At 40.1% G+C, this 144179-nt stretch overlaps 1 protein-coding gene and 1 long non-coding RNA gene across 2 annotated transcripts; one reads left to right on the forward strand and one right to left on the reverse strand.

The window, feature by feature from the left end:
* Positions 1 to 1403: 1403 nt before the first annotated feature.
* On the reverse strand, positions 1404 to 43661 carry C1GALT1 (core 1 synthase, glycoprotein-N-acetylgalactosamine 3-beta-galactosyltransferase 1). The gene is made up of 4 exons (XM_060108603.1): positions 43459 to 43661; positions 16192 to 16428; positions 12338 to 13005; positions 1404 to 6370 (listed from the first exon to the last, which is right to left on the reverse strand). Exons 1-4 carry the CDS (start codon positions 43463 to 43465, stop codon positions 6152 to 6154), a joined length of 1131 nt encoding a protein of 376 aa, XP_059964586.1. The 5' UTR covers positions 43466 to 43661; the 3' UTR covers positions 1404 to 6151.
* Positions 43662 to 43906: 245 nt separating this feature from the next.
* On the forward strand, positions 43907 to 68700 carry LOC132496264 (uncharacterized). Its single transcript, XR_009533386.1, has 3 exons — positions 43907 to 44218; positions 44824 to 44897; positions 68326 to 68700. It is a non-coding gene; the product is annotated as an uncharacterized LOC132496264 (long non-coding RNA).
* Positions 68701 to 144179: the final 75479 nt, after the last annotated feature.

Raw genomic sequence — 144179 nt, forward strand, 5'->3', positions numbered from 1 at the left:
GTATCCTTTCCAGGATTATACCTTCGGAAAACTTAAAATAGGTAATAAACCTGTATATATTTAGGTAAATACATCTCTTCTCTGACATTAACTAGCAGTACAACTAAACACTACTGACTGGAAAACATGGGACTTTCTGGATATGTTAAATTGCACAACTCTGATACTAAAGCAACATGAAGTAGCATTTCTTTCCTTAGCTTTTCTAAAGCTGCTTAATCCAAATGGCACTGCATGTATATATATATATATATATATATATATATATATATATATGTTGGTACATACATATATGTGCTTGGGCACTAGTAAGTAGCATATTGGGTAGCAGTTACTGAAAACTGAGGCAGATAGGCTAGCCTCAGGGGCCTTATGAACAGCTGTAATAATTTGCTTAGGAAGAGGTAGGTCAATTTTTATTCATATCCTAAAAGTCCCAGGCCGATCTAATACCAATAGACCTGAGCTTTGTATGAAATATGCTTAAAACCACAAAGTTTTTGGCCTATAGATCACATTTCAATGAGCCTTCACATATGCCCAAAGCATGATTACACAAAGGTGGGGAACATTATTATTACTATTTTTTTACATAGTAGGAGCAAAGAACTTCATAGACATAAATGCCTTTTGAAGCATATAAAATGTCTGTCATTCAGGTCAGCTCAAATATTACCTCAGAGGTCTTCCCTGACACCCCACCCAGAAAATTGCTCTACCATATCATTCTTTTATTTTCCTACCACCATTCTCTGAAATATCTTGCTCCTTCATCTATTAATTTGTTTATTGTCTAGCTGTAGAATTAAGGCTCTAGGAGAACAGAAATCCTGTATATTTTCTTCACCACTGTATTTCTAGTAGATGCTGGGCACAATTATTTAAATAAATAATTAGTTGAATAAATTAATTTCTCAGTGTACATGACAGATCAAAATATACCAAGAAATAGAAGAGCAATCTTTTCCTCTTTCTATAACATACATATACCTATACACATATATACACAGACACACACTTACCTGGCCTACAGCGTAGGTGTTTCTGTTTTTTAAGGCACATTATTCAAAATCAGAGGTGGAGTGTTTTGTTGCTTTAAAGAAAAATAATAGATGTTGCAGTAAAAATTATTTAAGCCTATTTAAATTGAATAACTTTGATGGGAAAATAGTTTAATATCTTTGGTAAATAACCCCAAAACTACCCATTAAAGGCAATGTTTCTCCCACAACTTTTACATCAATTAAAAATAATCAGATAAAACAGCTTTAAACATGGTAATTTATTTTATGCAGTTGTTTAAATCCATTGTTTAAAAATGTTCAAAAGGCACTTTAAAAAACATATTTAAAAATACATTTTTCTGACTTATTGGTGATCACTTAAAATAAGCAAGTCACCAGACATTTTTAAATCATTCATGATACTATTACCTTACATAATTTTTAAATTCCAAAACACAAATGTTCACTGGGTAATATAACACACTGCTTAGCAGTAAGATTAGTTTCCCTCTAATAATATACTTTATATGGATTATTAATTTGCAGGGCCCTGCAAAGTTATTTAAACTTAACACATATAAACTAAAAACTAGAGAGGTAAAGGAATTGAAATAGAGCATTATTCAACTCTGAAATGGTTTCTCTAAAGAGAATTTATAAAATTTCTTATTCTAATTTGAATTAAATCTCTATTTCAACTCCAATATATAAACATAAGCCATCTTTTAAAAATCAACAGAGGTTACATTTAGCACAAAATAAACCACAGGTTGTCCCCTAGATTTCTTAAGTATGCTTCTGTCAGGTCTACTATAAATAAATAGAGAGATGAGGCAAATGAGGTTTTTTTGTTTGTGAAAAGGGGAATTTACTTCATTTAATTGTATATCTAGCATTAGTTTAACATCGTAGACTTTTAAGTAGGTCAAGTATCCTGAGAGCCAGCAGGCATTATTCTTAGACAAATTTTTACTTCCAACCTCATAGGGAAAACTAACGTTAATAGGTATAAAATAATGTAAGTGATACATACAAACTCTAATCACTAATAAAAGCCTAATTAATCTTGTGAAGGTAGAATTAAGAGTAGTTAGAAAATGGAAGTTATCAAGGAAATAAAGGGCAATAAATACAAAGAAGCAAAAATTGTCAGAGAATATTCTAAAGAAATGAAAATTTAAATGAATAAAAGGGTAGACCTGATCTAATCAATCAAATGAAGGATTTTTTAAGCCTCAATCTGGTAATAATACAGTATAACGGGCTCAAGGAAGTGAAAAATTAATACTCAAACAATTATGAAAATAACCAGTTAGTAAATTTAATGCTCAAATCCAATTACCATACTTAAAAAAAAAATTGGTCAGTGATTTATTTTTGAATCTTCTTACAGTAACAAAAACTCCTCTGAAGTTTATTTGAAAACAAATAATTGAACTCTGGGATAAAAATCTGCTTTGTATCAACTATGAACTTCCCACTTGAAAATACAAGTATATATTGGAGAATGTAAGATAGCAAAAGCCTGTTTTGAGACCATACTAAAATCATTTACCCAGATGACAAAAATCTTAATTTAAAAGACAGTAAGTCATTATCATCATGAAATCTGGTTTTATATGCTCTATCAAATACTTGGAGAGTTTTTTGCTTTATTAGGTCCTATAGGACAGTCAACTGATTCTTGAAAAGTGATGAAATTTTGATAGTATGAATTGGCAGAAAAACATTCTGCACATTATAAAATAGTACTTTGCTACCTCTATTTAAAATTATTTTACTAACAATTGTGGACATTTTTTATGACATTCATTTAAGTACGCTTTTAATGAATTAATATATACTGACTAGTATTTACTGAAACTTTTCTGCCCCAATATGAAATTACTAAACTTTATATTTTACTGTGGGCCCTGATATTAGTAACTCTGAAGCAGCTAAAGAATTTTGCCAAAATGAATGATCCACTGACCCTTTAAATTATCTTTAGTCTTTTACATTTAATATAGTGTGATGCTGAACTACACTCATTTAAAACATGCTTTATCTAAATTTTTGAAAGATAACCTTACTTATGGGGCAAGTAATCCTCAGCGTGTTCCAAGGATGATTTGCATCAGAATCACCAGGTTTTAGGGGAATGCTGAATAAGACTCACCTGGAGGGCTTGTTTAAACATAATTGCTAGCCTCTACCCCCTAGAGTTCCTGATTCAGTAGGCCTGGGGTGAGACCCAGGAGAGGATGCACTACCAACAAGTTTCCAGGTGAGGCTGATACTGCTGGTTGGGACCACACACTGGTAGAGAACCCAAGGTTCTCTACCCAAGGGTATCTGGTAAGAACCAGATAAGTTCTTATCTGGTAAGAACCCAAGGGTATCTGGTAAGAATGCATACTCCTGGGTCCCATGATAGAATCAACATTTCTGGAATTGGGGTCTTGAAATCTCCGTTTTAACAAGCCCTCAGGCAAGAGTATAATAACCACAATTTAAAAACCACTATGACAATTTGGCTGGTTAATTTGACTACTGCTGGCCAATGTATCAGATGTCACATGCCATCAAGTAAAAATGGAAATAATGCTAATGATTAACCTCAAGGCTAACATGGGGCAAAGAACACACAGGCTTCGAGTATAAATCCTAGCTCTGTTACTTAGTAGCTTTCTGACAGTGGAAAATGACTTTAGTTTTCTGAGCCTCAGTTTTCTCATCTATAATACGGGAATAACCCCCAATTTGTGAGGATGAACACAGAGTATCTAAGCACGTTACCTGCCATACAGTAGGCATCAAATAAAAACTAGCTATTACTTATTGTAAGAAATATATGAGATATTTCCTTTATTACCTGATTTGATTAAAGCAGATTTCTCATTCATTTAAAACAAATATTTACACTCCAAGGTAAAGAATAATAAGAAAACTTTATACTTAGCACTCCATACTCTGGGCCAAACAGTGTTTTTAAAAGCCATACACATTTTCACTCATTTAATCCTCATAAAAATCCTATGAGGTAGGTAGTATTATTGTCCCTAGTTTACAGATGAGGGAATTGAGGCACAGAGAGATTAAGTAAATTGCTCAAGGTTACAAAACTAGTGATGGAGCAAGAATTTAAACCCAGGCAGTCTGACTTCAGACCCCAGGATTCATCACAATGTTGATTTCCTATGAATCAATTTTAAGGTTTTCGGATGTTCATGGTAAACCATTTATACTTCTAGTACAGAAAAGTAGCATGTACGGACTGCAAATAAATTCCTATCCATACCAAAGTAAAGAGTTGTTCAAAGAATAGAATGAACACCTTGAAATTTTGGCAGATGATATCATCATGAAAATAACAAAAAACAATTCAATTGGTGAAAACTGGTGTAAGTTTTCACTATGTTGACAGAGTAATCCATAATTAGCCACTAAGATGAACATCCTCTCAAATATACAACTGAAAGAGGTCATAGTTTTGACATGTTTTGGCACAATAAATATAAACTATTTAGCTAAGCAGCAGAATCAATGGCATGACAGCCACATAAAATTAGCATAATGATAAAATATAAGAGAAATGTAAATTATTTGTAACGTTTAAGATAATCTTATGGAAAGTCTGTAAAGTATTCTGTTATGATACACTCAGATGATATTGCTAAAGACAACAAAAATTTTAAATTTCCTTTCCTTCCAGAAATTCTTTAAATAGAGGGTCACTAAAATTAGAATGAAACATTTATGAATTTGTTTTTGATGTCATCAAGACTGAGCTCTCAGGGAAGGGATATGGGAACAGATGTATATGTATAACTGATTCACTTTGTTATAAAGCAGAAACGAATACACCATTGTGCAGCAATTATACTCCAATAAAGTTGGAAAAAAAAAAAAAAAAGACTGAGCTCTCTTACAACTGTCCATTGGCAAAACAATCATCCCCAAATAAGTCAGCATCAAAATTCAGGCTGTTATTTGTAAACTAAGTATTTGGTCTTTTAATATCTGACATATTTCAATTTGTTTAAGCACTCTGCATTTTTTAATGTTTTTAATTAACTCTGGTCAAAATCTCACAAATTATTTTGCCAGTGTAACTAACAGCCACCTCAGAGCCTGAAAATGAATCTCAAAACTCTGCTTTAAACAAGTTATGAAAGGCACAAACAAGTTCTCATCTCTCAACAGGATGAGAATGAAAGGAACTATAATTATGTAGTTGGACAGTTTTAAATAATCAGTTAAAAATGTTACTTAGTGATTCCTGAGAGTGGCACTAATATAAGAAAAGCATCCCCAAACAGCATTACATTTACTATTTATTAGTTACCCATAATTAACAATGGGTAAATTTGGGAATAAAATATCTAAAAATGCATGTTTACAGAATGCTATTAACACTTTCAGTAAATAAATATTAATAGTTGAGAATGGCATTCAAGAATGGTTAAACATGTTTAGGAAAGAGACAACGGGGACTCAGTAAAAGATTAGCTATTAATTAGAACCAAGTATATAATACAGTCAAGGCCCATGATAATTTCAAAATGTGGTTTTATTAATGCACTTTAGGTCAAGTGCCATTCTTATTCTACCTTATTCTGGAAGAAATACTGCCAATTATAAATAGTCACAGCAAAATTTTCATTAGACAAAAGTTGCATGTGTGTGTGTGTGTGGGGGGGGGTTGGTTCATTTATATCATACTGCAAATATAAACTCATGTTTTGAGTTTACAAACAACACCGAGCAACAATATTTCCTTCTAAATTTTCTTTAAGGCAGATCTGTGTAGCATCATGTGTGGGTTACTAACAATGGTGCAGTGTAGTTTTAGCAAATTTAACTGTTTTAGTTTCTCAGTGAAAATAATACATGTGGTCAGGAACAGGCAACAAAATCTCTTCTAGTTCCTCTGCCTGGCCACCATTTTAAAAACACAAGTTTTTCATATATGTATATATTACTGTATCAAAACACATTTCAACAGACTTCACAGCTCACTTAAAGCTTCAGTTTACAGTCATTCATATGAAAAATTTCTAATATGGAACGTTCACTTAGAAAGAATTCCTCACTGGGATTCCAGTGTTCTATATCAGAAATGGAGAAGTTCTTCTTCAGTGCAATGCTAGACATTTTACCTCTGTTCATTTATGTTTTTCTTTCAAGGGCTCCTGATTTACTTTTGTATCTTCATTTTTGTATGTTTGACTTATTTCCTTTAGCATCTTCTCAGGTAAGGCAGGTTGATATCTGTATAAATAACCATATGGACGAAGATGATAAACGAGGTATTCTAACTCATACATAGTTGTAGGATCAACATAGTGAAAAGAAACTGCAAGATCAGAACAGCAACCAGGACCCTAAAAAAGTAGTGGAAACAGGCATTATTAATAAATAGCACATTGTTAACATACAATATTCAAATACTGATAAAGGAAACACTAATTTTAACAGAATCCAAGCATTAAGGCTGGCAAAGTAAAGCAGAGGCACATAATTTATTAGACCTGTGAAAGAAACCAAGAGTTTTCAGAGTTCCCAATGATTTAAAATCAAACATGAAGTTGCTGAAGTATATCTAACTGAAACAATATTCTCTCATGCCCTATGGATTAGCAAAAAAAGAAAACGCTTGAGACCTCTTCAAATAAAAGGGTCAACTATACAAACGATAAAGCTCTATTTCTCCAAGTTTTGCTTTCTCTTCATAACTTTCTCACTATGAAGTTTTGCTTGGCTCAGCCTCAGAAAGACACCTTTGGAACATTCAATGACTACAAAGCCTTGCCCAGTATGTGTCTGCAACCTAATACTTCATCGACACATCAACCCAAACAGTATAGTATTTAAGAGAGGAAGTGCTGAGTCACACCTAGGTTTTAGTCTAAATTTTGCCTACTAGTATATAATCTTGGGCAAGTTACTTAATCTCTATAAGCTTCAATTTCCGCATGTTCAAAAGATGCTTACTTAAAGGAGACAACGTGTGTCACACGCTTGGTACTACGCTTTACCTATAGTAAATGCTCAATAAATGTTAGCTACTACTGACAGAATAATCAAGTTCAGGTGGCCCTCAGTAAGTAGGTCAAAGTTAAACTTTTGTTCAGTTATATAATTCTCATAGATTTCTAATAGAGTTGGCATGAGAGCAGATTTAAATAAAACAAGACAAAAACAAAATAACAAAAATGCAACAAACATACAAAGAGGAATGAAAAAGCAAGAAAATAAAGAAAACAGAAATTTTAAAAACTGGTCCCAGACTTAAATAGTCACAAGGTCATCTGGGGGTCAGAATTGGTATCTGGAGACTGGTTCACTCAGATGACTCCAAGAAAACTTAAGTCTCTAATGTCTTTGCAGGGACCCAGGGAGAAAAACAGTCTGGCAAGTTCCCAGAGAAGATTCATATTGACCTATTAAATTGAACATTTAATAATTCATGTTTGGAAGTATGTAGCTTACAGTGCAGTAAAAATCATTAAGAAATTGTCCACTGTATTTTCTCTGACCTTTCCTTTGAAACAAACACTGGATATGTGGGTTTCTTGGACCACTATGTAGATGCTGGAAAATTATCTGATGCCTACTTTTTACATCTTTAGGGAATTTAAGAATAGGAACAAATATGAAAAGTAAACAGGTAAGTCAACTTGTGATTATCAAACCAGCTCTGTCCAGTAGATATATGTGAGCCACACAATGCAATAGCCATACTTAAAAAGTAAAAATAGGTGAAATTAATTTGAATATATTTTAACTGAATAAATCTATATTATTTTCTTAATATTCAACAGGTGATCAATATTTTTAAAATTATTGATGAAATCATTCTTTTTATTTGTGCTAAGTCCTTGAAATCAAGTATGACTTTTATACCTGAGTACATCTAAATTTTGATAGCCATACTTCAAACACTCAATAGTCATATGTGGTTAGTGGCTACTATAGTGGCCAGTGCATAGTAAACTAAAGACTAGAATAAGAGCGGTTAATATTAAATTACTGATCCTCTCTGGAAGCAATTTTATATAACTCTGAAATATTGCAATAATATTTTTGATAAGATTTACTGCATTAATTATGTTATACTCTATTGCGCTGGTTTTTTACTGGATGGCCAGGATACTGTTATTATTAAGCTTTATAAGCAATAAAAGGCTATTAAAAACAGCTAAAATTATTAGAAACGAAATACCTAGTTCTTTGCATATGATTATGGATACCCCAAAAACTCGAGAGTAGAGTGAAAAATCATCAGAAATAAAAAATCCAAGAACAGAGCCAGATTGTAAAGATGTTTTTTAAAAAAAAAAAAAAACTAGCTTTCATGTATATACTAGTTAAAAAGTTTTAAGAAAAGAGCCCAAGTAGAAGAGTAACAAAAATACTAAAAACCTAGGGAGATACTTAAGAAATAAAGATTTACCTGAAGAAAAGTATAGAACTTTACTAAGGGACCTAAAAGGAACTTAAAAAATCCTGGACAAAGATGTCCACTGTTCCTAAATTAATAAGTTTATACACAAGAATAAAGACATGAGAGTTGCCAAAACAATTTAAAAGAGAGGGAGAAATAAAGAAGAGGAAGACACACTCTTAATAACTTAAAATTTTTGTAAAGCTACAAGGTTCAAAACAATATGGTACTGAGCCAAAACCAAATAGAACAGAACTGAAATCTCAGATACCAATCCTACCATAAGCAATGCTATAGTGAATGATAATAAAGGAGGTATTTTTAAATCAGTAATGAAAGCAAGACTCAGTTAATAAATGGTACTGGAATAATTAGTTAACAATTTGGAAAAATCAAGAGTTCTCTACATCAACCATATATCAGTAAGTTTCAAATGGATTAGAGTTAATGCAAATAAAACTGAAGAATTAATATAATAAACCATATTTGATCATTTCTGACCTATGAAAAGGCAATTTCACAAGTAGAGGGTTTTAAAATATTTTAAAATCCACTTATTTTAAATCCACTGTATTAAGACTGATTGCAAATTTTCTGGTGAAAAATCTACTGCTAGGGAATACTGTATGTAGTCCTAGAGAATAGACTTTATTCCTAGGGTACAGACTTTATTCCTAGGAATAGACTTACTTCTAGGGAAGTGAGAAGGTGGTATGAGAAGGGAACTGCACACAAAGTTCTGAACAACCAGCTTAAGAACATAACTCTTTGATCAACTAGAATATCTCACATCCTAACCTCTAGAAAAAAACTTTCTACACTGTATTTTTAGTGATTACTAGAGAGAGGAAGTGTATGTATGAGACTCAGGATGGCTTTGAAAACAGTAACTCCCTTAGAAGACGATTTAAATGATGAGTAATAATAGAAGTCTGATTTCACTTTGGGTTTATATAGAACCTCCTGAGAGAGAAGAGACAATATCAGAAGGTTGGGTCAATTTTGGAACTTCCAAGCCCATTTTACAGTCTTCAATACAACTCACAAATTATTATAGAAGGAACATAAAATTTTCCATCCATTTAAAAAGCTAGTACAATTTAAATAAAATATGTACTATGGAAATATTTATTTTGTTAATATAAAGTATATCGTTGGGTATACCCTATTTGTAGGTGGGAACTGTGGGCAGTACCCTTAAAGAGAAAGTAGGATATTTTACTGGTTACAAAATAATGACAATTATGATGTCCCTTTGCTGTTACTGTTATGTGTACTCAATATCAGATACTCTCAGTAAAATCTTACATGCATTAGGTGTATTTGTTATTATGCATTTGTAATGTTTTTGAGTTTGGGTATATTTTTGTATGGGAAGGGGTACAGAATTAAGAAGGGAAGAGGTCAAGTAATCTTGGAATGGTTTAAGAAGAGTTTACACTAAAGAAGCATCCAAAGTAGTACCTCACTAAAACCAAAACAAAAATAGACTATCAAAAGCACACTTGGGAATACATATGTTTTATAGTTTAGGAAATTCTTACATCTCTAATAGCGATAAGATGCTAGCATACGGTTTCAAACAACCTCATTACATAAAACTGTGTTTTAAAATGTTTATTCAAGTGGAATTTATCCCAACAAAAGAATATTTATTCTAACATATCCCCTACCCTCCTTTTGGGGGCACATATCCCATTAATCAGAGAGGGGTGCTCATGATGGAAATAACACAAGCTTTTAGAACCAGAGTGGATTTGCAACACTGCCTAGGCTACTTAGCAGGATAGACCAGTTACTTGATTTTCCTGAGCCCCAGTTTTGTCCCCTCTTAAATGCAGGATTGCCGTAAGGATTAGCTATAATTTCTGTGTAAGTAACAAGAACACACTGGTGGTTGAGAGCTGAAACGGCAGTGATTTGCTTCAAGTTTTCCTTTTTAAAGCTGATAGCTTAAAGCTTGGGTCAGATATTCTCGGTCAAGGTTTTGAAAACACAGTTCTGTTGACATTTTGGGCTAATCTTTGTTGTGAGGGCTGTCCTGTGCATTGTGGAATGTTTAGCACCTAGTGGGTTTACAGTCTCGTGGGTTTCTATCCATTAGGTGCCAGTAGCAACTGCTAAGTTAACAAGCAAAAAGGTCTCCAGATTTTGCCAAATGTCCTCTGGGAAGCAAAAAAGCCCCCGGTTGAGAACCACTGTTCTAGATGATGATCTAAAAACATTGGCTTGTGAAGAAGAGAAAGGTAGCACAAAGTGTGTTATTTGTACCTTAGGGCCAGCGACAAGAAGGCGAAGAGCACTAGCGACTTGCCTTGAGACATATTAACAAGAGAACTGAGTCTAAAAGCTAGGTTTCATGACTCCCGGTCTCCAGTCATTCACTGCTGCAATGCTCATATAGTGAAAAACCGGGAACAGCCTACTAAATATACATCGGCTGAAGAATAGGTAAGTTACAGTATATTCATATATTAGATTATGACACAGCAGTCTAAATGAATGAAGCAGATACATACATTAATGTTGACAAATTTCAATGTGTAAAAAAGGCATACGGGGCCTCCCTGGTGGCGCGGTGGTTGAGAGTCCACCTGCCGATGCAGGGGATGCGGGTTCGTGCCCCGGTCTGGGAGGATCCCATGTGCCGCGGAGCGGCTGGGCCCGTGAGCCATGGCCGCTGAGCCTGCGCGTCCGGAGCCTGTGCTCCGCAACGGGAGAGGCCACAACAGTGAGAGGCCCGCATACCGCAAAAAGAAAAAAAAAAAAAAAAAAGGCATATGTTCAAGTATACATGAGGTATAATTCCACTTATTTAAAGACCTGCAAAACAATATCCTATACATTATTTATGGATTCATAAACATGTAGGAAAAATATAAAAACACGCATGATTATTTTAAGTACTAAACTCATGATAGTGGTTAACTCTGAGGAAGGAGGTAAGAGAACTAGACTGGGGAGGGTACATAGGCCTCACCTAATTCTATATCTTTTTCTTTAAAAAAAAAAATCTGAAGCAAATGTGACAAAAGATTAATATTTGGTAAAGTTGGTTGTTGGGTACAAAATAGTATATCCTTCTCAAATATTTAGCTATACATCTGAAATATTTAGTAAAATAATGTATTTTAGATAAAATTCTCAAGAATGTAAGCTAAGGTGTCAAGTGAGATCTAGGACTTATTAGGTGCTCACTGTGTGATAGACATAGTCCTACACCGTAACTACCACTGAATGAGACAGGTACATCAGATCCATCTTACAAATGAGGAAACTTAGGCTCAGGAGTTAGGCAAATTCTGTCCATCCAAGGTCATTCAGCTATTAGGTGGGAGAGCAGGATTTGAACGCAGGTTTTTCTGAACCTCAAAGTCTTTTCATGTGTTGTTCCTAAAGACGTGAAGGCTCTTTACCCAGATCTTTCCGTAGCCTGCTTTCTAACCTCACTCAGGTTTCTGATCAAAAGTTACCCTTTAGAGAAGTCTTCCTTAATTGCCTAAACTACAGTACCCCATTCCACTCTGGGTCACTCTCCATCCTCTTACCTGGTTTTACTGTTCTTCAGGGCACTTGCCACTATCTAAAATCATATTATAACTTGACTTGTCTGCCTGTTTATTGTATGTCTCCTCATCCAGAATGTAAGGTTCATAAGAACTGGAACTTGGCCATATTTACTGCTATATTCTTAGTGCCTGGCATACAGTAGTACGAATATTTGTTGAATTATCACTGCCAACACCTTTGTTCTCATCTACTCTGTTATACTGCCATTCGATATAAAAAGACTAAGGTAGATTCTTAGTTATTGATACTAAAGAAACATACGCATTATGGTTTTTTTTAAAGTAAACAAAAGTCAGTCTAAGTATTTATACAGTAATAAAATTTCTAAACTTACCTCTACAGGAGGATAATAGTTATAATTCCAGTACCAAAAGGTTCTAGGCAGATAACCCTTAATTAAATGGTGTTCTGGTACAAAGGGATGAAAAGTTTCTTTTCCAGTGGTATCTCTGGAATCTCCTGCTTCTACATTTATAATTTCCATGCATCTCCCCAGTGCTAAATCTTCGATGGAGGAACTATGCGTACATTTGTCTGTTTTAAATGCATCAACAAATCTCTTCAAGGCTTCTTTGCTCAGTACATATCCTGCTCCTCCACTCATGTAGCCCTGTTTTACATAGGGCTTAAATCTTCTCCCAAAGTAAATGGGTTCTTCAGGGTTGTATTTTGAGAGAAGCCATCTCAAGTTATCTAATATAACATATGTATCATCATCTGCTTTCATAAACCAATCAGCATCTTCTAAATAATGATCATGAACATACTGAAAAGCTTTAATTGTTTTCCAGTATAGTTGGTCTCTGCCTTCTCTGGTTTTTAATCCCACAGCAGGGAAGTCTTTATTTTCTTCTGAACTCATAAATAACACTTTATTACAACGCTGGGCCCATGTAGCTTTGACGTGTTTAGCCTTTTTCTCTAGATTTTGAGGCCCTGTCATTACCCAGCAAAGAATTTTAACCTTCTGATAGAGGTTTTCGGCGATGTCAGTGTTCTCATCTATTAAACAGAAAATGTTTAAAGTTAATTTACATAGTTGTAAAATCCAAATAAATTATACCAAAGAAGACATTTTCTTAAACAATTTCAAAGATCCCCACCCCCACCCCATATACCTCTTTATCATTAGTGATTTAGCTGAAGAGAAACAGAACATTGACAGGAATTTCTCACTGCTGTGAATACGCTTCTGAAGGGCAGGAAAGACAAACTAATGAAACAGCAGTTCATTTTGGAGTCCACAAAAGTCTAGTGTTAAGAATTTCGACAAGTACCCTGAGGTGGTTTTAAAAATGCTTTCATGACTACCCCTGTTCGAAGAAGCAGAGTTAGTGCAAAGCAGAGATTACTTCTTACAGTAACATACCTCATTCCAAAATGCAAATTAGCAGTGAGAAACAGAACAGGTAGAGGTAGTATTTCCAAGATTGTCTAGAGCAGTGTTTTTCAAAGCACTAGTTTGCAAAGAAATAGGGAGCTTATGCCAGAATATAAAGCAACATGTTACCTCTTTCATAGAGGAAGTTTTAATACAGCCTATCAAAACGTCCACTTAACTCAGCAGTGAGCTTAACTGAGTTACTAAACTGAGCCTGGTGCAACATCCTTATTAGGATGCAGACAGGTAACAAACAATTCACAGGCTGTCAAGCCAAGGCTACCTTTTGAGTAACACTGCTCTAGAGGAAGAATCCAACCATGATATTCCAGATCAGTGTTTGGTGAAGGATCAATTTTTATTTCCAATAGTTAGAGACCTATACTTCTGTAAATATGCTAAAAATGCATTACTAATAAAATAAAATTTAAAAAATAAATATAAAATACAAGCCCAAAGTTTTTATTTCTAGATTTATTCAAAATTATTGTCAAATAACCATAAAGGTTTCTAACTATTTAATCCTGATTTTAATACTTATTTAGTTGTGGATCAGCATGAGTCTGCAAAACCTCACTTTGTGTAGCACTGCTCTAGGCAGAATCCTGAGGAAACATTCTTAAAGTTAAGGTCAACCAGTGAGTTACAAAAGCTCAGCCCTGCGAGAAACTAACAACTGGAGGCATAAATTTCTAGTTAACTGATGGAGAGGGAGTAGAAGGAAAGATTGGGCAGGGCATGAAAGTATTCTCATGTCCCTCTGAATATCAAGAATTCACAATCCAAAAACAGAGAAAATTACCCTCTTTTCAGTCAGAGAGCATTCACATTTCATATACTTGAGGAGCCCAATCTCTTAGCTGTACACATATACCAAATCCTGGATGGTGGGGAAAGTGGTGGAAGCAGCAATCCCCAATATGTTTCACTTAGAGCAAGACATCCTTCTCCCTACTGCTGGATCCTGGTAGATAGTCTTTCTCATTCTTTCAATTATTAATTCATTCATTACTCTGTAGTAGGCATGTGCTGGTACAGGAGATAAAAAGATGAATAAGACACATGTCCTGCTGCAGAAGAATTCATTCTAGCATGGGAGCCTGGCATGCAAACCAATACTTGCCATATACTAGAAATGCTATAATAGAGGTATGTATGAAGCTTTCAATGTGCTGAGGGTAAAATAAAGCAATGCCTTATAAACACTATAGAACAGTGGAATGGGAAGTTGGCTAGAATAGAGAAGAAGGGGATATAAGGCAATATCAGGAAAAATAAGAGATGATGCAAAAATTAGGTCTTTAAATGAAGAAGAAAGGACAAAAGGCATGGTGAAGTTTGCTTGAGAGCAGGTACATGGATATACGGCCTGAACTAGGGCAAGCATGCTACAGATTGAGAGAAGTAACCTAAAAAACGGTAAAGAAGCAGACTGTTAGAATTTATGAGAAACAGGATTGATTGGTAAGCAAAGGAAAGCACCTACCACGACTTCATAGTTTCTGGCTTAGGCAGAAAGTAATGAGCTATATAAAAATAGGAGGAAGAGCGAATTTTAGGATTATAAAGGAAAAGGAGTGTGATTTACACATGTTAAGTCTGAGAGAAACAGACCTCTAGCACACCCCACATTCTGTGGACCATCAAGTAGGACAAGTAGATCCTAATATATGTGCCTGCAGTGAGGCTGATCTAGTACAGCCTACCAGGAGTAGAGAAGCCTGGCTCCAACTGATCAGCTGAAGACCTAGAGCAATGATACAGATCAAGTGCACAATGATTAAACTGCTCTGTGATAAGAACATGGCTGCTCAGAGCTGAATCACTGTCATATAAACATTCACACACACGACACACTTTGTAATAGTATGCATGTATTTGCTAGTTCATGAAACTCAACAAGGATGTGATACCTCGCCCTCAACCTCAGCTTGAGAGATAGGAAAGAAGCAATTTACTGCCAAAAAGATAAGAGAAAAAACCCTTAATGGGGGACCCTTGCATTCCAAAATTCCAATGGTTTTTCAAGCTGCTGTATTCTTTTCTGTCAAATAAATCACAATTTGCAGAGATCTTTGAATTCTGAATGTCTTCTCGTAGTGTCTGGAACTAGGCTAAGGTAAAGCCAGCAAGGAACAGATGGAAACTAAAATTATGGGGATTGATGACATCACACAGGCAAAGAAAGAGCCAAAGGACAGAAACTTGGAGAAAACCAACATTTAAGGGGCACATAGAGGACATAATTCAGAACATCTGGATAGAGGTAGAAGACCAGGAGAAAATGAAGTCATTATATATAAAACATTCCTAGTTTTCTACTTCCCTAATTTTTTATGCCTCTCAAAACAAGAAAAGATTAGTTACGTTAGCTACTGATAAAATATAAATTGAGATTTATATATACCTCTTGAGCTTTTCTAGGAAAACAAGACTAAGCAAAAACCAAGATTAAAACAAGATGATAGCAAACACAGATATGAACCATGATAACAAAATTAAAAATTTTAGAAACAAATCTAACTTGAAAGTCTTGCCTTTCCCCAAATTATGGTTTCTGAACTATTTCTATTTAAAAATAAATTCAAAGTTAATATCTTACACCCTAAATAAATCTGGGTTTTAGCAATTTCCTTCTCCTGAGGCAAACCAAGAACTGTCATTTAATATCTAGAATTAAGCTCATTTTCATAAAAAGATATAGTGATATAATAAAATTCATATAAATAACTTTTTCCAATTCTCTCAACACTTAAACAGATTGAAAAATATGGTTTCTCTTTACTCCTTAATAAAGTAAGCCATACCTTTATGTTGGCTAGCATCTGCATCAAAGTTCATCTGTCCTTCTAGATGATTCTGTTCATTATCATATGAATGCCTAGCATGAGGATCATTATGAAGAATATTAGGCTGAAGGTCCCTCTGTTCTCCCAACAAAATACTAAGTAGCTGAGAACATAAAACAAATCCGATTGCTGATCCACAAAGGAAGGTTAAAAAATTCAGCCAAGATTTAGAGGCCATTTCCCGAAAATGTATTTCTGTAAGAAAAAAATTAGCAGGATGTTATAAATTATAAAGCAATATAAATACCAAGAGTAAGGACTGATAACTTTTAGCTATACTGGGAAGTTAATTCCTTTCATACAGGAGAACATATCTAAGAGTATTTAACTTCTGTCCCTCTATTTGCTGCAAAAGCACACAGTATGGACAATTCAATACAATAAATGAGTAGCAACTAGGAGGATCACTGCTGGGCTGGGGCACGGGCAAATATGTCAGTATTTAAACACGGAATTTCCTGTTCTTCTAGCCAGGATCCTGCATGGACCCAAGCCTGCTTGCCACGTTCTTTTTCTTTCTTTGCTATCAAAATACTTATATTTACCCTTTTTCTCTTTTGGTAGTAATCATTACCTACTCTCATCAGGGGTCAGCAAACATTTTCTGTAAAGAATTAGAAATAAAATACATCAGGCTTTGTGGACCACAAATAGTGTCTTGTATATTCTTTTTCTTGCTTTTTATTAAAACAATCTTTTAAAGATGTAGGAAGAATTCTTAGCTTGTAGAAGGCTAGAGACAGCACTGTTTCGGGATCCGCAAGGCCAAACCTATCTGCCACCTGTTTTTGTAAGTGAAGTTTTACTTGAATACACCCAGTGTTGACTATGGCTGCTTTTGCACTACAACAGCAGAGTTGAGTACCTGCAACAGTGGCAGTATGTCCCACAAAGCCTCATCTAGCCCTTTAAAAGAAAAGTTTGCCAACCCCTCGCTCTAATACCCAGGCTTCATTGCAGTGTTGAATGCAGCTGCCACCTGATCACCATCTTTCATTGTTATCCCACTGGACTGCAAGACCCCGAACAGTATCTATATGTCACTAGGATTAAGTAGGATGCCTGGGTCAGTGGCTGCTCAACAAATTCCTGTTGAACTGCCCGACAATGAAACAGGCTCTTCTTAAGGGTTTGCTAATAACTACTACATGGTGAACTTATAAATTCCTATGAAATTCTTATGAGAATAGTCCTAATTCTACAGTTTTCAACTCCCCAAGATAATTTTTAAACGTTTGCTAAGCATCTACCACATGCCAGATGCAGTCCATACTTTATTTCGCTTGAAAAAAATTTTAATTTTTATTTCATTTTTCATTCTCACTATGACCACTTTGCAGATAGAAAACAGAAATTTTAAAAAGTTAACAGATAATTTGCACAGGTTGACAAAAATCAATAAAAGTCACAATTTGAACCCAAGTCTGCCTGCTTAAAAAGTCAGTGCTCTTTCCACTGCATTTCTCAAACTCTTTACCCAATCACCACTAACAGCACAGGACAATGGACATGTATAGTGAAGGTAGGGGTTTGGGAGATATGACCGTCAAAATAAAAACTGCTTTGAAATATTTTGTAAAAACAAATAAACAAACCAATGATCACCACTGGAACAACAAAACAGCTTCATGTGGTTATATTTCCAGAATGGCTAGGTTCTTTAAAACCAACCATCCAGCTGAATACAACCAGAAAAACTGAACAAAATGTAAAAATATATATGTTTGGAGACACTGGTAAGATATCAAGGCAGTGAGAATTGAGGGGAGGGGGGACAAGCTCTGGAAAAAGAAAGAAGTCAGGAAAGGTGGGCTGGACATTTGGCACAGCTTCATTCCTCAAGACAGCTACTGATTCTGACAGAGAAAACAGGAGCTGACACAAAGAAGCTAAGAAAAAAAACAGAGTCCATCATCTGTCTCGGAGAAGAGGTCTTGGAAAACAGCCAGGCTTTTATCTGGATCCTGAAAGGCTACAATCTAGGAATAAGGAAGGAGAAGAAATTAGACCAAACTTCACAAGGACTGAAGCCCAAGTTGGAATCATCTTAACCACTGACTGATTAGGGTGATCTACCCCTAGCCTAACTGCAAAAATAAAGTTTCCTGGATAAATATAAAATTATGGAGAACCTCAAATTATTATTATAATTTTTTGGTAGTGATAATGTCCAACACAATACAAAATAATCAGGTATCAAAATTAAAAGTCTGACTGAAAACAGAGAAAAGAGTAGAAAATAGAAACTGACCCGCAGGAGACTTAAATAAGACATTTTCCTACTAATAACTTTAGTTAGTCAATAAGTTCAACGACAAGATTAAGATATAAGGTATAGAATAGACATAGATGAAGAGGAAAATTAATAAACTGAAAGCCAGGTCAGAAGAAATTACACAGACTGAAGTACAAAAAGACATAAGGATGGTAAATAAAAAATTGAGCGAAAGAAACATAAGGAATAGAGTGAAAAGGTCTAACATATGTGTTAATTGGAATCTTTGAAGAAAAAGAGACATATGATTGAGGAGAACCAGTATCTGAAGAAATAATGACTGAACATTTTCCAAAACTGACAAAAGACTACCAACTATCAGATTCAGGAGACTCTATGAAACACAAAAATATTTAAAAAGTAAAAAAAAAAAGAAAGAAAAGAAAATGATACCAAGAAACACCACAGTGAAACTGCCAAAAACCAAAGACAAAGAAAGCATTCTATATCCAGCAAAAATTGCCTTCAAAAATAAATCTGAAAAAGATTTTTCAAAAAACAAAATCTGAATGACTTCATAATAAGCAGGTCTACTCTAAAAGAAATACTAAAAAGAGGGACTTCCCTGATGGCGCAGTGGTTAAGAATCTGCCTGCCAATGCAGGGGACACGGGTTTGAGCCCTGGTCTGGGAAGATTCCCACATGCCACAGAGCAACTTAAGCCCGTGTGCCACAACTACTGAGCCTGTGCTCTAGAGACCACAAGCCACAACTACTGATGAGCCTGTGTGCCAAAACTACTGAAACCTGCGCGCCTAGAGCCCATGCTCCACAACAAGAGAAGCCACTGCAATGAGAAGCCCGCGCACGCACTGCAACGAAGAGTAGCCCCTGCTCGCCTCAACTAGAGAAAGCCCGTGCACAGCAACGAAGACCCAATGCAGTCATAAATAAATAAATAAACAAATAAATAAATTTAAAAAAATACTAAAACAAGTTCTTCAGGCAGAAGGAAAAGAATTCCATGAAAATTCAGAGATGTAAAAAGGAAGGGTGAGCTATAAAAAGCTTATGTATATAAATAAATACAAATGAACACAGGCTACATAAAACATTAAAAAGTTCCCACAAGGTATTATTACTATTATCATTAAAATAAATGACAAAATTTGCACAAAAAGTGTGAGAAGGATACAAAGAGTTTAAGTGTTCTAAATCATTCTGTTGTGTAAAAATACTAATATCAGACTTTAAGACACTAGGAGGGCTTCCCTGGTGGCACAGTGGTTAAGAATCCTCCTGCCAATGCAGGGGACACAGGTTCGAGCCCTGGTCCGGGAATATCCCACATGCCGTGGAGCAACTAAGCCCATGCGCCACACCTACTGAGCCTGCGCTCTAGAGCCCGTGAGCTACAACTACTGAGCCTGCGCACCTAGAGCCCATGCTCCACAACAAGAGAAGCCACTGCAATGAGAAACCTGCGCATCGCAACGAAGAGTAGCTCCCGCTCGCCGCAACTAGAGAAATCCCGCGTGCAGCAGCAAAGACCCAATGCAGCCAAAAATAAAATAAATTAAATAATAAGAAAAGACACTAGGAATGTATACTATAATCTCTGATGTAATCATTAAAAAAGGTAAAAATATATAAGTAAAACTCTAATAGAAAAAATTGAATGATAAAATAATACAAGTATTTTCAAGGCAGAAAAAAGGGAGAAATGGATAAAAAAATACGTGGGACAAACAGGAAACAAAGTTATATGATTAACTAAACACAAATTTATCCGCAATGGCATTAACTATAAAAAGACTAAAAATTCGATTTAAAAGATACAGATTACAAGCCAGACTAGAGAAAAAATAAACCCAAGTATATGCTGCTTACAAGAGACATACATCAAATATATTCAGAAAGTTAAGAGCAAAAGGATGGAAAGAGATATGTCATCCAAACACTTATAAAAAGAAAGTATGTTAAAATCAGACAAAACAAATGAGTCGTTGTTACCTGGTTTGTTATCCTCATGATATTCATTAAACTCTGCATTTATGATTTACACACTTTTCTGTATTAACATTTACTTTAGTAAAAGCTTTATATAAAAATACTTTCATATGACCTTTTATTTTATCTCATTTAATACACATTCAATATATGTATATTTGACATAAAAATATTTATTCCAAAATCTGTAAGTAAATTTGGCATGCCATGGAACTATATACCATGCTTATCCTGTATCTTGTATCTCAGGCCCTCTCTCTTGAATAGCAATTCCAGTTTGAGAAGAATGACCCTAAGGGGAAGTGGAGAGCAAAGCTGCTCAACACCAGAGATGCAAATTACCAATATGAAACCAGCAGGCACTTGTTTACTTCTTTTGCTCTATCTTTACTATAACTTCAAGTTTAGAAAGGTAGGCCTTCATGGGTAAAGAGTATATATGTCCCGTTCAACTCCCCCATTCAATTTCCCAGAGGAAAAACAGAAACAAGTTTACCAAGTCTTTCTGCTGTTTTCCCTGAGGGGCAGCGTCCTCAAAATCTCCCTCCCACTGTCTTCTTTTCCCCATTCAAACTGCCCTTTAACAAAATCCTTATAATTCAAAAGGTGTAATCTACAATCCCAGAAAAATATCCTTCCTGCTTTAAGTGCTTCTTTTGAAACTCTAAAATTCTCCATATTATTTGAAGCCCAGTTCATTGACCTTGCTCTAGCCAAAACCTTGGTCTGAGATTACATTCAAAAAGCCAAAGAGAACTATTTAACTATCTTTTTGCTATTATGTGAGCTCTCCCTTTAACTGGAGTGTACATTATTAAGACTTGATACAACTGAGGTCAGTGATTTCAAAGAATCATGAATTGAAAACATGAAGCTGAGAGAAGTAAGTGAAAGGCATCACAACTCCAAATTTCTTATGGTAATCAAAGAAAGACTGGCAGAGTAAGATTGAAGCCGTAAACCCAAAGGAAAGCTACTAAGGTAACATTAGCAGGCACTTAAGAAACTGAGAAGTCAACTAGGAGCCACAGTGCAAGCAATTCCCCACGTCTTGTAATTCTCCCACTGACACTCTGCCTTCTAACACACTAGTTTTGATTTTTAATTCTTTTTGTACTGGCTATGACTTTCCTTACCTTAACACCAGATATAATCATATTACAGTCTCAGAAGGGCACAAATCCTTCTGAAATTTCCATGGCTGCAGAGTCTACCACTCCTGGTACTGGAAAGCAACAGTCACAGTGGCATTCAGTACCACTCAGACAGAAAGCACTGTGACTGAGAACAGGAAGTAAGGACTGTAGGGCCTGAGAAAATTCTTATTTCCATCACCACAGTGAATATCTGAAGTGAAGGAAGTGCTGATCAAGCTCCAGTAACCATGAATACTAACCTGCTACCCAGCCATTTTCCAAGAAGATACTGAACTTCAGAACAAGCCTACTTCTGCAGCATGGAGGTTTTATTATTCGTAGATGGATAGGATTTTCTTAGCTGAGGTAGCACTTTTTTAGAAAGACACCTGTTCTGGGGTGAGTGGAGGGAAAACTGACTTCTTGATTTTACAAAATTTGTTACCTTAAAAATATTTTGTGATGCTGTTCGATGCCTGTCATACTCTCACCCCTTCCGGTCCAGAGAATTCTCAGTCAGAATGTGCTGGCTTATCCCTGTTGCTTTTACCCCATCTCCTTCCAATTTCAAGGGCTCCTGCCTTATGACTAAATTTCTGTATACCTCCATTTTTCTTTCTTATTCCTGGCATATAAGAGCTACCTCATATGAGTGGAATGCACCCTAAGCCCCATTCAGATTTTTGGCAAAAATCATCACCCCCACCCCTTCAGATTCTTAACACAAGAGTCTAAAGTAGACCAGACTGGAAGAAGACATTGCTTAACAACACCGCATATTACAAAGGCTTCAATATATATTAATTAGAATTGAATGCAGGGAAGTTATCAATGCCACCTGTTTTCCAAACCTGATGCATAATCAGAATCATTTGAAGAGATTTTAAAACTACAGATTTCAGATGCAAAAGTGCTGGGACAACTAAAATTTATATTTTTATTTTTTAAGGATCAACTTTGTGCTATTCATTGGTTAAAAAAAAAAATCAAGCAAATACAGAACTATGTGAAGAAGAAAGAAACCACCCCAAATCCCATCACTCAGAAACAACTATCATTAACATCTGGTGAATATCATTACAAATATGAATAACATCTTTATGAATAACAGAGGTAGAAGGGGGATAATTATACCTAACATTTGGGCCCTGTACTAATAAGAGCATGGATTACCTGTAAACCATAAACTAGGGACTATTAATCCCACTTTACAGATTAACTCAGACACAGAGGGTTTAGTAAGCTTCCCAAGGTCACACCAGCAATCTGAATCAAGAATTCAGATTCTTAACCATTGTGCTATCGTTTTACAGAATTGGGATTATATTAGTCATGCTACTTTAAAGATTTAACATAGTAAATTAGATTTATTTGAATTTATAGAAAAAAGGAAAATTAAGTGAATCTAAATTAACTTTGAACATCAGCTAATAAACATTTAGAATGTGAACACCCTCCTCTAAACAATCCCTCTAAAGATAAGGATTATGAAAAAATAAAGCAATCAGAGGCTTTATTTTTTATTACATATTTCAAATTTAGACAGTACCTATTGATTTCTTGCTTTGAGAAAGTGTAAATCAGCATATATATACATACTCCCACAACAATCAATTTTTGTGAACTACTTTTATTCTGTAAAATTTACATAGCTTATATTCTGTAAATTACACTGTAATTCCCATGACTGCTTGATCTTGAATATATTTTAAATTGGACTCTATGCTCACTAATAGTTCTTTTATCACAGCTGCTCTAAATGTGAGTTCTTTATTAATGTCGTGTTTTTGTTGGCTGGATTTCAGCAAGTAATTTTTGTAATGGTGCTCATTGGTGCTATATTCTAAATTCTTGCAGGCTGGAGAATGTTTACTACTGCCTTTGTACCTGAAGCACAACTTGACCTAGTACAATCTCTCTTCTTCTTAAAACTGTAAAAATAACTCATGGTCTTCCCACACTGGTGCCAGAAACTTTGAGGGTAGACTGATCTTTTATCCTTGTATATAGATAAATGCTCCTCTTCTTTTATGGTTGGTTTTCAGTCACTCATTGGTCACTAACATCCTCTCACCAAGACTTTAATGCCCTTTATTACACAAGCAAATCCTTCCTCCAGTTTTTTAGGCTTTCAGAAAGTCACTGGAATTCACAATAAAGTCCTAGGCTTTCAGTGTTTTTTGTTTGTTTTTTATATTTTAGTACTTTATACCATATCCTGCCAGGGTTGTCAGTCTAGAATTTGTAAACTGTTCTGGATTATCATATTCATTTGTTATATTCACATATTCAAAATATATTTCTCTCTTCAAATCACATTAAAATGATGTTCAAAAACTTTTCCCCAAAGACTTTCCTTATAAAACTGGGATGAATGTTATATAGTGATACAACTTATAAATGCTTACAAATACACTGCATGTGAGGCATTATGTTTGAAACTTTTATATGTTTTCTCTGATCCTCACAATTGGATATAAAGTAGGAGGAATCAGTCAACCTGAATTCAAGACATCATACAGCTACTGAAATCAAGATTCTATAGTACTGGTGGAGGGAGAGACTCATGGATCAATGGAGTAGACTAGAGAACCAGAAACCACTTAAATAGCTCCACTGATTTCTGACAAAGGTACAAAAGCAACTGAGTGGAGGAAAGATAAACTTTTCAATAAATGGTGCTGGACATCCCTAGGCAACAAAATAAACCCTGACCCAAGTCTCACATCTTATATAAAAATTAAATCAAAATGGATCACCGACTTAAATGTAAAACATGCAACTATAAAATTTTTAGGAAAAAGGAAGGAGAAAAATCTTCAAGATTGAGAGGCAGGCAAAGAGTTCTTAGACTTGACTCCAAAAGCACAATTCATAAAAGGGTAAAATTGATAAACTGGACTTCATAAAAATTAAAAACTTTTGCTCTGTGAAAAACCCTACTGAGAGAATGAAAAGACAAGCTACAAACTGGAAGAAAATATCTGTAAACCACATACCTAACAAAGAACTAGTATTTAGAATATATTAAAAACTCCCAAAACTAAACAGAAAAAAATCCAATTAGAAAATAGGCAAAAGACATGAACAGATATTTCACTGAAGAGATGTACAGATGACAAGCAAATGAGAAAATGTTCAACTTCATTTACCATTAGGAAAAATGCAAATTAAAACCACAATGAGATATCTCTACTTACCCATAAGGATGGCTAAAATAAAAAACAGTGATAACACCAAATGCTGGTGATGTGGAAAAACTAGATCACTATATATTGCTGATGGGAATGTAAAAGGATGTCCAGCCACCACAGATCAAAGGTAACTACGCAGAGAAAAATATGTTCTGACCCATGAAACAAACCCAACTTCTTATCAAGGTAAACTATTCACCCTGACAAAATGGGAAAACAGCCAAACAAATTTGAATGATATGCCTCCAACCTGGTGAAGCCCCCCTACTGCCTAGAGTCTTAAAATAAAAAATCATTAAAAAGTCAAAGTTCCGGGCTTCCCTGGTGGCGCAGTGGTTGAGAGTCTGCCTGCCGATGCAAGGGACACGGGTTCGTGCTCCGGTCCGGGAAGATCCCACATGCCGCGGAGCGGCTGGGCCCGTGAGCCATGGCCGCTGAGCCTGCGTGTCCGAAGCCTGTGCTCCGCAACGGGAGAGGCCACAACAGTGAGAGGCCTGCATACCGCAAAAAAAAAAAAAAAATTCAAAGTTCCTACTTGCAGCTGTCCAAGGTCCCAGCTCCCCAATTTACCTCTCTCAGGTGTCTAACTGACTAGACAGAAACTGTCAGCCAGCAGCAGCATAGATCTCTAGCTCAAAATTTAAAGGGAAGATCCAAATGGTGCATAAAACAATCATCTATCTATCTAGGTAATAAAAGAGATTTTCAACTACACGATTTTTAAGCAAGGTTACCTAGAATTGATTCTATTAAAAAATGAACAAGCAGAAATACATGGAACCTACATAAAAACCTTGTAGTGGGAAACAAAATTAAACATAGGATGCAAAAGACAAGGGAAAAGCACAGACCTGAATACTTACTCCATAGGAAAGAAAATCTTAAACTATATAGGACTATTTTGTAGTCTTTTAGAAACTGAAGGGATTAGAGCAATTATGCAGGAAATGATAGCTATGAAAGACAGGCAATGGAGAGCCAACAGAGAAATAACTTATTTCTCAAAAGAGAAGAGAATAAATGAAATAGAAAAAAAAAGTCAAAGATATAAAAGAAAATGCACTGAAATGGAAGCCATGCATCAAAATATTTAAAGGTCTCACATATAATCAAGAAAAACCTTGGTTAAGAGATCCTGAACTTGGGGTGGGGGGAGGTTGTTGTTGTTGGTGGGATGAATTGGGAGATTGGGATTGACATATATACACTAATATGTATAAAATAGATAACTAATAAGGACATGCTGTATAAAAAATAAATAAAATTAAATTGAAAAAATTAAATTGAAAAAAAAAAAAGATCCTGAACTTCAGTTAAAAAAAAATCTCTATAAGTATCCAGGGAAAAATAAGCAAGTCAAAGGGAAAAATTAGGCAGAACTACAAGGAAAAAATTATTAGGCAGCTTTCTCCTCTGTGTTATTATATGTCAAAAGAAATGCTGCAAAAACCCAAGTTTTTGAGGGGGACAACATTCCCATAGACTTAAAGATTCAGCAAGTTGTCATTCAAGAATCCATATGACAGGAAGACATTCTCAAATATGCAAAGGACTCAGTACCCACATACCCTTGATACATTACCTACTTAAAGGTAATGAGAGTTACCAGCTGAGTAAAATCCAAATTAAAACAAAAACAAAAACCCAAATTCACAAATGAAGAAATCACACAATGAAAGGGTTAGCATTAATAAAAGGCTGTAATCCTTTCCAATATAACACTGTGGAGTGGTAACGATGAAACAAAGCAGAAATATTATTATCCTAGAAAGAAAAGCTACATGAGATAAAGTGATAATAGTAATTTAACTGTAAGACACATAGGCAGAAAGGGCATATCATGTGAATAAAAATGGAGTAGGGAGGGGTAGGAGAGAATGTGCTAACAAGTATGTACTCTAATTTCATTAGAGGGGTAACTCAGAGGTTTTTCTTTAAGATTAATTTAAGCTTTAATTTAATTTAATTTAATTCATTGCAGCACTATTTACAATAGCCAGGTCATGGAAGCAACCTAAATGCCCATTGAGAGACGAATGGATAAAGAAGTTGTGGTACATATATACAATGGACTATTACTCAGCCATAAAAAGGAACGAAATTGAGTCATTTGTTGAGACGTGGATGGATCTAGACTGTCATACAGAGTGAAGTAAGTCAGAAAGAGAAAAACAAATATCGTATATTAATGCATGTATGTGGAACCTAGAAAAATGGTACAGATGAACTGGTTTGCAGGGCAGAAGTTGAGACACAGATGTAGAGAACAAACATATGGACACCAAGGGGGAAAGCCGCGGGGGGGTGGGGATGGTGGTGTGCTGAATTGGGGACTGGGATTGACAGGTATACACTAATGTGTATAAAACTGATGACTAATAAGAACCTGCTGTATAAAAAAATAAATTAAATAAAATTTTAAAATTAAAAAAAACTTCAAATACACACAAAAGTATAACAATAAACCCCCATATATCCATCACATGACTAAATTATAACTTTAAAATTTGCTACGTTACTTTATTATTTCTTCAATTGATGATAGTATTTTAATGCAAATCCCAGACATCAAGTCATCTCACCTCCATGTACGTCTATACACCTCTCTGAAAATATGGACATTTTTTTACAAGCCAAAATGCCCTTATCAAATGCCTAACAAAATTATCAATGCCTAACAAAATTAACAATAATTCTTTGGACTTATCCAACTCAAGTCTGTAATCAAATTTTCCCAACTGTCTTCTATAATCAAATTGCCTCAATTAGCTCACAAATGTCTTTTCACATTTGGTTTGTGCAAATCAGGATTCAAACTATATCCAAACTCACAAATGAAATGAAAAAAAAGAGCAATTTATATAAGAAATAACTATTAAACATGAAAACCTAAATGAAAACCACATTTCTCTAAAAAAACAAATAATCAAAGCTGACTCAAGATATAAAACCTAAATGAACCAAAAAACCAGAGAAGAAATAAAGAATGCTGTCAAACAGCCAGACTTCAAAGAGGTCCAGGTTTTTCCTGGATAAAATACTTCAGTCTTTCAAAAAACATAATTATTATACTACATAAATCATTCTGGAAAATTAAGTAGCAGAACTTAACCAATTCTTCTTTTATGTAAAAGGTTGGGTACTGATATCTGACAAAGAGAGACCAAAAATAAAATAGAAAACCTCAGTCCAATCTTACCCCCAAATAATACATTATTACAGGAAATGCAGCCCAAACATTAGTAGTTATCTTAAGTTGGGTCCCCAGGAAGCAAACTCTCAGATGACGCATTTGTGCGAATGTGATTTATTAGAAAGTATTTCTGGGAAAAACTTGTAGGGAAGTAGAACAGGGAAGGGTAGGAAGCCAAGAAAGGGTAAGATACCAAGCAAAGTCCATGGAGGGTAATTTTAGCTTAATCCCTCAAGGTAGTTCTAGAGGCAGTGTAGGCCACACCTCAGAGCTGTACCCACACAGTCAATCACTGGTTAAGGGCTATCCATAAGAAACAAATTCCCCAGACAATTCCAGAGCCTGTACATTGGCAAAACAGGATCTGGCAGTGTGAGGGCAGCCCTACAACAAAGCCTGTGAAGAGGAAGGAGATAAAGGTCTATGGACAGAGTATTAGCATCACCTGTTACAGTGATTGTTGCATAGGTAAAGTTAAAAACCAATTGGTTTGTTTTGCATTATGAAATCCCCAAAAGGTTAAGCAATGAATCATTCCAATTCAACCATCATACAGTGAGGACTACTGGTAATAAGCCCTAAAAACATGTACAGAGATTTCAATTATTTTTTTAATATCTACTCTAAAATATAAATAGCCAGTTAAGAATCACCAGATATTTTAAAGAAAGCCTCTAATATGAAAGAAAAAGATCAACATAGTCAAATTTAACGTAACTTTAAAGAGACCATGTAATGAGATGAAAACTTAAAGAAAAATCCTCAAAACTATCACTAATATCCTGAAAGATAAAAGTCATGCCATGGTATTCTTTTTTTTTTTTTTTGCGGTATGTGGGCCTCTCACTGTTGTGGCCTCTCCCGTTGTGGAGCACAGGCTCCGGACGCACAGGCTCAGCGGCCATGGCTCACAGGCCTAGCCGCTCCGTGGCATGTGGGATCTTCCCGGACCGGGGCATGAACCCGTGTCCCCTGCATTGGCAGGCGGACTCTCAACCACTGCGCCACCAGGGAAGCCCACCATCATATTCTTGAAATAAGAACAAGACACTACCTTAAAAAATTTTTTTCTGAGAAAAAGTACCCCAAGAACTTAATTTATAAGAAAATCAAAAAACTCAATAGAACAGCTGTAGGATAAAGTTAAGGAAATCACCCCAAAAGTGAGCAAAACAAAAAGGGAAGGTGATGGAAAAAAAGAGAGACAATTGATAACTAAAAATCAGTTTAGAGGTGTAGATAAGAGAGGGGAGGAAATCAACAACCAAATATTTCAAGGAAGTTTCCAAACTGGAAAGATGCAATAATGCCCAGTACAGTGAATAAAAACAGACCCATAAAGATACATTATAATAAAATTTCACAATACTTGTCAAAGAAACCATTCTGTAAACTTTCAGAGAAAGCGGCAAAGGGTCACATGTAAGAGATCAGGAATTCACTGGTTTTGAATTTTCAAACAGCAATACTGAAAGTTGAAAACAATGGAGAAACTCCCTCAAAATTCTGAGGAAAAAAAGATTTCCAAGCTAGAATTTTATACCCAGTCAAACTATCCATAAATAAGTATGAGGGATAAGTAAAGATATTTTAAAGACAGGACAGGCTTGGTCAGATCAATATTCAGTGTATCACACTGTTTCTATTTTAAAGCAACAGTAGGGAACTGATGCAGAAATGCTGAGCAAGCTGTTAAGAGATGCAAGTATGGAACCTGGGAAAACACTCACAGTTGGTCATTTGTATATTTGAATTACAACATTAAAAATAACAGCCAAATCTAAAATATGATGTAGCAAATAAAAATAGGTAACACTGAATGATGATTCAATGCAAAGGATACTCTTCTAAGTAATTTAAATTCATTCATTTAAACTTTCCATAGCATGATGCAGGCTAAAAGAGTTACATAAATTCCTGATACTTTTGATAGTTTGCCATGTGGCCTGATATCATTAAAAACTCAAGATAACTTAAAAATTTCTTTAGTGTATTCCCTTTTTGTCTTCAAAGGGTAGTTTAGTGGCTCAACTCAATATAATTGAAGGAAATCATTTTAATAACATATAAAAAAGCATTTATGAATAATGCCTGCACATAAGCCCTCAATTATCTGCTAAATGAGTCAGTCAAAAATTAGAATCAATAAAATATAAAATTATATAAACATATATTCACTAAATAGAATATTTTAAAATCACTAAGCATTTTCTGAAAATTACACAATAAATGGAAATATGCTTAGCACACAAGTGAAAATAAAGAGGATGCAAAGTTTTATTTATAATGTTATTACAATTCTGTGCTTAAAAAAAAAAGCTATCCTAAAAAAAAAGACTAGAAAAAATATATCAAAATGTTAACAATTTCTCATTTCTAATCTTAATTCTAATTTCTAATTTCAGTGGTGGAATTAGGGGCAACTAAGACTATTTTTCTTTCCATATTTTTCCAAATTGAGTTCAATGAGTATACATTACTTGGAACAGTTCTCAAAAATTTTAGTCTCAAGATCCCTTTAAACTCTTCATTAGTGAGGATCTCAAATAGCTTTTGTTTATGTGACTTATATCTATTGATTAGAATTTTATTAAAAATTAAAACAAAAATATAAATATCTATTTATTCATAAATAGTGACAAATCCACTACCTGTTTTACATAAATAACTTATTTTATGGAAAAGAATTACATTTTCTAAAAAAATTATTAAGAAGAGTGGCATTGTTTAAAATATTTGCAATCTCAGTATCTGGTTTAATAGAAGATACCTGGATCTGGCATTCCATATCTCCTTCTGCATTCAATTTGTCACAATATCATATATTATGTAGCTTCTTAAAAAACCTGACTGTACACTTGTAAGAGAATGAGTGAAAAAAAAGCAAATAACATTTTGATACTAGTATAAATAGATTGACTTTATCAACCTCCTAAAACAATATAAGGGATCTCATTTTTCCTGCACACTTTGAGAATTGTTGCATTATTTTGACTAAAATTTTTTTTCTCTCCAAAAATACTGAACGGTGGCTGGTAGCTTGCTGGATCATGAAATAAATAGGATAGAGGCTTGAGAGTTCTGATTTCTGAGTGAATAGAACTCAAAAAGGAACACGCTGTACTCAACTTCCCTTCTCGGCTCAAAGAGTAATGTTTTTTTGTTGTTTTTTTAAAATAAATTTATTTATTTTATTTTTGGATGCGTTGGGTCTTTGTTGCTGTGCCGGGGCTTTCTCTAGTTGCAGGACTACTCATTGTTGTGGTGCACGGGCTTCTCATTGCAGTGGCTTCTCTTGTTGTGGAGCACAGGCTCTAGGCACACAGGCTTCAGTCGTTGTGGTACGTGGGCTCTAGAGAGAAGGCTCAGTAGTTGTGGCACACGGGCTTAGTTGCTCCACAGCATGTGGGATCTTCCCGGACCAGGGCTCAAACCCGTGTCCCCTGCATTGGCAGGCAGATTCTTAACCACTGCGCCACCAGGGAAGCCCCAAGAGTAATGTTTAAAGCAGGGAAGAGAGCCTTGTCTTTAGTTCAATGCTCTTCCCATTGGGTTTAGATTCAGTTCTCTTTGAGTTACTGCTAGGTATATGTAGGCTTGGAAATCCCAACCTGAGTGTTAGCCACTAGGTAGAGCACATGTGAAAGGAAATCTGTATGGCACTCTTTTCCATTCTCCCTTTCTTCATTTTGATATAAAGCATTATAACACAGCACTAACTTTGGGTATTATAGAAATCACCGAGGATGCAAAAAATATTTGTGAAACTCACAGAACAGTAAAAGGCATTCTCACTTTTTGATCTTCCGAACCTGGAATTGGTGGGAATATTAAAAAAAAAAAAAAAAACAGAATTACAGTTTGAGATTTACGAAACTTAATTTTAACTTGACTGTGAGGTTTTACGAAATCTTTGGAAGGTGATACTGATTGAGCACCTTTCAATGTGTCAAATACTGTCCTAGAAACTAAGGATATGGTCATTGGTATATTTTCTCCTGTTTACAGAATATAAACTCCCAGAAGACAAAAAACAGTTTCCTACCTCTCAGAGTTGTTGGCCATGATGCTTTTCACAAGACATTGGTACAGTAAGTATCAGCTGGCTTGAAATAAGAGGGCAAAGCATCTCCTTATTCATGCCCCAAGTCCCCAAACCTGATTATATTTCCACATCTATTTTACACTCTGTAAACACTTTTCTCCATTCCTTGATCATTCTCCCTTGGGCTCAACTCTCTTACCTCTGTTTCCCAACTTAATAAAGGCTTCACATAGCAGTCTTGTTTAAAGGAAATACTTTCCAATGCCACAGGATCAAGTCCATACTGCTTACTTGGTAAACAAGATCTAGCTCTAGTTTACCTTCCTGCACTCTTGATACTCCCTATCCATAAAGCTTATACTGAGCCATTCTCCAAATCTGCCATGGCCCTTCATATGGATGACTTTGGCCATTCTATTCTTTCTGCTTGGAGTGCCCTCCTCAGTTATGTCTACTGGATAATTGCATTATTATCTTTCATGGTTACCTTAGTTTCAGTACTTTTCATAATCAGTCTTCCCCATCACCCATGATCAAATTAACTGCTTTCCCATCAAATATTTTCTTGTTCCTTCATTCACATCTCCTACTATGTACTTATCACACTTCATCATAGTAGGTATGTGCATATCTATTTCCCCCTAGACTATAAGTTCCTCAAGAACAACAGCTATAACTCTTTTATCTCTAGCTCTCCAGCAACTAACACATTGCCTGGCTTATAAAATGCATTCAAATGTTTTGTTTGTTTTAAGTGTGTATATGTGGGGGGCACAGATGAAATTATTTTTTCCAAATAGGTATCTTTATCTATACGGCCTAATTTACTGAATAAAAAATCATATGGTCCCATCATTTGACACATTTACACACTTATATAACCCAAAGTCATAAACTAGATATATAACATGAACTATATGTACTATTTCCTTTGATGTGTATTAAACTCATACAAATTATAACAGAAGTACATATTAATTCAGAAAAAGAAAGACTAAAAATATTTTCTATTTGTAATTTATTAAAACTACAGAAATAGAAAATATTAACACACAGCCTTCACCTAATGACCCTGAAGTATTTTACGAGCATTACAGTTACACAACCTCAGTACTAGAAAGGACCTTGGAATTTTATGAATCCTGAAAAAGTATGTAAGGATTAGAAACAAATAAACCTTCCAAAAATTATGTAACACCTCAAAAGCAAGTTGTATTAAGTCTCAGACTATAACTCTATTTTTAAAACTATTCCCACAATTTCAGATTCAGAAGATCAAAAGTGAGAATACCTTTTTGTTACTTTTCAATGAGACATTAATATGTCTTGCATCCTCAGTAGAAATTAGAGAAGACACAAACAGAATGACATCCCATGTTCATGGACTGGAAGATTTAATATTGTTAAGATGTCAATACTACTTAAAGTGATCTACGAATTCAATACAATTTGTATCAAAATCCAATGACTTTTTTTTAATAGAAATATCCATCATAAAATTCAAATGGGATTTCAAGTTACCTCAAGGAGCCAAAACAATTTTAGAAAAGAAGAGTAAAACTGGAGGACTCACACTTCCCAATTTCAAAACTTACTATAAAAGCTACAGTGATCAAAACAGGGTGACACTGGCACAAAGGCTGACATATAGCCCAATGGAATAGAACAGAGTGCCCAGAAATAAACCCTCCCATGCGTGGTCAAAAGATTTTTAACAAGGTGGCCAAGCCCATTCAATGGACAAAGGACAGTCTTTTTAACAAGAGGTAATGAGAAAACCGGATATCCACATGCTGAAGAGTGAAGCTGGACCTTACCTAACACCATATACAAAAATTAACTCAAAATGGATCAAAGACCTAAGTTAAAACCTAAACGTATAAAACTCTTAGAAGTAAACATAAAACAAAAGCTTCCCAACATGGAGTTGGCAATGATTTCTTGGATATGACACCAAAAGCACATGCAACAAAAGAAAAGACAGTCAAACTTGGCTTTATAAAACTTTAAAAACCTGTACATTAAAAGACATTATCAACAGAGTAAAAAGGCAACCCACAGAATGGGAGAACATATTTGCAAACCATGCATCTAGTAGGGGATTAATATCCAGAATATATACAGAACTCCTAAAACTTAACAATAACAACACAAACCCAACCCAAAAATGGGCAAAGGACTTGAATAGACACTTCTCCAAAGAGGATATACACATGGTCAATAGGCATGAACATGTTGAGTATGAAAAAAATGCTCAACATCACTTAGCATTAGGAAAATGCTAACCAAAACCACAATGAGATACCACCTCACATCCATTAAGGATAGCTACTATCAAAAAACCCCAGAAAACAAGTGTTGGTGAGGATGTGGAGAAATGGAAACACTTGTGCACTTCTAGTGGGAATGTAAAATAGTACAGCAATGGTGGAAAACAGCATGGCAGTTCCACAAAAAAATTAAAAATAGAATTACCACATGATCCAGCAATTCCACTTCTGGGTAGATGCCCAAAAGAATTGAAAGCAGGGTCTCAAAGAGATATCTGTACACTGATTTGTATAGGAGCATTGTTCACAACAGCTAAAATGTGGAAGCAAGCCAAGTATTCATCAATGATTGATGAATATGCAAAATGTGTTATATACAAGATGGAATATTATTCAGCCTTTAAAAGTAAGGAAAACTTAACATATGCGACAACATGGAGGAACCTTGAGCACATTATGCTAAGTGAAATAAGCCAGTCACATAAACACAAATACTATATACAGTAAGTCCCCTACATATGAACGAGTTCCATTCCGAGAGCTCGTTCATAAGTCCAATTTGTTTGTAAGTTCAACAAAGTTAGCCTAGGTACCCAACTAACACAATTGGTTATATAGTACTGTACTGTAATAGGTTTATAATACTTTTCACACAAATAATACATACAAAACAAATACACACACAAAATAAACATTTTTAATCTTATAGTATAGTACCTTGAAAAGTACAGTAGTACAGTACAACAGCTGGCATACAGGGGCTGGCATTGAGTGAACAGGCAAGAAGAGTTACTGACTGGAGGAGAGAGAGGAGGTGGGAGATAGTAGAGCTGAAGGATCGTCAGCAATAGGAGATGGAGGGCAAGCTGCAATTTCACTCACGCCTGACGCTGATGGCCCGGGTTCTGGCTCCTTGCTGGATTCAATTCTGTCTACCCTCTTGAAAAAACGATCCAGTGATGTCTGGGTAGTGGTTTTTTTCTTGTCATATATGACACAGTAGCACTGGATTGCATTCTGAACAGCTGCTGCAACCTTCATGTACCGTTCTACGTTCGGGTCCTGTGCCTCAAAAACTAACAGTGCCTCCTCAAATAAAGAAAATCCCTTGCCATTTCCTGCATCGTGAATCCCTTCGGTTCTTCAGTCACTTCTTCTTCCCCTTGTCTCTCTTCATCCTTTCTCTGGGCCTCCAATTCCATCAGGTCTTCATTAGTAAGCTACTTGTGTTGCACAGCAAGTTCCATCATTATTGCTTGGTGAGTCTTAGCAGTACCAGCTACATCACCACTGCTTTTACTCTTGCTTCCGGACATCCTGGGCTTGAAATAAAGATACTGTACTATTGTACTCTATACAGTACTGTGAAGTACACAAAAGTACAACCACTTGTAGAGGATGCATGCACGTAACAATGTACGCCAGACACGTGAACATACATTATGTGATTGGACGTGCAAACACGTTTGCATCTTTGAAAGTTCGAAACTTGATGATGGTTCGTATGTAGGGGACTTACTGTAATTTCACTTATATGAGATACTTAGCTAAAATCATAAAGACATAAAGTAGAACGGTGATTTCCTGGGGCTGGGGGAGAGGGGAATGGGGAGTTACTATTTAATGGGTGTAGTTTCAGTTTTACAAGATGAGAATAATTCGGGAGGAAGATGGTGCTCATGACTGCACAATATAAACGTACTTAATACCACTGAACTGTACACTTAAAAATCGTTAAGATGGTATATTTTGTGTATTTTACAATATAAAAATTGGAAAAAAAACAATGATAAAGATGTAGATTTGCTCCAAATTAATCTATATCTATCTATGTATCTATATAAAATGTCATCCCAACTAAAATATAAGATACTTAAAAGTTAAGTAACTTGGTAAAATGTAATTGAAAAGTTTGAAAAAATAAACATGAGAGTATACCTGGGAAATTCCTGAAAGGGGTGTAGGGGTGGACTAAGCCTAGGCAGACCTACAAGATATACGATTTTTAAAAATTAAATAATGTGGTAAAAATTATTGTAAATGTTGTTTGGAAAAATAAACCTGTGAGTAAAACAGGTATAGTGGTATAGTAATTAAAACAATTTGATATTCAGGCTGAACAGGCATATCAGTGTACCTGTGAATCGGAAAAAAATTTTTTAAACTTTTATTAATTCATACTAAAGATATATTGCTGAGAAACTTTTTTTTTCTCTACAACCAGACTGTTAGAATTATTTGAAAGTGTATCAGTGAGATTGGAACACCCCACTCTGACATGTATGATGAATCGCTAATCAGAAACAGCTTCAATTTCCAACCCAGAGCTTCAGATAAGTGTTTCCCAGACACAACATTCCACATTTATCTTAACTTTGTAGTCTTCAAGGAAACAGGACTCTTAAGTCTACTTCTCAGCCCAGGCCTGATGTTAATTAACCCGATTCACAGTCTTGCTGTACTTTTAAAACTATCAAATATTGTTTCATTTAAATTCTGTCTAAACTCCACCCTTCTCCAGAATCCTATAATAACCCTATCCCCTCTGGCAGTTCCTCTGGTGTGTGATCTCCCTCACAGCAGCAAGTTAATTAACTTAACTTTGTTAGCCTAAAGATGTATATCCCTGGTGGTCTTCATCAGATTGAAATAGTCTGTTAAAAAAAAAAAGTACATATGGAAATTTAATACATAATACACATAGCATTTCAAATCAAGAAAAAGATGGCTTATTCAAGAAATGATATTGAAATAATCTTCTGGGAAAAAGATAAAAAGCAACCATCTGGATCCCTACCTTTCTCTTTCAAATTCCAAATGTTTCTAAGATTTCAATATTTTTTAAAAATGAAATAAAAAAAAACTAGAAGAAAACATCTTTTTACATCTTTACATCATGAACTGAGATCTTTTCAAAACTCAAAAGGTGTAACTACAGTAAAACTGTATAAGATTATGCGTTGAATAAATTTCTGGCAGCATAATTGCTGGTTCAAAGGTATGTTTCTGTATAAAATGTTAAAAAAAATCTGTACAGCAAAAAATACCAAAAAGTATCATAAAGAAAAAGAGAAAAGGCCAACCTAATATAAAAACAGTTAAAGAAAATAAAGGATTTGAAGGAAAAGAAAAAAAAAAGGTCAAGAATGTTCACATTTCACTCATATTACAGAAATGTAAACCTCAAATGCAGAGATACCATTATTTATTTATTTATTTATTTATTTATTATTATTATTTTTTGTGGTACGCGGGCCTCTCACTGATGTGGCCTCTCCCGTTGTGGAGCACAGGCTCCGGACACACAGGCTCAGCGGCCATGGCTCACGGGCCCAGCCGCCCCGCGGCATGTGGGATCTTCCCGGACTGGGGCACGGACCTGTGTCCCCTGCATCGGCAGGCGGACTCTCAACCACTGCACCACCAGGGAAGCCCTAATTTTATTTTTAATTATTATTATTATTTTTATTTTTGGCTGCGTTGGGTCTTCGTTGCTGTGTGCGGACTTTCTCTGGTTGCGGCGAGTGGGGGCTACTCTTCCTTGCGGTGCGCAGGCTTCGCATTGCAGTGGCTTCTGTTGTGGATCACGGGCTCTAGGTGCGTGGGCTTCAGTAGTTGTGGCACGTGGGCTCACTAGTTGTGGCTCGCGGGCTCCAGAGCGCAGGCTCAGTAGTTGTGGCTCGCGTGCTCCAGAGCGCAGGCTCAGCAGCTGTGGCACACGGGCTTAGCTGCTCTGCGGCATGTGGGATCCTCCCAGACCCGGGCTCAAACCCTTGTCCTCTGCATTGGCAGGCAGATTCTTAACCACTGCGCCACCAGGGAAGCCCAGAGATACCATTTTTAATCTAACACAGTGGCAAAAAATATTAAGTTCAGTAACAGCCAGTATTGACTTAGATATGAGAGAAAACTGGCGCTCATCCGTTGTTTCTCAGAATATACATATTTACTGTCTTTTGGAAGGGCAGTTTGGCAACATCTTTAAAATTTTTCAAGTATGCCTTGACCCATCATTTCATGATCAGAAATTTCTCTTATGGACATAAACACAGAACTGTGCAAAGATGTTCATGGCAGCCATTGCCACAGATGTTTGTTAATGAGGAACAAGTTAAAAAAAATATATGGTACATCCATACCATAGATATGCTATAGATGTTAAAAACAATGATCTATATGAATAAGGAAAATCTTTGCACGTTTGGCAGGTTATGACTTTTTAATAAGGTGTAGTGGCTACTTTTTAAATGAGAAATGTAAGGAAAAAACAAACCCTAACTGAAACCGTAGATTAAATATGTATACATACACATACACACACACACACACACACACACACACACACACACAAAGAGTATGTTTTCATGCCCATCTCTACCCCAGGTTCTCACCAAAGGTAACTACAGTTGACCCTTGAACAACATGGGTTTGAACTGCCCAGGTTCACTTACATGCAGATATTTTTCAATAAATATACTGGAAAACTTTTTTGAGATTTGTGACAATTTGAAAAAAACTCACAGATGAACCATGTAGGTTAGAAATATTGAAAAAATTAATAAAAAGGTATGTCATGAATATATAAAATACATATGATACTAGCCTATCCTTACATAGGCATAAGGTGAGTGATATTTAACATAGAATTGATAATGTGTTAGTTTTCCTGTTTTATAACTTTGTTTTCAAAGGATTACATTACCTTACAGGTACAGTATGCTCCCGCTCTGTCTATCCCTCCCTTATAATTTATGCTTCAGCAATTCTGAACTATTTACAGTTCAAAAATTTCTCAGTGCAGTGGGTTCCTCTACTCTTACTGTCTTTTCTGTCTATACAACATCCCCTTCCCTCCACCGTCCATACCCCAACCTCTGTAAATCCCATTAAGCCAGTGTTTCTTAACCATGGCATAACTGACATCACGAGCTGGATAATTCTCTGTTTGGAGGCTGTCCTGTTCACTGTGAGATGTTTAGCAGCATCCCTGGCCTCTACTCACTAGGTGCCAGTAGCACTCCCCCTAGCTGTGACCCAAAATGTCTTCAGACACTGCCAAATGAATGCATAAAATATACGTAGATTATATACTAGTGTATCCTTACATTCGCAACTGGGTGACTGAAGTAACTAGAGAAGGAAGAAAAAAGCTTACTTTTCACTACAATCCTGTGTGTTTTAAATTTCGTACCTCTTCTAACCTTTCCACTGCTACCACCCTAATCCAAGCCACCTTTCCCCCTTCCTCTTACTCTCCCACTTTTTCTCTCCCAACTACTGCAACAGCCTCCTAATCAACTTTTCCCTTTCTTCATCCTTGGCTTCTTCAATCCATTTTTACCAGCCTTTTTAAAAGTTAAATCAGATCATGTCACTCATTTGCTCAAAACCCTCCAGTGTCTTCCCAATGTCACTCAGAGACAAAACCAAAACCTTAAGATGAACTTCACACAGTATGCAATCCTACCCTCCACACTCCTCTCTTGCTGATCTCTCCTTCTAGTATTTGGTTTTTGTAGGTCAAAAAGGAACAAATAGCAATTTCAAAAACTGAACCTATTACTATCTGTTCCCTTGCTGTGTTCTAACTTTGGACTCCTTGCTGTTCTTCAAACACATGAGGGTCCTTACACTTGCTGTTCTCTGTTGGGAACACAACTCACCCAGATACTCACATGGCTCACTCCCCAACTCCTTCAGGTCTTAACTTCTCAGGGGGTCTTCCCTGGCCACCCTATTCCTACTCACAGCACCTATTAACATCTAATATATTACATATTTTACTTACTAATCTTGTCTATTGTCTCTTTTCTCCATCTTGATCAGTGGTTCTCAAACCTGAGTCTACATCAGAATCACCTGAAAGGCTTGTTAAAAGAGTTTCCGAATCAAGAAGTCTGGGGAATAGAGCCTGAAAATTTGCATTCCTGACAAGTTCCCAGATGATGCTGAGGTTCCAGGGACCACATTTTGAGAACCAATGTTTTAGAATGTAAGCTCCATGAAAACAGAGATTTTTGTTCACCTCTTCACTGCTTTACCTCTATGACCTGGCACATGGTAGGCAGTGAGATAGGTAAATGAATTTACTCTGTTCCCAAGGCACCCTCTGATTTGGTCTGCTATATGGTGCTAAAATTTTACTGAATACTATAAAAGATAAATTACATGACTGTAATGAGTTAAACTGTGTCCCCCCAAAAGATTGGTGTTGAAGTCCTAATCCCAGGAGCTATGGTTGTGATCGTATTTGGAAATAAGGCCTTTGGAGAGGTAATCAAATTAAGATTAGGTCAGCAGGGTGGCCCCTAATTCAATATGACTGAAGTGCTTACAAAAAGGGGAGAACACCATACTAAGACAGAGACAGGGAGAATGCCATGTGACAACAGAGGCAGAGACTGGTGTGATGTAACTTCAAGCCAAGGAACGCCAGTGACACATGAAGCTAAGAGGCATGGAACAGATTCTTCCCTAGAAGGTAGAGCATGGCCCTGTCAACATCTTGATTTCAGACTTCCAACCTCCAAAACTGTGAAATGATAAATTTCCGTTGTTTTAAATCACTCAGTTTGCTGTACTTTGTTATAGCAGCCCTAGGAAACTAACACAATGACCAAAAATGCAAATGACTACACCAAGCTGTATAATTTCAAGTCTCCCTATTATCCAACTTGCACCAATGTTTTAATATATAGCTTTCATTGTGAACTAATCAGACTTCCTGTTTCAGAATCTCCCCAATTTAATACCGCCTCTCTCTGCCCTCCATGTGTCCCTTCAATGTGCAAGGCAGCTCACACTACAGGTTCTAGATAATGTACTCAGATTTTCTTTTTGGTTTCTCCTACCTTCCTATGGGCTACCCTATTTCACATACAACAGCTTCTTTATATTTTTTTCTTCAAGGGACACTTCTTATTTTCACACATTATAGATTTTGGCATGTATCTTCCCATAGGACATCTGAATTAGTTATAAACTGAAAATTTAAATACACATTCGATACACATTTAGAGTTCAAGATAAAATGCTAACTTCTCTTTTATGGAACAATTCTCCATTTTCTCCCCCTTATTCTAAAAGAATGACCTTAATCCCACTTAGGTTTGGGTAAAAGAATTTTTCCATATTCTTTCCACCTTGCTGTGGTTTGTACACTAGCCTCTTTACTCAAATCTCAACAAATCTTCTAAAAGTAACATGGTTGTACTGGGAAGCTTAAAATTTTAAGTGAATCTGAATGAAATTTCAGCATCAAGTTGTCCATTTTCCGTTTACTGTTTGTTTACAGGTGCACTGTCACAAGAATTCCAATCAATGATTTCTTCACACAGAAAATCTACTTTAAATTACCATGGTTTATAAAGTAAGCTGTAAAATGCAATTTTTATCTTAGTGAGCACAAGTCAATATACAAATAGTATATAGCATATACCTAAATGACACACTTTTCTATTTCTATGACTAGGTGATCATTAATTGATATGTACTCCTAAATGACTGTGATAAAATTCTAATAATTTCTGGATACTGAATTTACTCAGAAATACAGACTAGTATAATCTATACCCCCAAAAAACCATATTTAAGAAAAATACCTATCTTTAAATGGGTAGTAACCACAAAATATTTTTAAAATGCTGAATCCTAACTAAAAAGATCAGAAAAACAGAAACTCCAAGCAAATTTAAGAGAGACATCTAATTGTTCTCCACTAGTACTAAAATACCACACTCTTTTCCTGTGAAGAATTTTAAGTGAGTCATACTTTCCTTACTAAATCACTGTTTTACTTAACATATGGTAAAAAGAGTTAACTGTTTGGTAACTTGAAACTTTACACTCAATTAAACTGTACATTAGTATACACTACGGCTGGCAGAAAATAAAATAAGTATGATTACTAAACACAATACTTAGAACACACAGCATCAAGTGACATTTATCTGACAAAAGTGTGGAAAGTTGCAAAAAGTTAGTTTTACCTCCTAAAACCTCCGATTCCCACCGTCTAAACTAACACCAGAATTAAACAACTTGAAATTATGCACGACACCTTTTCCTGGCACCCAGGCAGAGCTATCACTGCCCAGTTTTTGGTAAATGAACATATTTCTGTTCGTTACACATTGGCCTAATTACTTACTCTATTGCATTCAAGTCCTAACTTTATAATTAACTTTTAAAATCATAAGGAAACCAATTCATGGTTAGGATAATAGTTTTCAACCTGAAACGCTTTAAAAGGATATACCACAATAACTATAAGGAATTGAGAGAACTAGATTATAAATCTAGTCAACTTTTCCAAAGCTTGTGATGTTTTGTCATTTGACAATAATAATAAAGGGAGAAGGTAAGAGCTGGGCAAGAATAAATCCCCACCCCTAAATTTCGTTCATTCTTTTGCGTATACAATACATCCAAATTCAGAGCTGTAAAGCCAATTTGTCAGCACCTACGAATCCCATCACACTTGGTGGGGGAGGGAGGAGGGAAGGAAAAAACTCCTTTTCTCGTCCTCCACGCAGCTAGTGCCCAAACACACCTGCCTCACTAGAGGCTGGGAAATTTAAAAGAACAAATCGGCCACAGACAAACCTGCTGGTCCAAGAGAGCCCTGAGGAAGTCCCCCGGCACTTGCGGAAGGCGCCCGCTCGCTGGGCGCTGGGGCGGCGCGGCAGCCCGGCTGCTCTCCTGGAAGATGTCCACACCTGAGCGCCCGCAGGTCCGCAGGGAGAGGGCCCAGCGGGGCAGGACCGCTAAGTGCTCAAGCCGCGGGGTCCGGAGCGCAGCCCGTGTCTCACCGTCGCCACCCGACGGCAGGCGGCGCGCGAGGAGGCGAGGGTCACGAGAGGGTAAAAGGGAAGGACCCACGACCCAGAGAAGGGTACATGTCAACAAAATAGCGGCCCGGTGGGCAGGCGGCCCCAATGGCAGTTCGCAGAGACGCCGGGAGCAGGAAGTGCCCCGCGCCTCCCTCAGGAACCCGCAAGTCCCCAGCCCCGGCGACGGCTCCGAGACACCTGTTTGGCGGCGCCGGGGGAGGGGTTCCACCCTCCACGCTCCCCCACTCACACACTCACGCTCTGAGAGGGGGAGGGCGAGGGGAACCGAGACATTGGACCCACAGTCTGAGGGCGCCTCCGCCGGCGTACCTGACATCAGCCTCAGCTCCCTCTCGCCCCTCCGCGGGGGCAGAGAGGGGGACGACACGAGACCGGCGACCCTCGTTCTTCTCGGCAGCCGCAGAAGTGGCTCGTGGCTGCTAGCCGGGGCCGCCCGCTGCCGCCCAGATTATTCCCCGGCAGCGGTGGCGGCTGCAGCGGCGGCAGCAGCCGAGGCGGGCCCAGCGCGCGCTCCCGCCCGTTCGCTCCGCCCCTCCCCGCAGCGCGTCCAGGCCGCGGCCCGCGGACAGCGCAGCCGCCACCCAGGGCTCTCCTAGCGCTGACGTCGCCGCCGCCGCACCAGCCCCAGGGAAGGGAGGAGCGAGAGGGGGCAGGGTGGGGCGGGGCTACGATGACGTGAGGGCGCGGGGATTGGCAGCCGAGCGCACGCCCCGCCCTTGTGCGAAGGGGTCTGGGAAGTCGCGTTTTCTCTGGGCGATAGTCGCAACTCTCTTGTGGCTCCTCGCTGGCGGCCTCCGGCTTCCTGATCCTGCTCTAGGGTTTTGCGTTAGCTTGCGGACCTTGAGAGGAGTTAAAAGCAGTGAGGACCGAGACTGCGGATACCTGAGGGATCTTTGTCTGAGGGACAGGCTCTTACCCTGCAGGAGTCTTATGGCCTCTAACCTGCTCTTAAACAGTTCTTTTTACCCCTGTTATGCCCCCCTCCCGACTCTCTTTACTCAGTATCTCTCTGGCCTTAATGAAAGGAAATACGGCAAGATAGATACGCGAACTGTTGTTGCATAACCAGGTATGTGAACCCGCAGGGGCTGAAAACCCAATTAGTGATACCACAAAGCCTCCTGAAGGCACACGTGGTCTTTTGGTTCTGTCATTACTTCACTGCTGTCAGGCAATGGCCGGAAGAGCTTCCTCGAATCCTTGCAAAACCTCACCCCCCCCCCTTTAGTTGGCAAAGGGACTTTGTATCAGAGAACTGTTTTCGGATTAGAGCGAGGAGTCCTGGAGCGATTGAGGCAACCCCACAGCAGTCAGGAGGTGGGGTAAGGTCTTGACTTTATTGGTGTTAACCGTCATTTACAAGGCCTAGCCTGAGGGTGAGAAAGCTACCCTGCTTCCTTTAAATGCCCTCCTCAGCAGTTCTTTAGTGCCTTGGCCTCTGGGCTGGAATCTTGGTTCCCTCCACCTATTAGCTGTGTAACCTTGGCAAGTTACTTAACATGTCCGGGAGAAATAATAACGTTAGTAAGGTATTGTTGTTGTCCACCCCCCTTTAATTTGTTTACATTCAGCTTTAGTGTAGTTTAGCAGTATATGCGATTAATAAATCCGAAAGAATCTTCCAAAAGAGTTTTAAAACATCTAGATTCTTATCCAAACCTCTCATTTTTTCAGATGAGAAAGCTGAGATCAGAAAGATAAACTGAGAAACCCGTTCTGGAAGAGAAGTGCAAGTATCTGATGTCCAGGTTAGTGCTCTTTCCTGGGCCCATGCCTCCAGACTTCTCTCTTGGATCCTTACCTCCATCATTTTGTTTCTTTCCCAGCCTCACCCCCTTTTCTTCCACAGCCACTGTGAAACAGGGAAAAGAGACCCTTCAGAGGTCAAAGTGTTCCAACTAGAAAGCAAAATAAAACACCTCAGGATTCTTATTTTAATTTTATTAATATTTATAATGAACAAGGAATAATATTTTTCCAGTGAGCAAAGATAAGAAATCCTTCCAAGGATAAGCTCAGATACAGCATGTCTAAGATAATTTTCTTAGTGGCAAGAAGGTATGTTGATACAAACAACACCAGATCAAATCAGCCCCTCCTACCCTTCTGGGTATTTTTGAAAATAGCTATTATTTTCATGAAAACAATACATACTTATTCAAATACAAAAAAAAATTTTCCAAATCCCATAATTCAGAGGTAACCATTTTTAAAAGTTCATGTTATACTCATCCAGACATCTCTAAGAATAAAAAATACATAAAGATATATAAATACAATGTATGATAAACTGGATTTCATTATGTACACAGTTCTTTTCTCACTGAACAATATATGATGAATAACATCATTTCTAAAAGTTGCATAATGTCCATTAAGTGGATGTACTACCATTTATCTAACCAGTATTCTATTGATTCATTTCTGTTTTTTTCCCAAATGTTTACTATTTTAAACAATTCTGTGATGAGCTGCTTAATGCATGTACCTTTGCACAACTGTGCAGCTGTCACCTTGAATAAATTCCTGGAAATGACATTCATGTCAGCCAATTTTTCTTCATTATCAACTAGAAAAAAGAAAGTGTGATTACTTTGAATATAATTTATATGTGAGACTCAAAATGACCAGACTCTCCCATCTGAAACACAGATAAACCTTGGACAGTATGTTTGTCTGTCCGGTGTGGTGTTTCAGTAATGTATGTCAAAGCTCCTTGGAGCAGAATAATGTGTGTCAAGGCTCCTTGGAGCAGGGTGATAGACACTGATAGTTGATTAAACCCTTTCTTTCTTACTAGCAGAACTCTGATTTTTTTCAGGGTGACAGTGTGTCCAGTTAAAAATATTTACTTCCTCAGTCTTTAATAAGCAATGGTTTAGCCATGTGACCTGTCAGCAAAATGAAAGTAGATGTTGCTAGGAGAGGCTCAAAGTTTTATGGAAGAAATTTCCTGTTAGCCGTTGGACCTATACCTGTCCTTTATCTTACCTGGAACAGTGACATGATGCTAGAGGTGGAGCAGCCCTATTTCAACCGCGAGAACAAGATAATAGCATAGGAAGCCAGAGTGGCCTGGGTTCATGATTGCTTTGGAGGGTAAGCTTACCCAGCTCTGGACTGCCCACTTCTGGATTTGTTGTTATGTGAGGGAAAATAAATTCCTCCTCTTTAAGGTCTTGTTGTTTGGGTTTTCCGTTATAAGCACTGAATGAAAGTCCTAATTGATAGAAAAAGATAGGAAAAGTCATTATTTATTTAGCACTACATGTAGAATTTTTTAATAGACAGGGGAAGATGAAAATGGGGGCACAAAATGGAAACAAGCAATGACAAAAAAACACTCTCTAATAAACTTAGTTTTCCTTTAAATACCCAAATATTACAATTAGATTAACAAATCTTTTTGTAATAATTAGATTAAATTCTATAAATTAAATTATATTTACTGGTATAGTAGTTTTCAAATATGTTCACAGGTTCTTTCATACTTCTTTCAAAAGTGAAGCTTAATTCCCCTCACCTAGAGTTTGGACTGTACCTAGTGACTTGTTCTCATGAAGAGAATATAGAAATGCTGTAGTGTGACTTCTTAGAGGAGACTACAAAACATATGCCAGCTTTCTTCTTGCTCTCTCTCTGGGATTGCTCGCTGGGGAAAGGTAGTTATGTCATAAGGACACTCAGCAACTTATAGAGTGGCCCATGTTATGAATAATTAAGGCTCCAGCCAGTTAGGAACTGAGGACTCCTGGAAACAGCCATGTGAGTGAATTTGGAAGCAGATCCTCCAGCCCTAGTCAAGCCTTCAGATGACTGCATCCCTTGTCAGTATCTTTATTGTACCCAAAGAGAGTTTGTGAGCCAGAGCCACTCAACTAAGCCACTCCCAAATTCCAGGCCCTCAGAAACTGTACAATAATAAATGTTTGTTGTTTCAAGCCACTAAGTTTTGGGATAATTTGTTGTGCAGCAAAGATAATGACGATAGCTGGGTATAACAGAGCCTACCTAGCACAATGCCTGACACGTTTGTAGGTATTATTTGTTGCTTGAATGAGTAAACAGTTGAATCAATATATCTTTTTCACTTAAAGGGTAACATACAATGCTGGTATTATTTTTGTTCCCTGACACCTGTGTTATGTAAGGTTTTTCTGACATGATCATAGGGAGATCAATTGTGAATCTTACTGAGATCTGAACATTGACAATCCTGGAAGAAACATATAGTGAATAAAGCAATGGAACCCTTGAGACATGAATACTGCTCCCAGTTTTATCAGTGATTAGCTGAGAAGCAAGTCACCTAAGCCTTCTAAATCTCAGTTTCACTATCCATAAATTGGGGGAAATAATCCTCACTGGCCTCAAAAGGTAGTCAGTGTGATTATATGTGACAGTGTCATTCTTTTAATTACATTAGGTTTGTAATGTCTATCCTACTTTTTTTTTTAATTAGTTAATTTATTTTTGGCTGCGTTGGGTCTTCATTGCTGCTTGTGGGATTTCTCTAGTTGCGATGAGCGGGGGCTACTCTTCCTTGCAGTGCATGGGCTTCTCATTGTAATGGCTTCTCTTGTTGCGGAACATGGGCTCTAGGTGTGTGGGCTTCAGTAGTTGTGGCGTGTGGGCTTCAGTATTTGTGGCATGTGGGCTCAGTAGTTGTGGCTTGCGGGCTCTAGAGCGCAGGCTCAGTAGTTGTGGTGCATGGGCTTAATTGCTCCACGGCATGTGGGATCTTCCCGGACCAGGGCTCGAACCTGTGTCCCCTGCATTGGCAGGTGGATTCTTAACCACTGTGCCACCGGGGAAGCCCTGTCCTTTTTTATTTTTAAGCAATTGAGTATTAAATATTTTAGGTGTGTATAACATTGATTTTTCTTTCAAGAAGTGAAAACTAATAACTGATTTTACTGTGTACCTTTGTAAAATATTAGCATCATTCATAGTAAGCAGTTAGGATTTAAGAGTATGGCAGGATGGTAAGTTATTATATGTCAGATCTCATTTTATTAGCCTGTTGAAATATGATTGCACTTTAAAAAGAATACATAATTATGACTGGCTCCTTTCTCTTTTCAGGACTTAATTTGTAATTATGGTTGGGTGTGTGCCCCTCTTTATGGATGGTTGGGTTTGTGCCCCTCTTTATGGTAACAGTGGTAGTTAAACATACTTAGTAACAAACATACATTTAACCAATAATTTGGTCTGAGTGTAAGCATTTATTCTAGAGCAAAATTACACCCAGAGCAAGAAAATAAATGGTAGAATACACGTCTTTCTCTTTCAGAGAGGAAGACTTGGGCACAAAAGGGAAGGCTTTATATAATGGAACATCAGAGGTAAAGAATATGCAATTAGAGACAATGCATAATTTGGTGGTGTGACTAACTCCAGAGATAAATATATGAGGATGAGTAAGACAGAGCTTCAGTGTAAGATTCAAGTCTTGATAATGTAGTGGATGAATTATCGAAACTTCCTAGTTTTGTTGTATTTTCTTTCTTGTTCTCTGCTGTTCAGGTGTGACTCTAAATCAGTTGAAACTACTGACTCCTCTAGAGATCAGATTATTTGTGATTTTAGTTGACCCTGTCTACCTCCCATCGTTATTCACTTGAATAGGAAGAAGAAACGTAGAAAAAAAGAGAGAGAGCTTTTTTTTCTGGAGATAGTGTGCTTTTCAACGGAGCTTCTCATCTCATATTGAAACTTCCTGCCAGGTTACAGTATTTTCATTCTGTGGAACCTAAGAGAGCATTTTCCAAACAGTTTTTATTCCTTGCAGCTACATCTTCACAAAATCAACCAAGATTTTGAGACAGGTGGAAAGGCTAGTGTTACTTTCTGGATTGACTGACACATGAAGGGGATAAAGGTGGAGAACGGAGCAGAGGGGGAGATAAAGTAAAAAGGAAAGTCTGGGAAATACTTTTAATCTCAAGGGAAGAAGACTCAGCATGACTCACAACATGTTAGTTTGAAAGCAGAGACTGCCTTGTGAGCACTGAGGAACCAGAGAATACTCAACTTAGAAGGTTGGGCTCCCTGGGGTTACCCTGCGTTTCTCTAGTTTCCTGGAATAAGACTCAGAATATTCCTTAATTATATTCCCTGGTGGCTCAACAAAAGCAGAAAACATTTGTTGTAAGTGGAGTAGGTGATGCTTTAAAATCCGTAAGCAGTAAATTATTTATAAATGTGTTTGTTACCTCTGTGATTGTAAAGAACTGACTTACAAATTTTAGCTGCATAACGTGACACAATTTTTTTCTTCTTTCTTTTAAGTTGTATTTAAATGTTTTTAAATCTAAGAATGGATTGGGGTAGATATTTTGTTGGGTTTCTGTCCATCATCTATTGAGAAGCACTCTATTCCTCTTCCTTTTTCCTCCAGTTCCCATCTAGAGATTTGGTCCTCACAGCCATGTTTATATGATAGGACCCTTCTCCCTTCTTGATTGGATAGAGTTTGATCCTTGAAGGAATCTGAATCAATCACATTCTCTCCTCTGAGAATTTAGAATTGGAAGAGAGGTCTTAGTTTCTCTCTATTGAACACTGAAACTGTAAACCAAACAGGGGCTTGTAACCCAAACGTGTGAACCCAAGATAAGGGGAACTCATTGTACAGGGAGAGAGAAAAATGAAACAGACTATCTGAGAAGAGAAACGACCCTGAGCTTTGGTGATCTCACAGAAACAGAGAAAGGGGAGAGTGTCATTTTTTAGCTTCTCACAGACTTTTCATGACACCCGTCCTGCAAATGGCCCGACTACTCTTGAGTTCCATGAATCCCTCCACTGTATTCTTATATTAAGTTACACTTGTTATTGTTAAGTTAGTTTGAGTGGGTAATTTTTCCATTCTTTAGAGTGCATTTCATCACTTCAGTTAAGAGCGATCTAAATAGTTTTTTTCATTTATAAGAAGTAAAAAGCATTTTGAAAGCTTTGGTCTGAGGAATAACATAAAACTTATGAAAAACTCAAAAGCTTCAGTCTTTTGAATAAAAAGCAAAATGGCAGAGTAGGAAGCTTCCCACTCTTGTTCTCCCGCAGAAACAGTCAGAATCAATTTTTGAGAACTCTGGAAAACAGTTGAAAGTTTACAGCAACCAAATGAGCACTGAATCAAGGCACTTCAAAATAGTAGGAAGGGCTGCTTTTGCCTTTTGAGGTGGTCCGCACTCTGTAGAGTTTGTTTCTCCCAGGGCCTCTTGCCTTCTGAGATGACCCACACTCTGTCTGTGGCATGTGTATCTCCCTAAAGAAATCTGGTTTCCTGCTTAGTTCTCAGTGCAGAGCCTTCTTGCCTGCCTGCTTATATCCTTCACAAGTGTCCTATATTAATAAATCTACTTCTTGCTTATCCCTTTGCCTCTCGCTGAATTCCTTCTGTGCTGAGACTTAAAGAACCCAAGTTGCATTGAGTCCTGAGACCAGGTGTGTGGTTCCAGCTGGGAGATTGTGGGTTCAAGTCCAATCTGGAGTGCAGCTGGGTTCGAGTCCCATCTGAGGTGTGATTGGGCTCAGAGTCCCAATCTGAGATGTGTGGTTTCACCTTTGGAAGGCCACATAAGAAATTGGAAAGAGTGGCTGCCTCCAGAGAGGTGACCAGTTCCCCAACCAGAGATTGAACCTGTGCCCTTGGCAGTGACAGCACAGAGTCCTAACCACTGGACCTCCAGGGAATTCCGTAAAATTTTATAATTTAGTTTATTCATAAGTAATAGAAAAAACTTTGATATCTGTAATGTACATTATGTGGCAAAGTTTATCAGCCCAGCTATTTACCAATCAAATTGATTTTCTTCTATCTTTATTTTATGAAGTGTTCTGCCCATTAAATTCAAAATAGCTGTGAAAAAAAAGTAGGAAGATCCTGTAGTGATTTACTTGTCCTTCTACTACCTCTACCCCTGCATGGGGACAGTCTTATAAAATGTCAGTTGTCTTAAAGTGGCAACAGTCTTAAAGCAGCAGTGGTCATAAAGCTGTTGCAGTCATAAAAAGGCAGCTATCTTAGAACGGCAACAGCCCGTGTTTCCACTGTGGGACTGTTTCCGTTCTGAAGGGAACAAAGCTGACCCTGTTCACACATTGTTGTAAAATCTGTTCTAATCTGTTGGGGGGTGCTGTGCAATGAATTGTGTCCCCCAAAACTCATATGTTGAAGCACTAATCCTCAATGTGACTGTGAGGCCTGTGAGGAGGTGATAAAGGTTAAATGAGGCAATAAGAGTGAGACTCTCATTCAATAGATTTAGTGCCCTGTAAGAAGAAGAGACACCAGAACCCGTTCTCTCTCTTTCTCTCCATCATGTGAGGACACAGTGAGAAGGCAAACTAAATTGGCAGGTACCTTGATTTTTGAATTTCTAGCCTCCAGAACTGTGAGAGGGAAATTTCTGTTATCTAAGCTCTCCAGGCTGTGGTATTTTGTTACAGCCGCCCAAGCAGACTAATATGGGGACAACCTAAAGGACGGATGCTAGGTGTTCCACTCTGTCTCCCCTAATTCAGAACTCAGGAGAAAGAGCTTGAAAATACTTCAAGCCAAATTAACAAGCCTCAGACACTTGGGGCAGAGATTATGGTTGAAACATACAGTAGACTGTCTAAGGCAAAAACTGGGGAGAGTTTCTTTGGGAAATTAGGACATTTAAAAGCAACTATGTATACGTGGGGATTTAGAAAGCTGTGTACATGCCCAGGGTAAGATACATGCTCAGAAAACACCTGAGAAGACCCTAAGCTTTTCCTTAGGCTGATCCCTTGGCACAATGCAAGCCTGGCAAGTTGAAGATCAGGGCCAATTTGCCAAGACTTGTAGGTTCCTAGCTTTCAGAGAAATTTCTATCTAAACACCAGCTGAACACAAGCTAAGGAACAGAGACTAATGACCACATTGACAAAGAATGCAGTCTTTGCAGTAGTAGTTTGGAAACAACATTGAACAAACTGACTGCTACAGACTTCAACAACCAAAAAGTAGGAAGCCCTGTGAGAGGGAGAGAATCTGACTTCCAGGTACCATACTACAATAGAAACTAAATAGTTTTCATCAAAAAAATCACAAGGCATACAAAGAAACAAGAAAGTATAGCTCTTTCCAAGGAATGAAATAAAGAGGTAGAAATCATCTCTGAGGAAGTCCAGACATTGGAATTACTAGACAGAGATTTTAAAACAACTGTGTTAAATATGCTCAAAGAACTAATGGAAAACATGGACAAAGAACTAAATGAAATGAGGAAAAGGATGTATGAACAAAATTAGAATATCAATAAAAAGAATTATAAAAAGGAACTAAAGGGCTTCTCCGGTGGTGCCGTGGTTGAGAGTCCGCCTGCCGATGCAAGGGACGTGGGTTCGTGCCCCGGTCTGGGAAGATCCCACGTGCCGCGGAGAGGCTGGGCCCGTGAGCCATGGCCGCTGGGCCTGCGCGTCCGGAGCCTGTGCTCCGCAACGGGAGAGGCCACAGCAGTGAGAAGCCCACATACTGCAAAAAAAAAAGGAACTAAGGAGAAATTCTGGAGCTGAAGACTACAATAGCCACAACTTGGACAAACTTGGCTTTACAACAAACCAGCTTTTTATGCAGAAGACTCCCATTGGGTGATGACATTCCTTAACTCAGATCATAACATTTGTCATGGTTTAGTGTGGTTTAGTGGAAAGATCTTGGACTTTGAAGTAAGATTGATGTGTTTGAATTATAGCTATAAATAAAAATAACAATGACTAACATTACTAACTAAAGTAGAGAAAGCTCTAAGAAGGAAGAACTCAGAGTTTAGGACTTGTCACATAATGTCTGCTACTTACTTGCTATTATATTAGGCACTGTACTAAAGAGTTAACTAACTGATTTATTTTAATCTTCATACCAGCTCTCTGAAGTAGGTGTTATCAACCTTATTAACTGACAAAGAAACTAATCTTAGAGATTAAGCACTTGTAAGTAGTATAACAAGGATTCCAACCCAGTTTTTAAAAACTGCTTTATTGAGGAATAAGTGACATGAAATAACTATATATGCATAAGGTGTGTATATAATATGGTATTTTGACAGATGTATACACCGACGAAACCATCACCACAATCGAGATAGTGAACATATCTATTGCCCCCAAAAGTTTTCTCCTGCCACTCCCCACCCCACCCCATCTCCAAGCAACCACTATTCTACTTTCTGTCACTATGGATTAGTTTGCATTTTCTAGAGTTACATAAATGGAGTCGTACAATGTGTGCTCTTTTTTATCTGGCTTTTTTCACTCAGCATAATTACTTTGAAATGAAGCCATATTGCATATATCAGTAGTTCATTTCTTTTTATTGCTGAGTAGTATTCCACTATAAGAATATACCACAATTTGTGTATCCATTCACTTGCTGATGGACCTTTAACCCAATCTGACCTTAAACCGATGCAGCACTCTCTTCGGCTCCCTCACTTACCATGTGGTCTTGGGAAACCTAATTATTCTCTCTGAGGCTCAGTTTTTCTCATTGTAAAATGGCAGTAATGTGTTTTTTTGCCACAGGATTGTTATGAGTAAATCAGATAACATGTGAAAGCACTTAGTACTGTGCCTGGCACACAGTAGGTACTTATAAATATCATTCATCTTTCCCCAGGAAAGAAAAATCTCCAGGAAGGGAATAAGGAAAAAAATATAGCAGTACATGCTTTTCTGGCTCTTTCTTCCTGTATTTTCACCTCATTCTTGAAGATTTCTCACTTTAATTTCCCCTGCTTGCATTTCATCTACACCCCATGAATATGATGTTCCCCTTTTCTCTCTGACCCAAATATGGACACAGACTCTTTCTTTTCCCCAAAACATGACTGAAATAGAGTGATATTTTCACAAAAATTAAGGGATAAATTAAAGGGGTCTAATTAAATAAAACTAAGCAGTGTAAAAATAGTCAAGTCTCCTAGATGCCTGCTCCCATTCCAAATAATCCCAGCAAAATAAGTCAGAAAGCTTTTTGTTTTCAATTTTTATTTTGACATAATTTCAGACTTTACAGAAAAGTTGCAAAAATAGTACAAAGAAACTTCATACAACTTTTTCCTTGATTATTGTTTCAAAATTTTAACAACTCGAAATATTTTCTTATACTTCTGCCTCCAAAATTTAGGCTGAGTGGCTTGACAGAAAATACTCAATTAACTCAATATGGTAATAAATATAACAACAATACCAATTCTAAAAATTGCTTACTGAACCTGATAAGTGCCAATCTACTCAGTGTTGAACTTGGACTATCACCTACTCCTAATCCTATTACTATTATTACATTCATCTAATAGATGAAGATATTGACACATAGTTTTAGAGTCTTGCCCAAGGTCACACAGATAGAAATCTTGTCCTGTTGAATGCAAATGAAACCAACAAGATTCCTGAAGCATGTTTTTAATGCGAATCTTTTAAATGAAGTATCTACAAGCTACAGCCTTTTGGCTAAATCCAGCCCCTAAAAGAGCTTTATTTAGTCCCAGATCTGCTTGTGCAAGGATCACCATCCTCTTATACAGATGAGTGGGCACAACCGGGTCTTCACTCCTTCCTAACCTGGCTTCTGTCTTTCAGTTATCTGGCCATCTTCTCTCACTGACTACTGTGATTTCTTGTCCTGCTCACAAAAACACCAGCCTGACTCTAAGTTCCAACTTCCCAAACACCATTTGGTCCTTCTAGTGAGGGTCTCAGGTCTATAGGAAATACTTAAGCGCCCAATAAAGTTGACGGGCAAGGTTAATCTTCACCAAGTGGGGGCATTTCTGGGGCATTTTATGATGACTCACTCCAGACATATTAAATGATAAAAACAATACTGTGCGTGTGATCAAAGGCAGCAAACCTGAGGTGGACGTAGTGATGCATTGCTCTGATCTCCCTTCAGGACTAAAAGAATTATTCCCCTAGCTATTGGGAGTGCTGCCAACAGACAACCCTCAGCTGCCAACCCTCTCAGGGAATTGCCTCGGGTGCAGCTACCTGCCTTAACTCAAGACCACACCTTCTTTCAGGGCACCCACATCCAGTGACTAATTAGCACAGGGGTGTAAAAACCAGCCTCCCAACCTCAACCTGTAATATACTTTAGGTACTTCCACCGTCAGAGTTCCCCATGGGGTTGACTAAGGCCTTTGTTAAGACTACATCATAGTTCAGTGTCTCCTTCTGTCCAGTCTTGCTTCTTTCTCTTCCTTTTCACAGGCATTAATCTCAAAAAGTACTCCCTAATAAGCTGTATGTATTCTGATCTCTGTTTCAGAATTTTTTCTCTGGGGAACCCAGCATATGACAAAACCTAAAGCAAGGACATGTCCAAAAATGTGTAGTAGCTACAGGGATTATATCAGAGAAACCAGTCCCTGAGAACAATGTTAGCAGATGACAAAGGGAAAGCAGAATTCTTTCCTTCTGTTTGGGCAGAACTGTCTCTATATACAAACACAGCACTAGTCAGAAGAAGCAATTAGTATTGAAAGAAAAATAATGAGCCATAATATATAAGCAATTTAAATAGAGTTTAAGCAACTGTAAGAGCATTATCAGTCAAGATCGCATTCCTTATTCCCATGTACATTAGACTTTGGTCAAGGATATAAATGATAAGGGGAAAAGACAGGGGTAGGGGTTAAGGATGGAAACTGGAGGCTGGTAAGTAGGAAGATAACACTTTATAGTTGAAACCTGAAAGATCTAGATGTAAATTGAAGATGGTATACAAAAACAGAATAGAAAGAAACTTCTAGAGTTCAGAAGAACCAGAACTCTAGTTCTGTGAGGAGACCAGAATTTGTACTCTGTATAAAATGTGGAGAGGTTCTAGGGGCAAGAAGCATGCCCATGTGGGGCAGGAAAGAGTTGAAGGATAGAATAAAGATGAGGAAAGTTAACTAGTTTTGCTTCTCATGTGCAAATGGCCATTTATTGTGTTGTTGGTTTTTATCTTTGAAGTACAGACACATCCCCCAATTTATTAACATGAGTGAGTACAAAGCTCCCTAGAGTGTGAGAAAGGAAATGAGAAAAGAGACTGTGCTCCAGCTTACCAAGCTCCCAGCTGACTGAAAGGCCTGTTCCCTTTTCTGCCATTATATGTTAAGTATGTTTCTATGAACTGTTGTGATACTGTTTTAACATTGTTTCTTTAGAAAAATGCATCCATACTTCAAGTTGGATCACCTTAAAATGAGTTTTTGAAATACACCTCACACAGAGATAGGGGACTTCTGGTTTGCTAACATTAACGGTCTAGATGCAGATAAATAAAATTCAGATGGTAAAACAGTGACTTGCCAAAGGCATCATGATCAAATTAAGCTAAGATTAAAAGTTCATGCACCTTCATTCAGTCTGTAAAACTTCTTTTTCTCTAAGGAGCATTTGTCTTGAAGAGATTATTGGGGAGGGGGGCCAGAGGAGAAGGAACAAACTACCATAATCCAATGAACAGACCACTTTCTTTTCTTTCTCTCTCCCTCTTCTCCTTTGCATTTCTATTTCTCTTCCAATCTATTTCTTTCCTCCTCCCTCTCTTCCTCTTCCTCTGTTTGGTTGGGGGGCAGATGGGGATTTTGTTTTTCTCTTCTCCTTTTTCTTTGTTTTCTGGTCTTTCACTGCTCTCAGTATTTGGCCTGGCTCTTTTGATTTTCTAGTCCTTATTTTTATACCTGCCACTCCTAGTAGAGAAAGGAATGTCACTATTACTATCTTTTTTTTTTTTTTTTTTTTTGCAGTACGCGTGCCTCTCGCTGTTGTGGCCTCTACCGTTGCGGAGCACAGGCTCCGGACGTGCAGGCTCAGCGGCCATGGCTCACGGGCCTAGCCGCTCCGCGGCATGTGGGATCTTCCCGAACCAGGGCACGAACCCGTGTCCCCTGCATCAGCAGGCGGACTCTCAACCACTGCGCCACCAGGGAAGCCCTACTATCATTTTTTAAAAAAACGTTTACGTTCTTAACTCTTTCTGGCTCTGTGCTAAGCATTATAAAAAAGGAAATTGTGTAGACAGTGTGTGACTTCCAAAAATATAATCTATTGTGAATTCCAGCTGTGATTTTATAATACCCTCATGATTCTTGACTTTTGTTGGTTTGTTTCTCAGTCCCATTAAAAATCTGGTGATAGCAATGAATTGCCTCCTTCCAAAAATGTGTAAGTCACAAATATACCCAATTTGCATGCAATTTCAGAAGGTGCAAAAACTCCCTGAACCCCTTAGGAGTTTATGACCTCATATCAAGAACCCTACTGTTGTCTCAACACATTTACAAATATCACACAATTTGAGATAGGAGTGGTATCTTAAAACATAATCCATTTTAATCCACTTCATTAAGAAAATCAATAGGCTATATATAACAGCCATTTTTTGTGGTTGCAGAGGTAAAAGGGGAAGAAATGTTTTCAAATTACAAGTATATTATAACATTATCCAAAAGGAAAAAACACTTATTGAGTACTGCCTACTGTATACATACCAATTTCCTACATGATACAGCTGTTGTAAAAATTATATGTCTACATATATTACATGTCTACAAATACACTACTATGTACATATGTATTATATATGTATACAACATATGTGCTTGTATAATATATATAGCATATATGTTAAATTTTCACAACAGCTGTATTATGTAGGCCTCATCAGATAGGGAAATTGAGCTCAGTGAGGTCAAATAGCTAATTCAGGTCACCTGCTAGTGAACAATAGCTGAGTATTCTAACCCACATCTAACTCCAGCGCCCCCTTGGAGGATGATTTCTTATTTATCTTTTCTACTTAACACAAAACTTAGCACATAGGAGGTACTCATGGAAGGTTGAATGTTGATTGAATTAAACTGGACAGGGTCAAGTACAGAGCCCTGTAGTAGATTCCTGGAGACTAGAGACTGCTCTCCCCACTGCCACCCCCCATTTAATTTCATTTCTTTAGAGAAAAGGAATGGGGCATTCTAATAAGTTCTGAAGAGTAGAGGGGAGTCTACAAAATCGCAGAGAAATGTAGTAATTTTCCTCTGTTCATCAGAGAAATATGTTTCCAGCAGTGTGAGGGTAACAGGCTTGAATGTGCCAGTTTTCATTTGGAAGGAGTGTACTGCAAAGTTAATGCAATATTAAGTTGAGGAAACCATTTTCAATTTAGTGAGTCCTTTGAATATTAAAGGAAGCATCCTAACTGAGGCTCCTGAAATATAAAGAACAATTTGAAACATGCCTAGGAGGAAAACACAGCAATTTTAGCATAAGGAAGTTCTCAAATGAAGTCTAATTTTAAAGGAAAAAGAATCTCATTGATTGAAGAAATTGTTTAGAACATATATGTACATATTCTGAGGCTAGCTAATGAAGGAAGCCATAATTTGAAGAGAGTTGGTGAGAAAATGAAAGTAATATCAGAATGTGGGCACCTCTTAGACAGAGGCTGATTATACTTTAAAAGAATGTTTTGGAAAGCTAATAAACACTCAACTAAGTTGAACAGAAAATACATCAAAAGTAACTATAATCTTAGAAGCCAGTCAAGACAACAGAGTAATGGAGAATCAGTGACTGTTTCCTTGATTTAAAAATAAGCCCCTCTGTGGGACTTCCCTGGTGACGCATTGGTTAAGAATCTGCCTGCCAGTGCAGAGGACATGGGAAGATCTTTCTGGTCCGGGAAGATCCCACATGCTGTGGAGCAACTAAGCCTGTGTGCCACAATTACTGAGCCTGTACTCTAGAGCCTGTGAGCCACAACTACTGAGCCCACGTGCCACAACTACTGAAGCCGGTGAGCCCTAGAGCCCACACGCCACAACTACTGAGCCCACTTGCTGCAACAACTGAAGCCCACGCGCCTAGATCCCATGCTCTGCAACAAGAGAAGCCACCACAATGAGAAGCCCATGCACTGCAACGAAGAGTAGCCCCCGCTCGCCACAACTAGAGAAAGCCTGCGTGCAGCAACAAAGACCCAACAGAGCCAAAAATAAAAAAATAAATAAAATAAAAATAAAAATAAGTAAGCCCATCTTGACTTCAGGTCAGGGCAAGATCATGATGTATAGTTTCTGAATTTTTCCAATCTTTTCCTAAAAATATAGTAAATAACTAGAATAGCAAAAGAAAAATTCTACTCACAACATCCTCCAGAAGACCAACCAACACACCCCCATGAACCTCAGAACACCAGTGGGTGTTGCTTCACCCAAACCACAGATGATGTAGGACCCATACAGGACATGCCTAGGTTTAGCAGCTATGCAGAACTAGTGGAGTAGAAAGAAAAAGTTTTAATGGTTCTATGAACATTGCAGTTCAACAACTGCCAACAAATCCTCAAAAAGAGAAAGTCCCTCCTTGAATGGGATTTTCAGCAAGTGAATATTGTGAGAATAACAGTGAAAAGGAGAAGGTTCCAGACTCTGGTTATGGGTGAGTGGAATAAAAGGTACACAGCTACACACTAAGGGACTATGGAGAGATCAGAAGATACTGCAGTGACTTAAGTGCTCAAAGAACTGAGAAAGATCTAATAAAAACTCCTTTCCTAAGGAAAATGCTACTGTGAAAAGAATTCAGATTGATCAGGACAGGAACTCTGAGGGCAAAGAGAGAAAAGGATCAAACTCTTTGGGGAGAGGTAGGACTCCAGAGAAGGCAGAGCTCAGAAAATGGGTATAACTACACAGAGTGGTTATTTAAATATATATTTGTGTATCTGTCTGTCTATCATCTATCTTTGTGATAACAATAGAGGAGAGAGCTCCTAAGCAGTAAAGATAAGAAAGGTACCATGGTGCCTCTCAATCCCCTACAAGGGAACCACTTTCTAAAAGCACAGTACACTCAAATTGTTTATATGTGAACAACAGAAAAGAATATTGTCAAAAATCAAACATACTATTATTTTTTTAAAAATGGACTAAATAATGCATTCCAGAAAATATACAATCAAAAAGCAGATAAAAACTAAATAATATAACAGAATTATCTAAAAGAACTTAGGAAAACAATAAAAACTATAAAAGAACAGGACCTCCCTGGTGGCACAGTGGTTAAGAATCCACCTGCCAATGCAGGGGACATGGGTTTGAGCCCTGGTCTAGGAAGATCCCACATGCCGTGGAGCATCTAAGCCCATGCGCCAAAACTACTGAGCCTAAGCTCTAGAGCCTGCGAGCCACAGCTACTGAGCCCACACACCACAACTACTGAAGCCCACGTGCCTAGAGCATGTGCTCCACAGCAAGAGAAGCCAGCACAATGAGAAGCCCACACACCACAACGAAGAGTAGCCCCCGCTCGCCGCAGCTAGAAAAAGCCTGTGCGTGCAGCCACGAAGACCCAACATGGCCAAAAATGAATAAATAAATAAATAAAATTAAAAGACAGACAACATTTAAAAAAACTATAAAGAATGGCATTGGGCCTCCCTGGTGGCGCAAGTGGTTGAGAGTCCGCCTGCCGATGCAGGGGATACGGGTTCGTGCCCCGGTCTGGGAGGATCCCATATGCCGCGGAGCGGCTGGGCCCGTGAGCCATGGCCGCTGAGCCTGAGCGTCCGGAGCCTGCGCGTCCGGAGCCTGTGCTCCGCAACGGGGGAGGCCACAACAGTGAGAGGCCCGCATACCGCAAAAAAAAAAAAAAAAAAAAAAAAAAAAAAAGAATGGCATGTATTAGAATTAGGAAACTCAGAATTTAGAAGGCTAAACATCAGTTGGAGATGGATATGATTCAAAACTGAGCTTAAGTCATTGTAAGGGCTGGTGTGTTTCCAGTTTACCCTTCCTTACTCATAAAATGTGTCCCTTTTTGGTCCCAATTGAGATTTATACATCCCCTCTTCCCTGCATGGCTAAGAACTCCAATTTTCCTCCAGTCCTTTGAAACTATCAAAAGTTTTGCTCAAATTCTCATCTTTTCAGCTACTGTTCTCATATAGGCAAATATCTCAAGGCTGAAAGCAATGCCACGTACCAGGCTCTGGGATTCCCTTATTTTCTGGATAAAATCCCCATAAATCCTCACTTCCTGAGTGAGGATTCTTCAAATACCTTCACGTTATTCTGAAACAACCTAGTCCACCATTGTCAGAAACAGAATTTGGGAAATAAAGTTGACAAAGGAGGAGAAAGAAAAAAGGAAAAAAAAAAGGATTCGAAAGAAAAAATACAGAAGACAGGAAAAGAAGATTCAACATAAGTACAATTTATGTTGGAGGGGGAAAATAAAAGCAATAGAACAAAACAAATACAAAAATCCATAATGCAAGGTTTTCTTAAAATTAAAAAAAATCGAACATCTGTATTGAAAGAGCACACCATCCATGGTCCATTGGAAAATGAACCCAGAATTGTCAACACCAATACATTACTCTGGTAAGACTGGACAACAAAGAAAAAACTCTGGATGTTCAGGCACAAAGATCAAGTCACTTATAAAGGAAAAATAAAATCATATATTCATCAGATTGATCCACAGCATAGGACAGTAGGGAAACATATTTAAGATAACCAAGGAAAGAAAATATCAAACAGTGATTTTTATACATACCCAAACTTGCTTTTAAGTATAAAAGTTACAGAAAAACAAAGCAGTTGTGAACATGCACGAACTCATGGAATGTTGCTCCTTGAGAAATCTACCTAGAAAACCATCTTCAGACAACCAACAGATCATAAGAGATGCTTCAGCTAAGTGTCAGGCACATAATAACTTGCCAATAAATGTTAATTTAACAAATGGATAGATATATGGATACATGGGTTAAAGAATAAACTTACGTATTTCAGGATATACCTGAGGGAAAAGGAAAGGGTCATCCATATTACTAGTTACCAGAGAGCTAGGAATACGAAGTCAAAGAATCTTAGTTCTGAGGAAATTTTTTTAGATCAAGATGAATAAACCGTGTCAAAGATTTGCCCAAGACGCACAAATGGACCATGGATGAGCCAGGAAATAGATCCAGAGTTTTCTGATGCTTGGTGAAGTTCTCTTTAAAAACTCATGCACGAGGACTTCCCTGGTGGTCCAGTGGCTAAGACTTTGCACTCCCAATGTAGGGGGCCTGGGTTCTATCCCTGGTCAGGGATCTAGATCCCACATGCCACACTAAGAGTTCACATGCTGCAACTAAAAAATCCCACATGCTACAACTAAAAGATCCCTTGCGCTGCAACTAAGACCGGGTGCAGCCAAATAAATAAATAAAATAAAAACTCATTCACTGGGCTTCCCTGGTGGTGCGGTGGTTGGGAGTCCGCCTGCCGATGCAGGGGACACTGATTCATGCCCCGGTCCGGGAGGATCCCGCATGCCGCAGAGCGGCTGGGCCCGCGTATCCAGAGCCTGTGCTCCGCAATGGGAGGGGCCACAACGGTGAGGGGCCCACATACCGCAAAAAAATAAAAACAAAAAAAACCTCATTCACTGACAAAGTGTAACCTTTAAATAGCATTATTCATTTTTTCCCCCAAAATAAACTAGTCCTGTTTTCTGTATCCCATAGTAAAATGTTTACTGAAAACTGGGCCACAACATTTTTTTCATCAACTTCAAAAATTTACAACAACAATTTATTTATTATAGAAAAATTAGGGGGCTTCCCTGGTGGTGCAGTGGTTGAGAGTCCGTCTGCCGATGCAGGGTACATGGGTTCGTGCCCCGGTCCGGGAAGATCCCACATGCCGTGGAGCCGCTAGGCCCATGAGCCGTGGCCGCAGAGCCTGTGCGTCCGGAGCCTGTGCTCCACAACTGGAGAGGCCACAACAGTGAGAGGCCCGCGTACCGCAAAAAAAAAAAAAGAAAAAAGAAAAAAAAGAAAAATTAGGGGAAAATTCACTTACAATCTCATCATCTTTACCTTTTATTTTCTTGAGCATTGCACGATTTCACGTCATTTAACATCATAGTGTAACTTTTGCCTGTCCCTAATTTATTCTCCCTTTATATTTGGTTGATATAAATCTTAAACTTGCCAAGCTGATTAGTTACAGCTCCTTGATACCTCTTGAAACCTGAAGGCAGTGTCATCAGATGGGGTTTTCATTGGGTGGGGAAAAAGAGGAAATGAGAGTGGGAGAGGACTGCTGTGTGCTGAGGAGAAAGTAGCCATGAGTAAGTAAACTGGAGGTAAATATGTTTGGCCTTATAGATCAGACCTCTCTCTTCCCCAGAGCCACATCCAGTTTTGGCATCTCCATATGGTATTGCCATGGTCCAACAGAGCTAGGGGGCCGCATTCATAGCAATGCCTAAGAGACATGGTGACCGGAGGCACTACGTAGCAGAGGGCAGCCCCAGGTGTTGCATATATGATGCAAAAGCAAGTAAGATCACATCTAGGAGAGCTTCTGCTGACAGAGCAGATTTTCAGATTTTGTTATGTCAGATATGTCCCCAATCCTAAATAAACCCCTTGGGGAGGAAATAAAAACTTTCTTGATTTTGTGATAGAGAGATAGGGGCCAAAGATATTTAGTTTGAATATTAATGTGTATTGTGTATCTAGTTATTGAACTAGTACAAATGGATTAGTCTCAGTTCATAGAATTAACTTAAAATTTTACTAATAGCAATAAATTTCTGATAGTAGACTGGGTTCTATTGGGTTCAATTCCCAGCTCTGTCACTAGCCACCAAGTCATTTAAGAAAGTTATTTCACCTCTCTAAGCCTCAGTTTTCTCATAAAATGTGAAAAGATAATAGTACCTAACTCATAGGGTTGTTGTGAGAACATCATGAAATAATGCATAAACATCACTTTAGTACAGACATTGGCATCTATTAATCCTTTTGTAAATGTTAGCTCTATTACTGTTAGTATCACTTCTAGGGGTCTAAAAAAGTGGTGAGTACCATCATAGAATATCTGACTAGTTTTTAATATAGCCACACCAAAAAGAGTGTTTTTACATTAGAGAGGAAGGCACACCCATACACACCCCCACACACTCACTGAGTATGGTGTAAATTACTTGTGATAATAATCATGATCTTTTCTCCAAACCAGGGGTTAGCAAACTCCAGCCCACCATCTGTTTTTGTGTGGCCCACAGCTTAGGAATGGTTCTTGCATTTTTAAATAGTTGGGGTGAAAAAAAAATAGAGTTAATAAATCTTGGCAGGATCAGCCCAGGATATCATTTATCAAGAAATAGAATAAAATTTTTGTTAAAGGCAGAAATTTCCCTATGGAGGATAGGGTCTTTCTATAGGAAATCTATTGGCAGTGACTAAGAATCTATAATGTAGTGGTTAAGAGCTCTGGGACCAAATTGCTCCACAAGCTTCAGTTTTCTTCTCTGTAAAATGGGAATATTAAGAACACTGTAGACATAGAATACAAACTTATGGTTACCAAAGGGGAAAGGCAGGGAGGGATAAATTAGGAATTTGGAATTAACAGATACACACTACTACATACAAAATAGATTTTTAAAAAAACCCACCTTGGAGGGATATAACAATCAAATTATGTAATGTATGCAAATTGCTTAACATACATTTTGACAGTTATGCCTTCAACAAATGTTAGCTGCTGTGGCTGCTACTGTTATTGGTATTATTATTACTACTACTACTATTATCTCACGCGAGAGATGTAAAGACCCCAGTTCTCCCTGACCTTTGGCTTCCTGTGGTTATTTGTACAATGGGTTTCAGCACTGTCTAATCCTTCAGGTGATGGTGGCTTTTCCTTCTATCCCGTCTCACTCCTCTGGGTGTTAAAGACCCTCTCTATCCAGGGGTTTTTGAAAGGAAGAGTGTCCAACAAAAGACCAGTACCTCCTGGTACACTGGCGTCTCTTTGGTAAATTTTTGCACTGTCTTCTTGGCTCTTCATTCTGTCTTGGTATCTGATATAAAATTATCATCATTATTATTGTTGTTGTTGTTATTTGATATCTTTGGTTCTTGACTCCACAGCCCAAAGTTCAGTCGTCTTCTACTCCACACCAGGCTCCCAGAACCCTTGCCTGAGTCTCATATGCCAGGGCCTTTTTAATTGGGATCATAAAAGAGCTGGGTCATGGAGTGTAATAAATAAGGGTTTTGGAATTGGGCAGATCGGGGTTCAAATTCGTGTACCACTGCTTGCTAGTTTTATAACTTGGGTCCATTACAAGACCTGTGAGACAATTTCAGTACATGTAAAATGGATAAGTTAATGTTCATCTCAGTGTGTTTTGAGGAGGATGAAAGAGGATAATGGATATGCCTGGTATAAAAAAAACCCTCAAATGTTAGTTTCCATCTATATTGTGTATATTTATTATTATTATTATTATTATTTTTTTGCGGTACACGGGCCTCTCACTGTTGTGGCCTTTCCCGTTGCGGAGCACAGGCTCCGGACGCGCAGGCTCAGCGGCCATGGCTCACGGGCTTAGCCGCTCCGCGGCATGTGGCATCCTCCCGGACCAGGGCACGAACCCGCGTCCCCTGCATCAGCAGGCAGACCCTCAACCACTGCGCCACCAGGGAAGCCCTATATTGTGTATATTTAAATTTGTGAGTTTATTATTTTTTTTATTATTATTATTTTTTTTGTGGTACGCGGGCCTCTCACTGTTGTGACCTCTCCCGTTGCGGAGCACAGGCTCCAGACGCGCAGGCTCAGCGGCCATGGCTCACGGGCCTAGCCACTCCGCAGCATGTGGGATCTTCCTGGACTGGGGCACGAACCCGTGTCCCCTGCATCGGCAGGCAGACTCTCAACCACTGAGCCACCAGGGAAGCCCTAAATTTGTGAGTTTAGATTTACATCTTTCCTTCCAGAGATATGCATAACAATGGTATCAAGTTTGTTTTACTGCCGTATTTGAATAGCAGAGATGATAGTTTTCTAGCTGATGTATATTGCTATTATGTAGGTAAGCCCCTGTTATCCCATTTTTTATTCCTCCTTAGGCAACTACTTTTCTTGGAACGATTTGTTTCTATGCACTTGACCTTGAGTCACTTTCTGATTTATTACTTAACATAACCATAAGCTTGTTTGATTACCTTTAATTAAGTTGTATCCATTCCTGACCATGGAAATTCCCTTGTTTCTTGGTCAGTGAAGTCCCACCTTTGCAGCTTTTAACAATTCAGTCAGCTTATTTTGCCCTTTGTAATAAATGTGGTACTTCTGTCTCCAAACTTCTCTTGGAAGAACCATCAATTAAAAATATGTTTCAGTGCAATTAGCATTTTAATAATAGTATCTATCTTTAAATATAGAAATGATTGATTCTTCCATTAGTAAGAAGCTCATTTATGTTGTAGCCTTCAACTGACATGAAAATTTAAAAAATCAATGTATTAGATTGTGACTACAAGCCTCCATCTAGGTATATACCCTCCTATGGCATTGCTATATAATTTATAATTGATTAAGCACTGTCTTCCTGATCATTCCTTAGGCCCTTGGTCAAAAATCAAATCTTCTCTCATTATTGTTTGTGTAAAAAATCTGATTCAATTATATCACTGATTTCCAGCACCATTTAAATTTCCAAAAGTGTTCAGATAACAGGATTAGCAAGGTGGTGGCCCACTGAAGAAGGGAGGGGCAGGTGACTAGGTGAGGAAAGGTAGAATCGTAGGTATTCACACACACACACACACACACACACACACACACACACACACACACACACACACACACACACACACACTCAGTGTTGAGAGTGGATAAAAGAAAGTCTTTGTCCTTCAAAGTTTCTAAATTCTGGGCCCTTTTATCCTCCAGGGAAGATAAACTGGCTTTTCTAAGTTCTGGGCCCTTACTCAAAGGCAGTGTAATTCTGTTTTCAGAGAAATAGGAGATCTTTTGTGCCCAAGGGCCTAAAGGAGAGGGGGTAGGGTGTCCTGGGGATTAGTTGAGACCCAGGAAGTGCATAATGAAAACACCTTCTGTGAGTGAGTATTGTTTCACAACCCATGTGGTGGCCAGATGAGGAGACCTGCCCATCCCTGTGTTCCTGGGGTCACTTCTAGGGGTAGAGGGATGTCTTCACCAGGCAGGAACCACATGAGGAGGGCCCCAGAAGTTTTATGCTTCCTTTGTAGGTTCTTCTATTGCACTGGTCCCTGTGACCCATCACACTCTAGAATGCTCACCAGCAAGCACCCTGGAGACTTGTGCTCACCAGGGACCACTGACAGCCCTGGTAGTCCTTCAACAAAGATTTATTGAGTACTTACTGTTTGCCAGGTTCTTGGTCTGGGGATAGACCTTTGAAAGGGGGGGATAAAACCTAAAAAGATTCATAATCGCTCTCCTTCTTTCTTATGCTGAATTTTCTTTCTTTATAGAACTCAAAACACTTTTTATATATCTTCTGTTTATTGTCTGTTTTGCTCCATTAGAATGCAAGGCTAAAGAGAACAGGAACTTTATCTTTTTTTTTTAATATTTATTTATTTGGTTGCACTGGGTCTTAGTCTTAGTTGTGGCAGGTGGGATCCTTAGTTGAGGCTCATGGGCTTCTTAGTTGTGGCTCGTTGTCTCCTTAGTTGTGGCTCGCCAGCTTCTTAGTTGTGGCATGTGAACTCTTAGTTGTGGCATGCACGTGGGATCTAGTTCCCTGACCAGGGATCGAACCTGGGCCCCTTGCATTGGAAGCACAGAGTCTTATCTACCACGCCACCAGGGAAGTCCCAGGAGCTTTATCTTGTTTATTGCTGTCTCCCCAATGTCTAGAACAGTGCCTGGCACATATTATGTATTTCACAAATATTTGCTGAAGGAATGATTGAATGAATCAATCCCATTGTTTTAGCCAACAAAAGTCAAGTAGCCTTGTATATTATTTTATCTTCTCTTTCTAAAGTACTCTCATACTTTTATACCTAAAATATTGTGTTTTCTGCTGCTTTTCCAAAAACTGCTTGTACTGCTGGGTCATTTCTAATCTGCAGAGCTGCAGTGAACATGTGAAGTAAGAAAGGAACACTGTGTACTTTGTAGAGTTTCTAGTCTAGTAGAGCCTTGTAGAGCCAGTTCTTTTATGAGAGTCCTTTTAGGAAAGATCTATGTAGTTTTATAATCTACTTAAATTTGTATCTATAATTGAAGCACAAAAAAAAAGTCTAATTTCTACATGAAAAGCAAACCCTTTTTTGGTTGTGTTTCTGTGTGATAGAAACAAGGAAGCAGTAGCCTCAGAAGCTTCCCAGCTACCTCTGCCCCACCACCACTGCTGTCATTCAGATGCTTCTTCCCCCTGCCCTTGCCTGAGGGAGGGGAGGAAGGAAGGGCGAAGGAAGGACAACGCAGAATTCCAGGAGGATCCTGTCAGCTGTCATCTTTGCCAATGAAATTTAAGATGCGTCATTTTCTGTTTCTACAGAAGGTTTTGCTGATTTTCTAGTAAAGCCTTCATTGATGTGCCAAAAAAAAAATTACGTAGACAACCCCAGTGACCACGTCTGTGACTTTTCTTTCATCAGATATCAATCACAGGCTTATTCAACTTAGCTAGCATGAACTTTTAATAAAATCTGTGTTAACAGGTTTCAAACATTTCATCACTTGGTGTTTATATATGGATTTTCTTTATAGTGTTCTTAAATCTTAATTTAAAAATGGGTGTTAACCTTTTTAGCATGCTGCAATTTTCTTTCTTTTCCTTTCTTATAGACCTATCATTTTCTGTGTTTTGCTCATTGAATAGCCCTCTTGACTCTTGAGATATATGATGCTTTTCTATTTTACCCAACCTTTTTTCTTCTTGTAGTAGCCCCTTAAAAACTTTTTTGATATAATCTACCTCTTCCAGAAGGTCAATACAGCATTCCTGATGAAAGAATGACATTTATAATGCTCAGTAACATTTTTAATGCTCAAATTTCTCTTGACTTACTAATGAAGAGCTTTAATTGCTTTTCCTTTTTCAACTTCTTAGGTTTTTTGTATCAATAAAAAAAAAACTTTGGGGGGGGATGGAATTTTATCATTATAAAGTGTACATGTACCTGCATCCTCCCCTAATTTTTTTCTTTTAAGTATTGCCTTACGGTTTCATTTCCCTCTTCCTTATCTATGTGATTAATGGTGAATACTCACTGATCCTTCATTATATACGAAAACTAAGGACTGTACTTGCCCTGTCTCTTTCCAGCCTCACCACAGTCCTATGAGATAGGTAATATTCTTAGATTTATTTTTCAGATAAGAAAACTGAGACTTGGAGAGCATCCCATCCAAAGTAGTAGAGTAGTTCTGGGAGGAGTTGAACTTTAAATCACTATGTATCTGACTCAAGACTCTGTACTCTTAACCAGCATACTATAATGCTTCTATATGATTGATGTCTGGGATAACTATGCCTTTCCAAGTCCATGGTTTCTTCAGTTTTCAATCCTGTCTTCACAGCAGTTTACATTTTCACAAAGGCAGCAAAACCTGCTGTTTCAGAGCAAGGCTCTGGAGCCAGATCAAGTGGATGCAAATCTAGGGCCACTACACACTAGCTGCATAATCTTGGGGCAACTGTTTAGCCTTTTGTGCCTCAGATTCCTAACCTGAAAGTAGGGAATAATAGTACCTACCTCATGGGGCTGTAATACTTAAATGAATCATTAATACACCTAGAGTGTTTAGAACAGTCCCTGGTATATGGTAAATAGCTAATATTGTTGCTTATTATTTATTTATTTATTACTTATTAATTCAACACACATACATACTTATTGAATGCTTTCCTCTGTTACTAATGCCAGGCATCATTAAATTCTGTATAGAGAGCGATTACCACAGAATCTTTCCTCAGGTGTTCATATCTAGTGGTGGATCCTAAAAAATGGTGATCATAAGGGGGGATAACCCATACTTAGAAAGATAGTCCAGATATTGGGCAGTCAATCTAAGTTCACTAAATTTGAGAGAAGTTGGTTAAGGAGTGGTGAAACGAGAATCTGTAACCAAGTGTGTAGATCTCCCAAACTAGTGCTTTCCCACTGGGCTAGATCATTTCCAGATAGCCAGCTAACCCCTCGCATTTCATGTGCCCTTTTACAATTTGACTTTTCCGATCTCCCCCCATCAAGAGGCTGTGTCTACTTCCTTTACCTTGAGTTTGGACCAGCCCCGTGACGTACATTGACCAGTAGAATGTGGTGCAAATGATGCAGCATGACTTAACAGGCTTAGACCTTAAAAGGCCTTGCAGAGTCCTTTTTCTGCCCTCTTGGGATCTGGCCTCCACGTAAAGAAGCTGAGGCTAGGTTACTGAATGATGAGAGAGGGAGTGGAGAGAAAGAAACCCAGCCAGTCTCCTGCCATTCAGTCACCCCAGCTGGGGTGTCAGTCATGTGAGCGAAACCTGGCACCCTAAATCCTGTAGCTTTTGTTGAGCTGCCCCAGCGGATACCACGTGAAGCAGAGTTAAACTGCCCAAATTGCAGAATCACAAGCAAATAAATCAAATAAATGGTTGAGTTGTTTTGGGATGGTTTGTTTCATAGCAATAAATCCCCGGAACTTAAGAGGTCTTGAGCTTTCATTTTCACTGTCTTGGAAGTCAGCCACCTCGTTTAAAGCTTGGATTAGATAATGGAATAGTGAGAGACCATGTGGAGATAGTTAAGTCCCGACATTCTGATCATCCTGCCAAGACCCCAGACATGAGGATGAAGCTACAACCTTAGAACTCCTAGGATAGCCTCGCCACCAGCTGAATGCAGCCATATGAGCGAACCCCAGTGAGACCACCAGAAGGACCACCCAGACTCACAGATTCATGGTTGCTGTTTTGTTTTTTTGTTGTTGTTGTTGTTGTTTTTAGCAGTACGCGGGCCTCTCACTGTTGTGGCCTCTCCCGTTGCGGAGCACAGGCTCCGGACGCGCAGGCTCAGCGGCCATGGCTCACGGGCCCAGCCGCTCCGCGGCATGTGGGATCTTCCCGGACCGGGGCACGAACCCGTGTCCCCTGCATCAGCAGGCGGGCTCTCAACCACTGCGCCACCAGGGAAGCCCCTCGTGGTTCCTGTTTTAAGCCACTACATTTTGGGGTAACTTATTACCATGCAGCAATAGGTAACTAAAACACCCACGATGCACCGTGACTCCCCAGAAGTGAGAGTACTGATGTCCTTGGCTTATAGTGTGTTTGGGGAATAATAGTTCCTACCTTTAATCAAGTAATCATGGTAACTGTAAAGCAGGTAATTTGGCAGATGGAAATTTCAGAGATGTGAAGTAACTTGCTCAAGGCCTCAGAGGTAGCACCGTCACAGCAGAATGGTAAGGTGTAATGTGAATGCCTCATTTCAGGCGTTCTCCAACTTTCTTCTCTCATTGGCAATGGTCTTCTAACTCGTCTCACCAACTTCCAGTCTCACATCCCTCCAGTAGACCCAATCAGTTTTCACTGCTGAAGCCAGTGTTAGCAAATATCTGCAGGATCTCTGACTCACCCTTATTAACACCCCACTGTCTAAGATAAAGTCCATGGCACACAAGGCCTCTCTTCTTGCTTCTCTAGCTGCATTTCTCAATACCTCCTTCCTTTGCCTTTTTACCATGTGGAGTCACTTGCACAGCACAGATTTTAAACCCCATCGTGTGTTATCCCTCAGAGCCTGTGCACAAATTACTTTGTCAAGAATGCCCTCCTCGCCTCCCCACCTCCTGGTATATCCATTCACCTCCCAGGACTTGGCTCGAGCTCTGCCTTGACTATGAAGCCTCATTCCCTGATCTTCCCTGGGCACAGATGACCACTCCTCACTTGTGCCCTCACGGAAACTTACACTTTCCTAGTAGAGCATTAGTAACACCTTGCTGTTCATAAGTCAGTTTTTATCAACCAGACTGTGAGCTTCTTAGTTTTTCATTCGTCTAGTGTCCTCAACATTTAGCCTGGACTGTTCCTTAATGAGAGAAGTGCCCCAGTGAAGGAGAGAAGTGAGACCCAGAAAGGATCAGGTCAAATTGTCAAGGGCCTTGAATGTCATGCTGGTATAATCCAAGTGTCTGCCCACCTGGATGTCTGCAAGTCCTCCCATTCTTCTAGGGCCACCCTTTCCTCTTAGGTCCAAATTTTCAAAGTGTCCAGCTCCCATTCCACATTGTATGAAAGCCCAACATCTCCTCCCTACAAATAGCTCCAGAGCTTTAGGGAATGAGGAGTTGAGCCAGAAACTCCCAAGTCCCTTAGTCACTTCTTGCTCCTATTTCCTGCTTGTGCTGACAGTGTCATTCTTCCTGTGACTACTGTCCACTTTCCACACTGCTTCACTCAAGAGTTCTGCTTCGATTCTTTTGTTCTCCCAAAGCAGCTTGAACACAAGGCTGTGGTGGCTGGAAGACGTTTTTTCTCCTAATTGCTTTTACAGTCTTGAATAGATAACATATTCACGTGGTTTAAAAATCAAATAATATAAAAGGTACATAGTGAAAATTCTCACTCCTACCTCTGCCTTTGTCTGCCATATTTCCCCCCTTTCCCTGCCCCTGGTAGCTTTTTTTTTTTTTTTTTAAGCTTCTTTGGTGTTCCTCTAGGACTTAGTGATGCAAATACAATATATTGAAAATACAGAAGGATTTTTTTCTCTGTTAAACATTGTTGGCAAAAGCTATGAACGTATGCTGCCTGGACCTACTTTCAAGTCTGTGCTATCATCTGCTGTCCATGGGGCCTTCCCCCCCACCCAGAAAAGTCTTTTCCATTTTTCCTACAGGACTGATTTTCCCAGTGACAAAATTTTTTTGAATAAAAAATTGGGACACCTGGCCTGAGATGTGAGTTTTTGTAAAATATAGGACCAGATAGTAAGTTTGCTCTAGAAAATGTGGGATCAAGGTCTCTACAGTTATTCCAACCCTCATTAATTCCCAAGGCCTGGCCCTTTCTCTAGGATAGCAGACTTTTAGTGTCATTTATGGTGTAGCCAGGACTACAGCTCAGGAAAGAATTGAGAATGATTTAAACTTGGATATTAACGATCATTGTCCTGACACGGGGGATGAATCACTAGCTACCCTTTTCTCCAGGGCTCTTGTCAGCTGCCATATGGCTGGGCCTCCCTCCCTCTGTTGAGACCCTCTCCTCAATCTTTTTCCTTTTTTTCCAAGTCCTAGAATGCTCACTGCTCTCTCCCCTTCCCAGGCTGCCCCTGAAAACTCCTACTTCCCTTTCAGTTTTATACATGGAGCAATTTGGTTTGGTGGAGAGGGGTCACATGTGAGGTACTCCTCTGGGAACTACCAGATTGATGGTGAGCCCTTGAGCAGCACTAATTTTAGCAATCAAGCCATTCTATAATAATTTGCATATAGATAGGAAGGCATCGGAGTGCCCCCTTGTTAATATTAATGAGATCAGGTTCTCATTGGATTTATCATCTAACAAACATCACACCTTGGGAGTTAGTGTAACTTATACACTCGTTCCCTGTATAGTTTTATGGCAAAGACAATGAGTGTTCCCCCAGTGTTCCAGGTGTTCTCCTACATGACCCAGCCTCACTTGCAGTTAGGTTGCGCCATGTGCTTGTTCTGGCCAATGACCCATGAGCAGAAGTGGTGTGTGTCTCTTCTGGACTGAGGCAGCTAAGAGTCAGTGTACCTTCTCTATCCCTCCCTTCCCATCAGTGGAGGCCAAGCATTCTAGATTGCATAGCTACAAGCTTCAGGAGGACCAGCTGATCCACATTGGACTGTGATGTGAATGAAAAATAAGCATTTATTGTGATAAGCCACTGAGATTTGGGGATCTTTTTATTAATATTTAATTGCATATCTGTGCTACTTGAGCCAATATTTTTTGGAAATTAAAACCCAATACCTAAAATGTCAAAAACGATAGTGTGTTTGTGTGTGTGTGTATCTTGTCTGGGATATGCAGATATGTCTCCACATTCTGCGTGAATTAACAGTTTGAAAATCTTTTTGATTGTTTATTTGTCTGAAGGTCCCATGTATGTATAAGTGAATTTTATTAAAGTATTCTAGTAGCTCAATACTGCTATTCTCAAAGCCAGCAAGAACTTTAAATATTCAATATAAGCTTATAATGTGTTGCCCTTTCATTTATTCCTAGTTCTGTACATTCAGGTACAGGTACAACTTCCTGTTTGGACCCCTTCCAAATTTCCTTAGGCTTTCCCAGAAACAGTTATGTAAAATTCTGGTTGGAGGTTTGTTTTCTTAAAGTTTTTCAAGGGAAATTTAGCAGTCCTTCTCTGCTGTTAGGAAAGTGAGATTAATTTAGAAGCTTTCTACTTAGCAGCCTCTCCAAAGGTTCCTAGTGACCAACGCAATTTCCTGTCATCCAACACAGACAAATACCATGTCCCATTCTGTTGCTCCCAATGCCTTTCCTTCTCTGGGCTACTCAGGTGTTCTCTTACATGGGGCTAATTTCAACTGGAATTTTAGTCATACTTCCACGGCTGTCACATAGCTGTTTTATTTAGTTTTCTAGGATTGCTTTAACAAAGTGCCACAAACTGAATGGCTTGAAAAACAGAAATGTATTGTCTCCTAGCCTGGAGACTCACAGCCCAAGATCAAAGTGTTAGCAGGGCCATGCTCCCTCTGAAGGCACTAGGGAAGGATCTGTTCTAGACCTCTCTCCTAGCTTCTAGTAGTCCCTTGGCATGTGGCAGCTTAACTCCTGTCTTTACATGACTTTCTCCCTGTATGCCTTTCTGTGTCCAGATTTTCCCCTTTTACTTGTCCTACTCTAATTGGAGTAGAGGTCTGCCCTAGTCTAATATGATTTCATCTTAACTAATTATACTGCAACAACCCTTTTTCCAGGTAACATCACATTCTGAGTACTGGGAGTTAGAACTTCAATATATGGATTTAGGGGGACATAATTCAACCCATAGCAGTCATCACTGTTTGCAGTGTCAAACATGTAATCATAATGGTTAACAGCAGAGTCCTTACAGTCATACCTATTTGTGTTGGAATCCCATATTCTGCCATTTGAACCTCAGTTTTTTTGTCTCTAAAACGGAAGCCTTCATCATTACCTTATAGGGTTGTTGTTAATTAAAGAACATTCTACTTCAATGTTGGCCACGAAGACCAAAATTTCATGGCTTCAAAAACCCAAACCAAAATAAATAATTGCAAAGTACCTCCACATTCTAAAGTGAGTTGCTGAACCACCTATGCCAGACAGGCTGAGACAGTCTGAGACTATGCGAGCTGGCGTGTGCAATCACTCACCTCTACTGAAAAAGGAGTCGTCGTTGATAAGGCCAAAAAGAGAGAAATTGTTTTTTAGGGAGCTATTCTCCTGTTTCTCATGTAGAAGGGGAAGGGAGTGCTTCCCTCTCACCTCAAGGAAGGTGACAGGAAGCTTCAGAGAGCTTGAGCAAAGTAGGAACTAATGTTTAACTCGTGTCTTGGGAATTAAACGTGGAAGACTGTGGCTGCAGGGGCCCAGGTGCTCCCCACCAACAGCAGAATGATGTAGTGGGGAATTTTCCCATGTGTCCTGTGGGCTGGCAGGATGGAGCTGAGTGGGAGTCATTTTGAAAAGACTGTCCAGGAAGGCTTTGCTAAGCTGCTCCTCAGCGAAGTTAGAGTATACCACTGGATGTAGAAACTGAGGAGGATTCATCACTGGGCAGCCTGAAAAGGAACTGGTTGGACATTCGAAGGCTGCAGTGGGGTGAGGGGGCTATGTCAGTGACCCAGCAGAGAAAGAATCAGCACTGGGGATCTGCCATGCCCAGAGGGCTCTAATGCCAGATCATATCTGGACCAGCTTAGAGACTAGTTTTTCCTCTTCCTGATCACATTCCAACCCTAGAGGAAACTGAGTAGTCTAGTAGGGGAGGAGACATGGGAAGGAGAAGGAAAGCGAAGAAACATCTTACAGAGAATTGGAGCAGAAGCCAACCATGTTGTCTTGCTGAAAATGAGAGGCCAAAGGAAGCTCAAGCTGGGGGTATGAATAAGCTTTAAATTGGATGAGAACATTGGGTTATATGCTAATGACCTTGGACTGGACATTTTAATGACTGAAATGAGATGAGTTGGGGGACTGAAACGAATTGGAGGATAAACTTTAAGATCTGAGAGTGGCTTAAAAAGTGAGGAGACCTGGCCTCATTTCATTTGTGGAGGAACAGACAGTTCTACCCATGGAGTTTGAGTCGAATGGGGAGAAGAATAAAGCTGTCCTCACCTGTACCTTGTTGAATTCATCCTGGCAGAAAGGCAGTAGTTGGTAAAAGTTGCTGTCAATCTGATAATGCTGGTAATTATTTTAGTTACCATTGTGACTGAATAAACACATACCATCTTTCATGGTGGTGTCAGTGTATAGTTTCAGGGAAACAGAAATCATTGCCACAATTATAAGTAGAAAGGGACTTAATATAGGTAATTAGTTACTTGCAAAATCATTGGAGAGCTGGAGGAGCAGCCTCTAAACTGAGCCTCCAGAAATAACCACCAGGAGATAACCATCAAACTGGTTTGCCAGGGGAGCTATCGCCCCTCCCAGTCATAAATGTGTGAAGTGAAGAGTCTGTTGGGGAACGATTTGAATTCTTGCACACGCTGCTCTAGTTTCAGTCTGTGGATCATGAAGACGCTGTCATCCTTGCATCTGCTAACTCATAACACTACTGAAGCTGGACACTGGATATTGGGATGCTGTTGCAGAAAAATCTGATGCCTGCATGACCCTACTTGGTAGCAGCAACAAACATCAGAGTAGGCAGGTGGCTCTAGTCTCACTCCTGCCTTTCTAGTCTCTTGAGTATATTTAACTCACAATCTGAACTTAGCTGTGAAGGAGTCATAGAAATGTAATTTTGAGCTTTTCAGTCTTTGCAATACAAGAAGGTATCACAGAGGTGGTTGGAATGGGTGTTAAGAGCTAGTGTTTCATATTCACCACAGTGATCCCATGCATATGAAAAGACAGGTTATGCCAGCAGCCCCAGCTTCTGTCTAGAAGACCAATTACTGGATTCACTTGGGTTTTTTTAAAAATCAACTTTATTGAGGTATAATTTGCATATAATAAAATGCACCTGGGCTTCCCTGGTGGCACAGTGGTTGAGAGTCAGCCTGCCAATGCAGGGGACACAGGTTCGTGCCCCGGTCCGGGAAGATCCCACATGCCACGGAACGGCTAGGCCTGTGAGCCATGGCCACTGAGCCTGCGCGTCTGGAGCCTTTGCTCTACAATGGGAGAGGCCATAACAGTGAGAGGCCCGCATACCGCAAATAAATAAATAAATAAAATGCACCTATTTTAAGTGTATGTTGAGTTTTAACAAACATAATGTAAATGTCATCAATACCATAATCAAACTATAAAATCTTTCCATCATTCCAAAAATTTCTTTTGGTCTCTGCAGTCAATCTCCACTTCCCCTCCCTAAGCAACCGCTGATCTGCTTTCTGTCTCCATAGACTAGTTTTCCCTGTTCTAGAATTTCACATAAATAAAAGCATACAGTAGGATACAGCTGTTTTTAATATTTGCAAATAGGTTTTTTTTCCTTGCCAAGAAGCCAGCATGGCATAGTGGAATAAGTAGGATTTTCGAAGCTAGACACACTCAAGATTGACTCCCAACCCTACTACCTAATAGCTCTCAGGCTATTACAAGTTGAACTGAGCCCAGATTTCTTAACTGTAAAATGGAAATTTAAAACAAAAATAAAAACAAAAAACACCTATGAAGGTTAGAGCCAATAAATGAATAGCACACAAATGGCACTCCAGGAAAGGTAATTATCATTCTTCTTCTTGATGATGGCTTATTATTTTCCGTTTATGCTGGTTTTCCAGTCAGTTGCACTTTAAACTTCTGTGGGGAGTTTTATCACTGACTTTCACAGGTGACTGCCATAACAGCAATTAAAAGCTATGCTTTGGAGTATTAGGTTGCTTCACATCTTGGGTACTACCACTTGCTACCTGACCTCATGAAAAATCTGAATCAGTTTTCTTTTTTATAAAACGAGAATAATAACAATACCTAGAATTGTTATGGGAATTAAATAATACTTATCACCTTAGTAAATACTCAAAATGGTTAGCTATTATTGATATCATTGTTATTTCATATTGAAATTTCCCTAAGATCCCTCAGGGTGGATTCTGTCTATACCTTCACTTCAGCTCCATACTCCGAGAGAAGTGACTCTCTCTTTTCTGGCCAATTAAAATTTCCTGTTTTAGCCTCCAGGAACTGCTCCCTTCTACAGAATACATTTGTGCCCTCTCATTTGGTACGTATCCCAGGCTTTATATTATCATTGAACTGTAGAATGTTTGGGATTGAAAAAATGGTTCACTAGAACCTCTCATTTTATAGCTGGTATAATAGAGGTCCAGTAAAAATGAATTATTTATCAATTATTTAATTATAGCTTTAGAACATAAACTGGGTTAGAACTTGGGTTCCAAACTCCCAGTCCTGTGTCTACAACATAATTTAAAGAGCTTAGCACATAATATTTAGTGGTTTACTGACTTATTATTTGAATTCTTAAAATATACCATGCTCAGCTGATTTCTAGAGCCAAATCCAAGGACTTTGCTTGTCACAATCCCTAAGCTCTTGTCACTCTCTGCGATTAGAGAAATGATACTCAGCCCTGTCAAAATATAATCACAAAGTTTATCAGGAAAATCATCTGAAAATAAGTCATGCATATTACACTATATGAGACGGATATGCTGCATTGCAGGATATGCTGCATAGACTTTATGTGGTGGATATAAATCCTGCTGATGTTGTGATGCCAGTTCTTTAACGACTAGCCATACATTTATGAAGTCTTGCTCTATAATTGCAAAGAAAATGCTTTTTATCACCAGTTTAGTCTTTGGGTAAATATTTTAAAAGAAATTTCCATGATATCTTCAGCCCAATGAGATGAAAGCTCTTATATTCCACCCACACAAGGCAAACACAATTGGATAAAAAGTAAAATGCAGACGAACCACTGTTGTATTTGTATGCAAGATAGCAGTTATACAGATTTTCCAGGACCGAAAACTAAAACCATCACCTCCAGCAGTGTGTTTCTGCCCACCTGCCACTGTGGACTTAGGCAGGAAGGAAGTTCAATATGCATATCCTGGGAAGGAGGGAGAAGAGAGGAAGAGCGTGAGACAGTTAGGAGGGATGCCTCCTTTTATGAGAAAGTTGAACAGCTCTTCAGTGTTTCTTTAATAATTTCTAAAACGCTGTGTATCGGGGCTCCCCAAGATCACTCCCCCAGGCCCAGTGATTTGACAAAAGTTCTCACAAAACTCAGCATCTATGTGTATTCATAGCTAAGATTTATTACCATGAAAAGATACAAAGCAAAATCAGAAAAAGCAAAAGGTGCCTGGGGTGAAGTTGGGAGGAAATCAGGCTCTAGCTTCTGAGTCCTCTCTCAGTGCATTGCCTTCCTTCCTTCAGCAGTGAGTTGTGGCCACACGTGCAAAGTGTTGGCTTCTGGGGCGGCTCATTAGTGACTTGGTGCTCAAGGTTTTCACTGGGGGCTGGTCAAACAGGCACTCTCTGCCCACCACATACCCAAATTCCGGGTCCAAGAAGAAGAGCAGATGTTCAGCATGAAGCATACTGTGCGCAAGCAGTTTAGCCCTAGTGAGCCACCCTTAGGCAACTTAAGGAAACTTAAGAACTTAGGGAAAGTTTTCTGTCAGTGTAGGGAACTGTTTACTGGCTAAGTTCCCAGATGCCAGCCAAGGGTCAATCTTGCAAGCAGACCTTTCTAAGGACAGCAGTCTCAGGCCTGCTATGCTAACTCTTTTTCTGCACACACTATTTTCTTCACTCAGGCATGCATAGAGATGTAAGAAAGACGACTCTTGTAATCCCAAGATTACTTAGAAATAAGTCATCTGTAGCAAAGAGTTTACATGACTTACCTAACATCATATCTAGTTAGTTGGCTTGGATGGCTTGACCGGGGCCACGGGATGGGGACTCAGTTCTGGCCGGTATTTGGGTTTTCGGTTCTTCTCCATATTATCTTTCCTGGGGCTGCCAAGATGCTGCCAGGACAGCTTTTTTACTCATGTTTGATTCCTGGGCTGGGATGTGTTGACTGAAAAAACTTCACTGACTGAAAAAAACCTAAAAGTTGAGAATTATGTTTTATTCAGAGGACATCCTGAGGACTTCAAGCCCAGGAGACAGGACTCTCAGATCATTCCGAGAGACTGCTCTGAAGAGACAAGGGGGGAGCCAGGATATATAGGAGTTTTTGCAACCAGGTAGACCAGGTAGTCAGAACATCAAAAAATTACTGTTAATTAAAGAAAACTAGAAAAGAAATCTCAAGTTAATGAATTCAGTGCCTTTCTATATATGGGAAGACGGGCTCACTGAAATCATTCCTTTGATATGCACCTCAGTTATCTGGGGTCAGTATCCTGTGTTTACTCATCCTGAGTTTCCTCAGGGTGCATCGTTGGGGGCGGCTGTAATGTGATGGCTTGATGGCTGCAGCATCCTTTGTTTACTGATTGGCAGGCAGTCTTTTTTATTCACAGATGGCCGAAACAGCCAGGCCTAGTGCTCTGTCTATGCGGATTCTCCAGGTGGATATTTAGGCTTCCTTACAACATGATGGTTCCAGACACTTGGGCTTCTTACATGATGGCTGGCTTCCCTCAGAGCAAGCATTCTAAAAGAGCAGGTCAGAATCCTAGAACATCACTTCTGTTACACTGTAATTGAAGCAAGTTACTAAGGCCAACCCAGATTTAAGGAGAAGGTAATTAAATTCAATAGCAGGATAACAAAGAATTTGCAACCATCTTTTTTTTTTTTTTTTTTTTTTCTTTTTGCGGTATGCGGGCCTCTCACTGTCGTGGCCCCTCCCGTTGCGGAGCACAGGCTCCGGACGCGCAGGCCCAGCGGCCATGGCTCACGGGCCCAGCCGCCCCGCGGCATATGGGATCCTCCCAGACCGGGGCACGAACCCGTATCCCCTGCATCGGCAGGCGGACTCCCAACCACTGCGCCACCAGGGAGGCCCATGCAACCATCTTTAATGAATATTTACAATAAGTAATTTATCTGGTTATCTTAACATCCATTTCTATTATAGTTATCTACTTTGCATGTTTTATTTCTCCCATCAGCCTGCAAATTCCTTAAGGGTAGGGACCCAGTCTACCTCAGTTTGCAATTTGCTACAATGTTAAACAGTACTTTGCTGATAGCACAGGTTGTTTGTTGAATAAATAAAAGCTATTAAGTGCTTACTACATGCCAAGCACTATACTAAGCTCTTTAAATTTATTATCTTGTGTAATCTTTATGACAATCTTTTGAGGCATTATTTTTATCTCCATTTTTTAGATGAGGAAGCTGAGGTATACAATGGTTAAGTTGTCTGCATAAGGGCACGTAGCTAGTACCAGAATTTCAACTCACTTCTGTTACAGAAGCAGGAATCTGTTATCTAGGTAGTTGATATCAGGCAGCTCGAAAACTAAAGTCTTAACCATTTTTTTTTTTTTGGCTGCGGCATGCGGGATCCTAGTTCTCTGACCAGGGATCAAACCTATGCCCCCTGCATTGGGAGCTCGGAGTCTTACCCACTGGACCGCCAGGGAAGTCCCTAAAACCAAAGTCTTGACCCAGAATTATTTAGAGATCAAGCCTTAGGCACCATTCCTAAAAGTACAAGCCTCACTGCATTCCTTTACTCTATTCATGCAAAGGGTGGGGAGGGTCTCTTAAAGATTTTAGAGACCAAGCTTATATCTTAAATATCTTTAAGAGAGAGTTGGGCCTCCCTGGTGGCGCAGTGGTTGAGAGTCCGCCTGCCGATGCAGGGGATACGGGTTCGTGCCCCGGTCTGGGAGGATCCCATATGCCGCGGAGCGGCTGGGCCCGTGAGCCATGGCCGCTGGGCCTGCGCATCCGGAGCCTGTGCTCCGCAACGGGGGAGGCCACAACAGTGAGAGGCCCGCATACCGCAAAAAAAGAAAAAAAAAAAAAAAAAAAGAGAGAGTTCCTTTCTGGCATTCAGTATACTAGTTAGTAGACTTAAAACCCCGTTTCTGAAATTCACTGCGAACATTAGCAAAGAATCTGGTGTCAATCCAGATGTTGATGACAGAAACAGAGTACTCACTTCTAGCATATGGGTTTTTCAGTTGGAACATTAGCAACAACCTCTGGAATATGCACTTTCAATTAAAATTTTAGTTGACTGCACCTAGGCTGCAGTTTATCCTAACTAGAACAAATAAAATATCTTAATTTAATTGCCATCCTCAAACCATGGCTTGCACACACGCTTCTGTTGAGATCCCATTGGCTGGAAGTTGGTAACATGGTCACATTCAGCTTTAAGGGAAGCTGGGAAGTGTAGCCTTTTTCTAGGAGACCCTGTGCCCAGATATCATAGATACTACTACCAAAGGAAAAGAGATGAACAGGTACTTTGTGAACTCTGCAAGGCTTCCCCTGCAGAGGAGAGACTCACTGTGGTTGCTCAGTATTTTCACTTGTATGGCAATGAATCAGTCCTTACTCCTCTCTCAGTCTGTGCGAAACTTTACAGGTATGAGAAATAGTCCCATGTTTTCCCAGAAATGGGTCAGGGATGTGGCAATGGCTTAATGGTGGCTATAGATGTGTGAAGGCAAAAATTTCTTCCATCAGTTCTCTTATGTTCCCAGTTATGTTAGGATCTTGCTACTAAAAGTGTGTCCGTGGATTAGCAGCTTCTGCATCACCTGGGAGCTTGTTTGAAATGCTGACTTAATTTTAACAAGACCTGCAGATGGTTCCTATGCACAGTCCAATTTGAGAAGTACCGTTTTCGAACGCTTCTTCCTCCTTCCTCAACATACCTGTACTGGAGCACACACACTAGGACGGGGGCTAAAGTGTTTCCTCCAGTGGGGCAGCTTTGACCTAGAGCACAAAAGTAAGTCTGGGAGAACTCACAGACAACTGGTGTATTATAGTTTAGATCATAAATTACTCAGCCATTTCATACAGATTAACTTATTTTTCTATGCAAAAAGCAATTAAAATACATATGTTTTGGTTTTTCAGAAGAAAGTAACAAGAAGAATATGTTAAGAGTGGACGTGTTTGGTAATATACAACATGATAAATACAATTAATACTTCTGTGTGTTATATACGAATGTTAAGAGAATAAATCCTGACTTTTCATCACAAGGAAAAATAAAAAATTTTTTTTCTTTTATTTTGTATCTATATGAGTTGATGGATGTTCACTAAACTTACTATGGTCATCATTTCATGAAGTATGTAAGTCAGATCATTAAGCTGTATAGCTTAAAATTATACAGTGCTATATGTCAATTATATCTCAATAAAACTGGAAGAAAAAAAGAGATGTAATAAATAAAATTCTTTGCATTACACATTAAAAAAAGAGAGGATCTGTTTAGATGATGGAACTCTGGATAATTTATTTTTCCAACTGTGTCATACTTGTCAGAATTTTTTAAATGAACATAGACTATTTTACTTTATTTATTTTTAAAATAAATTTATTTATTTTAATTTTAATTTTGACTGCGTTGGATCTTTGTTGCTGCGTGCAGGCTTTCTCTGGTTGCGGTGAGCGGGGGCTACTCTTTGTTGTGGTGTGCAGGCTTCTCATTGCAGTGGCTTCTCTTGTTGCTGAGCACGGGCTCTAGGCGCGTGGGCTCAGTAGTTGTGGCACACGGGCTTAGTTGCTCTGCAGCATGTGGGATCTTCCCAGACTAGGGCTCGAACCCGTGTCCCCTGCATTGGCAGGCGGATTCTTAACCACTGCACCACCAGGGAAACTCACATAAACTATTTTAAAGTGGACAAAATTATTGTTTGAGAATAATATGAAACATACTTGTTTTAGCTTTAGCAATCAGTTAGATAGCTGCATAAGAAATAACTCTCTAACTGGTCTGGAAGAGAACAGCAATGGCATGGGTCATTATGTATCTACCCAAGACAAGCTTCTGCAGTTGCCAAAATAAACTGCTTATTCACAGGAGACAGGCAGTGCTGATTTTGGAACATTACTCTTAACTGCTGACTTATGCAACTCAAAAATTTTAGTGTCATTTCCTAACTTTGTTTTAAATGTATTTTCATCTTGAAACTTGGCACAAATGTTTAATAAAATTTTCTTTTTGTAATTGAAATAACTCAATTCAACTACATTTACTGGACAGCTGAAGGTTACACAACTCTAAATCTTTTTTTTGTTGTTGTTGTTTTGGAGGGAATGTAGAAAGGAATAAAAAGGCATGGTCCATACATTCAGGAACTCACTTTGGAGGACTATCATGAAATTCTTTTATAACTCTTTCAAAAATTAGGATTTGTTTAAGTGTGTGAGATAATTTTATTCTGATTGGATATTCCTATAACTATATACACTTTTTCCCCAAAACCCATGATATATCTGATCCATTTGATATAAAAACAAGAATAAACTCTAGCTTCAAAGGTCACGATCATGTAGAGAATAGTACTGAAATAAGATATAATTTCACAATAGCAAGTATGGAAACACATTGAAGGCATTGGATCTTTCTCCTGCTGCTTCTGGAGAAAGATGAGGAAGGGCAAACGAAGGGAGCAGAGTAAGCAATACATTTCCTTAATCAGTTCTTGGCAAGAACTTTTACAGGAGAGCTTACAATGGGAAATTCATGCCTGTTCCTTGACTCTTGAAACAACAAAACTGAGTTTCCCCAGAAGAAATTTTTACTCTAGTGGTGGAATTAGATTAAATTGACTAAAAACAGTGAAGGATTAGTGAAGAAGACTCTACGTTCTATCAGAGGATTAAAAAAAAAAATCTAATTCTGACATTTTAATTTGTGTACTGATTGAGATAGATGTTAATTTTTATGTATTGTGTGATAAAAAATATTGCCTGCCATATCAATAAACAAAGGATGTTGCAGCCAACAATGCCTCAGCCACTACAGCCACCCGCAACTGTGTACCCTGAGGGGATTCAGGATGGAGAAAAGCAGGATACTGGCCCTAGGTAGTTAAGGGGCATATCAAAGGAATGATTTCAATGAGCCCAGTCTCTTGCGTCTTCCTTAGTAGAAAAGCACTAAATTCATTAACTTGATAGACCTGGTTGCGGCATACAGGATCTTAGTTCCCCTGACCAGAGATCTAGCCCGTGCCCGCTGCAGTGGAAGCAAGGAGTGTTAACCACTGGACTGCTAGGGAAGTCCCTGATTTTCTTTAATTAACAGTAATCTTTTGGTGTTCAGACTACCTGACTTTTATTGCAGTTGGGAGCAGTCCCTCAGAGCCATCTGAGAGGCTGTCTTCTGGCCTTAAGTCCTCAGTTTTGTGGGCCAAATAAAATATAGTTCTCAACTTTTAGGCTGTGCATTTTTTTTCAGTCACCAGTAGTCTTGTTAATAAAGAGTCCTTTATGTTTTAAAAAACAAAAATCAGGAAATTAAAATAAAGTTAACACTTTTTTTTTTGGTTACATGAAAGAGATACTCACTCAAACTAGCTTAGTTATTAAAAAGGAAGATGTATGTCAATGTTACAGATATTTCACAGAATTCTGTGCAGTTGGGCCTCACACAAACTAGGAAGCTGTTTAGAACCGAGGTAAATAGTCTCACTTAGTCTCAGCTTCTTCTCCACATCTATACCATTTTCATCTCTCTGAAGATCAGTTTCATTTGCTTACTCATCATCTTGCAAATGGCTGCCTCAGCCACTGAACTGTCATGGCTTTGTTATTCCAATACAGTACTCACCACTGACTAGTAACAATCTCTGTATTTTATAGTTTGAATTCACAATGGAGGGAATCTGATCGGTCCAGATCATCTTCTCAAGTCAAGTCACACCAGCTGAAGGTGTGACTTGACTTGAATCAATCAATGGATTAGCTGCCCATTTGGAGCCCATACCAGGTCCAATCAGCCATGGCTGAGAGATGAAGAGATCATATGTGATATGCTGGCTGCCCTATTCTTCTGGGCATATCCTTATTTCAGATAAAGTATAAAGAAAGAAATAAATTGGGTTTGGCCTTAGCAAACCTGAATCCATAAGGTGAAGTTACAGAAGACAATGCACGTGAAATAATTCAATAATATAACTAAAATAAATGACCAAATAAATAGTATGACAAAAAATACCAAGGGCTGAGAATTTAACACAATCTATAGTGATCTGAGAAGGCTTATAACAATATGAAATGTTGAAAAGCTGAAGGAGTTTGTCAGATATGCTTCCCCACCCACCAAAAAATAGAAAAAGGATATGTTCCGTGAGTAATAAGTTTCAGATTAAAATTAACATTAAATTGTCGAAAGAATTCTGGTTCAAGATGGCTGATGAAGCACATGCCTAGGAAGAAAAATATATAAAAAATGAAAACAAAAATAACACAATGAAAGAAATGGGAGGGGTTGTTGGTAGACAAGAGATTTCAACAAATTTCTGGAAGATGTAAAATTTCTGGAAGATGAATGAGTGTTGATTGTTGAGGCTGAGTAGAGGAAGCCATAGCCAAGAACACACCAGGGAGCTGACTGTCTGGAAGAGGCCCAGACAAGCTCTAGACTTTGACACAGTAGATGCAATCGGGGATGGGACTAAGAAATTGGACTGAAAGGATCTGTAGACAGTCATTAACCTCAGGGCAAAAACTGGAGGGTTTAAACAATCTTAAGAAACTGCCTAGGAAAAACTAGGGCAGATGACTAGGAAACATTCCCGAGGTAATGACTCCTTATTCTGGCATTTAAGGGTTCCTAGAGTTACAGCTGGCTTCGTGGCTGCACAAATCCTACCTACCGTTAACCAGCCCATGTACATGCAGCTCCCAGAGTCTTTCTATTGCCATATTTTTTTTAAAAAGGTTTTTATTTTGGCATAATTTTAGATTTACAGAAAAGTTGAAGGAAAGAATTCTCATGTACACTATACCCAGGTTTCTTCAATATTAGTATGTTAACATGTTTATTCCTTTCTCTCTCTTTTCTTGACAAATAGGTAGATAGATATACATACATTTTGTTTTTTTCCTGAACAATTTGGTAGTCAGACATGATACCCCATTATACTTAAATACTTCAGTGTGTATTTCCTTAAAACATTCTCTCACACAAGTACAAAAAAAGATCAAAATCAGAAAATTAACATTGATATAATACTATTATCCAGTTGTTGCTCTTATTCAGGTTTTTCCAATTAAAAAAAACCCTTATTTTCAGCAATAGAAATTTCCAGATCATGTTGCATTCAGTTGCCATGTCTCTTTTAATCTCTTTTAATGAGGACCAATTCTTTAACCTTTGTGTCTCATGGTACTGACATTTTAGACTACTCTTCAATTATTTTGTAGAATGTCACTCGGTTCAGGTTTGTCTAATGTTTCCTCATGATTAAATTCAGGCTGTACATTATTGGCAGCAAATCACAGAAGGAAGGGATTTTTCTCAGTACATCTTATCAGGAGGCATGTGATGTTAATTTGTCCCGTTATTGCCTAATTATTAATGTGAACAGAAATGAAGGATCAATAGATATCAGATGAAAGTCTCCAACATGAAAAGAAAAACCTAAGGTAAACTAACAGAAAGATAAAGAAAGAAAAAGAAGGAAGGAAGGAAGGAAGGGAAGGAGGGAGGGAGGGAGGAAGGAAGGAAGGAAAGAAGGAAAGAAAGAATTCAGGGAACAGACATACACCTTAAAATAGGAGAGGCTTTCCTGAGATGTCAAAAACAATGACATATATAAAACAAGAAACTGTGTGTTATGAAGAAGAAAGAATTCTTGGAAAATAAAATTGAATTGTAGGAGTTAAAATTTTGAAAGTTTTAAAGGTGAAGTCAAGAAACTCACCTAGAAAATAGGAAAAAGAGAGAGAGTTGTAGGAAAGATAAGATATAAAAGTCATAGCTGATCATTGCTGGGGTTCTATATTAGGATCAGCTTTGGTTGCATCATAAAACAGAAAAATCACTAAAAAATCAGAGATTGACAAGATAGAAGTTTCTCACTCACATAAAAGAAGTAGATAGCTCTGAGGTAGTTTGGTGACTTCAGTGAGTCACTGGGAACATTAGGCTGTTACCTTCCTGTTCTACCATCTAGTAAATGCTAAATGGTAGAACAGGCCACCTCATTCTCAAGGCCACCTCATAGTCCAAGATGGCTGCTGCAACTTAAGCCATTGTGTCTGAATCCAGGCCAAAAAAGAAGTAAGCCAGAAGGACCCAAAAAAATTTTTTTAAGGGTTGGGGGGTGGTTGTTACAAACGGTGCTAACTACCTTTAAGCAGCTTTCCCATAATTCTGCTTACATCTCTTTTGCCAAACCTGCCTGCAAGGAAAGCTAAGAAATGTAGTCCTTTATTTTGGGCAGCAATGTGATCACAGAAAGATCAGGATACTCTTACTAAGGAGGAGGATATTGATATTGAGTTAGGCAGTTGGCAGATTCTGCCACCTAGTTTAATAGGCAACATAATTTCCACAGCAGAAAGGAGATACAAATCATTAAGTATCTAGTAAATACCTCACAGGTTACATCTTGTACACATAGTCATAACAGTTTGAAATTTTAGAAATCTAGTAGCTAAAAATAAGGACAGTGTAATTCCAAACAAAAAAAAATGTTTAACAAATATATAAAAGATGTTCAACCTTGTTTACAAAATTAGAGGACTACAAATAAAAATAAAAATAAAATATTTTTCAGGATCAGCTTGGAAAAATTAAGATATTGAAAATATCCTATGTTGGTGAAGCTTTTGAAGAAGAGTTTTCTCATCAGCTATTGGCATAAGTATAAATAAAGTCAGCCTTTGGAATGAAAATTTGGCAGCACTTAATATATAAATGTATCGGGTTTTTGTTGATACTGTAACAAATTACCACAAACTTTAGTGGATTTAAACTATATGTATTTAAAACACACACACACACACTCACACACACACACACATTTATTAATTTAAACTCTGTAGGTCATAGTCTGGTATGGGCTTCACTGGATTCAAATCAAGGCGCCATCAGGGTTGTGTCCCTTTCTGGAGGCTCTAAGGGAGAATCCGTTCCCTGTTTATCTCCATTGCTGGCCGATTCAGTTCCTTGCAGATATGTCTGAGGGCTTCATTCTCTTGCTGGCTGTCAGCTGAGGGCAGATCCAGAGTCCAGTGTGGTCTTTGGCTCATGGTCCCCATCCTCCATCCTCAAATCAGCCATGACAGCTCAAGTCTCTCTCTTCACATCTCTTCCTTCTTCTGTCCCAGCTCTGACCCAGTCAAAAAAGACTCTTCACTTTTAAGAACTCATGTAATTAGACTGGGCCCACCCAGATAATCCAGGATAATCTCCCCATCTCTAGGTAGATAATCATGTCTGCCAAATCCCTTTTGCTGTGTAAAAGAACAAATTCAGGGAGTTCCCTGGTGGTCAAGTGGTTAAGACTCTGTGCTTTCACTGCACGGGGCATGGATTCCATTCCTGGTTGGGGAACTAAGATCCCACAAGCCACGCAGAGCAGCCAAATAATAATAATAATAATAATAATAATAATAATAAATAAATAAATTAATTAAAAGAATGAATTCACGGGTTCTAGGATTAGAGCATGGACATCTTTGAAGGGTGTGGGAAGCATTACTTTGCCAACCTCTGTAAAATATACATTCCCTTGTACCTAGTAATTACACAGAGAAACACAGCACACACCTTAAAACCTGGTGGGGGGAGGTTGGAGAAAGAGAGAGAGAGAGAGATAGGGAGGGAAAATGGAAGACTTACAAAGAATAGTATCATTAACTGCATCAGACTTCTTATCAGCATCATAAGATGCTAAGGAAAATATGGAGAAAGGCTTTCAAAGTTGTCTGGGGAAAATTTTAAATCCAGATTATTGTTATGCTTAGCCAAACTATCAATTGAGTTTGAAGGGGGAAAAAGGCATTTTCAAATATTTAAGGATTAGTATTCTTTTCTCCAACATACCTTTTCTTAAAAAGTACTTGAGGATGCATTTTAGCAATAAGAGAGAGTAATCTAAGAAAGAGGAAGGTGGGGGACACAGGAAGCAGGGAAGTAAAGTCCCAGGATGATTGCTGGGCAGCAGCCTACAGAGTTCCCAGCCCACATTGGAGCAGGAGGATTGAGGACCCCAGATAGAAATTGTTCAGAAAAAGACTGAAAAAGATTGTGGGGTGGATAGGACAAGCTCACAGAGAGTTTGAAAATATTGAGGCTATAATAAAGGTACAGAATACATGGTCTAAAATGAAAGTAACATGTTCCGATTTAAGCAGCTGGTGAGGTGTAAAAAACCTCAAACTGTGTTTGAACCACAGTTTTTGAACTCTGAGCAGCAAATAAGTAGTCTCTTTTGTGTGAAATACCACAGCCACGGTACTGGAACTGTAGAGGGGAGAGCAGTGCCTGTTCGCACGTAGCTTTACGCCTGGTCACACCTGGACATGTTTGTATGTGATGACTTTGTGTGGGAAAATGTCTGGAAGGATGCGTGCCATGTTAACAACAACTGTGGTTGGAGATGGGACTTGAGTGACTGTTTTCTTTTTGTTTATCTGTATTTTTCAAAAATTTCTAACATCATCGTCTATCTGTCAGCTATTCAATTTAGATGGTGTCAGTGACTTTAAAAACACTGTAGAGACAATTGGTGACATCATTATGTGGAAAAAACATGGGCTTTGGAGATAGAAGATATCTTTAACTCCTGCCTTTAGTGTTTATAAGCAAACTGGGACAGTAGGTCACCCTACATCCCTTTGAGACCTCGCAGGTCCAGCTAAGAGGCCAAAAACATGCAAAGGACCTTCCACACGTACATTCAAATTTGCTGTGTCTTAAAGTGCCAAGCACTGTGCCAGACACGGGAAACAGAGAGGAACAAGATATAGTCTCTGTCCTAAAGATGCTCCAAGTCAGAGGAGGATCAGACCAGGAAAACTTTAGTCACATCACAGAGGGGAGAGTGCTGTGCTTCATGTAAACATGGAGTGCCCCGGAACCCCAGAAGAATGGAAGCTCCCCCCACCGAACTAGGGAGGGTCCAATGAGGCTTCTCATAGGAGGCGACATAACATGTGTTCTCAGAGACAAACAGGAACAAGCCAGATGGAGGACATGGAAAGAGTCTTCTTGGCAGGGCATTGGTGTACACAGTGGGTTGGAAAGACCATGGTGATCCCACAGCTTCTAGTGGCCTGAGGCCATTAGAGCCTCAGGGACATGTGATCCTGGCATGGTGGGTGGGAGCTGGGTCATGAAGAGGCTACAAAGCCTACTAAAGTGTCTGGGCTTTTACAAAATTCACTCTGGTGGTCGCCAAGGGAATGGAGTGGCAGGGGATGTGACCGAGATTATTATGTGAGAGTTTAGAAAGAATTTATGTGACCCTCCAGGAGTTCCTCCCACCCTCGCTGTCTAATCAGATTCCTTCTACCTCCCCTACTCTTTCACCGCACGCTGCTTGTTTCCTTCTCAGTTCTTACATTTCTGGTCTTAAACTTTTTTGATCACTTACCTGATTATAGTCTTTCTCCCCCGTTAGGCTGTAAGCCCCACAGGGCAAAGACTGTGTCTGTTTTATTCACCAATACAGTGTACATAGCCTGCACCTAAACAGTAGTGGGCACTCAATAATTATTTGTTGAGCAAACAAATCACCAGAATAAGGCAGCAACTATGGAGATGGGAAGGAGAAGGCAGATTTGAGAGTTAAGATGCAGAATAGACAGAACCTGGTGACTGGCTGATCGATTTAGAGAGCTGTGCCGGGGTGAGGGCTGCAGGGCGGGGAGGTTGTAGATGAATCTTCCAGGGGCCTGACCTGGGAGACATTAAACTGAGCTGGTGGTTGTTGGGTGAGTGTGGTGGGGTGGAGAGGGGTGGGCTGGGGTGAGAATAAGTTCTCATCAGGGGACTATTGTAACCCTGAACTCACCCCACAGTTTTAACTCCCCTGCCTTCCTGCTCTTTCAGTGGTTCTTAAACTTTGCTACACCATAGAATCACCTGGAAAAACCCCACATGGGGGACCTTCCTTAGGCCAATGAAATCTGAGGATGGGGGCTGAGCATCAGTATTTTTAAACTTTTAAAATACTGATGTTCCAGCAAAGACCATTGTCCCGTGGGTTTCCAGATGCGCAATCCCTTCCTGCCCTTCATTTGGAAACCCTGGGCTCCTCCATCATCTCACTCGCCAGCACGCTGCTGCCCCACCTGCTCCAAGAGGCGTTAACTGGCTTCCATTCTTCTTCACCAGGGTTGGCTCCTAGCACTGAAAACCCTCTACAAATATTTGTGCTTTTCATTTGTCACTGCCTGCCCTGTGTGTCACCTTGGCCAATATTTGCACTTGTGGATGACTACATTTAATGCTTAATGGTGTGCTTTGCTTAGAAGGTGTAAAGGATGTGAATTACTTGAGTCTTCCTGTTTCCTTTTGAACCTTGGAAAACGTCCAGATGATTCTCTTTAGCCCTTATTCATTTTCTTCAAACATTTTGCAATCTGGGCCTATACAAAGAGATCTAATGACGCAATACGCAATTTCTAATTTCTTGCCAGTAACAAGGAAGCATCTTTTTGGTTGGTAGTGTGGCGAGGGGGAAGGACAGCACATTGTGTACCAAAACAAAATCGGGCTGTGGTTATCTTCTGGGGTAATTCCTGGTGGTTTGTCATTATGGACGTTACTACAAGTTTCTGTGGTTTTCAAGACCCCAGATAAACTATTGAAAGTGATGAGGCCCAGGAATGAAACTTTGTTGTTTGTAAATTAATGTTAAAAACTAATCTTTTTTTTCCTTTTTACTTCAGCGTCTGCACATGATTTGACAATAGAAACTATTTGCATCTTATGTTCCTTATTTGATTTACACACATTTTTGATTTACACATTCTTTGATCCTGAAGACAAGTTCCGTACTTGCAGACTTTGATTTGTTTTATGGCAAAACTTCTGGGAGAGCTGCTGGGAGGAGAGATGGCTCTTGTTCAGTGTAAGCCTAATTAAAGGGGACAGAGAAAGGCTCTTGCCAGGGGTTGGAGCCCTGTGTGCAAAGCCAGGAGGGCTGGATTTGGTTGGAAGCACTGCAAGTGATGGGATGACTGGCTTGTAGCAGGGTGGGGTTATGTGAAGGACTAGAATGAAGAGGTGGGTGGGAAGAAGGCAGATCACAGGGGGTCTTGTACACTTGAGTGCTGCCCCCTCAGTCTGCAGCTACTCCTTCCTCCTGTGCATCCTGCACATCCAGCTTCCCAAAGTGTACATCTGATCATTTTGCTTCTCCCTTAAAAAACAAAAACAAAATAAAAACCTCACTATGTTGCCCAACAAATAAAGACCCAATTCTTTAGACTCCCTCTGTCTAGTTGTGAGACTTTTCTCCTACTTCTTTATTTAAAGGCAAAGGATAGGATGCAGCAAAAAAAAAAAAAAAAAAAGACAATGCAGGAAGACATTAGCGTTCCAGGAGACATTCCACGAGGTGACCTAACCAAGGACATTTCTTTTGCACACACAGGACTGCACAGCCTCTTGGACTTGAACCTGTCAAATTCCTTGTGAAGAATTTTGCCTTTGGGAGAACTCCTGAAAAATCCTGCAGTATGTAAGTCCTTTAAAGAGTCAAGCAATGCTTATCGAGCATGTTGGTATAAGAAAGAAGCAGGATCTGCTGTTTAAGATACTGCTTCTTTCTTATACCAATCTTATTCTTTGGCCAGTTTCGACATTTTGCAAACATTCCTTACTCTTTTTAACCTCCGTGCTTTTGCTTAAAGGATTCCGTTTTTTACAGAACGTCCGTTCTCCATCTCCACCTGGGAAGGCTTGCTTACCCGTGTTTGAGGGCCTAACTGAAATGTTATTTCCTTCATCCCGTCACATTGTCATTCCAGGTAGAAGTGACTTTTGTCTAGAGTTTAATTTTTAAAAACTTTAAAGTATAATTTGCATGTATTTCCTAAAATAAGTGTACAGGTGATGAAGTTTCACAAAGTGAACACACTTGTGACACCAAGAATCAGAATGTTACCAGCACCCAGAAACCCCTTCTCCCATCACCACTCCCATCCAAGGGAAACTATGATCCACACTTCAGGGCATAGATTAATTTTGAACTTCATAAAAGGAGGATCATAACATATGTACTCTTTTGTATCTAGCTTCTTTCCCCTAATATTATGTTTGTGAGATTCATCCATGTTGTTATATGTATTTGTGGATGATTCATTCTGTGGCTGTATAGTATTCCATTGTGTGAATATACTACAATTTAGTCATGCATTCTACTGTTGATGGGCCATTTACTACTTTGTACGTTCCTAGTACACGCCTTTTAGTGAAAGTGTATATGCATTTTGAAACTATGTATGTATTCATACTCCTCTATGAACATAGGAGTAGCGTTGTTGGGTCATAGGGTGTGCTTATGTAGATGCTGCCAAACAGATTTCCCAAGTGACCACATCTCTTTACACATCCACCACTGATGCACGAGAGTTCTAGCTGCTTTCATCCCATCCATGCATTGAATACACCTTCCAGAAAGCATATACCACAGAGTTCCTATTCAACGCTACAAAGAGACCCAGATCAATGTATAAAGTAGGACAACCCCTCTCTCCAACTATTCTGCCTCGGGAGTTTTCTTTGTTTGTTTTGTTTTGTTTTGAATACATTATTTGAGAAATGAAATCTTTTCCTGGTTTTAAAAACTAAGAGAGCATAGGAAACCTTCTGAGGTGCTGGGAACGTTCTATATCTTATACAGTATTATGGTTACGTGGGCTTATATACATGGATAAATTTTAAAAAATTAATAGAGCATCAACAAATTTGTATGCCTTTCTCCAGTCCTATCCCACCAACAATGTAAAAAAGAGACATATGTGAATACATATTCAGAGTAGATTCTTGCCAGGCTGGGGAGTAGATTAGTGATTTGGATGTAACCCAATCTGGAGGTTCTCAGAGAAGCAAATTTACCACTTGCAACATGGTGCCTATTTTTCTGCCTTAATCATCACTCTAGATTTACTTGATGGAAAAGAAGCCTTCCTGGGGGGAGAAAAATTGGTGGGCATTTCTTGCAAAGACAAGGTTCTGAATGAAGGAATGATATTGGTGAGCCCACTTCAGTTTTCTTCAAATATCATGTCTGTGCCTTGTTTACTCAATTGTTATTTGTATTGGGCACTCTGAAGCCTAGAGTTTAGGAATAAAATAAAGGTCAAACAGATCTAGAAATTATTTTTAAAAAAAGACACAGTGTCGTTGTTGTTTGTCCCAAAGCAATACTGCCACCTAATGGTAGAAAAGGAGAACTTTCTCTCAATGTCTTAGCTGCAAGTGGTAATGATGGAGAGTCCCAAGCACTTAACTATGGGTGAAAATAAAACTGATATCAATTAAACATTTTCACCCTGACCCACTCCCGCCACCTTTCCCAAGAGATATAGCTCATAGAATTCTTAAAAGTATGCCACAAAATCAAATACGTGATAGGGCATTACGAGTCCCTCCAGAAAGCTGGAATCACTGCCTTCTATAATTGCTTGAGAGAAACTTTTGTTTCATTGTTAGCTATCATTCCACATAACAAGATTTTAAGATCAAGAAATTACTTTTTCTGTTATGTGTGGTAGTAAATTCTCCCAGTAAATCTCATTTTTTAGAAGAGATACACCGTCACTATGTTTTGTTTATGATGTATTTATTTGGCAAATCCTACTTTATTTGTTGACTTCAGTTTATTACATTTTACTATTTTTTATTGCTGGACATAACACAGTTTTCCTTTAGCATGAAAACAAATGCTTTTAAAAATCACAATTAGGGCTTCCCTGGTGGCGCAGTGGTTGAGAGTCTGCCTGCCGATGCAGGGGACATGGGTTCGTGCCCCGGTCTGGGAGGGTCCCGCATGCCGCGGAGCAGCTGGGCCCGTGGGCCGTGGCCGCTGGGCCTGCGCGTCTGGAGCCTGTGCTCCGCAACGGGAGAGGCCACAACAGTGAGAGGCCCGCGTACCGAAAAAAAAAAAAATCACAATTAAGGGAAAATTACATTCTTTTCTGATACAATACTAACATGTTAACAGTAATACTAGCTATATACCAAAGACACCATAAAATAAAAATTACACTAGTAAAAGTGTTCTGAAGGCATAGAAAACTTGGCAATTTAATTTTTTAGTGCATCTTTCTCTTTTTTTTGTTTGTGTATTAATTTGCCAAACATTTATTAGGAACCTACTATGTGTCAGCACTCTGCTAGAAGCTGAGAATACAAAGATTAATGTGACAGTCCCTGCCCACTGAGGGGCTATTCTCTAGGTGCGTAAGATGGAAACAGAGACAGATAATTATAATACTTTGTACAAAGTATAGTTACCAAAATATTCTGAGGACACAGAGAGAGGCACCTCAATCCTATTGGAAAGATGGAGAGGAGGACAGCTTGGTTGGGGGGAACCTGAGTCTTAATTTCGGAGTAGGTGTTGGCTTGGCAAAGGGTAGGGGTTGAAGATGGGGAAGGGCTGATGTGGATTTTGAAGTATCTGTGGGATTTCCAGGTGGAGCACTTCATTTCCCATATGGAGACGCGAGTCAGAAGCAGGTGCCTAGGGTAGAGTGAGAGATAGATTTGAGATTTCACCTGAGAAACTATGAAGCAAGAAAAGACGCATGAGCTGGGGATGAACATCTGAGAAGGCAGAGGCAGGCTGGCTGAAGAGAACCTCCAGCAGCAAAAATCAGGATTCCCCAAGGGAACCAAGAAAGTTCAGTCATGGAACCAGGGGGACTAATCCACAGCCATTAGGCCAAATTGGCCGAAAGTTTCATTTTGTTTGGCTCCTGAGGGTTTGTAATATTTTTTAAATAGTTCCCACCCTTTAAGAGTTGAGCGATGCCTCATAAAGTCTGCATTTTTAGCTTCCCATGAAGCACTGGAATATTTGGCTATGTAGGGCCTAGATTCCTCACAGCAGTGCAGGGGCTCCCCTTTTGCCGTGGGGACAGGCTCTCCAGGTCCCCCCACACGCATATCTTAATGTGACCATTTCACTCATTGACACAGCCTGCTTGGTTCCTCTGGGCATTTGCATTTGGGATCTTTCCCTAGAATTTCAAGAACAGTGTGATCTCCAAATGTCCAGTGCAGCAGAGAGTGACTAAGGAATGAGAAAATCTCCCCCCTGCCTTTGAATTGGGAAATTGTGATTCACCTCAGTGACCTGAGGAAGGGAAGATTAGGAAGGTGGTAAGACACAGAAGCAACATCGCAGTTACCATGGATTGAGGAGTGGCCAGGAGGGAAGGAAGAGGGTGGTGAGTATGGAGGAGCCCACAATCTTTTCTACAAAGGGCCATAGAGCAGATCTTTTTGGCTTTGTGAGCCACATGATCTCTGTCACAACTACTCCACTACTTGCCGTTCAGCACAAAAGCAGCTGTAGGCAATATATAAACAAGTAAGCATGGCTATATTCCAGTCAAATTTTATTCACAAAGAGAGGCTTCCTGTGGACCCTAGCTTGCCAAACCCCAGATGGGGTACACTGGATCAGGGGGTAGGACTGAGAGGAAAGCCGACAGTTCTGTAGACACAGGGAAGGGTCAGCAGAGAGGGAGACGGAGAAGGTAAAGAAAAACAAGGGAGAGATTGGTGAGCCCACTTTCAGAGGGAGGAGGGAGATGGAGCAAGGCCCTCGGTGATGGTGGGGGGAGGAAGACCTTGCCCACCAAGGCAACAGCTGAGCAGAGGTGGAGAACAAGGTTGTAGCGTGCACGAGTGAAATGAGGTAGCATGTTGACTGTGCTGCTGCTGATGCCAGTTTGGTGGAAAAGGTAAGAAGTGAAGCAATCAACTGAGAGCCATTGAGAAGGTGGGATGAAACTGGTCAAAAACAAATAGAAAGGTTGACAAACACTGCTGAGGGCTCAGCTGAGGTTGGAAACTAGAAATGATTGTGTTGTCGCATTGTGCCATCCTGCATGGCAGCAGCAATGCCAGAGTTTAGAATCAGAGGAGGTAGCTTGTAGCGTTGATTGAGGGTTTAGACTTTTCTGGTGAGATAGTAATTCAGAGCAAAGGGGCCTGGGCTGCGTAGTGGCAGATGAGGCCAACAGGTCCTGCTAGACTGTGAGGAGAGAACGGGTTGAGGAATTAGAGGTTTTTTTGTGAACAGATGCAGTGAGTATGAAGGTAGAGCAGAAAGGGTGTAGGAGGTGATCTGAGAACAGATGATTGGAGTTTAGAATTTCTGAGTTGGAGCACTTCCAGGATATTAAGATCCCGGACAAGCTCCTTGGATTAGGGGACTGAAATGCAGTGCAGCAAAGGACAATCAGGAATTGGGAAGTAAAATTGCTCACTGGCTATTTTCATAGAGGCTGAAATCTCTCAAGATTTGGAGTGGAGGGGGTTTCACTCAGTGATTCAGAGTGATTCAAAGGCAGTAGATGACGGACAGCAATGAAGAGGAGTGGGAGGACATGTATCTGGATGGTGTGGATGTTGAAAAGAGGCAGGAGCAATGCACTCCTTCCAGGCTTGCAGACGCCTGCCTGGTAGCCCTGCGGAGCCAGCGCGCCTCCGTTGCCAAGGAGACCAGTTCATTGCTATCTCCACAGACAAGGCAGGCTGGGACCTATTGTTCAAGATACGGAGGAGTGTGCTGTTCACATGCTGACCCTCTCCTGAGTCCACACAAGTCCCGCTGTGAGCTTTCTCTCACCCCTCTACGACATAGTCCTGTCAGTAGAGAATATGTCGGCCTTCCTGGCATGCCTGCTTCTTTTATTTTTATTTTTATTTTTATATTTTTGCGGTACACGGGCCTCTCACTGTTCTGACCTCTCCCGTTGCGGAGCACAGGCTCCGGACGCGCAGGCTCAGCGGCCATGGCTCACGGGCCCAGCCACTCCGCGGCATGTGGGATCTTCCCGGACCGGGGCACGAACCCGTGTCCCCTGCATCAGCAGGAGGACTCTCAACCACTGCGCCACCAGGGAAGCCCATGGCTGCTTCTTTCTGCCCGTCTCTGATTCTGTTCAAGCTGTAGCTCCAGCCAATAATGGATGTCCTCTCCCCTCTCTCTCCCACCAGCAAGTAGACAGGTGATCACAATGTCTCTCCAAATGTGTCCAGAGAGAAGAGCCAGGAGTCTTCTTAAATGACAGCGCCACCCCCTGTAGGGGCTATCCTATCTGGGCTGTGGCAGAATCCACTTGGAATCTCATGTCAGGGATGGTGCGAGTTGTGGACAGCTAGTGACCACTCTTCTCCCAGCTCCATCCTAAGACAGGCCTCCCCAGGTGGGAGATTCTGAGAAGCTTCCAAAGAGAACTAGAATAATGGGTCTAATGAAAGAAGACCATAGACGTGCAGCTTATTTAAACTGCACATAGTATAGTTTTCACAGCATTGTTAACCATTCTGTTCAATTTAATAACCTGCCCCCCTTTTTTTCCCAGAAATTGAAGCTTTTTGCTTTTGGCACCAAGTATGAGCCGGCCCTTCTGGTCTAGAGAGAGGGACAAACAGCACACAGGAGTTAAGGCTGAAGATGCCAGCACCCAGGGCTGGGCCATGCCCTTATCCCTGGAGTCTTAGGAATGGAAGCCGAGTCCAAATGCTTCCTCAGCTGTTGTGTCTGGAAGGTGGGCTTCCCTGTCAGCTGTTTAAAGAACAGCTGAAGAAGGAGCCCTGCATGCTTCTGAGGACACCCTCTGCATGTCTTAGGCATGAGTCAGACCCAGAAGTTGGCATTTGTCCCCTCAGTTAAGAGCTAAGGCCCATATCTCTCCAGATAACATCTCTGAAAATAGCCAATCCTGGGCAGGTGGGAGGGGCCGGTCAGAGAATGCCAACCCTTCTTAATTCTGTGGGGTGGGAGATCCTGACCCACATCCTGAGGGGACAGATAGCTTTCAGCCTTCAGTTAAGATCGGAAGTGGGGAGAACATTCACCCCTGCTTCTCAGTTTAGAGAGAAGAATCAATCCTCATGGCATTAACATTTTGGAATTATTTATTTGTTTTAACAAGTCTGAAACCTTTTCAGCCAACATACCTCATTTTACTTGCAGGGTGGTTTTTAACATGTCACCTAAACCAAGCTACTTTCATCTAGTAACCCTTATATAGGTGCTATTATATACTCAGACAAGAGACTAGGACACAATGCTAAGAAGTTGTTTCATTTTCATTTAGTAATGTCTATTCTCTGCAGTTTGGGGGAAAAATGGTACCAGTTTGATTTTCAACCTAAAGCAGTGATTTGAAAACTTTACATAGGAATCACCTGGAAATTTTTAAAAGTTCTGATGCCCAGGCGTCACCATAGACCAATCACATCAGAATCGATGGAGGTGGTAACCCCGAGTCAAGAGTTATAGATTTCCCCAGGTGATTGCTATGAACAGCCATGCCAATGTCATGGGCCCAAGTGAACACAGGTGTCTCTATTAATTCATTTCATGGTGTATTCATTGCTAAGTTGACTTAGCACTCTGAGGGTTGATTTTATTATCCTGATGATATTTCTGGAACCTAATAAAATCATAGTCACTGGGTGGGGGGGGCGGGTGGCGAGCAGGCACAAGAGCCAGGTGGGAAACAGAGGTTTCATGAACCAGAGAGGAAATTTTGTCAGTCATCAGACCTGAAGGAGCACAGAGCACCTATCAATGTCCGAGGTACTGAGCCCTGAGTCCGGACAGCCGGGTGTAGCAGCAGGAGTAGTGGAGCTGGTGTAAGTGGGGAGTGTACCAAGGAAATTTTCTGGAATGATTTTTCTCTGAAACTGGATCTTACAGGCCAGATGTAGTAGGATACTTGGGTGGGCTCACTCTGTTTAAAGGGATAGGAACACAGAGTACAGACTCCCAAATTCTTTAAGTCTCTAAGGCGATGATTCTCAGAATTTTTTTTTCTAGTTGAGAGTTTCGATTATTATCATTTTGTCAAGAAAATAACCACATTCCTTTATCAGATATGTGTTCAGTGCCTTTTCTGTGCTAGGTACACCATCCATTACTAGGGATACAAAGATTAAATAGAACGCAGTATATGCCTGTGAAAATCCATACCCTAGATGAGGAAAGACTGCATAAATCAAAACCTTTTAAATAAGAGGTAGCAAAAAATGATGCTAGATTTGGACAAAGTTCTGTGAGTCTGATGTTAACCCTAATGACATCAACCCTCATTGACTGCATTTTCCTTCTTCCATTGCTCTACTCTGGACTTTGCATGTTTTGCTTCTAATGTGAATTAAATGCTCTATTGGTTTGTCCTGCTATTATCAGGAGGAGGTAGGATTCTCAGCAGGGGAGACCAGACAGTTTGGGACCCTAAGCTTAAGAGCAGGGAGCAACTTCTCTGGAATCTCATATGTGTCACTGAACCAGATAGAATTCTTCACAGAGGTTAACTTAGGTGGAATTGCTACAGTAAGAAGCTGTTTCTTTTTAAATCTTTGCAAGTTTTCAGCGATGATGCCTGTTTCTACTCTACTAGAATTGAGTGAAAATATCTGCTTGACCCACATCTCTGCCCCCAGTGATTATTGTTTAATCTTCTGTTTTGTCACATCTTCTTTCTTGAATAGTGATCTCCAATTTTTGAAATATCTTTTGTCTCTCCCCTCAATGCATTTATTTGCAGTCTCCATGTGAATCCTTGGGCCTCTTCCCTTTTTCTCATTTCCTGACTCCCCCTTGTCCACGTCTTATCTCTTTGCTGGATTATTGCGCACCTTCCCAGCAGGACTTCCCCAGCCACCGCTGTGGAGGATGCTGAGCTGAACTGTAACATGCTTATTAGAGTAGTACTTTATATAAGAAATGATAACTTTTGCTTTTATAATATCCAACAAGACTGAGGCAGAGAAAAAAAAGAGTCTAACAAGGCAGATGAGAAGGGAATGATCTGGGTGGACGGGAGAAAGTACTAAAACATAAAGGGATATAGATGCTCAAAACCAGCATGACCAACAATATAGTCTGGTAGGTCAGTGATACTCACCAGGATGATTCAAGACTTAAAGAGGTGGCAGATTTGCTAAGCAATTACACACCAAGACAAGACAGACCCAGGGAGCCAGAAGACTAAATTAAATTATCAAACACAAGGGGCTTCCCTGGTGGCTCAGTGGTTGGGGGTACGCCTGCCGAGGCAGGGGACACTGGTTCGTGCCCTGGTCTGGGAAGATCCCACATGCTGTGGAATGGCTGGGCCCGTGAGCCATGGCCACTGAGCCTGCGCGTCTGGAGCCTGTGCTCCGCAGCGAGGGAGGCCGCAACAGTGAGAGGCCCGCGTATCGCAAAAAAAAAAAAAAAAAATTATCAAACACAAGACACTGAGCAAGCTGAGCTACTTATACACAGCATTTGTATTTGGAATAAATAAACTGCGATTGTTATTCCTTCCTCCCAGGCTTCCAGCCTAGGTGCAGAGTCAGGATGAAATGAACACAACAGTTTACACATCCACATTCTGGTTTACATGACTCAAAAAAGGCAGAGGCTTATTTATTCCCAGGGTGGCTCAGCCCTATTCCTCCTGACCTTATCTGTGTACAATTTGTACATGGAGAAAGGGACCACCTTCCACCCGATCTCTGAGGACAGGAACTTAAGCATTATCCTGCATCTCCCTCATCTGTTAGACAGCAAGTCCACGTGGCTGCCTTCCCTCTTCTAACTTAGCACGTGCGCCAGTCCCTCCACCCAAGTCCACTGGACTTGGCTGCCAGAGTCACGCCTCCAACCAGCACACCTGATTGGGCCACCTCCTGCTTTAAACCTGTGCCGCCCCTGATGTCTCCAGGGTGAAGTGTAGTGCTCTCAGCCCTGCTTCCTGGAAACTCTGGAGTCTGACCCCATCACATCTGCTTCTACTGCCGATCTCCACAAACCAGAGCTCTAGTAGATGACTTTTTCCAGAACTTACCAGGACTTTCCATGCTGCACTGTCATTATCCATGCTTGGAATGTCCCTCTCTTATATGTCTGACTAGGAAACTGGTAGTCATTCAGTGGCAGTGCAATGCTTCCCAAGTGAGACTGGTCATGCAAATCATCTCGGAGCTGCTTTTAACACACACACACACACACACACACACACACACACTTTGGATCCCTGGGCCATGCTTTAGTGCTGTGGATTCCTAATATATGGAAGTGTATTTGAGTTATTCTAAAGATGAGAACCACCAAAGTACATAGTATTTTTATTTATAGGCTTTTGATTTGAAGGTCCATTTTTTGCCTCACCTAAAATTGATATGCATTCATATTTTTTTTTTTTTTTTTTTTTTTTTTTTTTTTTTTGCGGTATGCGGGCCTCTCACTGTTGTGGCCTCCCCCGTTGCGGAGCACAGGCTCCGGACGCGCAGGCTCCGGACGCGCAGGCTCAGCGGCCACGGCTCACGGGCCCAGCCGCTCCGCGGCATATGGGATCCTCCCAGACCGGGGCACGAACCCGTATCCCCTGCATCGGCAGGCGGACTCTCAACCACTTGCGCCACCAGGGAGGCCCCATTCATATTTTTGAGTGACAAATGCTAGTAATAGTAAAACATTTAAAAAAAATTTATAAGCAGTTCTGTATGAATTGAAACCTTCCCCATATCACCCCAAGCTCTGTGAGGTTAGAATGGTGGGAGACCTCTGAGGGGAGGAGGGAAGCTTCTGACCCTGGTCCTCACAGCTAGAGAGATGGACTGGGCAGCCCGTGGTCTCCCTGGCCTCAGGGCAGAGGGCTCAGTTCTATTTCTTAGTTCACGACATGTTATCATTATATGTCCATGCAAGGCTCTTCTCTTGTTTTATTTATCTATTCCCTGTTTTTCCCTAATTTCTTTTAAAAAAATTTTATTGGAGGTTAGCTGATTTACAATATTGTGTTAGTTTCAGGTGTATTGCAAAGTGAATCTGTTATGCATATACATATATTCACTCTTTTTTAGATTCTTTCCCATATAGGCCATTACAGACTATTGAGTAGAGTTCCCTGTGCTATACAGTAGGTCCTTATTAGTTATCTATTGATATTTTATATATAGTAGTGTGTTTATGTCAATCCCAATCTTCCAATTTATCCCTCCCCCCTCTTACCCTCTGGTAACCATAAGTTTGTTTTCTATATCTGTAACTCTATTTCTGTTCTAATTTTCTTTTATTTAACCATTCTAAAGTATTTAATGTCTATTTTTTGTGTGCCTCTTTGCGCTACGTGTATTGTTTGTGTGCAAAAGTTTGACTTATGTAAATTTATTCAAATGGTATTGTTATCTGTCTCATCTTGTTTTTTATGCCTGGTATACCATTTTGGAAGGGATGGGAAATCATGGAGCCCTGCAATGGACATTTATCACATTAATGAAATACCCACTATGCGCAGCTCTAATAAGGAGAGGGACAATATGGTGATGTGGCTAAGAGCACTGGCTCTGGGTTCTGAATGCCGGGGTCCAAATCCTAGCTTCTCCACTTATTAACTTCATGGTCTTAGGTAGGGTCCTTAATCTCTCTGCTTTTAATAACTCGTAAAGTGGGGACACTTCAGCACACCTCAAAGTTTGTTGTGAGGGTTAAATGTGATAAGCGTATCTAGGCTCTTCCTCTTATTGGAGAAAAATCACACTAAAGATTGTACTGCAAACTGTTGATGACGTCTACTCCCTTCTGGATCCTCAGTGATGCCCAGTGGCCCCTTTAGCTGTAATTAAATCCTTTTCAGCAGTTCCTTACTGGGTTTCCTGGATTCTCAAATCCCTTTATCCCCAGCAGGCTCACATTCAGCAACCTTGCCTCATTTTTGGGGTTTTTTTTTTGCCTCTTATTTTTTAAAGCTTGAGTCCTCCACCTACACTAGAGGGTCAAGGTTCCTGCCCTTGGGGAAATAACATCCTAAAAGGGGATACAGGCAATAAACAAGTCAACAACCCATATGGAAAATGTTTTTACCTAGCCAGAAATGCTTTGAAGATAACATAATAGGGAAACTTTCATTTGGGTGGAAAGGAAAGGCCTTTCTGAGGAGTTGACGTTGAAGCTGAGACAAGGCTGTCGTGTGAAGATCAACGAGCAACAAAATCTAGACAGAGAGAAAAATCTGTGCAGCAGCCCTGAGGGGAGAAGGAGCTTAATGTGAGTGAAGAGCAGAAGGTCAGCCGCCAGCTATGCTGAAATCCAGTAAGCAGGGGAGAACATAGCAGGAGATCAGGCCAGAGCAGCCCAGTCCAGTAGAACTTACTGTGATGAAGGCCATGTTCTACCTCTGTGCTGTACACGATGGTAATCACTGGCCACATGTGGCTATTTAAATTTAAGATAATATAAATTAAATAAAACCTAAAATTCAGTTTTTCAATCACATTAGTCACATCTGGCTCTATGAATATAAATATGTGTAAAAATTGTTAAAGAAATAATACTAAAGAATTTTTTTTTTTTTTTTTTACTATTACCAGCATTTCAAATGCTCAGTAGCCACAGGTGGCTGGTGGCTACCACATTGGACTGTATAGGGTCAGAGAGGAAGCGGGAACAGATCAGTGGGGCTTTGCCCACTAAGGTGAGGTTTTTTTTTTTTTTTTTTTTGCTGTACGCGGGCCTCTCACTGCTGTGGCCTCTCCCGTTGCGGAGCACAGGCTCCGGACACACAGGCTCCGCGGCCATGGCTCGCGGGCCCAGCCGCTCCGCGGCATGTGGGATCTTCCGGGATCGGGGCACGAACCCGTGTTCCCTGCATCGGCAGGCGGACTCTCAACCACTGCGCCACCAGGGAAGCCCAGGTGAGTTGTTTTGATTATTTGCTAAGTATGGTGAGAAGCCTCTGGAGGGTTTGACAAAGAGACTACTGTGATTGATTTATATGTTAAAAAATCTCTGAGGCAGCTGGGAAGAGGGCAGGGGTAGGGAGGCACCTGGAGAGGCAAGAGAGGAAAGAAGTTACAGCTATTGCATTTGCCTGGGGAAGAGAGATGAGGGTAGCTTGGACTGGTGTGGCAGCAGTGGAGCAAAGAGGTGGATGGATTCCAGATTTATTTTGGTGATCGGTCCAATACGAGTAATTGATGACTCAGATGTGAGATGCGAAGGAAAGAAACAAATATTGACTCCTAGGTTTTTTGGGGTTTTTTTTGCGGTACGCGGGCCTCTCACTATTGTGGCCTCTCCCGTTGCGGAGCACAGGCTCCGGACGCACAGGCTCAGCAGCCATGGCTCGTGGGCCCAGCCGCTCCGCGGCATGTGGGATCCTCCCAGACCTGGGGCACGAACCCGTATCCCCTGCATCGGCAGGCGGACTCTCAACCACTGCGCCACCAGGGAAGCCCCCGACTCCTAGGTTTTTGATCTGAGCAAAATTATTCCTTTACATGTACTAATGCCATTAATTAGGCTCTTCCCATTTTTAAGGTGGATTACATTCCCTTTCTCTCTTCCAACTATGGATCTATTTTAATGACTAAACTTACAGTATAAGGATTGTTTGATGTGGCTGGAGGGTTCTCCCTCTCCCATCACACTTCCATTGACATTGCTGTTTTCCAGGTCACCATTGACTTTCTCATCGTCAAATAAAATGGCTAATTCTCAGTTCCAGTCCTGACTAATGGCTGCAATATGTGCAGTTGTTGATCTAATTCCTTCATCCGTTGACCCGCAGGCCACTCTCTTCTGATCCTCTTCCTGCCTCTAAACCTGTGCCTTCTCGTTGATCTCCTTGCTGCTCCTGCTTGGCCCCCTCCACATGTTGGTGTCCCCAGGCTCAGTCTTGCTTTTTCTCTCTTGCACAACCTGGGTGACCAGCTCCACTCCATGGCCTGCACTTCCCATCTATATTCTGCTGTCTCACAAATCTATAAAGTAGTAGCACCAGCCATTTCTATGAGCCAGGAGCTTGGCTAATTGAGTTAAACATGTTGTCTCATTCAATCCTTCCCTGAACTCTGTGGGTAGGTATGATTATTCTAATTGTCAGATGAGGGAGCAAAGGCTCTGGAAGGTGTATGAACTTACCCAAGCTCAAAGAATTAAAAGTGGAGAGCTTGGATTTAAAACCAGGCCCATGTGGCTCCTCAGCTGTTGTTATAACCAGTGCTTCCTACTGCCCATAGCCCCAGCTCAGACCTCACATTTCCAGATCTATACTTCGAGCCACTGAGTGAAACACACATGCATGGAGCTCGCACATCTGAAAACAGGCATAAAACCAAACTTATCACCTGCTCCTTACCTTCTATGAATCCCACAAAACAAACAAATAATAACAAACTGAAATATCTCCTCCCCCTGTGTTCCTTATTTGGCCTCACGGTACAACTAATCCAGTCTCCAAAACTAGAAACATCTTCATCTTTTAATACTTCTCTGCCTTCCTACATTCCATTGATTTCCAAGTCCTACAGGGTGTACTGCACAGGTGCCCTTCACCTAAAGGAACAGGCACTCCTAGAGTTTGAGAACCACTCTAGCCTGCATTAGAATCACCTGGAGGGCTCATTAAACTCCAGATCACTGGGCCCTGTACCCAGAGTTTCTAATTCAGTAGGTTTGGGTTCTAAGGATGTGCAGGTCTAAAAGTTCCCTGGTGATGCTGCTGGTTAGTGGGATATACACAAGTGCCAAGTGCAGCAGAAGCATAGAGGAGGGAAGGATTCATTTTGCCTGGGAATAAGAAGGAAGGCTTTCTAAAGTGTGAAAAACAGTCAGCCACCAAATGACTTGGAATGGGGGCTCTTTGTCTCTGCAAAACTGACCCCATTAGCCAGTATCACCATTATCCAGAGTCACATTTCCTTCCAGGCTCACAAATATAGTGTTAACATGTCTTCCCCCTCTTGTGTATCCTTCCCCACTCCTCGGCCTCTGATCTAAACTAGAATCTGTCTAGCAGCATCAGAGTCCATACCCCTTTTCATAGGCCCTTGCAAAAAACGATGAGTGACTAGTCTGCTTTCAAACTGCCAGACACAGGGCATGAGAAGACAGAGAGAAAGCCCAGGAGAGACCTGTGCCTGGCAGCTGCAGCTGCCTCTGTCTCTCCTGTTCTTCAGGACCTCACTCTGTACAATAATTTGCAGAACCCCATTAACTTTGGACCCTGCCTTCTGAGAGGTGTACATCGCCACTCTCCCCCCACACCTGGTCAGATGAGGATGCTTGGCTATGGGCTGGAACTCATCAGAGTAGCACAAGACGGAGGCAAGCCAGCATCATGAGGATCATGTTTATCTTCTCAGTTTCTCATAGCTTCTGACCTTCCTCCCTCTCACCACATTGCTAGACTTACAAGCAAATGTTTCTTTCCAGAGAATCAAAGCAACAATTTTAAAAATGAATGAGACAACGGAGAAGTGTAATTCACAGGATTTTAATAATTGCACAAAACAACATTGTAATTTAGGTGGTAATGAAACAGGAAAAAATAACTCTATAATGCCACCATTTATTTATTTATTTTTACTATTAATTAATTAATTAATTAATGATTTCAGCTCTGCAGGGTCTTAGTTGCGGCTTTAGTTGCGGCATGTGGACTCTTAGTTGTGACATGCGGGATTTAGTTCCCCGAACAGGGATCGAACCTGGGCCCCCTGCATTGGGAGCCCAGAGTCTTACCCACTGGACCACCAAGGAAGTTCCTATAATCCCACCATTTAACTGTGTCTAACAAAGTAGACATTTTTCAAGAAATGGGGCTTCTAGTCCTTATATCTGCAGATATTTACGGCCAGAGTATTGATTAAAGTTCCTCGGCCCTGGCTGCAGATCTGAGTCACTAGGAAACATGGACATCCAGGCCCTCTGGAGTTGGAGCTCAGGCATATGAACCTCTACTTTCATAACTTTTTATCAGAGTAAACATATCATGTCAATAATGTGAACTTTCACGAACTGAGCAAACTTGGGTAACCAGCACTCAGATCAAGAAACAAATTACTGCCAGCGGCTCAAGAGAGCCATTTGTACCCCTTTCCAGTTATTACAGCCCAGCCAAAGTTGTCAATATCCTAACATCATGGATTAGTTTGCTTTTGGAATTAAAAAAAAAAACTAAAATAATATATACTTTTGTGTCTAGCTTCTTTCCCTCAGTGTTGTGTGAGGTTCATCCATATTGTTGCAAATAGTTCTGATTTATTCATTCTCACTGCTGTATAGTATTTCATTCTGTGAATAAACCTCAATTTATTTATCCATTTTACTATTGATGACAGTTAACAACTGATAATTAAGATCTATTAAAATTAAGAACTTCTATTCAACAGAAGTCACCATTAAGAGAATGAGATGGCAAGAAAGATATTCTCAATACATACACATAAAACAAAAGACTTGTACCCTGAATATAATATATATATTAGGTATTAACAAGTAAAAAGCCAACTCAGAAAAAAATACTTGACACATCTCAAAAGAAAATATACAAATGACCAATAAACACGCGCTCAACGTCATGAGTGGTTCAGGATATGGAAATTAAACCAATCACTGAAATGGCTAAAATAAAAAGGACAGGGTACCAAGTGATGGTGAGAATATAGAACAGTGAGGATTCTCACACACTACTGATGTGAGTGTTAATTTGTACAACCACTTTAGGAACTCTTTGGTAGATCTACAAAAGCTGATCACATGCATCTCCTATGATTTAGCAATTTTATTCTCAGATATATATGTGCACCAAAAGATAAGTATAAGATGTTCTTTGCAGCACATTTGCTATGACCCCAAACAGGCAACTTTGTTCAAAATACTCTGCAGGTGGATTTTGAGGACTCATCAGGGCTGAGAACCATGACAATATCAAATGCATTTTTGATAGAATTTTAAGTTAAAATTTCATTTTATATGCTGATTTAACAGGAAAATTATAAGACATTACCTTTCTCCTTTGCAAGAAACAAGCTGAAATGATGGAAATGGCTAGAAATTATTTATTTATAAAATATTAAATTTTGGTTGTTTGTTGAAATACTAAATATTTTATACGATATTTTTGTTAGGTGGTAGAATCTTTAAGAAGCCTTTGGCCTTGATGGTGGAATCAACTATGGGAAGGGGTTAAGGTCAGGAAAACATAATAATAATTCTTTAGTAATAAGTCTGTACTGTAATATGATACAACTTGGTCCTCATTTGTATCATGAAATAAAAAAGGAGACTGGAAACGATTTCCCCTCCCAGGAAAGCCACCTGTTCTTCAGGCAGCATCACCAGGCTGACCATATTTTCAGGTCAGTCTCTCACTAGAGAGGCCCCAAGTGGAAGCCAGGCTCTCTGTTGGGTGTTCAATCCTCTAATTATCCCTAGAGGTATTGCTTTTACTGCCATGTGACAGGTGCAGGAGTTGAGGCTGAGGGAGGCAACGTCACCTGTAGGAAGGTCACACCGCCCCTAGTGACAGAGTCAGATACTCTGGGGAGTGGGTGTTTCTGGTGCCCGCAGTGGAGACATAGGCAACAGGTATTCATTTAGGACTTTTTAAATCACCATGCTAAACACTGGATTATGTCAGGGTGTCTAGGAGGGGTGGAGACCTGAGAGTTGGTTGAAGAGGAAATTGTACTTTTGAGAGTGGGGAGGCTGTTTTCTTTGGAGGATGGCAGCCACAATGTCTGTAGAGTAGAAGGCAAAAGGGCTGATTCACTCTTTCTGGTTGTGGCTGGACTTGACAGGAGAAGAACAATGTGCCCAGCTTGAATGGTACTCTGCAAAGTAGGGGTATGCCCTGGAGGTGAAGGTTACAGTCTAGGTGGTGGATAGTCTGCGAAGATGGAGAATCTCTTTGATAAGTAGGAGAGTGGTGGCCAGTACTGTTTGGTGGGGTGGGGGAGGGCATTTCTGGAGACAAGTTAGGGTCCATATGGTGAGGGAGGCTGGACATGTTGCTGGAAATGGGCCTCTAGTCAGAGTTTCCAGGGGCATTTGGGAAGAGGAGTGGGGTGGCACTTCTGGGCTGCCCAGACCTATTCTTGCCCAGGAGGTAGACATCAAGGGTAGTGTTGAGGTGAAGAGACTGGGTCAGGACTATGAATCGATAACAGTGGCCTTGGCTGCAGGCTGTACATTTACTTGTGCTGGTAAGTCCCTCTCAACTCCCTATCCCACTCCAGTAATACTCCCCGGACTGCTTTAGGATCTCCTGGTTCTCAGGTAGATGCTCCAGGGAAGATGTGTCTTTCTCCTTGCTGCCCTGTGGCCTGATGACAGACGTCTAATCTTCATTTGGCTTGGTATACAAGGCCATCAAGGTGCTACTGGAGCCAGGTGCTAAGGATCTGATCTCAACTGAGGTATGAAGCTCTGGAGGGCAACCCCCAAATCATGGCCAGTTACGACCATTTATCAAACACTTGCCCTGTGCTGGGCAATGTAATCTATGTTTTACAGGGCACTTCCCCTCCCCCACTACACCTCACAACAGTTTTTCAGTGTGAATATTTTGATTTCATTTAACAGTTGAGATGCTTAGGCTAAGAAAGGGAAAGATTTGCCTGCGGTCCCAAAACTTGTAAATAGCAGAGGCTGGGTTTAACTTGGTTTGTGTGATTCTAAAAACGGTGTCCTCTCTAACATATAAGTTGGGCTGGAAGGGTCAGGCTAGAGAAAAGTGTATAAGTGTGTGGTCTACACACCAGGCCTGGGAGCTGGGTGGTTGGAATGAGTGAATGGAAGATCTCAGATTCTGCACTCCTTGAGGGTGATATTGTCCACAAGGGGGCGGCAAAAAACACAGGTATTAACAATGTTTTGTGTCCCTACAAAGGGCAAGAGTATGTGTGGTGTTAACATTTCATGGGGGAGGGGGGTGCAATCAGAAAAAAAAGTCTAGGGACTTCCCTGGTGGCGCAGTGGTTAAGAATCTGCCTGCCAACGTAGGGAACACGGGTTCGAGCCCTGGTCTGGGAAGATCCTACATGCCGCGGAGCAACTAAGCCCGTGTGCCACAACTACTGAGCCTGCGCTCTAGAGCCCGTGAGCCCCAGCTACTGAAGACAGTGTGCCTAGAGTCCATGCTCCATAACAAAAGAAGCCACCGCAATGAGAAGCCCATGCACCGCAAAGAAGAGTAGCCCCTGCTCACCACAACTAGAGAAGGCCTGCGCACAGCAACGAAGACCCAACGCAGCCAAAAATAAATAAATAAATTGATTTTTAAAAAGTCTAACAATACTCCTTAGGGAGGTGATAATAATTAAAAGGTTGAGAAACACTGTTCTAGATGCATATGAGAGAGGAGGGTATTGTGATTAGGTTTTAACCTGTCCCTCTGAAGATCCAGTCTCCAATGGGACATAGCAGGGCTGAATTTTGCTTAATTTTACCTGGAAGGAAGCCTTACTGTACAGTGGGAAGAAATATAGTGTCTCCCATAGTGGACATCATTATTCTGTCATTCTTTTGTCCACAGATTCTGTCCTGAGCTGGCTGGCTGCAGAGCTATTGGTGGGTCTAGGAGGCTGAGAAACTGGAGGGCTGGTAGAGGGTGAAAAATATGATTTCAAGCATTTATGAGCAAGGGTGATCTGGGTAGAGGGGAGCAATGATTTACCCTCCCAGGCTTTGGCTACTCAGAGTGTGGTGCTCAGGCGGCAGGATCAGCACCACATGGGGAGCTTGTTAGAAATGTAGCATCTTAGGCCCCACCCGGCCCTACTGGGGTCAGAAAGTAAAGTTCACAAGCCTCTCGGGTGATTTGTGTGCACATTAGATTTTTGAGAAGTACAGCTGTAGTCCAGTGGGTCTCAGCCTTGGCTACACATTAGAATCACCTGGAGAGATGAAACGCTGTAAGACCCTCAGGCCCCACTCGGGACTACTTGGATTAGGCGCTGGTTCCAGGAGGCTCCTTGTGGGTGTTTGTTTTAGGCTGAGCAACCTGATTTATGGTTTGAATAGATCACTCTGCTGCTTTGAAGGGTAGTTTGTGAGAGTATGTGTGGAAGGGTGGCAAGACCAGGAATGGATGCAGGAAAACCAGGGACACCTTCCATATTTGCTCCATCAAGCGGAGCAAAACTGGGTCAGTGTTTTCTTTACTCATACCTCTGGGCTTTCCTTCAAGGTAGGAAAGAGTTCCCACTTTCATCCCCCACACTATGATCTCACATCCTCAGCTGTACTCTCTGTGATGCTCAGGAGTGTCATGAGTAATTTACATTGTAAGAGGACCACTTGGCAGCAGCATATCAAGAATAGATTCTCCAGGAACAAGGGAGGAAGTAAAGAGGCTGTTAAAGTGGCTTTTCTAGGAGAGACATGCCAGGGGCTTCAAGGAGGGGGTAGCAGAAGTGGGAGAGATGGGAAGAGTTGGGTTTAGGATTGATTTTTGGATTGCAGTTGCTGATGAATTGGATTTGGTAAGTGAAAAAGGATCACTTGACATTTTTACTTTAAACACAAAGTTTAGTTTGTTACTATGTTTAATTATATTCTATTTTTAATCCAGATTACTTTCTCCCTCTTGCAGTTATGTAATGTTTGGGATAATTAAACGTTCAGAGTTTTACTTTCTCCCTCTTGCAGTTATGTAATGTTTGGCATAATTAAACTTTCAGAGTTCTAGGGGTGCCTGAACATTGTCCACACACTGCTCTTCAGTCTGTGCTGTGACTCTGATTTATCATATATGCCAATCCCAAGCTTAATGTTTAGCCCTGGTCCTCCTGAATCACTGCAAATTGTGATGATGTTGACCCACTTTCTGCTTGTTGGAACTCAGTGGTCACAGGTCTCTTGGGAATAGCGGGATTTATTAACCTTAGCACTCTTGACATTTTGGACTACATAATTCTTTGTCACTGGGGGACTGTCCTGTACATTGTAAGATGTTTAGTAGCATCCCTAGCCTCTACCCTGTTGTGGCAATCCAAAATGTCTCCAGACATTGACAGCTACCCTTCGGAGGGTAAAATTGCCCTAAGTTGAAGACTACTCTGGCTGGAAGGAAGACTTAGAGTGTACATTTTTCGTTGCCTAGTAGGAGTGTTCCTTGAGGAGACCCTGTCTTCCTTTCTTTCAAGGGGCTTTGGGCCCATGAACTGGCTTAAGTCTGGCAATTGGTTGAGGGTCCACAATTCTTTATTGCTGAATCAGGTATGACTTCTTTTCGCCACACTACTTATACTAATCAAATTGGACATTAGTAAGGTGATCACCTATTTCAGTTCTAGGGACATCACGATCAACTATCGAAAGTCAAAGGTCTCCATGGGTCAGACTCTTCTGTTGACTTTCAGCTCTGCTGCCCATTGTGGTAACCATATCTTCCTTGTCTTCTGTGATTAAATGCTACCAATTGGCTCCTGCCAGGCCAGTATCTCATTCTCCCCATTGAATTCAGAGACCCCAGTTTGGTGGCAGCATTTCCTCCTCTCATCTCTTAAGCTTTAGAGAACAGCCACCATAACGCTCTTTATGGAAGCTGGGCTTCCTTCCCCAATGCATTTCTCAAAGCCTTAGTGGAAGGTATATCTGCTGGACCATTCTGGGAGACATAGTTAGAGGTATCTGAACAAGTATTGCATAATAAATCCACTTAAGCATGTCATTTTTCCAAAGCCTTTGGATCCCTTCATCAGTATACCAAGAAGCTTATGAAACTGCAAGTTCATTTAGTGTAAAGTACCTTTAACTCCAGGTTTAGGGTCATTTGCAGCCCCTCGAGCTAACACACTGATTTCAGAGTCTCTGCTTTGTGCACTTAAAGAAACTAATTTCGGAGGGTCCAACAATATATTTCTTCTTCCCTGGTCCAATACAATTTAAGATCCATTCCCTTGCACATTACTGAGGTTCTGTCAATGTGTACTGACAAAATATTGCAGTTCTCGAGGTGTGTATTGACCTCCTTATGAGTCACACTTCATAGCTTACCTCCTGGGGCTTGCTGGGACTGGAGGATCAGTAGAATTTAGGGGTTCAAGGTCCCCAGCGTCATGGGAATCTGCTCCCATATTCCTATCGCAAATTTTAATTCGTATTCCTTCTCAATCTGTGTCCTAACCTTAACATAAGAAACGCTGCAAAGTGGAGAATTCAACTTGTGTTGTAATTCAGCCACCCAAAGGATTAAATTCATGTTTGGTTTTCAGAAATCTTGGTCTGTGGTCCAGGATATCCTTATCTTTCAGGACAGTTATACATCCTTAAGCTCATCAGTTTCTTTCCCCCCCCCCAAATTCTTCAGTGCACTTAGAAGCACTCATTCACTCCCAAACATTTTTTATTTTCACTAAAATCTTCCTTGATAGCAGTTCGTTCACTCAAATCCTTGCCTCCTGTTGACACTTGATTACAGATGTCTCCAGGTGATACTTCAACTAAATCTTTTGCATGTCATAAACTACCACTGTCTCCTTTAGTCATCTCTTTAACTGTATCAGGAAATCAGCTCCAGATAACTCAGAGCTCATTTAGAGAACCATCCCTAAGTTTCTGTTCCCTGGAATCACTTTTAGTTTCAATTTCTGTATCAGTCAGCATTCAATCAGGGGAAAAAACTACCGTGAATAATATGGAATATGGGATTTATTATAGGATTTAGACCTTACACAATTGTGGGAGGAGATAGAGAAGTCTCTGGAAAGCTGGTGCCTCTCTGTCTAGTGGAGGCCTGAGGCCACTGAAGTCAGTAGGTCCAGGAGTTGAGAAGAAAAACTGAACGTGAAGCAGGGGAGACTGGGGACAAATTGGGATTACATCTATCAGTGCCTCCAACTTAATGTCGCAGGTGACCTTCCCCCAGTACCTGATCCAGGACGTGGAGAGGACAGAAGAGGAGACTTGGAGGGAGCTGGAGAAGCTCCGGGCCCAGCTGCTGCCCTGCTCCAAGGAGGTGAACCAACAAGTCAAACTGTAACAACGTAAGTGAACTGCCGCAGGGCACCCTGTACTGACGTTTAGACTTTAATGGCTGCCGCTTTGTTTTGGAGAGTGAAATTTCCTGCAAATTTCTCTTATGTCAAAATGTAACCCACAGGAATTCTTGGAAATAAAGCTCCAATTTAGCTAAATTAACGAAGTAGAAAGCCACCATAGAATGGGGTTGAATTTGGAATTGATTTTGGAAATAGAGCTAACAGCAGTTGTCGATGGATTGGATTGTTTAGATGAGTGACAGACGAGTACTTGCACATTTTCTTGTTTGGACAATTTTCTTTAACTTGAAATTTTGATGCCTTTTTTTGAGTAAAACAGGCTCTTTACTCTTGATAAGGTTATTTCTTTTTTTAACTTTTTATTATTTTTACTGAAGTATAGTTGATGTACAATATTAAGTAACAGGAATACAGCATAGTAAATCACAAGGATTACTTTTTTTCTTGCATCTGTAGTGGAAACTTTAGCAGTAGACATTAATTGCTCCAGGTACGTCAAATAGATGCATCATTTTTTTGGCAATGTCAATGCTCTCATTTTTAATACAGATTATGCTCTCATTTTAAGTTATGCTCTCATTTTTAATCCAGATTATGTTCTCTCTCTTGTAATTATATAATGGTTTTGATAATTCACCTTTCATAGCTCTAGGAGTGTTTGAATACTGCCCCAGTGGGTTGCCATTATCCTCACGTCACTCTTCAGGGCATTATGGTTTCCTTATTAATTCAAGATTAATGATTGGTCCATAGCTTCAAAAATTGGACCCACCTTCTGCTTGTTGAAGCTCTTTCCTCCAGTGACAGCCAGGTCACCCTCTTTTCCTGATTTCCTTCTTGTCTTCTCAGCCTTTTTTGCCTGCACTTCCTTTGGTTGTTTCTCTAGTGTGGCATCCCCAGGGCCCTGCCTTTCATTTTTCTCTCTTTTGCTCTCCAAGAAAGATAAATTTCACTATATCAGGAGATGGTACCACTTACTCTGGTGGCTTTCAATCTACATAACAGCACCTGCTATTTGTCGAGCAGCTATTATATGCCATGTGAGTTACTAATATATATAGTCTTTAATTTTAAAAAACCCTGCAGTCTTTTGTAAGAAACCCTTGTTGTGGGTATTAATTATCCCAATTTTCCCAATGAGGAAACTAAGGCTCAGTAAAGTTCAGGATTTTGCTCAAGCCAGTTAGTAAGTGGATTTGAACCAAGGTCTGTCTGACTTGTAAGCTATTGTCATAACAACTACGATTTACTGCTGCCTAAAGATCCATCTCAGATCTTCTCATTATCAGACTTTAATATCCGGTGGCATGCAGGAGAGACAGTACATGAATGTACCCTATCATTTCAAACTTAGTACATATAGATCCATTCAATCTCACCAACCATTCCACCAATTCCAACCCCCAACCCCATCTAAAAAGTACACACCTCCTCTGGTATTCCTTATTCTTTTCGAGGTAACAGTCTCCAAAAGTTTCTGAATCTTGAAACATCTTGGGCCCTCCACCTCCTGCACTGCCCGTACCTGGTTGCTTACCAAGTCCTCCAATGTTGGGGTCAGAGGTATCTCTGCATCACTGTGGCTCCAATGTCATTTTCCACTTCCTTCCTGAACTCTTGCCACTGTTCTTCCCATTTCACAACTGGCTCTCTATACTGCTGCCAAAATTATCTTCTGAAAAAAAAATCAATCTGGTCCTGTCAGTTTGCTTTAAAACTTTTGACTCCATTTTGCCTACAAAATAAATATGAATCTCCTTGGTATGCTGCCCAAGGCCCTTGATGATTGGCCTGGCCTATCTTGCAGTCAGCTATTTTTCACACATACAAGTGATTACTTTTCAGATGGATTATAGATGCCATATCGATGCCGAAAATATAAACATTTCCAAACTCGACTGAATTCATTTTGACTTTTTATCATTTTGACTATTTTCTCAATCAATGGATACTTTAAAAAGCACAACTATTATCAGGTGGAGATGGATTTTTATATTTGGTAGGAACTGTATTCTCATATTATAAATATTGGGAAACCAACTAGATTAGATTCTCATGAAATATGTCATCCAGGTTTCAGAGTTTATTTCAAGAAACTTTCTTAGCCAAAGTTAGTAGAAGGATATGGACTCTAAGTTCAAGGGTGTACTTGGACTGATAAATTTGGTTTTCTATGTATATTGGGGGGAGTAGAAGGGGGAAATTGTAAGGTAGGATGGTGGAGGTAGGATGGTGTAGGAATACAAGCTCTAAGGCCTACAAAAAGCTGGGAATGATTTTATCTTCATTCTCTATAATTCAAATAAAAATTTTAAATGCCCCTAGCTTTTTAAAATGACTCCAAAAGGGGAATAAAGGCAGAGTTGGGAAAGGACATGATTTAGTAATATAGAAATGTCATACGTGAAACTCTGTCTTCTATTACAGTCTGTGATAAAAGGGAGGATGAAAACTATTTCCATCCTAATGAAGCTATGGTTCTTCAGCACCATCCCCAAGACACTGTCTTGTGTGGTCAGTCTCCCACTGGTGAGGCAGTGTGTGGAAAGAGTGGGCTGTGGGTTCAGACAGGTTTGAGTTCCAATCCTAGGCATTCTCTCTGACCTTAAACAAATCAAAGCTCTGAGACTCTCTTTTTTGTTCTTCAAATGGGAATAAGATAGACAATTCAAAGTAATGGCGAGGTTTCTATGAAGTAAGGTTGATCTGCAGGGAATTTATTCAGGTTCATTTGCTTTCCCCAGTGCCATGCTTCCAGATATCTTCTATATGTTTAGTGCTTCAATCTCTGGGTGTCCTTGGAGCTGATTCAGTCCAGTTGGTGGACAGATATGGAAACTCAAGAGGTCTTATAGGTTATCTGCAGCTGTATGACCAGGTTCCTACCTGGTGTTTCTTCCCCTTCATTGATTTTATTCCAAGTGATGAAGAAACCAGATGACAGTGAAATAATATGGAGATAGAAAATTGGCTTGGAGGTAGCAAATATTCAAGAGCCTACTTAATGTCAGTGCTGTGCCGGGAGTTGGTGGACAAAGCAACCCATTTACCTGAGGTGCTCACAGCCCGGCAGCAGTGACACAGACGTAACCCAAGATCTACAGGACAGATTAGACTGGAGTCACCATAAGTGAAGTGCCAAATGCTGCAGACCCAGAGGAAGGAGGGATGCATTCTGCCTGGGGACAAAGTAGAATTGCATCTAGAGTCTGGGGCACTGTGTGTGTACTTGTGGGGAGGACAGTCTACCAGCTCACCATTCATTAATGCAACACAAATCTGCGGAGCAACAAATCTGTGCCAGCTAATCACTGCATCCTGCTACCAGATATGAGAATAGGAGAAGAGAGAACCTACCGATAATGTACAGTCACCAAGTGGGGACAGGAATAAGATGCAGGGGAACATAACAATGCTAGGCAATATTTTTCTCTAAAAGAGATGTGAACAGAAGCAGAAGCAGCATTATATACAGTGCAGCAAACCAGGCAACCTCTGAATGGCTGGGAGGGGCTTGTTATTCTCTGCGGAAACCCCTCTTACTTGGTCACACTTCTTTTCTGACAGCCAGGTGCATAAATACAGCTTTACCCCTCACCCTCTCCCTTTTCTCTGCTCCTTGCTTCTATTCTATACACAGCTCCCTCCTACCCATCCCCCTTTTCCTCTGGACTGCTGGTCTGAGGTAGCATCTGCCTAGCGCAGCAGGGGCTCCACCCCTTTGAAGCCCTGCTGGAACCCTGCAGGAGTTGGGTAACTTGCAGTCTGAATTAATGTATCCAGACAAGCAGAATGCGGAGGTGCCGGGGGCGGGGGTGTGGGGGAAACAGAGAGCAGGCTGAGAACAGCTGAGGGCTGCCTGCAGCCCCGGTGGTGCAAGTCCGCATCTATTTCTACATCACATCTCTCTGTACAGTTTTGAGTTATCTATAATCAGAGAGTAAGTCAGTGGTGTTCAAGCTTGGTTGGTCATCAGAATCTCCAAGGGGGCTTTTAAAAGATGCAATCATCCAGGCCACACAGAGACCCATAGAAGTGGAATTCTTTCTTGGAGATCCAGTGTGAGAGCATCTTACAAAGCTGTACAAGGGTTACTTATGATGTACATTTAGAGCTGAGAATCATAGGAATTAATTCAATTTTCTATAGACTTCTCATGAAAAGTTATTTTTGTGAGCTACCATTAGGGGAAGCTGACAAACCAGCTCCTTTCACATATGGAAGAGTGAAGCTCAAAGATTGTAAATGGCTAAGAAAACTGAAATTTCAAAATATAAAAACTTTAAGTAGTTTTTAATATTTCCTGTCTTAAGTTTGTTGCAGACTTATGGGAGTAGTTGGGAAGTCTTCTGCTTAGGTTCTCCAGTCTGGAAGGGTTTGCAGGCTATCCTGGCCCAGGTGTAAGATGTCTTTTTTTACAAAAATAATTGTGGTGGTGCCTGGATGTCAAATATTAACTTTCATCCCACAATGATAATAACAATGGCTGACTTTTTTTTTTTTCGGCCATGCCATGCAGCTTGTGGGATCTCAGTTCCCTGATTGCGGACTGAACCCAGGCCATGGCAGTGGAAGCCCAGAATCCTTACCACTAGGCCACCAGGGAACTCCCTAATGGCTGACATTTTAAAAGCTCCTACTGTGTGCCAGATGCTCTGCTAGATCTCACTAATTCTCTGATTACTTCTAAACCCACAGCAGTCCTGGAAAGTTGTTAGATGGCTTCCACCTGACAGGTGAAGGAACTGAGGTTTAATGTCACCCAGCTTGTAAGTGATAAAGCCAGGATTCTAAAATGTATAGCTCTGATTCCAGAGTCCAGAATCTCAGAATGAGAGCTTATGAGAGAACAAAGCTGGATGGAGAGCACTGACCAAACAGGAGGCAAAATCCAGAATGCTTGTGTATGTAGATCAAATATGGCTGGTACTAAGGAGGCTGGAGCAGGGGACATGATGACTGAGACAAGATATGGTTGTACTTGGCAGTTTACCTGTTCTTGGTTAAGACTCCTCTCCCTTTAGCAGAAACAGTTTGCCTGGAGGTGAACCTTGACCTGGGCTCCAGTGAGTACAGTCAGGTGAGGAGGAGTTGACCCTGATGGTATAGCATTCCACTGAGATGCCAGTGATCTACCACTTGAGGGAGGGGGTGGATGGACTTTCTAACTTTCCTTGGTCCACCGGAAGAGTTCTCAAAAATCCTCTTGGAGCTTCTGAGCTTGCTAAATGACAACCTTTCCTTCATTAGATTTTTCGTGAGCACCTCCACATGCCAGGAAGTTTGCTAAACATTGGATTGTGCCAGTGGTTCCAGGAGGAAAAGGGTGCTGGGAGATGGCAGAGGAAAAGTGTACTTTGGGGGTATAGGGTGTTCTGTGTGAAGGAAGGTGGAGGTTGGCTCTAGGCATGTTCCGTGAGGGCTGGATAGGTAGCTGAGCTATGTAATCAGCTACCTGTCTAAAGAGTGTGCAAAAGAGCACCTGACTGCAGTTGGGCACTGGGCAGACACATAATCGTAGGGATATACTTGCAATCTGGAAGTATAAGCCTAGGGGGCTGGTTAGCTCAAGTTCAGTTAGGTTGAATGTGGCTGAAGAACTGGCTAAAATGAAGGCCATAGTCATGTTTTCCTGGGGCATTTGAGACTGGGAATGGTGGAACATACCTGTATCAGTTTCTCTAGAGAAACAGAACCAATAGGAGATTGTGTGTAATTATATGTAAAGCGATTTATTTTAAGGAACTGGCTCATGCAGTCATGTGGGAGATGACAAGTCTGAAATCAATGGAGCAGACTAACAGTGCTGGAAACTCAGGTAGGACCTCTATCTTGAGTCTTGAGGAAGAATTCTCCTCCAGAAACCTGTTTTTGCTGCTAAGGCCTTCAACTAATAGGATGAGGCCCACCCACATTGTCAAGGGTAATCTGCTTTCCTTAAAGTCAACTGATTGTAGAAATTAATCACACCTACCAAATTCCTTCACATCAACCTCCAGACTAATGTTTGATCAAACTGGCTGTCATGGCTTAGCCAAGTCGACAAATAAAATGTAACCATCACAGCATACTTAGGCTGCCTGCAGGTAGGAGTCAAGGGTGCTGTTGAGACGAGACTCATTATGGAGGTAGTGTCATGGTAGCCCTATGAACTGGATTTGCAGCCATACATGGACAGCAGTGGTCTTTTTAGGGTGGCAGGGAGGACTAGCAGCCTGCTTTTGCTTCCCAGCTGTATAAACTTTCCCTAGAGCAGCCCTCTAGGCTCTTCCCATTTCAGGACTTGCCCCAGATGCCAGTACGGCTGCCAAGGAAAAGCATTCTTCTGCTGCCTGAACTGGGCTGTTGCTGCCAAGTTTTCAGATTGGAGTTTTTCCTGGGCTGAGCAGTTTCCTAGATGGGATTTCTGCTAGGCCTATTTGAATGCTGGCAATATAGAAAAGGGTGAAATTAAACGACCTGAAGGCCCTCAAATGGCCCAAATCACAATCAGTCAGTCTCAACCTGATCCCACAGGAACTTCTGGAGCATAAATTATACCCATAGAGTTTATCTAGCCTTGAGGAAAAGAAGCAGGGCACCCCTACTTCTACTTCAGTCAGTACTTCTACTTCATTGTCTTCAAGGCTTCCTGGAAGAAATGTAAACCCCCAGCCACTTCCTGTACTCTGTACAGGTGAGGTGGTTCTGGTGCCCAAGGTCAAGCCTCTGGAGAAGGTCACAGGTGCTTGCTGTTAGCAGCAAAGCCCTCCGAAGCTGGGGGATTAGATCACGGAGCTGCTAGAAGAGATCCAAAGGGGATTTTAATGGGGCACTAAGAGTTTCCGTACACTAAATAAATGGTTATTATTACTATTTCTGGGTCTGCCTTAGTTGCTAGTAGTCTGCATGAGGCGGTCAGGGGAGCCTATTTTAAAGTTTCTGCTTTAAGGACTTAAAGCCAGCTTTGATCATTGACAATACTTAGCAAATGTCCAGAGCTGTGGAGAGTCTGAGATGTTTTCCCCCTACTTGCAAACTAACAAGTTAGCCAGAAAGTTTCATGGATGTGGGCAGAAGATATGAGACCCCTGGATCAGAGACAAAGGGTTTAATTACAGTAATAGCAGTAGCCAAGCATCAGCATTTTCTTGCAGTGGTTCCCTAAACCCAGATTCCTACAGGGCAGTGAAGAGGGCTAGGTGACAACTTCATGGGCAGTGAGTGGGTTGTGTTACAGGGAAGAGCCCTGAGCTTAGAGAACCCAAATCTTTTATAATGGGAAGTAAGAAAAACCTCCCTTTGCTCTAGAGGGGGAAACTGTCCTCATTTCTCAACTGTTCACTATACAAACATTCTTGAAAAGATGGCTTGGTTCAAAGGCACTTAGTGCCTCTGCTTGCAAGACCTGCAGAAACATGAGGGACGTTTGGATAACCATCTCCAACAGCAGTAGGTGCAGAGGCAGGGAGACCTTTGGTATCTGCTTTCTTCCTTTCTGGTTTTGAAAAGTATTTTTGGAGAAAATCCTTTCCCTGATGCACATGTGTGGGCTGTTTTTGTTTTACCTCTGTTGACCTTGATCATTTCCAGCAACTCTCAAAATCTTTTAATTTTATTTTTCCTTATTTTCCTTTGTGGTTATTCCAAATATTATCACTTCATTATATTATGATAGGAAACTTACCTGACCTTTTTTGATTTCCATATCTGAAACCTAAGGTGGTCTAAATAGGCTCTAAGGATCTTTCCAGACATGGGGTTTGAAGCCTTAAACATATATGAGATATTTGGGAGCATGGTAATTTTAGTAACAGGGAAAGAAAAGAAGACATTAATACCTACAAGAACAACTTAATTTCATTTAAAGTCATAATGTTGTACAATGGATCTGTTATTTGTGTTATAGATGAAGAAATTGAGACTCAGAGAAGTGACTTGTTCAAGGTCACAGAGCTACCAAGAGTGTTGCCAGGATTTGAAGCCAAATCCATTTGAATCCAGAGTCTGCTTATTCCAGTCACCACATTCTGATTCTATAATGGGAGACTGTCCAATACGAGATGGTGTCCTGGTGATGCTGAAGAACTAGTGGATTCACGAGGGGGAAAACTGTTTCCATCCTCCCTTCTTATTACAGGACATTATGGAAGCCTAAATTGTATTATAATTCAGGTGGCTTTACTCCAGTTTCCTTTTTGAAGTCTACCTAAGGAGCCAGACTTTTTAAAATTGAAAATAAAGTATAGTATCCTGAGCTATTTATCGACATATAAGCCCTAGACTAATCTCCTTTCCACCACCCACTGACACCCACACTATATAGATACATGCTTACGCTGCTACAAGACCAAATTTATTGTTCAGCCCATGTAGACCATTGTTCTCAAAGTCTACATCCTTGGAATGCTCCTGCCTTTAAAAAGTTACTTAGCGTGAATAAGTGCTGAAAGTTGGAAAAGTACTTAAAAAAACATAAATCTAGTTGACTCTCAACTTTTCAAGTATGAGAATTTTTTTTAAACATCAGAAAATTACAGCTCCACATGATAATAGTTATACATTTTTGTGTTCCATTGATTGAAAAATACATGAATAAAACTAGTATGAATTCAGTAAAACTTTGAAATGAGTTTTTTATTTTCTTTATCTCAACAGCATCTGTATCCATCTGAAAAATAATCACTCATATATGTGTGAGAAATAGCTAACTTCTAGGGAGGCTGGGCCAATTGGTAAGGGCCTTAGGGACATAACAAGAAGATTTGAAATTTATTCTGTAGGCAAAATGGAGTCAAAGAAGTTTCAAAGCAAGGTGACAGAATACAATTGATTGTTTTTTCTGAAAGGTAATTTTGGCAGCAGTGCAGAGAGCCAAATGGCATAGGAAAGACTAGTAGCAGGAGGTCAGTTAGGAGACAGGAGATGTTAGGAGCAACAGTGATGCACAGGTACTGTGGCCCCTGCACCGGAGGACTTGGTGACCAGCTACGTGTGGGGTGTGCCAGAGAGGGCATGGATAAGAATATTTCTAAATTTGGAAACTGTGTTGGAGGGTGAGACCATGAGTGAAATAAGGAATATCAGAAGACAAGACTTTTATTAATTTATTTGTTTTGGGGGATGGAGTTGGAATAGGGGAGGATATAGATAATATTGAGTTAGATTTTATATATACATATATAATCTCGGTGCCTGTATATGTACATACACACATATACATATATACATACATATAACATATATAAAAGTGAAGTGTGGGCTACAACCAGATGATGTCCATTAGGCTGCTAGACATATGGGTCTAAACTGAGGCAATATAACTTGAACTTCAGGTAACAGGCAACCATCTCCAATGATGGAACGAGTAGAGACCTAGGGAAACCTTGGTTTTATTCTCAGTGCAAGCGTTTATTCTTGACCTCTCTTGGGAAGAGAACAAACTTCCTTCTAGTCAGTCCTCATCTTGCCCCTTGTTGAAAGAGCTGAAATTTCTGGGGATTCTGTATATTATACCAAGTACAACTTCCGCCCAGGAGATTCTACTTCAAGGGCTATAGGAGGGGTAATTTTAGTTCCAGTGTTTAGTTTGGATTCTCTTGAAGCAGAGACTGAGACAAGAATTCTGGTTTAAGCAGGTTATTTGGGAATTTCAGGAAACACTGATATGAACGGGAGAAGTAAAATAGGGTAAGAAAAGCAACTATAACATAATATTAAGTGATCTGCTATAGTGGGAGACTAGAGCTTAATCCCACAAGGACCTTCTTGGAAATTATGCAGATACATGCCCAAGGGATGAGACAGCTGGGCTATTTATCTGCCAACTTCAAGAGTTACTCGTTGAGGGTTACTCCTAGAGGTGTTTATTCCTTTGCATTTTTCACCTGCCAGAAGTTTTGGTAAGAAGCCTATTGTATTTCTGAAAAAATTCCCCAGGCAACAAGAGGCAGATATTGGCAGTTGGAAGGCATCTGGAGCCTACCTAAAGGTCTGAGAGATATGGGAGGGCACTGACTGTGTCTGCTATCCCCTGTCCCAAGGGAAGAGATCATACACACAGGCAGCAGGAAGGTACCCCTAGACCTCTAAGAGCTTGACCATTAAAATCAACAGGAAATGTAGAAACAATACAATCTTAATTGAACAGGAAGGGAAAATATCACTGTAGCCCAACTGATTGGGCTAATGTGTTTAAAGGAAGCTGGAATAGTTATCAGGGAAATACCAGCCTGGAAAAGATGCAAGATGTGTGGGAGCTGCATTCCTCTGGACCCTGAGCGCCCTTATTAGCAAAATTAGTTGCCCAGTGACTTCTATCATCTCAGTGGTTTAGATCAAGGGAGGGCAAACTTTCTGTGAAAGGTCATATCATATTTTAGGCTTTGTGGACCATATGGTCTCTGCCACAACTGCTCATCTCTACCATTGTCTTGCAAAATGGGCATGGCTGTGTTCCCGCAAAGCTCTATTTATGAACACAAATTCAAATTTCATATAATTTTGATTTGTAACAAAATATTAATTTTCTTGTTATTTTATAACCATTTAAAAACGTAAAATTAAATATTTTATCTGTACTTCATACAAAAACAAGCGGGGGAGGGGGTCAGATTTGGCTTATGGGCAAATACTAATACTACTACTAACAATAATTCACTGACTCCTGCTGTAGAAATGAAGGCAGATGAATACCTCCATCTGTGATAACTTGAAGCCCTTGGTCATTTTTTTTCTTAATTATTTAATTTAATTTATTTTTTTATACAGCAGGTTCTTATTAGTTATCCATTTTATACACATCAGGGTATACATGTCAATCCCAATCGCCCAATTTATCACACCACCACCCCCACTCCCCCGCCACTTTCCCCCCTTGGTGTCCATGCGTTTGTTCTCTACATCTGTGTCTGGTTTCTTCCTCGTTCAGTCTTGGAAGGTTATACCTTTCTAAGAATTTGTCCATTTCTTCCAGGTTGTCCATTTTATTGGCATAGAGTTGCTTGTAGTAGTCTCTTAGGATGCTTTGTATTTCTGCGGTGTCTGTCGTAACTTCTCCTTTTTCATTTCTAATTTTAATGTTTTGAGTCCTCTCCCTCTTTTTCTTGATGAGTCTGGCTAATGATTTATCAATTTTGTTTATCTTCTCAAAGAACCAGCTTTTAGTTTTATTGATCTTTGCTACTGTTTTCTTTGTTTCTATTTCATTTACTTCTGCTCTGATTTTTATGATTTCTTTCCTCCTGCTAACTTTGGGTTTTGTTTGTTTTTCTTTCTCTAGTTCCTTTAGGTGTAAGGTTAGATTGTTTATTTGAGATTTTTCTTGTTTCTTGAGATAGGCTTGTATTGTTATAACCTTCCCTCTTAAAACTCCTTTGGCTGCATCCCATAGGTTTTGGACCATCGTGTTTTCATTGTCATTTGTCTCTAGGTGATTTTTGATTTCCTCTTTGATTTTTTCAGCGATCTCTGGGTTATTTAGTACCATATTGTTTAGCCTCCATGTGTTTGTGTTTTTTACATTTTTTCCCCTGTAATTCATTTCTGATCTCATAGCGTTGTGGTCAGAAAAGATGCTTGATATGATTTCAGTTTTCTTAAATTTACTGAGGCTTGATTTGTGACCCAAGATGTGATCTATCCTGGAGAATGTTCCATGCACACTTGAGAAGAAAGTGTAATCTGCTGTTTTTGGATGGAATATCCTATAAATATTAATTAAATTTATCTGGTCTATTATGTCATTTAAAGCTTCTGTTTCCTTATTTATTTTCATTTTGGATGATCTGTCCGTTGGTGTATTGAGGTGCTCCTATGTTGCATGCATATGTATTTATAATTGTTAGATCTTCTTCTTGGATTGATCGCTTGATCATTATGTAGTGTCCTTCCTTGTCTCTTGTAACATTCTTTATTTTAAAGTCTATTTTATCTGATCTGAGTATCGCTACTCCAGCTTTCTTTTGATTTCCATTTGCATGAAATATCTTTTTCCATCCCCTCACTTTCAGTTGTATGTGTCCCTAGGTCTGAAGTGGGTCTCCTGTAGACAGCATATATATGGGTCTTGTTTTTGTATCCATTCAGCAAGCCTGTGTCTTTTGGTTGGAGCATTTAATCCATTCAGGTTTAAATTAATTATCGATATGTATGTTCCTATTACCACTTTCTTAATTGTTTTGGGTTTTTTTTTGTAGGTCCTTTTCTTCTCTTGTGTTTCCCACTTAGAGAAGTTCATTTAGCATTTGTTGTAGAGCTGGTTTGGTGGTGCTGAATTCTCTTAGCTTTTGGTTGTCTGTAAAGCTTTTGATTTCTCCACCGAATCTGAATGAAATCCTTGATGGGTAGAGTAATCTTGGTTGTAGGTTCTTCCCTTTCATCACTTTAAGTATATCATGCCACTCCTTTCTGGCTTGTAGAGTTTCTGCTGAGAAATGAGCTGTTAACCTTATGGGAGTTCTCTTGTATGTTATTTGTCATTTTTCCCTTGCTGATTTCAATAATTTTTCTTTGTCTTTAATTTTTGCCAGTTTGATTACTATGTGTCTTGGAGTGTTTCTCCTTGGGTTTATCCTGTATGGGACTCTCTGTGCTTCCTGGACTTGGGTGGCTATTTCCTTTCCCATGTTAGGGAAGTTTTCGACCATAATCTCTTCAAATATTTTCTCGGGTCCTTTCTCTCTCTCTTCTCCTTCTGGGACCCCTATAATGCGAATGTTTTTGCATTTAATGTTGTCCTAGAGGTCTCTTAGGCTGTCTTCATTTCTTTTCATTCTTTTTTCTTTATTCTGTTCTGCAGCAGTGAATTCCTCCATTCTGTCTTCCAGGTCACTTATCTGGCCTTCTGCCTCAGTTATTCTGCTATTGATTCCTTCTAGTGTAGTTTTCATTTCAGTTATTGTATTGTTCACCTCTGTTTGTTTTTTCTTTAACTCTTCTGGGTCTTTGTTAAATATTTCTTGCATCTTCTCGATCTTTGCCTCCATTCTTTTTCCGAGGTCCTGGATCATCTTCGCTATCATTTTTCTGAATTATTTTTCTGGAAGGTTGCCTATCTCCACTTCATTTAGTTGTTTTTCTGGGCTTTTATCTTGTTCCTTCATCTGGTACATAGCCCGCTGCCTTTTCATCTTGTCTGTCTTTCTGTGAATGTGGTTCTTGTTCCACAGGCTGCAGGATGGTAGTTCTTCTTGCTTCTGCTGTCTGCCCTCTGGTGGATGAGGCTGTCTAAGAGGCTTGTGCAAGTTTCGTGATGGGAGGGACTGGTGGTGGGTAGAGCTGACTGTTGCTCTGGTGCACAGAGCTCAGTAAAACTTTAATCCACTTGACTGCTGATGGGTGGGGCTGGGTTTCCTTCCTGTTGGTTTTTTGGCCCGAGGCAACCCAGTCCTGGAGTCTACCTGGGCTCTTTGGTGTGGCTAATGGCAGACTCTGGAGGACTCATGCCAAGGAGTACCTCCTGGAACTTCGCTGCCAGTGTCCTTGTCCCCATGGTGAGCCACAGCCACCCCCCACCTCTGCAGGAGACCCTCCAACACTAGCAGGTAGGTCTGGTTCAGTCTCCCCTGGGTCACTGCTCCTTCCCCTGGGTCCCAGTGCGCACAGTACTTTGTGTGTGCCCTCCAAGATTGGAGCCTCTGTTTCCCCCAGTCCTGTCAAAGTCCTGCAATCAAATGCCACTAACCTTCAAAGTCTGATTCTCTAGGAATTCCTCCTCCCTTTGCAGGACCCCCAGGTTGGGAAGCCTGACATGGGGCTCAGGACCTTCATTCCAGTGAGTGGACTTCTGTGGTATAAGTGTTCTCCAGTCTGTGAGTCACCCACCCAGCAGTTATTGGATTTGATTTTACTGTGGTTGCACCCCTCCTACAATCTCATTGTGGCTTCTCCTTTGTCTTTGGATGTGGGGTATCTTTTTTGGTGAGTTCCTGTGTTCTCCTGTCGATGATTGTCCAGCAGCTAGTTGTGATTCTGGTGTTCCCGCAAGAGGGAGTGAGAGCATGTCCTTCGACTCTGCCATCTTGGTTCAGGGCCCTCCTTTGATTTTTATGCAAGAAAAATTTTTCCTTTGGTCATTTAAATATCCATTTCATTCAGTGGCCTTGCCAGTGCCTGGCAAACAGTGTTCCTCACATACTGTGTGTCACTGAATCCCAGACACTTTGATGATAGCACTTTCTTCATCTTACCAAGAAGTTTTCTTGCTTTGTTTTTTCCCATTTTTGACATAGATTTTGTGACTTTTTTGTTGTTTACCCCCCCTTTTTTATGATATAATTCACATATGGTCATATTTACTCTTTTAAAGTATACAATTCAGTGGATTTTAGTACATTCACAACATTGTGCCAACCTGCAAGAGATTCCATCACCATCTAATCCCAGAATATTTTCACTACCCCAAGAAGAAATCCCAGTACCATTAGTGGTCACTTCCCAGTACCTGCTTTTCCCAACCATGGCAGCTTTCTTTGTGTCTCTATGGATTTACCTGGTCTTGACATTTCATATAAATGAGATCATATAATATATGGTCTTCTATATCTGGCTTCTTACATTTAGCATAATGTTTTCAATGTTCATCTATGTTGTTACATGAATCTATACCTTCATTCCTTTTTATGGCTGAATCATATTCCATTGTATGGATATACCACAGTTTTTTAATCTATACATTAGTTTATCTATGCATTAGTTGAATCATATTCCATTGTATGGATATACCACAATTTGTTTATCTTTGCATTAGTAGTTATTTTCACTTTTTTGACTAGTATGAATAATGTTGCTATGAACATTCATGTACAAGTTATTGTGTAGACACATGTTTTCAATTCTCTTGGGTTTAATACCTAGAAGTGGAATTTCTGGGCCAAATGGTAACTCTCTGTTTAACTTTTTCAGAAACTGCCAAATCAACAGAAAGTTTTAAATGCACTATATCATGACTGCCACCTGGCTGACAGTAACTGTAAAACACAGTCAGCTGTAAGAAGCATTCTGATTTTGGAGAGGTTATAACTGAAAAAAAAAAAAGTATGTCTTAGATTGATAGAAAAGAATATAAAAATGTGACTTCAGTTGTCAGTTGAGGGAAAAAGCAAAAAGCAATAGTAAATCTGGTGGGCATAAGTATTCTTGTCCACAGAAAGCAGGTATGAATTCTTATTATAAATTGATATTGGAAAACATGTTTATATATCAGAATTAGTTTGATCATCATGAGTCTACTTATGGGTCATATCAACTCTAGTTCTGGAAAGATATGATCTTTGGGTATGTAGAGGTCCAAACTTCAAATCATGATATCTTCAAGAAATAATGTATTCCCTGAGGCTGTGTTTGGGTGGCTGTCCAGCTAGCCTAGACTAGACCTCACCTCTCTACCAGCTGTGCCCTTTGAACTGTCTTCCACTTTGAGCAGTAAAGAGGGAACAATGAAGTGGAAACATGCATAGATTGTTCTCTCTAAAATTTTGGAGGTGAAGGAAGGTGGAGCCATAAGTGGTTTTGTCCCTAAATTGGCTGAATGCCAACGGTTCCAGGAGGAATGGGGTCCTCGAAGATTGGTAGAGGATGGATTAAGTAGCACTGATGGAGCACTGATGGAAGAGTGATTGGCATTGGGGAGAGTAATGTTTTCCTGTGAAGAATCAATGGAGCTTTAGTAGATGAAGCAGTGATATTTAAATTTGGAGGTATAGCAGTAGAGAATCCGTCTGGACTGCGGTGTGCTTTCGTAAGAGCATATTTAAACTGCCTTCCGAAACTGGAATAAAAATTGAATGAATAGTGAAGATTAGGTGGTTGGTTATACCATCAGGATAGAAATTATCTTTCATGTCCAGGGTTGTGGTAATTAGTTCTGAAGGGGACAAAGTGGGAGAAATTCTAGAGTGAGTGTGGCTGGACGATTGCTGAAAAGAGGGTCATTGGGTCCCAATGGCATTCAGGAGTCAAGATTGGAGCAGTAGAACTTTGGATGCCTGGGAATATCTTTGTAATGTAGGTACCTCACTTAATATTCTAGAAATAGTTTTCTTAGTTACAGTCTGACAGGATCTGTTTGGAGGCAGGAGTATTGTTCCAATTACCATGGCTGCATAAAAACCACCCCACAGTATACTAGTTTAACATCCATTTTGCTCACAAATATACAATATGTACAGTGCTCATGTTTGCTCTACTTGGTGTCAGCTGGGGCAGCTTGAAGGCTGGGAGCTGAAATCATGTGAAGGATCTCTTACTCACATGTCTGGCAGTTGATGCTAGGAAGACTCAAATAGCTGGGGGTGACTAATAGCTAGTGCTCCTTGGTAGCTCTATCTGTAAGTGTCTTCTACATGAAGTCTCTCCAGCACTGGCAATTTCATACTTCTTATATATCAGCTCCCAATTCATGTGTCCAAGAAAGAAAGAGAGCCAGGTAGGAGCCAATCACCTTTTTTGACTTAGGTTCAAAATCCATGCAGCGTCACTGTGCCACATACTCTTTGTTGAGGTAGTTACACAGATCCGAAGGAGTGTCAGTGTTGCATTGTAAGAAGAGCATGTGGGATAGACGTGGCATCTTTGGAAAGTATGTCCACCCTCTGGCCACAACAATTATATCACTCTCACATGAGAAATATTCTTTACTTCCTGAAAGACCCTCAACTATCAGCCCTTTATAGCATCAGGTCAAATCATGTAAATCCTGCCATATAAATGTGGTGCAGGTGAAGATGAGGCTTCTGTGTGCAGTTCCCTGTGTACAGCTCCTTGAATGCAATCCCTCTTTACCTAAAAGACCTGTGAACTGAAAAGACAAGTTCTCTACTCCCCACACACCCAACATACAATAGTGAAATAGGCTTAGAAATGCTCTAAACTGCTTTTTAATAGGAGAAAATGGGAGAAACCCAAGAGTTGCCATTCCAAAGCAACTTTGAAATTTAGCTGGGCATATACTACCTATTTCTTGATTAGGATTCAGTCTTACTTCCTGGGAATGATTTACTGTGGCTCTTGGCTCTGCCTTCTGGGCTCTTGGTTTTGCCATCTGAGTCATCATTCCCTTTTCATAATAAATAGCCTATGCATGCAACAGAGTAATTTTCTAGCCTACTTCCAACACATAGTTATTTGTGGGTACAAAGGCCTCTTTTAATTTTGTAAATTCCTCTGTCTCTTTTAGTTTAAGCTGTGTATTCACCAGTACAATTTCTTTAAAACTTTGTAGATCTCCTCTGAATATTATTGTTTCCCTCCATTAGACAAAAACCACACCCACAAATCTCACTGAGATAAGCCCTTCTGTACTGGGCTTTTTGTAAGACTGCTATAGGACGATGCTCTTAAAATTCTTAGAATTGCAGTAAGGAGAGGATCTGTGAGACACACCATTAAGATCCTTCCTTACAGGAACTTTGGTCTATTTGAAACAGCACCTCAAACCTTTCTTAAGCCTTAAGGAAGGAATTTACAGTCACTCCCTTGGTCTCATCTTTAGATGATATATTTCTGATAAGGTCCTGAATTTGATCTCTGCTGGGAAGCCGTTTCTTAATTTTAGAATCATCTGTCATTTGGAGAGCTGAGAATGAGGAACATTCTGCCACTGTATAATAAAGGTCTCCTTTTCTCTAGCTTCCAGTAACATTTGACTCCCTTTTCTTTAAGCTGTCATATGCAGCCTCATCTCTCTCTCTGCCTCTCTCTCTCTCTCTCTCTCTCTCTCTCTCTGCCTCTCTCTGCCTCTTTTCCTCCCTCCCTCCTTCTTCCACCCCAAGCTGCCTGGGGTTGAATATCCCATCTCCTCTTTTCTAGCTGTATGGACCTTTTCAATTCTTCAACCTCTTTAAGACTCTCTTTCCTAATGTGTAAAAATCAGGATCATGATATTATTGATCTCATGGAGTTGTGGTGAAGATTAAATTAAAAAGTCCATGTTGAATTCTTAGAATGGTGCTTGGCACATACAGTAAGCTCAGTTAAAGAACAGGCTGATGTGATGGTGACAGGGAGCTGAGCAGAGGTGGATCTAAGTTTAACTAGGCCTGAAGCTATGTCATTTGGGGCACCCTCTTAAAAAAATACAAAATTGTTTGACATGTATATGATACAAAAAGATCAATGTGGCTTAAGTGTAGAAAGCAAGGATGCAGTGAAGTCAGAGAGGTAGTCTCTGGTGGGGCCACATTGGACCCTACTGACCCTACACAAACCCCTTTGTATGGATTTCAGTCTAAGTACAATGGTTAGTCTCTGGAAAATGTAAAACAATGTATTGGTATGATCTGATTCTTGTTTTAAAAATAGCACCATAGCAGCTGTTCAGGAGAATGGATTCTCAGGAGAAAGAAAGGAGGCAGAAGGCTGTTGAGATGCAGGTGGCACAGAGCAGAGAGTGCTGCTTTCAGTTAGGGTGGTAGCCAGAGGAGATAGAGAAGTAGAGGAATTTGCACTTATTTTTGAAACAGAGTCAAAAGGAGTTTTTAGTGGACTTAATTTTAAGGTACGTGAAAAAAAAGCAAGAAGATTCTTAGATTTTTAGCTTGACCAAATTATGTGTTTAGATGTGCTCATGCTTTTAATTAGGCTCTTCTTGATTTTAATCTAGATTATATTCTTTATTAAGATTTTGCATCCAGGGCTTCCCTGTTGGCGCAGTGGTTGAGAGTCCCCCTGCCGATGCAGGGAACACGGGTTCGTGCCCCGGTCTGGGAAGATCCCACATGCCGCGGAGCTGCTGCGCCCGTGAGCCATGGCCACTGGGCCTGCGCATCCGGAGCCTGTGCTCCGCAACGGGAGAGGCCACAACAGTGAGAGGCCCACGTACCACAAAAAAAAAAAAAAAAAAAAAAAAAAAGTATGCATCCATTTTTATGATTAAGCTTTCAGAGTCTTAAGAGTGCTAACTGATATCCTTGTGTATTTCCTCAATTTTCACAGAGCTCTTCAAACTCCCATTCTCCAGGTCACTTCCACTTGCCAAATCTAAGGGTTAAATTTTATCACCTGTTCTCCATTACTGAAAGGGGGATGCAGCTGATTCATTCTGCTTGTTGAAACACTTTTCCTATCAGCCTCCAGCTCACTACCCTCTCCTGATTCTCCCCTGGCATGCTGGCTGCTCTGGCTACCCTGTCTCCACGGCTTTGCCTATTCCTTCTCTGCATGTTTCTCTGGTACTGGAGTCCCTGAGCTTTTGTCTTTGATTCTCTTTAGCTTTCCAGCATCATTCCCTTGGCAACACCCCCCATCTGTATTGTGATGACCGATGACTTTCGCATCTATATGATAATAATGGCACCTATCATTATTGCTGCCTGGTCCTTTGCTAGTTGCTGTATACATTGTCTCATGTAATCCATTCCTCAAACCTCAGGAGGAGTAAGTTCTTATAACTATTTTCAGATGTGGAAACTATGATTCAGTAAGGTTAAAGTTCTTGTCTAGGTTCTCATATCTAGTAAAGGTTAAAGTCAGGTTTGAACCCAGGCCTGGGCGACTCATAAGCTGTTGTTATAACCACCCTGATTTCCAGCCTCTGAGCTCTAGCTTGGATGGCCACATTTCTAGACCTGTACTTCCAGTGGCCTAATGAATAGGTGCATGCAAGCACTTCAAAATGACCTCCCAATCTGGTCTACAACAACAACAAAAAATGATATGAACTTTGGGTTTTACCTTATACCCAATCTTTAAAATTACAAATATTCATATTTCTTCCTGTCTTTCACTCTACCCCTCACACTCTCCCTACTTAAGAGTGCCATAGTTTACTAGCTTATGTCTGTTTAGTGCTTAGAATTCTAAGGCTGAAAGGAATCTTAAGAATGTATTAATTAGCACTAATAGTTTGGCAGGCATGGAAACTTCAGGAGGGAATGAAAGTTGCTTATGGTCACATCCTGAATCAACTATGTGGCTGGGGCTTGAGCCCAGGGTCTTACTTCATATCCTAGCTGTAATTTCTACTCTATGGATGGATAAATTACCTAGTAATTAAGTATAATGAAAAATCAACCTTGAATTGAACTGTTGGGGAAGGAAAATAAAATTTTCCTCTACGCTTCTAGGTTCTTCTTCCTGGTCTAAGAATTAAATTGACATGAGACAGAGTAACAGGAAAAAAACCCAAATTTAGTTACATATGTACAGGGAATCAGAGGATGAGAGATTCCAAAAGACAGTCAGGTAGGGCCTCCCTGGTGGCGCAAGTGGTTGAGAGTCCGCCTGCCGATGCAGGGGATATGGGTTCGTGCCCCGGTCTGGGAGGATCCCATATGCCGCGGAGCGGCTGGGCCCGTGAGCCATGGCCGCTGAGCCTGCGCGTCCGGAGCCTGCACGTCCGGAGCCTGTGCTCCGCAACGGGGGAGGCCACAACAGTGAGAGGCCCGCATACCGCAAAAAAAAAAAAAAAAAAAAAAAAAGACAGTCAGGTAAAATGAGGTATATATGTCATCCTGGACTAAGAAGAAGGAGGTAAAGATCTGGGACTTCTAAGGGAAGGAAGGCAATTCACAGGAAGATGAAAAAACGCAATCAGGGCTTCCCTCGTGGTGCAGTGGTTGAGAATCTGCCTGCCAGTTCAGGGGACATGGGTTCGAGCCCTGGTCTGGGAAGATCCCACATGCCGTGGAGCAACTAGGTCCGTGAGCCACAGCTACTGAGCCTGAGCGTCTGGAGCCTGTGCTCCGCAACAAGAGAGGCCGTGATAGTGAGGCCCGCGCACCACGATGAAGAGTGGCCCTGGCTTGCCACAACTAGAGAAAGCCCTCGCACAGAAATGAAGACCCAACACAGCCAAAAATAAATAAATAAATAAATAAATAAATGTTTAAAAAAAGAAAGTGCAATCATTTGGTTAACAAATATTTGCTGGACCATACAGAAACAATAGGACACAGAGAGGAGTTTTAACAAACAGACTTTGCTAGGTTCCTCCCTGTCTACCACACCTTGTTCATATTATACTATAGTTATCTGTGGACAAAGAATGTCGCCTGCCACAATCACTAAACAAAGGATGTTGTGGCCATCAAGACAGCTGCAACTGCAGCTGCGCCCTTCGCCCGCAAAGGTACACCCTGAGGAGATTCAGGATGGAGAAAAGAGGATACTGGCCCTACATAGTTAAGGTGCATAGCAAAGGAATGATTTCCGTGAGCCCAAACTCTTGCATCTTCCCATACACAGAAAAGTGCTAAATTCATTAACTTGAGATGTCTGGTTTTTCTTTAATTAACAGTAATCTTTTGATGTTCTGACTACTTGGGGGTTTTTTTGCAAAAACTTCTATATATCCTGGCTCCTCCCTTGCCTCTTCAGAGCAGTTCCTCAGAGCTATTGAGAGACTGTCTCCCAGGCTTAAGTCTTTAGTAAGTCTGCTAAATAAAACATAATTCTCAACTTTTAGGTTGCACATTTTTTTAGTCAACACACCTATGATGATATCTCCCCTCCTGGAACAGGTCCTCTGTCTAAATTCTTTCAGGCAGTTAGCAGGAAGATCAAAGGTTCTTCCTTAGTGTTTTGAGCCTTGATTGTTTTCAGCTTGAAATAATCCACATGCCAAAGAGACTCATTTGGGGATGGCAAATTTTGCTCTCCTATGGAACTGAATAAATATATTTGAGAGTCTTCTTAGTGCTAGTGAATGCAGTGGTACTTCAATTAGCTTCTTCATCAGAAGCTACTGCCAATATGGTGGAGACAAAGGCATCAACTCAACCAAATCTTGCTATAGCTGGACTAGGAGAGCAGCTGAAATAAAAGCTTGAGACTGTAAAGGGAGGGAGGTATTAATTTTGCCTGTAGACAAAAGAGAAACCTTCACTAAAGCCATTATCTATGAAAGCAGTCTACTATTCTATCCATTCATCAGTTCAACGTAAATGTTTTTTTTTTTTTGCGGTACGCGGGCCTCTCACTGCTGTGGCCTCTCCCGTTGCGGAGCACAGGCTCCGGACACGCAGGCCCAGTGGCCATGGCTCACGGGCCCAGCCGCTCCGCGGCACGCGGGATCCTCCCGGACCGGGGCACAAACCCGCGCCCCCTGCATCGGCAGGCAGACTCTCAACCACTGCGCCACCAGGGAAGCCCCAACATAAGTGTTTAAGAAACAAGTCTTTACCAGATAATATGTTGCATTTGGTCAGAGGAAAATAAGGCAAGTAATGTGCCAGTTTACAACAAAGGTGGAGGGGTGAGATAAGGAGAATAATAACTACAATAATTACCACAGTAGGTGATAATTTCCTCATTAGTATGTCAGCTCCAGTGGGCAGAGATTTTTCATCTGTTTTGTTCATTGTGTTCCCAGGGTTCAGAACAGTTCTTGACATGTGGTAAGTCTGAGTAGATATTTGTTGAATGAATGAGTTTCCTCAAAAGAGATATAAACACATATAAAAGATATTGGTATTTGCAGAAGATTAAAGCAGGTAGTCACCAAATAGTATTTAGAAAATGTCATCCCCTTCTTATTTTTTGAAGAAATGAGAGACTAGCAGCCAAAACTTCCCCCATGATTCAGAGTTGCATATCTTTTCTGACAGCCTGGCTCACAGGTCTAGCTTTAACATGTCCATTTCCATCCTTCCTTTCTCCCACTCTCTAGTTTATGGTGGAATTTTTTAGTAGCAGTAGATTTTCAGACTCCTTTGCAGCCCTGGTAGGACCTTGCAGAATGATGTAACCTCCAGTCTGAATTGAAATACTCAGACGTGGAAGGCTGAGAGGAGCAGAGGGCAGACTACAACCTCTGATGCTTCCCAGCAAGTATATATGCTGAGCATCAGCTGACAGTTGGACAGTGGAGGATTCTTGTTGTGGTTTGCAACTGGGCAGAGTGGGATGAGATGGAAGGAATCTAGGGAGTACCATGTGGGTGGTGTTTGTTTTCTTGTCTTATAGCTACCCCATCTTGTCCTTTCCCTTGCCATCTTCACAGGATTCTAAATAGATATTTCTAGAAGCAAATAACTCAGACCCCACAGATACATGTAATTGATATCATTTTGCTTATTTTACAAATAATGTTATAACAATAATAATGGAATCCACTATCTAAATAAGTTAACAACAGCCATTTTCCATGTGCTATACCCCTTCATCATGTTTGCACAATTTTATAATTTGTATTCAGAGAGGAAGTCAGTGGTTTTCCACCCTGACTGGCCAGTAGAATCATCAGGAAACTTTAAAAAGATGTGTCTCTACACCAGACCCACAGAACCATCATTTCTGGATGAGATCCAGGTAACTGTACAGTAGTTTTTAAAAGCTCCATAGGGGACATACAGACAAGGTTGAGAACCCCTAGAATAGATTCAGTTCTATGTAGAATTTAGATTTAAAAGTCCCTTTTCAGTGCTGACATTATCTACAACATCATTGCCTTTTGGATTTTTATGAGATAGTGCTTAAACAATGAAAATGGCTAAGAAAAATATTTTTTCCCAAAATATTAGGTGTTTTTTCTTAGTTTTATACACAATACTGTGAGGTAGAGTTGTGGGAAATTCTAGGTGGTAGGCAGGAAGTGTGTTGATTCCTCTCCATAGGCCTGGGGGATGGACTGAGCTGCTGGCAGGACCAGGAGCAAGGCCTGTAATCTGCAACTGTGATGTGAAGCTGGAGGGCAAGAACCACATCAGGTCTCACATGGATGATCAGAGATGCCTTTTTTTCAGCACCCCTCTGTGCAAGGCCCTATGTTAAGTATCTCTAATCTTCTAGTGATCTCTAATTTTAACAACTGGTGCTGGAAAGTTGTTTTTCTACTTTCAATTAACAGGAGAAAGATCCAAAGCTCAATGAAGTAAAACAACTTGCTCAACATCACACAACTTATGAGTGATTTATCCAGGATTCAGGCACTCATCTATTATCTGATTCTAACATCAAATTCTCCCACAGATTCATAGCATGAACATACATCCCAGGCTTCCCAAGCCAATCCTGACTTATTCCTCTTGCCTTGTGATTTTTAACATCACTCCCTTTCATCCTCAGAAGTCCTAGGTTGTGATCATCCTACTGATATTTCAATAAGAGTGCTATAAAAAGCAGGCTTTAAGCCAAGTGCAGGTGGTGTCAGTGGGTCCAGGAGGAATGAGGAAGGGGACAGGCTGGAATGTCCTCTTAGGTGGTTCAGAGGTGGCTGGCTGAGAAGGCAATGGTAGATTTAGGAAGAATGGGGGAGCTGTGAGTTGGTAGAAGAGCAAACAGTAAACGGAGGGTAGAGGGTGTTTTGTGGTGGGGTGGGGGGGGAAATGGTATGTGCTACAGACCTTTGCAGGGTGGGCAAAGGAGCATGGTACCTGTAGCAGGTAAAGCAAATGAGCACTTGGCTGGTTCTCCTACTTTGGCTACTGCTAGTGTTGAAAAAGTTTTTTTAAAAAGTTAAAATCATGCTTCCTATTGTAAGGGAGGAAACATTTTTTCCCTCTACCCTCCTAGTTTTTTCAGCTGGAGCCCTGACAATTAGGTAAATATATGGGGGAAACTAATGGAAGATAAGGGTTGTTTTAATAGGGTTTGCTATGTAGATTCCTCTCGGAGCCATCTCATCTCCATTAATCAGGTTGTTATCCCCTTCTTGGTATGGGAAGTGGAAGATGGGAAGGGCACCTTCACAAGGGGAATTTATGTTCTGCTTTCAGGCAGGTAGGGGGAGGGCAGAGAATTTATACTGTGTCTGCTCTTTCTCAGTCACTTTCAGCTCAAAGTAATTCTTATGCCAGAGTGGCATATGTTAGGGTGACATACTCTGAACTACTTCCTTATACAGTTATTAAAATGAACATGCTTGCTTAGCTCAAGAAGGAATCAGGCAGATGTTATAACCTGTGCAAAGGAAAAGCTGAAAAAGCTCAGATGTATATGGACCAAAAGGATATTGAATTGAACATGTAAATAGAGACAAACTTTTTTTTTTTTTTTAAAGGGCTTCAAAGGCTTGGCTTTTTATTTATTTATTTATTTATTTATATATGGCTGTGTTGGGTCTTCATTTCTGTGCGAGGGCTTTCTCTAGTTGTAGCAAGCGGGGGCCACTCTTCATCGCGGTGCGCGGGCCTCTCACTATTGAGGCCTCTCTTGTTGCGGAGCACAGGCTCCAGACGCTCAGGCTCAGTAGTTGTGGCTCACGGGCCTAGTTGCTCCGCGGCATGTGGGATCTTCCCAGACCAGGGCTCGAACCCGTGTCCCCTGCATTAGCAGGCAGACTCTCAACCACTGCACCATCAGGGAAGCCCTGGAGACAAACTTTTTTTCCATAGATTGGCAGTGAAGACAATTGAACCTCCACAAGATAGGACAGAATTTGCAAGTCTCTCAGTTACCTACAACTTCCAGAGCTCAAGGACAATGGACAGGGATAGAACTTGATAACTTGAAGAAATATCCTCTACACAATGCATAGTTTTCCACTGAAATATGAATTCTTTTCGGCATCAGACACCTGGTGGGAGGATGCTAACATGGGGGCCTTTGAATTGAGTTCACCAAAGCAGGGATATACCCATGGGTTGAAGTTTGGGAACACTGGTTATAATAAGGACAGGATAATTTAGGATTAATGTGACAGAGTTTGGGGATGACAGATAAAATGGAGGCCAAAGTCAGGTTTCTGGTGTTGAGGGTGGGATAACAGACACATGTGCTGTTGGGCTTGACCTTTTCCAGGTGGTAGAGAAGGTCAAATGCCTCTTGCCAGTCATACAACTATCTGAGAGCCATTTCTTTGAAATCAAGGAAGATAACGCTCTATCTCATTTCCCAGGAAGAGATGGGACGAACTTCAGCTGTCACCTGATTCCAAATTGCAAACCCTACTTCTACAAAGATACAATAAATTTAGCAATTTTATCTTGAAAACATGAATATAATGTATCCACTGAGCAATATATAATAGTAAGATTTCTTTCTGTCTTTGCAAACTCTTCAGCAGGTTGCCTGTAATGTGCATCATATTCTGGTTTAATGGTTTTTCAATAATACAATTATTTTTTTTCCCTTTTACCTTTGTGGAGAGGTGTTCTGGGTTGGGATGAGATTTTGTTTTTAATTATATTTCTCCAACAGTAGACACCAGGGTAAGATCAAACTGAAGAGGATTTCTGATGAGTAAACCATATCCTTGAAGGCTGGCAGGCTATATGTTCAGAAGTACAGATAGAGAGTTTTGAGGAGGAAGGCTCCACATTTGGCTGTGGGCATAATGCACTGGCCCTGGGAAAGCCCCCTCAGCCCCATCCGCCCTAAGGCTGCCAGCTGCCTCCAGTTACCTAGACCACCCTATACTGCGACTTCTTCTACTAATACATTACAAAAGTACTCAAGGGAAAGAAGCTCAGTCTGCCAGCATAAGTAAGTCTAGACACCTTCCATGGTCTCCTGAGGAGAGATGTTTTGGTGCTGCCTGGTCTGTGTTCTGGCTTTGTGGCTACTCTTTCTCAGACTGAAAGCTTTGCTGAAGGAGCAAAGCTTCTGTTCCCTGGGATTCCAGCTTCATAGATAGGGTGACTGGCAATTTTGGCTCTTGGACACTTAGCCAGTAGTGAAATTAAACCACATGAAGAAGGCTGGATTCAGTAAATCATGTCTATTATTGTGATGTGTGGATCTTAGTTGCCTTATTTGCTGTAGGCTATGGCTGTGAAAACCAAAGCCGTCTTACTTTTCGACTCAGCCTGCAGTCTGAGAACCACACCTTGCTGTCCATATTAGTACGATTTTGATAGTCCACTGTCTTCATTACCATTACTTTACTTTGCCAGAGTCTCCTGCCCAGGCAAATAGTTTGATAGTTTATCATAGAAGATTCCCAGAAGGCAGAATAATGTCTCACCCAAGATGTCTGTGTCCTAATCCCTGTATCCTTTGTCTAGTCAGGTCTTCACAATTTATTACACTTTGTTAAACTGGTATATAAGTCCCTGGGTCTAAATGCCTCTTTGTGTCTTCACTCATTTTCTCTGAAGGCCTCTGGGTATATGTATTGGGTTGGCCAAAAAGTTCATTTGGGTTTTTCCATAACATCTTACTGAAAAACCCAAAAGAACTTTTTGGCCAACCCAATAAAAATTAACATCAAATAAAATTTGTATACCTTTTCTCCTGTTAATCTGTCCTTTGTCAGTTTAATTCACAGATCCCATTAAAGGAGCCTAAAATGTAGAAAAGTTTGTTCTTCCCCTACGATATCTTTTTTTTTAAATTAAATTAAATTTATTTTTTTATACAGAAGGTTCTTATTAGTTATCTATTTTTTACATATTAGTGTATATATGTCAATCTCACTTAGTGTATATATGTCTTTGACTGCTTCTCTTCTTCCTACTTTTCAAACATTGGCTGTGTTTTAAATTCAACTCTCTCTTTGTCTTTCAAGTTAACTGATTCTACTCTCTAAATATGCTGCTGCTGCTCAGATTTAGATCATTTATTCACTCAACTAATACTTGTTGAGTTACTTACATTGGTCCTGGACCCTAGGGAGCAACTCTGATTGAGCAATGCCCTGCTATCATGGAGTTTACTTTCTAGACAGGTGAATTATAAAATAAGGACATAACCGTATAATATATCAGGTGGGGGTAAGTAGAATGTAGAAGAATAAAGCAAATTCAAAACATATGAGAAGAATAATCACTCCTACCATTTACTGAAATAAATATTATGATATATCAAGAACTATGCTTTGTACATGTCTTCATCTAGTTTAGTTCTTACAATTATACAGCCAAATATTACTAGCCACATTTTGTAGAAGAGACTTGTCATTGTTCAAAGTCATCGCTAATAAAAGGCAAAACTGAGATATAAACCCAAATTAATCTAACTACAAATCAACACCCTATACTGTCAAATGTTGCAATTGCACCTGAGAACCATCTGTAGAGATTGAAAAAGATACAGGGCTTCCCTGGTGGCGCAGTGGTTAAGAATCCGCCTGCCAATGCAGGGACACAGGTTCGAGCCCTGGTCTGGGAAGATCCCACATGCCACAGAGCAACTAAGCCCGTGTGCCACAACTACTGAGCACACGTGCCCCAACTACTGAAGCCTGTGTGCCTAGAGCCCGTGCTCTGCAACAAGAGAAGCCATCGCAATGAGAAGCTCACGT

The sequence above is a fragment of the Mesoplodon densirostris genome, chromosome 9 (genome assembly GCF_025265405.1).
Source record: "Mesoplodon densirostris isolate mMesDen1 chromosome 9, mMesDen1 primary haplotype, whole genome shotgun sequence".
NCBI classification, from domain to species: Eukaryota; Metazoa; Chordata; class Mammalia; order Artiodactyla; family Ziphiidae; genus Mesoplodon; species Mesoplodon densirostris.

Bases quoted from the DNA above. Each gene is read 5' to 3' on its own strand.
- C1GALT1 (XM_060108603.1), bottom strand. The intron at 13,006-16,191 runs GTATGGCTTACT...TCTGTTTAATAG, and splicing joins AGATGCTAGCCAACATAAAG to ATGAGAACACTGACATCGCC. The intron at 6,371-12,337 runs GTAAGTTTAGAA...CTACTTTTTTAG, and splicing joins ACTATTATCCTCCTGTAGAG to GGTCCTGGTTGCTGTTCTGA.